Source organism: Lontra canadensis, unplaced genomic scaffold (genome assembly GCF_010015895.1).
Source record: "Lontra canadensis isolate GAN:19392208 unplaced genomic scaffold, GSC_riverotter_1.0 scaffold13, whole genome shotgun sequence".
In the NCBI taxonomy this organism is placed as follows: Eukaryota; Metazoa; Chordata; class Mammalia; order Carnivora; family Mustelidae; genus Lontra; species Lontra canadensis.
Window position 1 is genome coordinate 5370094 of NW_022631007.1, and position 144179 is coordinate 5514272.

General features: G+C 37.3%; 1 protein-coding gene and 1 pseudogene across 3 annotated transcripts; both read right to left on the reverse strand.

Annotated features, from left to right (window-relative positions):
- Positions 1-14597: 14597 nt before the first annotated feature.
- On the reverse strand, positions 14598-109443 carry CUL3 (cullin 3). Of its 3 annotated transcripts, XM_032857346.1 has the most exons (16): positions 109229-109443; positions 89203-89400; positions 68312-68425; positions 47393-47553; positions 46281-46395; positions 44193-44421; positions 40747-40892; positions 39818-39994; positions 38074-38244; positions 37402-37509; positions 33064-33188; positions 32529-32625; positions 30968-31102; positions 24553-24739; positions 19913-20058; positions 14598-17389 (listed from the first exon to the last, which is right to left on the reverse strand). In XM_032857346.1, the coding sequence occupies exons 1-16, from the start codon at positions 109292-109294 to the stop codon at positions 17258-17260; spliced, it is 2307 nt and encodes a 768-aa protein (XP_032713237.1). In that variant the 5' UTR covers positions 109295-109443; the 3' UTR covers positions 14598-17257. The 3 variants fall into 3 exon arrangements, with proteins under 3 accessions (XP_032713237.1, XP_032713238.1, XP_032713239.1); XM_032857347.1 differs by lacking the exons at positions 89203-89400; positions 109229-109443 and adding an exon at positions 87868-87934; XM_032857348.1 differs by lacking the exons at positions 68312-68425; positions 89203-89400; positions 109229-109443 and adding an exon at positions 50266-50270.
- Positions 48777-49759, reverse strand: LOC116867620 (annotated as a pseudogene).
- Positions 109444-144179: the final 34736 nt, after the last annotated feature.

The window sequence follows — 144179 nt, forward strand, 5'->3', positions numbered from 1 at the left end:
ATATTATTTTATAGGGCAAAAGGGACTTCACAGATACAATTAAGTTAAAAATCTTGAGAGGGAAGATCATCCTGAGTCATCAGGGTAGGACTGATGTGATTACAGTGTCCCTGTTAAGCAGGGGGTCAGAGTCCAAGACAAGGGGATGTGACTGACAGAGGTATTGGGAGAGGAGAAAGTTTTGAGGATATTCCAGGCTGGCCTTGAAGATGGAAGACCAGGAGCCTCTCCTAAGGAATGTAGGAATTTCAAAGAATGCCAAGGAAGGAAGGCATCCTTCAGAAGCTAGTGAAGGCAAAGAAATGGGTTCTCTCCCATAGTGCCTACAAGGCCACAACCTTGCTGGTATATTGACTTTATACCAGTGACACTGATTTTGGATCCTGACTTGCAGAACTAACATAATAAATTTAAGCCACTATTTCCTGGTAATTTATTACAGCAGCCACAGGAATCTTGTACACCCAGGGAGAGATATTCCATCTTGTAGTAGTTTTCATTCTGGAACAAACGGATTTGAAATGAAAAACAAAAAACCAGAAGGATTTTTATGTGTTTGTATGTATGTGTGTGTGTATACATGAAAATATGTCCAGTCAACCCAGGGACTCCAGGAAATTGAAACTTCGCTGGGGAAGGACTAGTAGATATCCAGAAGTCTTGGATTCTGTATCGGGAAACAACTCATACCAAACTAAAAGGAGTTGATTTATAATGACTGGACTTAGATTAAAATCAAGAAAAATACAAATATTTGTGACTCTTTGCAGATGAGATTTTTAAAGGAAAATGCCAATCAGTGGAAGAATTAAATGTGGCTGAGATGTCCAATCCCATGAGCTGGAGACCGGGAGACTGTATTTGGCAGTTGCCCCCTTTACACCGTAGTAGTCTTGATTTCATTTCTGAATGATGAGAACGGACATATCCAGCCTGCAGAGGATGTTTTTTAAGGGACCTCACTTTTTTTTTTTTTTTTAGGATTTTATTTATTTATTTATTTAAGATTTTGTTTATTTATTTGACAGACAGAGATCACAAGTAGACAGAGAGGCAGGCAGAGAGAGAGGAGGAAGCAGGTTCCCTGCTGAGCAGAGAGCCTGACGCAGGGCCTGATCCCAGGACCCTGAGACCATGACCTGAGCCGAAGGCAGAGGCTTCAACCCACTGAGCCTCCCAGGCACCCCCAGGATTGTATTTATTTGAGAGAGAGAGAGAACACAAGCAGGCAGAGGGGCAGAGGGAGAGGAAGAAACAGACTTCCCGTTGAGCAGGGAGCCTGACACAGGGCTTGATCCCAGGACCCTGGGATCATGACCTGAGCTAAAAGTAGACCAACTGACCAACTGAGCCACCCAGGCACCTGAGGAGCTCACTCCCTTAAAAGACACCAATTTTTTCTTCCATTTGGAGACAAAAGAAATATACGTTACCTCAAGTTCAGCAGGTAGGACAAAGGAGAAGAGTAGCAAGGGAAAGTTGAGGTGTGGAAACTATACTGGGAGGATTAAACCAGATGTGTAGCAGGAGCAATCAGGAGCCTCATAAGATGGGGAGAGACACATCTGACTCAGAAAAGGATCGAAGGATCCAAGCTGGAGCCAGGCTGGGGTGAACCCAACACACTCATTCAGGTAGGGCCCTACCTGCAGGTGATAAGGTGCTTCCAGACACCAGCAGATTTGGAACTAATTTTCTTGGTTCTGCTTCACGTATATTATATGGCCACACCCTGAGAAGACAAAGGTCATTGGTGAAGGGTTTTGCTGCAGAGGAGGGAGGCAGAAGTTTGGATCGAAAAGCAGGATTCATTTTCAAAGAGCAAACATACAAAGGAGAGATCCGCTAAACATTAAGAGCTTGATTTGCTGGCATTGATTTTCACAAAATAAAGGTGAGCACATGAATAATTAATAAGACACATACTATACATTTAGCTCATCAGAAAGTGCTTTTTATGATAAAAATTAAAAAGATGCATGTGGGTTAATCGTTTTTCCAAATATAAGTTGGCATACCATTGGAGACAAGGAGCATGCAAATGGTAGAGTGTGAATGTCAGAATCTTTAGAGTAATAAAGTGTTTGGGGAAATGAGAACTCAAGGTGTGAAAGGAGAGTGACTTTGCTGAAGATTAACACAGTAAAACTATCTTACTTAATCTCCTGATTATTTTTATAGTGAGTAGAATTGCCATTCAAAATGCCTCCTTGCTGATTATGTTTTAATTTGTTTCAAAGTAATTTTAAATACCTTCCGGGAAGAGGAATTATGCAAGAGTTCACAATGATCTACAACTAAACTAGATCTAAACCAGGAACCTTTCATTTTTTATACAACTGTCAACTGTCAAAATGCTGGTTTTTCTCTAAAAGCATTAGACCAGAGTGAAAGTGAACTTATGGCCAAGTTAGGAATGCCTGAATTCAACTGCAGTAGCCAAAGAACTATGTGTGTAGAACACTCTAATTTATCCGGCATACATGCGACGAGTCAGACATTCACACTCTGGATTTTGCCTTCCCAGGAAAGAGCACCACCACCCACCTCCTTGTCCAAGCCCTTAAAGTTTTATCTACCAGGGGTTCCAGGCGTGGCTTCCATAGTTAGTCAGGAAGATTGCTGGATCTCCCTCAAAAACACATCATCAATCCACCTCATCATGGGAGTTCAAAAGCTGCCATCATCTTTTCAGGAAAATACTATAAAACCCTTGAAATCAGGATCTTGTCCCTCATTTGCCACACTACTGTTTAAATGACCACTTAAACTTTCAATCTGTCCATCCTCTGATTAAAATTCTCCATTGGCTTCTCACTGATTACATTTATACCTCAAGCCAGTGGCGCCTGGGTGGCTCAGTCATTAAGGGTCTGCTTTCCACTCAGGTCATGATCCCAGGGTCCTAGGTTAGAGCCCCACATTGGGCTACCTGCTTGGTGGGAAGCCTGCTTCTCCTCCCCACCCCCCCGCTTGTGTTTCTCCTCCTGCTGTCTCTGTCAAATAAATAAAATATTTAAAAAATAAAAAATAAAGAAAATGCAAGCCAAACTCTATCAAAGGCTGCAAGATGTTGAACTAGTCCTTTACCTATTGTATTTTGAGAAATTAGCTTTATTGAAGCACAATTTATATACAATAAAATTTACTACTTTTAAGGGTACATTCAATGAACTCTGACAAATACACTCATGATATAGAATACCTTTAACCCCCCAAATTCCCTTCTGGTTCCTTACAGTTAATCACTTCCCCCAATCCCCTGGCAATTTTTTTTTTTTTTTCCTGGAAAGAGCTAGATAGTAAATAATTTAGGTTTTCCACTCCAAAGAGTTCCCATCACAACTATTCAAAAGCAGCCATAATACGGAAATGGCAATACATAAATGAGCATAGCTATGTTCCAATAAAAATTTTTAAAGCATTATTTACTTGAGATACTTAAGAGAGAGAGAGAATGCACATGTGTGCACGTGGAGGAGGGGCAGAGGGAGAAGAAGAGAGAGAATCTCAAGCAGTCTCCCCACTGAGTGGGGAGCCTGACATGGGGCTGGGTCCGAGGACCCTGAGAGCATAACCTGAGCCAAAGAAAGAGTCAAACGCTTAACCAACTGAGCCACTCAGATGCCCCTCCCATTAAATTTTTATTTACAAAATAGGCATCAGGCCAGATTTGGCCCACAAGTGAGTGTTTTCTGACCACTGATTTATAGTTAAAAGTTTTTGAAAAACGTTATTTCTTAAATACGTTTCAGTCTTTGTCTCCTTAGTCCTCCTACTGGGACTTCAATTACACATAATTTAGATCACTTAATATTGTCCTGAAAGTCATTGATGCTTTATTCTTTTGTTTTGTTTTGTTTTTGAATATCTCTGTACAGCCTGGATAGCTTCTACTGCTAGGTCTTCAAAGTTGAGCTTTCCTGCTTTAATGTCATCCAATATGTTTTTCATTTCAAATGCTGTGTTTTTCATCTCTCTCTAAATTCCATTAGAGTCTTTTTTACATCCTCTATTTCTCTCTTCTTTATGATCTTGTTTTTCTCTCCTTTCTGAATATGTGGACTATATTTATAGGAGGTGCTAGTTGCATTATTGCCATTTTATGGGTCTGTTTCTTTTATTTTTCTCCTGATACTGGGTCATATTTCACTTACTTGCACATCTAGTAATTTTTTTTAAAGATTTTATTTTTAAGTAATCTCTACACCCAATGTGGGGCTTGATTTTACAACCCTGAGATCAAGAGCCACCCGTTCCACCAACTGAGCCAGGCAGATACCCTTCTAATAATTTTTTTGTTGCTGGATGCTAGGATGTTGTGAATTTTATGAATTGATTGCAGGTTTTGTTGTATTCTTTCACATACTGGGTCACAGTCAAAAGTACTTGGACTCAGTTGGATTCTTCTGAGGTTTGCTTTTGATCCTTGTTGTTGTAGGTCTAGAGCAGCCTTTAGTCTACAGCTAATTTTGTTTCACTACTAAGTTGACACCCTTCTGAGGATTCTATTCAATGCCTTGTGTTTTGTAAGATTTTTGTAAGACTGGCTAATAGGGGCATAAATGACACCCAATCCCATTTGGGCTCTGTGACTCTTCTGCCTTCTCCTTTCTTGTGGATCTTTCCTTGGCTTTGGGTATTTTCCTCTCCTCAATGCTGAATTCAACCCTTAGCCAAAGACTGGAGAAGTCACCTCTGCAGGTGTCCTGCACTGTTTCCAGGCACAGTCCTCTCTTCTCTGGACTATGATCCACAAATTCCATCCATACTTTGACCACCCTAAACTCTGATCTCAGATTTTTCAACTTAGAAAGACTTCCAGGGTCCAGGTTCCTCCCTCCCTGCACTTAAGCCTGGGAACAGTCTCCCCATAATAACCTAGTGCAATCATAGGGATCACCTTCTTTTTCCCCTTCTCTCAAGAACCACAGGTACAAGGACCTTCTCTCAAGGACCACAGGCAAGTTGTCCAAAATCTGCAAACCACTGTTTTTTTTTTTTTAATTAATTTTTTTATTAATTTTTAAATTTTTTTTATAAACATATAATGTATTTTTATCCCCAGGGGTACAGGTCTGTGAATTGCCAGGTTTATACATTTCACAGCACTCACCATAGCATATACCCTTCCCAATGTCCATAACCCAGCCACCCTCCCCCAACCCCCTCCCCCCAGCAACCCTGTTTGTTTTGGGAGGTTAAGAGTCTTTTATGGTTTGTCTCCCTCCTGATCCCATCTTCTTTCATTTATTCTTTTCCTACCCCCAAACCCCCCACATTATATCTCCACTTCCTCATATCAGGGAGATCATATGATAGTTGTCTTTCTCTGACTGACTTATTTCGCTTAGCGTAATACCCTCTAGTTCCATCCACGTCATCGCAAATGGCAAGATTTCATTTCTTTTGATGGCTGCATAGTATTCCATTGTGTATATATACCACATCTTCTTTATCCATTCATCTGTTGAAAACCACTGTTTTATATACAGTTTGTCCAGTTCTCTAATTGCTTAGAGCTGGAGTATAAATCTCACCCTTGTTGCTCCATCATGACAGAAACTAGAACTCCCCTTGCATCACTTTTTATCTTATCTTCTACTTCTTTCCCAGATTCCACACTGTGCTTGCAGTCTTGTTCTCTTTTTGCCCCTTGAATCCACAAAACTATTTGTCACACACTCTATCCAGAATGCTTTCTGTGCAGATTTTTGTTCACCACTCTCCACAGTTAGGTCTTAGCTCAAATGCTCAAATTGCTTTGGGGAGGGTTTTTCTAAATCCGTATACCATTGCAAAGTAACTCCCTACCATTCCTGGCACTCAATTTCCTTCATTGTGCATACCATTCTGAAAACACCCTATTTACGTATTTGTTCGCTAATTTATTACTTGGTCTCCCACCAAAATGGAAGCTTCATGATGACAAGCTTTTTGCTTCCCTATTTTACTACCATATCCCAGTTCTTAGACTAACACCTGCAACACAATAGATGCTCAATAAATATTAGTTGATATATACAATATTGAGGATATCTCAATATTCTATGCTCTCTATACAATAGCTGATGTCTCTGATCATTTGAAAAGTTAATTTTTATATAAATTTTATTATATAAAGCCCCAAAGTTCATACAGAACAAATTAACTAAATAGTGATATTGCAAGCAAATTTGGATGTTTAGATTTAGGTGGAAGATCTGTCAAGGGCATCTCAAAGGCAGTCTTGCCTTGGGTGATGGGTTGGTAGATAGACCCTTTAGAGTCCTTCTAATGTTTCCGATTTTGTGAAGGCTGCTAGTGATCTTCATGTTGCTACATCCTGAGTTTCACGCTCAGTTCTCATTATACGTGACTAACTAGCAGTTGCTGACATAGCGGATAACTGCCTTCTTTGTAAACGTGTTCTTTGCTTGACTCTAGTGATACGCCATGTTTTTTTATTTTCCTCCTTCCTTGGCCATTTGGCTTACTCTGTCTCACCTTAGTCCCTCTTCCAAACCTTTTAACAGTGGGGTGCCCCAGACCTCAAATCCCTCAACCTCTTCTTCTCTTTACTATCAACTCCTCTTGTCAGTTTGGGCCTACTCAGGTGATGGATACCACACGTAACTTAAATGAAGGAAGTTTAAAATAAGGAATTAGTAAGCCATTTTGGAAAACTAATTGTGCAGATTTCAAGATAACTATAAGGGGCAGTGTAGGCCAAGAGAGAGTGCTTGAAGGAGGACAGGCTCAGAAGGGGGTTCAGTCTTCCCTGAAGAAACTGCAGCCCACTGGAAGGAGAAATTTGTTGGCCCACTGTCACTGCGCAAGTAGGAACAAGCCTCTGGGAGGCAGGTGAGCCGAGGCTGACAGGCATGTGTGCATTGGGCGTTGGGTGTCTGTCGGGAAGGCCATGGGAAACAAATCCCCAGGTGGGTATGAGCTGAGGCTGATGATGGGCTAACAGGGGATCGGTAGAACATAGGAGATTGGGTGTGCAGAGGCGAATGAGGCACTACTGCAAGGTACTGCTGCAACCAGGAGTTCGAAAGGCTTGGCTCTGCTGGGATCTTGTACCCCTCTGTGCCAGACTCAGCCCAGATGCCTGGACTGCTGTATGGGAGGGTAGTCTTGCCTCCCCGCATGTATGCGGGGGGAGGGGGGCTGAGGGGAGAAGTGAGGGAGCAGTGGTCTGTGCTGTGGTATAGGCCCACACTGCTTGGGGGTTGCAGCCAAATTGCCATGACTGGGTCAAGGGCTTAAGAGAGCACTGGGGCAAGGGTGGGGTGGCCAAATGCTGGGAAGAGCTAGACCCTGGGATACCAAGGGGTGGGAAAAACATGCAAGTGGGGCACTGGATGAAAAAAAAAGTGCCCTCTCAAAACCTGGTGGGTGAACATCAGGCCCAGGACACGAAACCATTCCTCTTGTGATGCCTCACTAGTACCTTCTACTGACAAAACTTAACACTGTGTCACCTGGCAAAGGAAAACCATTAAAGGACTCAGATCCACTGGCACAGATGGAAAGGTGTGCCGATAACCGACCACATCCTTGGTGAGTTCCTCCAGTTTGACGGCTATAAATACCATCTACATATTGACAACTCTGGAATTTGTATTTCCAGCCCACCCTCCTGCCCTAAACCCCCGATGTGCAGATCCAGCTCCTAGCTGATGTCACACTTGGTTGTCTACCAGGAACTGAAACTTAAAAGGCTCTAAACTGACCACAGCTCACCCCTTTCTCAAAACGAAATGACCAGTGTGCCTATGAACCTAAAACTACCCTAAAAATGACTATCTCCCCCTGCCCCCAAATATAGTAGGAAGTGAGGGGAATGGGAAAGGAAAACTACCCCACTCACCTTTACCCCCAACTAGGGAATGGCAATGCTATTTCATCAGTTCCTCAGACCCAGTGCTCTGGTGACAGCTCTTTCTCTCAGAGCCCACATCTTATCCCTCAGGTTCTATGGATCTAATTACTTGTCAGCACAGCACAGCCATGCCCATCACCTGGGTCCAAGCTCTCATTGTCTTCACCTTGCGACTGTTGCAATAGCTATAAAACAGCGAGTAGAGCCATCTTTTTCTAAAGCCTGAGTGAGATTTGTGTCACGGCCGTGCTGATGCCCCTGCAACAGTTCTCCAATTCCTTCCAGTAACAGCCAGTCTTTAAAGGCCTGCCCCCTTGTACCCCCCAAATTTCCTACTTCTCTCTCCCTCTCCACTCTGCACCAGTGATATCAGCCTCCTGATATCCTGTTGCTCGAACATTCTAGGCAGGTCTTTGAACTGTCCTATTTCTCTGACTGGAACTTTCTTCCCTGACAGTGGCATGGCTTGCTTGCTCCTTCACTTCCTTCAGGGTGTATCTAGCTCAGATACAACCTTCTACAGGCGGCCTGCCTTCATCATCCTATTTAGAATTATAATGTGACCTCCTCTCCACCATGGCACTCCTCATTTCCTTGAGCTACTTTACTTTTTCTCACATTCTGCACACTATATAATTTAGCATAATTGACAATTCTCCCCAGTGTACTCCTCTTTAGGGCAAAGCCTTTTGTCTGTTTTGTTCACTGTTGAGTCTCCAGTGCCTAAAACTCTATCAGGTACATAGAAGATTATAGATAAATACATATGAAAATACATAGTAAATATGGCTAAATATTTAAAAATACATAATAAATGCTTACACAAATGAATTCTATGAAAAAAATGTCATTCAATATAGTCTAAACACATTTCATGACATTTACATTCTTTAAATGGAGGAGGTTATGCATGAAACACTACATAGCACATGGGGAATCTTCATTTAGTAACGACATCCCAATTCCACCTGGGATGAATGGGACATCCCACTACTAATTCCTGTAACTTCTAAAAAGAACCTGTGTATTTCACAAATTGCTTGCGCCACACTCTGTCTTGAGTAAATTAAAGAACGAATCAGAATTCTTTGTGGGATTTAGTCTTGTCACCCTACCCTCCATGGTCCCTTCTCAATGTCTTCACTCCTTTCTAAAGAAGTTTTCTTAGTAAACCTGGAATGACGGAAATTTGAAGAATTGGAACTCAGGATAGATGGCAATTTCACACTACACCATTACATGCCATTATTCTGGAGGCTACATTTCCCCTACACTTCAGAACCCAAACCGCACTTTCCTTCCAACATCTAGGCAAACTCTCACAAAGCCAGGCCCTCTCCTCCTCCCTGCCTCGTTTTAGCCTCATTCACTCCTAGACAGCAACTATGCTCTGTAGTTCTTTTGCTTCTTCTCTAGTACAGGGGAAGCAAGGAGGCTGTCAGAGGTGGGAAGCAAGGGGGCTGTCAGAGGTGGGTACCCTAAAAAAGGAGGCAACTCACAACCAGACTGGGAGGGAAGCCAGACAACCCAAAGGTACAGAACTTGAACTAGTGCAGTTGATGCCCACGGACCGAGAGTTGTTAGAGACAGATCAGGTTATGTATGCACCCACCTCTTTTCAAAAAGCTGTAGACGTGTAGCAGTTGCAGAAAGCTGACATCTGAAATTATAAAAAGAATATAAATTATGTAAATCTCTGGTTACACTAAATATCACATTTCTGTATATATGTAGACATCTTTATGTTGATCTGTTTCTAGTGGTTTTTTTTTTTTTTTTTTTTTGGTGGTTGTTGTTTTTACAAAAGAGGGGAGTTATTTACATTGTTATATCTGACAATGACACACTTAACCATGGGGAATTAACTTATAAATACAACTTTATTTCTTAGTCAACAAATTTCCTAAAGAGTTCCATCTATGTAGGCTCGCATGTACCTGTACATTTTTTGCCTAACATAGAATTTTGTTAGTATTTAATAATACAGTTTCTTAGCAAAGGTAGTGAAATAAATAGAGTAAGTTTAACTGATTTTATTATTTTATTAACTGGTTTCCCACTTGATAAACTATATACCTAGTAATTTAGAACAGAAATGATCAATCCACATATCAGCTACATACTACTCCAAAGATCTGATGTCACTCACCATGCACACACAACTGTGTACACCCATGTGCACACATACACCCATATCCATACGCAAACATGTGCAGACCATTTGCACAAACTGGATTTCTACAACGTGATTGGATTGTAACTGTTTTAGTAAACTCACTTTTTGGTCATATTCATTACAAAAAAGGAAGTAGGAAAAATGGGCCTTTTAAGGAAGGGCTGCAGGAAGTAATTTAGATAAACATTATATTTCAAGAAGTTAAACTAGCTCAAAAGAGAGGGAAGAATAGTATGAACGAGTTTAGTTTATAAATCCAAGTTTCTAGACCATAAATTCAGTTGATTAGAGCACGATGCATTTAATAAGGCTAATGCAACAGCTTGGGTTAATATGCAGATCTACTAACTATATAGAAGGGGCTATGCTGTTGTTATTAGTGGGTTGGAATGAAGTTAGCTTTTGAGAACTAAGTAACAGGCAGGTAAGTAAGAGCTGTTACAGTGAGAGCATGTCACCAGCTAGTCCTTTGGTAAATTCAAGCTCCAAATCTTCTGAGAGAAGCTACAGAGGGAAAATCTCCCTTGGGAGCAGTAATGCTGTTTGTCATCCAGATCTACCACTGAATTCGTAGTTGAGGCCAACGGAGAAGTAAAAGTCATAAGGACAAGTGAACATTGATCGGCTGTGTATCCAGCACTTGGGTTGAAACAGCAGTAATTGGGGTCAGGGTCCTAAGCACAACAGCAATAGCGAGCAATCTCCAAAGTGCACCTTCAGGGACCACAGTACAAGCTAGAAGGGGGCCCTCCCTCTTTTACCAACCTTGAGAATGAGGTTTGCCTGGGGATGAGCTTGTGGATCTCCTTACACACTTACTTACTCTACACACCAAACTGATGGAATGATTTTTAGGAGTCTCAACTTTTTCAAGAACGAGAAAAAACAATTAAAAACATGTATTTTGCTAAATTACTGGTACAATAAGAGAATATAGATGTTTCTATAAAGCTCATTACTGAGAAATAATCCAAAAGTCAGATTTGGCTACTAGGGAATTGGGAGTATCATGTTCTGAAGGGAGTCCCCTCATGTCAGATTAAGTGGATGACTGTCAAACAAAAGCCTGAATTTCACTGAAAGACTTCACACCATTTGGATCACACGATAATAGTGGAGACTATGGCTTATACTTTATGATCTCACAAAGTTGGCAGCAAAAACATACCAATTTTTGTTACCCAGATCTCATTAAACTGCTTTACAACCAGTGGTTCTTAGACTAGTGGCATAAAAGTAACTGAACTTTGAATACTTGGGTTTCTGGATTCAATTGCTCTCCATGGGAATGCCTGATTATAACTTAAGACCAGAGGTTACTCTTTGACTATGAGGGCATGATTACTGATTCATCCTCCCCCCACCCCCCCACTTAAGAGAACCCACTAATGACAACTGGTGGGCTGTGATTAATACTGTTATCTGATTAGTACTAACTGGCCCACACTGGAATCAAAATTCTTGATCAACATATTGTTTAACCAGCTGAGGTGTAGTAAATACATGTAAGGGGCTAAAGAAAACCTCACAACTTGCATATCGAATGAACGTTCTCTTAGTCAAATCAGGAATTTATATGCTTTAATGACTACCATCAAAAGCAATGGTTCCCAAATTTAGCTGAACAAAAGAAGCACCTCAGACCTACTAAGTCAAAATCTACAAGAGGTATTAGTTTTGTTTTAAAGCTTCCCTAGAAAACCCTGGTGTGCAATTAGGTTTTAAAATACCAGTGCCACTTGCTGATCCGCTTTGGGAATAGTTTTTTTAAAATTCTGTAGTATGCTTGTATAACCTTAATGACTACAACCCTCCAGTTCTTTGAGAATGGGTTACATTATTTTTTAATTAGCCCAAGTCAGTTCAGTGAATATGGATGCCTTATTACAAATTTGGATAATACCAATTTATTAAAAAAAAGCATTAAGAATACATAGAAGTACTGCAAAATGGGTTTGCAGACAAACATGAAAGCATGTGTGAACATAGTGTGCCTACATTTTCTTAACTTTGAAGGCCATTCCACTCCCTTTTCCTTCTTCATTTAGCTGGATTCCATGCCCTTCTGCTAAGTTTTCTGTCTCTTTTGGCCTACAAACCCATTCCATTTAAAAACTGGACTGACTAGTGGTTATTTTTGATAGAGTACAGTATCAATATGGGAAATAAAATTTAGGATGAATTCTACAGATACTGATATTAGACATCAGTTATATAATTTGAATATACCATATATACCAATATACACAGCTAGTATTACCAATTTTTCTCTTGTGCACAATCTGTAAGTTTTACAGTATTAAATTCTCCAAGGAATACTTTCTAATAAATCTACAGAAACCTCCACCAAAATACACACAAAAAATCTACCCTCAGATTCAAATTCAATTTATAAAATTCTGTCCACACTTTACCAAAATCAGTCACTGGGGACACGTTAACACTCATTACAAGCATAGGGTTTGGAATCAGACAGATTTAGGCCCAAATCCCCACACCCTAGTAACTATTCATAGGCTCTTGAATAAGTTTTTGTATCATTCAGTCTGAGTTTTTTCATAGGATGTTGTGAGAGTCAAGAGGGCTTTAAAATCAGCATTAAATATCATCTGAACAACCGAGTGGTCAGTCTACATTTTCCACTTTTTACCTAGTTGCAAACCAGTCCAAATTATTTCCATTTATGAAAGTAAAAAAATAACTCTTACACCATATTATTTGTCATACCTCCAATAATGCAGTACACATCTTAACTTCTGAAGCTGAATCCTTTAAAACTTCCTGCTAAGACACTTGGTGATCATGAAGTGAATTCATCTGATACTTCCAGAGCGCCTACCCCACCACATGCCAGGCATTGTGCTGAGGCACTGAAGAAGTACAACTGCAGAAAAGAATTATGAGACTTCAAATTTTAATTTTCCCATACTGCAAGAATTTAATATAGTTTTGTGTTATTTGAACTGTACTTTTATCCAACTATTCAAATTTAACAATTTGTTACTAAAAAATATGCAAGATTGTTTTGAGCTCTTCCCATAAAATTACAGGGCCATGTCTGCTTGATTCATTCATTGGAGGGTCAATTTAGGCCCTAATATGAGGATCAGACACTTAAGTGACACCATTGCAAATTTGCTATCTCTAAAATTCATCAAGGACTTTTCAAGACTTTCCAGCTATTCAGGTTCTCCTGAGGGCTTCATGCTCCATCTCTGCACTGTTCCCTGTTAAATTCACTGTCACTATTACGCCTCCTCAAACTTCTAGCTAGATAATGGATTTGGTACAAGGCATGCAAAGGAAAAAATGTCTTTTAGAATTCAAGATTTGAATTTAAGCTCCATTTAAGCAAGAAAATGTCTTTTAGAATTTAAGATTTGAATTTAAGTTCAACTTAAGCATCTATCCATGCAACCCACTAGAGTATGTAAAACTTGCACTAAGCTTCCAGAATAGCAGGGATTGCCTTCCGTTTCCCTTCCTACCCAAAACTGATGACCAGTAAGATGAAGTATCTTAAGTTCCATACCAAGATGCGTGGTATACTAAGTTTAGTTTGTTAAGTAAGAGTGATTTTGTCATATCCTCTAACTTTCCTTCCTGTGAATGAGGTATGGAGTAAAATAATGAATTTATAAACAGAAAAATACATCAAGTGTCACCATCTCAGGAGTTAGAACAGAGTATCAAACCCAGGCCCAACCGGCTTGGCTGTGCCATTTCCTATCAGTACCCTTAGGCAACATCGACATAGTAGACAATTTCCATCTTACAAAGCTCATGTGATGACTCATTAATGCACATGAAACAGAACAGTGTCTGGCACGTGGTAATAAGGATGTAAATGTTGTTATTAACTGTTTGCTTAACACTTATTTATCCCTGCTTTGGGGGAACAGAAATAATTCATAGTAATTTTGCTAACCTGAAATGTTTTAACGTTCATATCCATGGAATACAAAATACCTCCTGACTATATGCACCATATAGTAAAATATAAGATCTTCAATTTTCGTTATCTAACAGTTTTCCTCCCCAAGTGGAGACAAACTAATAGCAATAAAAGTCAGATAGCTTATATAAAATTAGGCTATAAAAATTGAGTCTCAAGTTACAGTAGATAGGCAAAAATAAAACCTGTATACTAGTCAGCTATTCAAAATAAGTATCTAAAAATGTAACAAAAATAGCATCATCTGGATTTAGCATTTTGAAATTATTTTCCAAATTGAGGAACTAAATAATATTTAGAAACCCCAGATGATGCCAATGTACTAGTTTTCCGGGGATGCAGGCATAATCTTGAGCTCACTCACTGGTTGTCTCCTAGGCCTTTATTGATACCTAACATACACACTGGGGGAATGGAATATCAACAGTGCTTTACTAGGACAAGGATTCTTATGGAGAAGGTCTATCAGCATCCTGGGGATTTGGGAGCTGTACATGTCTAGGTATACAATGCTACAACAGGTGATTCTAATACATCCTTTGGAGAGACATGTGTCCCTTCCCCCATCCCCTTTTAAAATTCACTGACATAAAGAATCCTTGTATTCACAACCACATTTTATTTTGTGAGGCTGTGTTCCCTAATTGCAATGAATTTTCAATCTTTAAATAATATAACTATATAACAATTCAAAATAAACACTGTCCTGGATTTGAAAATGATAGCAGAGAATTACAACTTAACAAGTGAACAAAGATTACATCATTTTTGCAGTTAGAAAACTATGTATCCACCCTCGAAATTCTTCAAGTAAGTCATCAAAATTTATTCACATCAACAGGATTAAATGATTAGGATGTATTATTCTTTGAAATTAAGACATTAAAGAACTGAGAAAAACAGCATGAATGACCACTTGCTGAAAAGAAAGCAATGTCAACACGTACCATTATGAGCTTTATGAGCTAAAATAATAATTAAGAGTCAAAACATGTAACTGTGTTAGGTGACCCATTTTTGTTTTTCACTGCAGTTATCATTCTCTGGCCATTCAACCCAACTGGAGTTCAGAAATGTGTTTCAATGTACTTATCAGCATTTAGAAGCATAAACATGAACCTGTACTCCCAAACTAGCATCTCAAAGCTCTAGATCTACATCTGATTTGTACAACCATACTTGAGACAAAATATAAATTTAACTTTACTGATTTTTAGTGGTTTAAAGTAGCACTTAAATTTGCGTTTACTGAAATTTCATATGAGGTTTTTATACCTTTCATATTTATTAACTCAACAATCTGAATTGTTCTATTTCCCAAGGTGTCGTAATTATTTAATTGGGGACTGAAAGCAACAAAACAACTGTGCTACCTAAACTACCAGTATCTTCCTATAGACAAACCCCCTCCCATTACAGAAATCCAATTATGAAAATCACAAGAGTGGAACCCTTCGGCTCACCATTCTACACCTGCCCTACTAGTGCTCAAGTATGGTAAAAGTATCCTGAGAATAATGTTCATGATAGTTTTCATCTGCATCTTAACTGCATCATGTAAAGGTGGAAAATGTAGAGATTAAGAGCATAAGGCTTATAATTCTACAGTACAAATGGAGACAAAATTAAATGCAGTAAGAGAATATTTGCCAAGTTTAAAAGGAAAATTATAACCCAAAGAGACGCATGGGGAAAAATATTTACGTGGAGTTTTTAATCCATTTTAGAATTCAGTTGTTGTAACTTGACCATAAATTTAAACAGAAACCATCTTCTGAGACATACATTCTAATATATGTATCAACAGTACTGATAGTCAACCAAGAGTTGGTTATTTCAACTCATTAGTAACATTTCACTTTTCTATCCAACATCAACCTATAGTGGTTTGCCCCAATTACACGGCTGAAACACTGTCTTATGAAAACAAAATGAAACAAAATTAAATAAAATTGAAGATAAAAATACTCTGAAGTTAAAGCAAACTATAATCCTTGGTGGATCAATCATGTAAAAAACATTGGTGAAAGTTGGAAGCACAGGATAACTGACATGAATCTTCAGCACAAAGTACATTTTTGAAAACATGAAACGATGACTCTTTGGAGGACAATAGCTAAATACCCAAGAATCATCAGGTTTGAAAAATATTGCTTAATCACTTCCCAAAACACAGCTGCAAGAACTGAAGATCTCGTTAAAAAATATCAAGGTAATCATATTTATTGCATCTTTAGAATGCATTTTAAACAGAAAATTAACAGTGCACCCCAGCTTCACCAAAATATATATTTAAGAGAGGGGCAACCTAAGATATTTATAAACAAAGTACCGGCTGTATGTGCTTTTCAAGGGTCTGAATTCAATACAACCAGCTGCTAACTTTGTGCTCTGACATACTTGAATTAGTGGGTGTGTGCATACTAAATCATTTATTTTTGTCGATAATAAATGAAATAAAAACACTGCCTTATACAATCCACTATTAGCAGTGAGTACAACAGCAAAAAATTATTATACAATTTATACATACTAAAATATTTTCTCTCTCTAGAGATAACGTAAAACAAAACCCAATCATTAGAGGACTTAATTTGGGAATCTCAAAATACAACAGGGGAAAACCAAATCAGGGAGTGTATAGAGCCCAAAATAAAGGTTCCTGGTCATAAGGCTAGAAGATTAGTAAGTGCATATGGTAGAATAAAGCATGCTCATCAAATGTATGCTTGGGTCTGTGTATATTTATCAAACCTTTAAATTAAACAAGACTAGCTAAAGAAGTGTCTTAAGCAGAGCAAGATTAACTGGGAACTGTGTCATTTCTTTTACCATTTTTGTTACCCAACTTATACAATGCGCAAAGTGCTAAGCAACACTACAAAAACACATTTACATCAACACTGAAGACCTGGGGAAATGAAATCCAACAATTTTATTTTAATGAGCTGTATTTTCTAAATTTTTGTTTTATTTTTTCCTGTTTTCATACAGTATTGAAAACGAAACGCGGCACATTCACACTTTCCCGAGGAACTGTAAAGATGACCTCTACAGGGATAAACGTTGTAAAGCCTGAAGCTCAATCAACTGATGCTGAAAACTCTCAAAGGGAGTAAAGGCTTGATCTGAATGGTCTAGAACATGTACTGTAATTTAATAGAAGAGATGGTCGTCTTAATATTTAATGATTTAAAAGAACTTCTCAGTCCATGCGGAAGAGTACAGTCCAAGAATAAATCAAATTTCTGAACGCATTTTATGCTACATATGTGTATACTTTGCGATCCTCAGGTGTTCGTGCCAAATATTCTCTCTCAATAAGTCCTTCAATACGTTTCTTAATAACAACTGGACTTGGTAAGAATCGAGCCTTCAATTGCTGAGTTACCTAAAAGAGAAAGTAAAAAATAACTAATTCCTACCAGAAAATTTTTAAAATGTATTAACATCTCCATATAAACACACAAAAATTCTTATCTTTGAAAAGAAGTGATGTGTCATTTTAAGATTCAGATCAAATTCTACTAATCAGATTACCAAACTCAAAAATTTAACTTTAAGAAGGCTTATTTGAAAATGTAATATATGGGTTAGAACATGCCTCCTTCACATGAGAATATGAATGCTGAGTGGGTTAGCAGCTGAATTAGTGGGACTATATGAACGCATAGCACATTATGGTTTAACCATTCTGATGGTCTAAATATACTAACCTCTCTGTTACTCTCCCAACTCACAGAATTTAGGAACCATGATGTATTTAAGAGCACAGACTCTGGACCCCAGAGTATCTAGATTCAAATCCTAGCTCTCCCATTTATGACCACTGGGCCCCTGAGAAAGTAAAGGCATTGCATATGCTAAATGAATTAATGGTGCTTCCTGGTCCTGGTAAATGCTACTGTTGTCATTCTTTTCTCCAGCTGTTGTCAGGATTCTAGGTACTGTGACACTGGTAAAAATAAAATGGTAACTACAGCAGCAGCTGAAGTCTGCATTGTGTATCAGTCACTCTGTATATATATATATTTATTTATTTAGTGCTCTTAAACCTGCAAAGTGGGTTGTCTTTTACAAATAAGGAAAACAGCCAGATAGTAAGACTGATATGCATGCATTATAGTAAACAGAGCCAGGAGTCAGAGATGAGAACCAAACCCTTCTGCCCGCAAAGATCGTTTTCCCCACTGACCCTTCGTGCCTCTCTTGCAGAATACCCATCCACCCAAAAGCCAGCTTTCCTTTTACTCCTATTGGAGCGTTCATTTCCCAGAGCCGCAATGGATCGGCAATTCTTTGAAATGTGAACTTCAGTACTTCTGCCTCTAGCTAAAAATCTATCTTCCTTCTGGTATTATCCCTCCAGTATCAACAAACTTGTTCTCAACCCATGTGAGATCTCTCATCCTCTGACCCTTTCTTCTAAGCTACTAACAATTTCTTCTGACCTACCTCCTTGACGGGGTCCAGACTGCAGGCAAGATCACTTTCAGCTACACTCTGAACAGTACCCTCAACTCCAGATTCCTTTGGTACTCTTCAACAAAAATCTGCTTCACATTTACATCATTCAGAATCTACTACTTGGGTTCCTTGCTGAGTAAAGTCATCATTTTTACACCTTTGGGGCAGACCAGGAGACAACAAGATGCAGCCCACAGGCCAAACAGCCCTGCGGCCTATTTTGTAAATCCTTACTGAACACAGCCACACTCCTTTGTTATCGGTGGCTGCTTTCACACAACTGGCCATTATACCGATCTCTGGTAGACACTGGTAACACAAACTTCATGTGTTCAAGTTCAGCAAATTCCTGAGCACCCTCACCTCACATCCTGTTTCAGTCTGCAATTCCTCACATTCCCACACCGTGCACATACACATTTATTCACACTTGTATCCACCCTTGTTTAGCACACCCCCTGCACCCTGCCCTGGGTTCTCGAGAGAGGCATACTCAGTACTATCCTTGTCAACATGTCTACCACCAACCTGTGTTCCCTACACAGTCCTCTCACCTTTCAACTGTCCCTCAACCCCCATTTTTTTTCAAGTATTCCTTCTTTATTCCTAGGACATAAACATGAATATCTTCCCATAAGAAAAACAAAATCCAGGACACCCCAACTTAACACTCAGTCCCCTAGTATTGTTCTCTGCTCCTTCCCATGAGCCAGCATCTCAAAGGACAAGGCCCCTTCTTGGTGCTTTCAGCTCTACTTCCTTCTCGAAGCACTGCCATCAATGTCACTCTACCAGAGCCATGAAAATAGCTGAGAAAACTAATGAATTACCTAATTAGCAACATGGCATTAGTTTTGAAATGACTGACCAATCACTCATATAATTTTCTTTCTCTGCCAATGTGATATAAAAGTCAGCTTGTACAAAATACCGCAAATGCAGAACATAGTAGCACGCTGCCCCTCCCTCCCTCCATTTAGCCTCCAAACAAGAAAACTAGGAGTCCTTTACTCCCTTCGTTTCCCATGACCAGTAAGTCCTGTCGGTTCTACTTCCATTCATCTTCACTTAGCTCTTTATCCTCTACCAATACTTTATTCAGCCCTAATCATTCTTACCCATTCCAATGGCAACACTTTTAAAAATAATGGTAGCTTGTTTAATACAAAAATATTAAGTAGTAGGGAAAATTTTTTATTCTTCGTGTGACAATTTTCTATTATTTTTTATTATGAATATATTAGTTCTTAAAGTGTGCACATATTTGGATGTACTGATGTGTTTAATTATCAAGTAACTGCCCACTTTAATGATAAATGTTACCTGACACTGGTTTCCTAATTTTAAAACTATATTTTAAACAACTTGAATATAGTGATTTCCTAAATGTGAACTGTTAATATTATTTTGCTTTTCCTACGTTAACGTAGTCTTGAAGCACCCTCACCTCTGCTACTAATACATTGTGCTGCATCTTCTTTCTGGATTTCATTATCCGCACAATAGCAGCTTCGATCTCATGTTTTCTGTCGTCGTCCACTTTCTGCCTCGTTTCTTTCCTTTCTGGGTCAGATTCACCTTGTTTGGCAGCAACTAAAAGAGAAAGACACTTACCATGTAACTACCATTGATAAAAAAATGCAGTTTATAAACAAACAATATAATTTAGAAAATTACCTACAAAGAAAAACCAATTTCCCATGAGTATACATTAATTCAAGTAAACATTCAAAAGGTGCCTAATTCAATGTTTAACAAATATTCAAACAATTAATAATCATGGATATAAAAAAACTTACAATTCTACCTTATTGTTTTTAAATATTAGGAATTTAATTTTATAGAGATAATAAAACCAATTTTATTTTTATAAAATAGAAGGATTCCTCTTCTGGAAGAAAAATTGCAGCCGGATGTATTTAGTAGAAAAATTACCAGAAAATAATTTTCATTGCAGAGCTAACTAGTATTTTACTAACATCACCCCAAGACACTTTAAGAGAAGCAAAGAGTTATGTGTTGGCAAGATGCAGTTAGCTCAAATAGTTAGAAAGTACCACTAAGATGTCAGGTAAAGGAATAAGTAATTTATCTGTACTTGTCACAGACTACCTAAAAATTTCTTATCATATATCTTATTAATTTTTTTCCATCACAATCTCATTATCACTAATGCATACTCTATTCCAGCCTTCTGGAAAAGAGAAGTCTTACTCTGTTATTCCCTACTGTCTTCAAGGCAATTGCTCAGGGATTAAATACTGAAGTCCCTTTCTTTTACAACTCTGCTCTAACTGAAGTAAGAGAAAGAAAAATGGCATCTGATTTTTCATTTGGTCATCAGTAAGAGATAGGTATGAAATTTCTGGAGGCAGAAACTGGAAATTACAAAGAAGCTCTTAAGACATTGCTGACTTAGGCACAGGCACACCCACAAGACAGCAGACACTACAATTTAGCAGAACATCATTCTGGTGTGCATATCTATTCAGGTGCTTCTCATTAGAACCCCTTGGTTAAGAATTCTATTTTCAGTATCTTATCCCAAGTTAAAAGTAATCAGTATCTTAACAAAAAAGAGTAAAATTAGATTAAGATGACCTACTAACAAAGAATAAATAATGCTTTTCCTCAAAAAAGTCAGTCATTAAAAAAAAAAAAAAAGGTACTGGTTTAGAGTAAATAGAAATTAAAAGGACATAAAAATCAATGTAATGCGGACACCATGATTGAATCCTGGATTTAAAAAGTGATATGAAAGACAATTTTTTTTTTTACGATTTACTTATTTTAAAGAGAGAGTGAGAGTGTGTGTATGAGTGTGGATGGGGGACAGATGGCAAAGAGAGAATCTCAAGCAGACTCCCTGCTCAGCGCAGAGCCCAACTCAGGGCTTGATCCCATGATTCTGAGATCATGACTAGAGCTGAAATCAAGAGTTAGATGGTTAACCAACTGAGCCACCTAGGTGGCCCTGAAAGGCATTTTTGAGACAACTGTGGACAAATAAATATGGGTGGTACACAAATATTTATTTATGCAAATAAATATGTATGGAATTATTAATTTTCTTGGGTATGATATAGTATTACAATTATTTTAGAAAAAATATTAGCCTAAAGAAGTAAATGTATGCTGAAGTATTTGGGGCAGGGAGAAGTGTGATGTTTGCTGAATAACATGCTGTAGCAAATACATACATATATGTATATATTTGAGGAAAGGGCGAGGGTAGAGTCAAAGGCACCAGAGCGAATGGGGCAAAAAGTTTAATGACTCATAAATACTGGTGATGGCCATATACCTTCATCCATTATGGTGTTTCTCACTTATTCTATGGATTTGAAAATATTTAAAATAAAATGTTGGAGGAAGAAATAATTTTTTAAAAAACAACCTATTTTTTGTTCTGTTGGTTTTGGCCGCCTAAAGAGGTATATTCCAAAATAAATGGGAAGACTGTGGTGATACATACTGAATTTAAATGTTTTGTAAAATGTGAGGGCAGGAGCTCACTCCCAGAGCCTCACACCATACCTTCCCTTAAGAAGAAGGTAACAGAGACATTTGCTTGTGTAATGGGGTACATATGTATCTGGCTGTACGAAGGAAAGGGCAAGGGAAACGTGACTGGTGGTGGTGAGGACTATGAACTATGGAAACCACTGTAGATTACAACAAATCTTTTCAAAGGTTGTGTTATTTGATTAATACTTACAACTTCTTTGAACTTCTCTTAATGACTATAGTAAAAGGCAGAATTAGGTAAGGACAGAAGAGTCTCTGCATCTTTGATTATGAGCCAAAAGACAGGGCTGTATTTTGACAACTTAAGAAAACCTATGTGGTCACTATACTTATCACCAGGGAGAAAATTTCAACTTATACTAAATATTTTTAAGTGATGATAATAATCTAAGTAATATTTCAAAATGAAAACATTATTTCTTCACAGAATTTTATAGCTGAAAAGAACTTTAAAGACATTATCTAGTTGAATTCCTTATCATACACAACTGTATTCCCATTTTAATTAGATTTAAAGTACTATACACACACACTTAACATCAAAAAAAAATTTTTTTTAATCTGAGAGAGGAAGCAAATGAGAGTGAAAGTGGGAGGAGGGCAGAAGAAGGAGGGCGAGAAAATCCCAAGCAGGCTCCACGCCTAGCATAGAGCCTCAGGCCTTGATCTCACAACTCTGAGATCATGACCTGAGCCAAAATTGAGAGCTGGACACTTAACTGAACAGGCCACCCAGGTGCCCCTAAAAAATTCTATTTTAATCAGATCTAAAATACTACACAAAGACCAGCACCACCCACAATTAAAAATCCATGAAGAGAAGACTATTTTTTTGATAACAATAACAGTATCTGAAACTACTACTACTGGACATGATGGAATCTGGGATTACAGAGTTACACTTAGGCTAAAGCAGGGTGAAGTTTGGTAATTCAGATATATGTACATCCCCGCACATCTTCCTCTAAATCTAGGATACAAACAAGTCCTAAAATCCAGAACCTGTATCCGCCCCAAACTATAAAGTCTTATGTCTCACACTAGGGAAAACAAGGTATTTTATTCCATGAGTCTCTTTAGTGTAGTTCTATTTTGTTTTCAATTTACATCTGTGTCCAAACATGGGACCATTTTGGTGATGAAGATACAATGATATGGTCTGCAACTATGGGACAAAGTAGACAACGCTTTAAAAGAGACACCACTCTGCTTCAGAGGGCATACAAATACCAATCAGGGTCAAAAAGGTCAGCAGAAGGGTATAGGTAACATTTTGAATGAACGTAATCTGGCAATCAATTACATATTTGACATAATAATTTTTTAAAAGACTTCATCTTTTTATTAGTGTAAAATATGAACACAGTTTTTTTTTTAAATCAAAAGAACTGCAATCACTTTAAAAGCTTATTTTTTAAAATACTGTTTCAATACACAGACTACATGCACAGCTGTGATGGATGAAGTCAGCCCTGGGAAGTTTATCTAACACTAAATTTGAAATCAGGGAGCAAACTATATGTTAGAATTTTAAACATTCGCAAAGGTAAGTTGCCTTTTCCCCCTTTAAATACACCAAAAACACACTTCATACATTATGGTAAATGTATAATCAACAGGATGCTCATTATTAATTAAAAGTAAAAACATACTAAGAATCATTCACAATAGGATCATTTCTATGTTTTTAAAGTAGAGAGATAATATGGGTTTCAAAGTTTTGAAACGTAAAAGATTCTCTACTAAAACAAATGGCTGCATCTAAAAATCACACTAGATAACCCCACTATGAGAAATATATAAATCAGTTTTAAAAACAGATGTCCACTGGGGCGCCTGGGTGGCTCAGTGGGTTAAAGCCTCTGCCTTCGGCTCGGGTCATGGTCTCAGGGTCCTGGGATCGAGCCCCGCATCAGGCTCCCTGCTCAGTGGGGAGCCTGCTTCCCCCTCTCTCTCTGCCTGCCTCCCTGCCTACTTGTGATCTGTCAAATAAATAAATAAATTCTTAAAAAAAAAAATAAGATGTCCATTATTGGTTAACTCAGCCAGTTAAAAAGTTATTTTGTTAACTTCTAATATATTAACAAAATTCTATTTCGTTACTGAAAACCGTACAGAAACAAGTATACTTTTCACACTACCAATTACTTTTTTAAATGCTCACTGTACTTGGATTTAACTGTATTTTGACGGGAACATGTAAGAATAAAAACTACTTTACTCCTTAAGCCTATGTGTCATGCAGCACCAGAAAAGCTTTACTTTTTAAAATTTTTAAAGATTTTATTTATTAGACAGAGACAGTGAGTGAGCACAAGCAGAGGGAGCAGCAGGCAGAGGGAGAGGAAGAAGCAGACTCCCTGCTCTGCAAGGAGCCCCATAATGGACTAGATCCCAGGGCCCTGGGATGAGGACTTGAGCTGAAGACAGACACTTAACCGACTGAGTCACCCAGGCACCCCAAGCATTACTTTTTTCAAAGACAGAACTCCAACAGATAATAATTTCTTTCGAGGAAAAAGATCATTTTTTAAAGAGGAACCATATAATTCCAGATACCTGTTTGAATCTTGACTCTGTGTAGTTTGGATGTGAACTGATCATTAACTGTGAATATGTGGCCATTTTCTATTTCCTTGGACTTGGGCTCTTTCGTAAGAACCCGCTGGGTTGGTTTACCACAGGCAAGGGACTGCAGAGCTCTAACAAGTTCTCTTTCGGGGATATCCGTCTCTTGCTGAATTTCCTGAAATTCCATCAGATTAACATAGTTAGACTTTTTGAAAGATTACAGTAGATTAGTTAATTAGTAAAGTAAAACTGACCAAGCAGTAAGTAGTCAGAGGTAATTCCATTAAAGAGATAATTTGCAACAAAGAGCTCCCTTTACAACAAAGAGTTTATAACAAAGAATTAGGACTCTTCACTAAAATCTCACTTATTTGGAGAAACTAGAGAGAAAGTGTTTCAAATTACAAAATATTGAAAAGATATGTACATTTTTGTTTCAGGAGATATAAGGCCTGGCCTAAAAATGTCATCCAGCAGAGTTTATTACTGACCTGCTTTAATATTTAGGTAAAAATAAAGTGTTAACCAACAAAGGACTGCTAATTTTGGAAATACTCTACAATCCTTCTCCCAAATTAATCCACACTACTTCTGCTCAGCAACTTCCTTCACAGAAAGAAGCAAAGTGAGCCTGTGCTAAGGCCTTCTATCATACCATCAAAATTTATAATCCAACTTGACTGTATTTACTGCCTGTATGACCAAATGAAAAAAAAATTAAACACCTGATAGTTAATTCTAAACACGAAAAAAAGTTAAGACATATGATTTAGTTCCCACACGTCTGCAGGATGTAAGACGCTGCCCAATCCCCACGGCAGGATATACAGCTGATTTACTGTCTAGAGCTGTTTCTTTCTCAAAAGCAGCTCAAGAAGAATGGGCATGAAGATGGGGATATTGATTATATAACTGATCTGAAGAATCATTCACAAATCTGAGCAACACCTCAGGCTGCTCTAAAGGACTGTCTGGCAAGTGAGGATTGAGAGAAATGAGAATTTAGTGATGATGAGGCACATTCCTTTGCCTCAAACGATCTCTGTATGCCTACGTTAGCCACGTCAAATGCTATGTATGTTATTAATTCCAGCAAGTTAAATAGGTGCTATCAGAATGTTGATTATAATTATGTACATGCCAGAACTGACTTATTTACATATACTACTGCTTAATCATATTCAAAGAACTAGAAATACCTTCTTAGGTGTTATTTTACAATTGCAGATCACTGCAGGAGGTGACTACTGCAATTCAGTGTGCATCCTTTATGACTTTTCCTACACATCTACATAGACACACAGGAATACAAAGACCCATGTATATACATGAAGATGCCCATTCATACAATGGTACTGACATTAAACATACATGGGTTATCTACTCTGTAACATGTAAACTTCCCATCTGAGCACATTTACCCTTTCATATTCTTTTGCTTTTATTGCCCCCTTGGTACAAGTCTTCTACCTTTCCTGTTAGAATGATTCCTAGGAAGATCATGATTCTTATTTAAAATATAACTTTCGGGGCGCCTGGGTGGCTCAGTGGGTTAAGCCGCTGCCTTCGGCTCAGGTCATGATCTCAGGGTCATGGGATCGAGCCCCACATCGGGCACTCTGCTCAGCAGGGAGCCTGCTTCCCTCTCTCTCTCTGCCTGCCTCTCTGTCTACTTGTGATCTCTGTCTGTCAAATAAATAAATAAAATCTTTTAAAAAAAATAAATAAAATAAAAAAAATAAATACAATATAACTTTCCTCATCTCATTTTCCGATCAACTCTGATTTACAGACAAGTTGATTTTTAATTTGGTGGGTGGGGGGGTGGTGGTGGTGCTGAAACCCGGGAACGAACTGACCAGTTGATTTTTCAACTGAACTCTCCTCAGACGATGTTCTCAGTTGATTACACATTGTCTACAAATTTTCTCACCTCCACATATTTTACCAAACCTTTTTTTTTTCTTGGTGTGTTAGTTAGGACCTATAGAACAATACCGAGTAGCAGTAATAAAGGCAGATATCCTAAAGCTTGTTCCTAACTTTAATGGGAAGGGGTCTAATATTTTACTAACTACTGCTTGCTTAGGTCTCTCATCAGATATACCCTTATGACATTAAAGGCATTTCATTCTATTGTTAGGTGGTTAAGGGTCCTCCATATCCTATAAATATGAAATGAAGACTAATTTCTACAAATGCTTTTTGTACATCTATAGAAATCATTAACTGATTTTCTTCTTGAAATGTCTGATAAGACAGCAAGTGGTCAGTAAACTTAATTATTATTATAATAAAATTTAACAATACTAAAAAATTTCTTCTTTGCATTTCAGGAATAAATCCTATCTGGACACAATGAATCATTCTTTCAATACACTGCTGAATAGGACTCGCTAATATTTGATTTAAGATTTGTGCATTTAAGTTTGAATAACCTATACAGCTTTTTCTTTTTTGTAGTCTCCTTATTCACTTTTAGTAATAAGGTTATGCTAGCCTTGGATATTTCCCAAGAGCAATATGGGTGTTTTGTTTCTGAGTTCAAAAGTTCTCTATAAAGCTTTCGCTTTGATTTGCTAATTATGAAATCTTCTGTATCTTCCTTTTTATTGTCTGGTCAGTCATTACATCTGTGAGGGACGTCTATGATTGTGAACTGTTTGTTTCACCTTGTACTTCTAACCGTTTTCCTTTATATAATGTGAAATTATGCCATTAGTGATTGCTGTAACTTCTTAACAAAATATCAATTATCACTGTTGTTCAATCATTCTCTATTTATAGTCTACGGCCTAATTTTGATCATCTTCTATTTACAGTCTACTGCCTGACATTAATTTTGCTATTGTCCATTAGTTTTTATACTTCACACTCTTTCTCAGAAAAATTTAAGAACTATAATAAAGAACATTCAGAAAAATATGTATTAATACCCATATCTCTTTCAAAAACCAAATGCCGGTTACAATAATCCAAGCTATAGACTTACCACTTTATGTATGTCCTGATCTTAACTGTTTTAAATAATACAAACTTCTGTTACTTAAAGAAATACGTAAGAAGAGGAAAAAGCTTTAGCAGCCTGAATACTGTGGATGAATGTGAACTATGAATAAATGCCATCTTTTGCATGCAGCTTCCATGATGGCCTGTAATGACTCTGGTATGTTTAACCCCTGTGTGATCCCCTTATCCTATCAGGGCTGACTTGGGTGATCAAGAAAATCAAAAAGTGACAATATCTGATTTCTAAGGCTAAGTCATAAAGGCACTTCAGGTTCTGCCTGGGTCTCTTGGATGGCTGGCTTCAGGGAGGAGAATTAGCCACCAGGACGCAAGGACAATCGTGCGGTAAGGTCCATGTGACACATTTCCCCATGTATTAACAGAGGAAATCAACTTGTCAGCCTTGTGAAAGGAAGAGCATACCAATAGCCTGGAAATGCATTTTCCAGCCCCAGACAAACATTAGATGATTGACACCCCAGCTGACATCTTCACAACCTCATGAGAAACTCTGAGACAAAACTACCCAACTGACCCTCACCTAAATCTTTAACCCACAGAAACCAGGAAAGAGAATGAATTGTTAGTGGTTGTTTTAGCCACTAAGTTTTAAGATGTGTTATGTAGCATTAAGTAACTAATATACCACTTTTCTGAACTTGTAAAGAAACAACACTGAAGTTTAAAAATCAGGTTCCTCTTAAAAAACATTAACGTTAAATACTTTTAACTATCTTCTCTAATTTGTGGAGATGATTTCTGTAAAAGACTCAGCTAACTTGCGCGGCAGACTACAATGAAACACATGGTATGAGTACAAACGTGAAGTGCCTTCTCACAATGCCCCCTGTTCAAGATGCAAGCAGTCAGAAGGCTTTGGGAGCCACAGGAATGGATAATATATATGCCATTTACACTCAGGCATCTGGTTTGTGACTTAGCTAAAATGTGAAACATTAGAGGAATTTTCTGCTTAATTTTATCCTCTACCTAATGATGCTCATTAGCATTAGTGATCCCAAGCTAGTTGGGAAAGGGAAGAGTAAGCCTGAACCACTAAAATTACTAGTAATTCTAATAATGGCTTTAGAAAATTAGTTTGTTTTTGTTTCTCCCGTTATTTTCACCAGCTCTTTACAAAACAGGACTCTGAAAACCAACATTAGCATTTATCAAGCAATTTATTTTGCTTAAAATGTATTACCCATGGCAGGTGCAGATTAAAACATTCAAGCTGTGAGAGATAATTTAATTCCACCTCTGTTTGAAGAGGTTTACCATTTGAGTAAGGGACTCAATACTTGTTTAATCAATACCCTTGGGAGTAAGTCACATATAACATGTCCTTGAAAATTAAGATTACTTCCTAGGTAAGACACATCTGGAAACAGGTAAGAGCAAAACCTCTTGACTTAGCTACTGACCTAAAACACTTGGGTTTCAAAGTATTTCCTTGAGGTATATCACATAAAAATGATCATCTCTTAATTACATCTTTCACGTAAATCCAAGTATGAAGGCAGGTATTAAAATAGGCCCACAATTTAATTTTGCTCTAAATTTTGAACTTTAACTTATTTCTATGTTCACCTATATCTAAAAACTGACTTTCAATTTTAAGTATAAAATTTTACAGCTTTTCAAAGTATTTATTCTTTATCTTAAATTTAAACTTAAGAATCACACGATCTTTATTTCAACTCTAATGTACCCATTAAAGGTAAGGGAAAAGTCCAAATGAATTTAATGTAATAAAAGGACTTAAAGGAGGAAAGAAAAAAAAAAAAGATGGTTATACAAAAGAAAACTGACACTATCAAGCTGGTATATAACTAGTCTAAGGATAGATGGAGAAATCAATGAAACAGCTCAGAGTGTAAAAACAGACCCACACATATATGGTTAATTGATTTTTTTCCATAAGGGTGCCAAGGTAATTTAAAGGGAAAAGAACAAACTTTCTGACAAATGATAATGGAAATGAACAACTATCTGTGTGTGTGTAAGGGGGTATAAATCTTTATTTTTATGTATTTATTTTTTAAATAAACTCTACCCACAACATGGAGCTTGAACTCATGACTCTGAGATCCAGTCATATGTTCTACTAACTGAGTCAGCCAGCCACCCCAAGGGGGTGAAATAATTCTTAATCCTTTATCTTAACCACATAAAAAAATTAACCTGAAACTGATCATAGACTTAAATGTGAAAGCTAAAAACTAAAAAGCCACTTAGAAGAAAATACAGAAGAAAATCTTTGTGACCTCAGGGTAACCAATAATCTCTTAGCTATGATATCGAAAGAATGAACTGCAAAAGGAAAGAAGTAGCAACTGGACTTTTATCAATATTAAAAACTTCTGTTCTTCAAAAAATGTCATTTAAAGAAAATTAAAAGGCAAATGACAGACTATTCACAGCACATAGGTCTGACAAAGGATTTGTATCTAAAATTTATAAAAAACCTTTTCAACAACAAGTAAAGATAAGACTTCACCAAACAAGACACGTAAGTGGCACAGGAACACAGAAAGGATGCTCAACATCTTTACAGTCAAGGAAAGACAAATTAAATCCACAATGAGATACAATTACACTTACCAAGTTACACAGTTTAAAAGACTATTACATTTTTTAGAAGATGCAGGCAACTGGAACTTCTCTACACTGCTGGCAGGAATGTAAAACAGCACAACATTTGGGACACAGTATGGGTCTCTTTAAGAAGTTTAACACATCTCTCTATTCATAACAGCCTAAATCTTGAAAGAACCCCAACCCCCTCAATAGGTGAATGGGACTCAGCAATAAAAAGGAATGAACTACTGAAATTATACACACACTAACATGGGCAAATCTCAAAAATGTGATGTGAAAGAAACTGGACAACAGCAACACAAACTCTAGGATTCCATTTATCTGAAATTCTAGTAAGGTAAAGCTAATCTACAGTGATACAAAGCAGATCACTGGCAGTCTGAGCACAGGGGAAGGGATCTGATTGCAAAGGAGTATAAAAATTTAGGGAGTAATATTCTATACCTTGATTGTGATGGCACTTATACAAGTGCATAGATCTGTTAAAACTCATCAAATTATGCACTTAGATGGGACATGTTTTATCATGTAAAACTTATGGTTCCATAAAGTTAATTTTTAACAAACTAAATGAAATGTGACCTAATATGTGTATGGTGTTTATAAAGTTCATAAACTGTTCATAAGTTTTATGCTGTTTACTCAAACAGTATTCAAAGGTTACTTAATAATAACAATAATAATAATACTCAAATAATAATAACTTTACGGGTTACTCAAATAAGCAACACTCCAGTAACAGGTGAGAATCAGAGATAATACAATGCTTAAAATTTATACAACCAAACCATACCTCAAATGTGTATTTTTCTCTATTATTAAAGAGCATTAATATAGTCATCTGGAAAGTGGAGACCTGCAATATGTGCTTCCGCGTATTAGAGCCAGTTACTTGTGCCCCTCCAACACCAACTTCGGATCCATCTTCCTGTTTCATTATTTAAGAAACATAAACAAGAAAAAATTATCTCCTGATAACTTTAACTGTATGTTTTTCAGAGACAAGCAATGTAATATCCAACTCTTCCCTTAGCAAAACTACATAACTAATTTCTACATGAAAAGGAAATGTCACTTAAAAAATGGGTATGTATATGGGTATGTACACACACACACACAAAATTTTTGTTAAAGGACTGTCCTTTTTTTCATTATGAACATTTTAATGTATCTGTAAAATGAAGCAACATTCCTTACAGTTAGAGCTGTAATTATTTTAACAGTACACAATGGGATAATGGATTTAAAAGATAACACTGCCATTTTATAAGCTCCAAAAAGTAGTAGGGGTTTCCTTCAGTGTGGTCTGATCACAGCAAGAGATAAAGTAACAGCACAGGATGGAGGGGAAAACTTCTGCCATCCTTAAGCCTGTTCCTGCTTTATGATTTAAGTACAAAATAGAAATTTAAGTCTTCAGTAATTAACATACAAACTGTTTTTAAAACCCAGTGATCTGTTTAATAAAATTTCAAAAGAAAACATGGTTATTTAGGGAAACACCCTCTCCTCTAAAACAAAAGCAAGCAGTAATTAAAAGTTGAGTTTTTTGTATCCTTAACTTTCCCACTTACACTCAAATGTATAGCACTGTCAAACATTATTCAGTAAATGAATTGCAAAGAATACTTCCCATTTCAATTAAATATAAAAATCAGAATGTGTAGACACTGACAGTAGTAAAAAAAAGTGTGTTACAGTGACATATGAAACCAGTAGCACTATTAAGAATAAAACTGTTATTTGCTGCCTAAATAACAACTTGGATATTTTTCCTCAATGTTTTTCTAAGAGCTTTTTATTATTTTTCTATGTGAAGGAAAATGACTTTGATTTGATTTATACGCAAGCAATGAAAGTAAATTATCAGTCTAAACCTCACAATTTTTGATATAAAAAAGAAATTACATTTTTAAACAAAGGCAATTCATTAGTGCCTTGCTAATTTTTATAATAATCACTTTACTAATGTATTGCTTATCTCACAAATCTCGTTAATTTTCCTGGTTTTGATCTATTGGAAGTAAGAATTATAAAAGACTGAGAATTCTGGAAAGGGACAGTTTATTATCTTATGCAATACTGTCTCAAATTTAATCTTCAGATATAAAGCACAATTGTATTATATATTCCTGAAGGAAGGCTACTGATATAGTCTTCATACTGTCCAGTGAAGCTAGCCAAATTGAGAGAACAGCAGTTAACGCCAGTTTCCCCTTTAGAGTATTTCAAACAAGTAGGAAAATTCTTAGGAGAAATACATTATTTATCCAGATCAACAAAAATCATCAATCAGTTCTATAAACTAACTTTAATTTACTTTATGTAAGTATGTTCAAACTATCAATATTTACCTTTTTAACTGGTCCATAAAATGTAGCATTGAGATCTGCAGAACCCATATGATGCTGGAGTGTGAGCTGTCGACCACTGTGTTTGGCTAAGTAAAACCTTTAGCAAATCAAACCAGGTTTTAGAGAATCATGTAATTTATACATTTGGAATTATAAACTAGAGGATAACAACCCTTAGTAAGCATCTCCGTGCAAGGGAAACATTAATCTCTATTAGTATCCTTTACCCCTTGGCCTGCTACTCATCTGCTACTATTCATAAGATCACTTTTCTCCATAGTAACCCAGCCATGAATTTGCTCTAAGCCAGGGGCAGACATCAACAACGCAAACTACACTAACCATGGAAAACGGTCCTCTCCAAAGAGTTTATGCAACTCATTTTTACATATTAAAAACCATAAAGAACAATTTCTCCTTTTGAACATGAGGTAAGAAATGGAGTAAATTCATCCTCAATCAAGGACACACTTATGCCCAAGTTTATTTCAACTCTGGACAATTTTTGTCCTTACAAAGTTTGATCTATGTTTACCTTCTGAATATCTCAAAAGCATGTCTTGGTGCTGGTGGGATGTTACACTTTGGTGTGGCTGACTGAGTGGGCCAATATCCTGTTGTGAGCACCCGGACTGTGAGATCAACACCACCTAAAGATACCTGTATGAAAGATAAAAAAGATGTCTCCCTCAAATTAACTAGAATTTGTTTTCCATTCCGTATAGACACTGCATTAGAGTTATCCAAGTATTTAGCTCCATGTCCAAGATCTAACAAATTATTCTTCTTAAAGATGAGATCAGTGTTTTCAAAATTTTAACTATCCTGGCAAATACCTATATTGCTTAAGATGCTGATTTTAAAATAATGACCAAAAGAGAGTTCTTAGCATACAAACGAAGTCTTACTGGTATCACTGAGAAGAGTGAAGTTTTGACCCTTATGGGTTTTTTAGATAAAATGTCAATGGGCCCTATCACTATCATTTTACAGAGAATTCTGAACGTTTCATTTTAAGGATATTAATCTTTCATCTTAAATATTTTATTTAAATATTTTAAACATTTTTACCATCTTAACAACCTATTTCTAATATCCCGTTCCCATTTCAACTACAATGATCAGAACTTCCATGTTTTCATATGTAGTTCTTAATTTAACCACCTCTGCATAGGGCACTGCAAATCTAGTTCTACACAGTGTGCTCTACAAATACTGGATAATTGATAACCACCTCTACAAAATATATGCTAGCATTACGGTCACGTTTAGATGTTTCCTTCTTTATGCATAAATTTTTAAGAAAACTAGAAAGCACATTGTAGGAATTCCTCAGGGTGAAATATTACCTTTACTATTGATATTCACAGCTTGTTCTAACCATTTTTCTGTATTTACCTAACCTGGGTAATTAGTGATGCAGATTTTTTAAAAGGGAGGGTTCAACTTCATAAACATCAAGAAGTATGCCACACTCAGATTCTTCACGAGTATCTACTAAGTAACTACTCAATTTTAAAGATGTTGGCAGGGTGGGGGTGGAGGGCCGAGCGCCTGGGTGGCTCAGCTGGTTAAGCAGCTGCCTTCGGCTCAGGTCAAGATCCAGGAGTCCCAGGATCAAGCCCCACCTTGGGCTCCCTGCTGTGCCTTCACCCCCATTCGTGCTCCCACTCTCTCTCTTTATTAAATAAATAAATAAATAAAACTTAAAAAACCAAACAGAAGTTGACCTAGTAATCTTAGATGCCATGGAGGAGAGAGGGCCACAGGAGAGACTCTTAGATGATGAGCAGAGAGAGGTTGGCAGTGGGAGTTGGTGCATTTTCAAGTGGCAGTAATGATGTCACAACTTGGTTCAGTCCACCCAAGACAATACAGTTTTTTCTCCTTTCTCCCATGTACCCACATAGCTTGCTCTCTAAACTTCAAATCTTTCCTCAAAATGTCAGTTTTTAGAGGAAGCCTTTCCTGACCACTTTGCCACTACAGTTTTCCTCCATATCTCCTAACCCCAGCTAAGGTGCTATGTGCTTGCTTGTCATTTGTCTCCAGATGAGAATGGAAGTTCCATCACGGAAGGGAATGAAGTCTCTTCCATTCTCTGCTGTATACCCACTGCCCAAACAATGCTCGGCATGGGAAGCACTTAACGAGTTATTTGTTAAATGGAAAAAAAACAAAAACAACCTCAAAGAACTATTGCTTTAGTCGTTTCAACTTCCTCTTCCTGTAGCTTTTTAAGCAATATTTTGAAGACATTCAACTTATTTGCAAAGATAGCACGACAGGGACAACTCTACAGAAACTGAGGTATCAGAAAAGTCTGCTGGGATGTGATATGACTTGCTGATATAAATAAACAAAAATATAATAGCAAGCCTGGTTTCCCTGCCCCGTCCCAGTTTTTAAAAAAAAAACGCAGGAAAAAAATGGACTAATACTTAAAATTTCCTTCAGCATAATAATTAAGATTTATCAAAATAAAATATACCACAAATATTACTTCAATTTTAAGAAACCATGTGTTCTATTACTTCTAAAAGTAAATGGAAGAGCCACTATCTTGATATATCTCAATAGGCCAAAAGCACTTAATAAAGTTAGAGAAAGGTCTGCTTGAGGATTGGTGGTATTTTAAAAGGACTCAAAGATTTCAGAAAGCTCAGTATTTGTTCTGATTATTTTGCCACTTGTTATCAGATGTTCCTAATGCAGATTAAGGCTTAAAAAGACTCACAGTTTAAGATCCTTAGCATAAACAATTATAAAAAGCCAGCAACTACAGGCAAATAATGGCCTTACAGTAAGTGGAAACTGCAAGCTGATTAACAGATATGTAACTTTGAGAATCTTGATAAGCACTCTACTTACTGCAGTTAACAAATTATTAAATAAATATTCTACCAGAGAGTACAAGATATACTTGGGTTATTAAGATAAATGAAAAATTCACAAACTTTATAACAGAAAATAACAAAGGCAAACAGGATCTGATAAAATCATCATGCTGAACAACCAACCCACTCCCCTTTTTAAAAATGAGCAACAGCAACGAAGTGGTCAACAGTGAACATCATAATTTTCTTATCAAAAGACCTTCACCGATCACAGACAAGGTAATTAGACACTTAAATATTGAAGATTAAGACTGTTAAACCCATCCAGGAACATATCTCTTACAGATGGTTTATTTCAACAATATATTTACTCAGACCAGGTTATATCCCTATAGCACTCAATAAGTGTAGGATTAGTGTAAGAAAAAAAATCAACAGGAACAATAATGCTATCACATGAAAATATAATTATATTAATGTATCAGACAGCATCAAGTGCAAATCTCTAAACTATCTAAAAAAGAAAAAAAGCATCTAGGATAACCATATTATACATTTCATGCCCAAGATTTCTATTTGTCACAGACTTGTATCTTTCCTGCTCTCAGCCCTTGTCCACAATAAAAACTTTTATGAGGCAAATCATGTTAACTACTTACAATGGGGAAAGACCAGAAGTCCCTGAGTCTGAATGCCCCCCCCCCACATATCTATTTCTATAGAATTAGGCATTTTCACACAATATGTCTGTGTTGAGACTGGGAGCAGTGTAAGCGATGGTTTCATACCTTATTATCAAAGGAATGGGGGTACCCTGGGAGGCTCAGCTGATTAAGTGTCTGACTCATTTCAATTCAGGTCATCATCTCAGGGTTGTGATCCAGGTCCCTGTTAGCCTCTGTGCTGGGCATGGAGCCTGCTTAAGCTTCTCTCTCTTCCCCCACCTCTGCCCTTCCCCACCAACTCCCCCTGCCCTGCATGCTCGCTCGCTCACTCTCTCTCAAAAAAAAAGAGAGAGAAGAAAATCAGAGGATGACCTCCAATTTTTTTAAATGGTTGTTACAAGTCTTAATTATGAAGTTGTATATGGTAACTTGTGAAAGAAAACTTTTTTTTTTTTTTAAAGATTTTTCATTTATTTATTTGACAGACAGAGATCACAAGTAGGCAGAGGCAGGCAGAGAGAGAGAGGGGGAAGCAGCCTCCCCGCTGAGCAGAGAGCCCAATGCAGGACTTGATCCCAGGACCCTGAGATCATGACCTGAGCCGAAGGCAGCAGCTTAACCCACTGAGCCACCCAGGTGCCCCTGAAAGAAAACTTTTAAAGAAAAACCTGTGGAGTTCTTTAAACTTAAGGTGAAGTTGAAAAAGTTAAAAAAAAAAAAAAGAAAGAAAAAAAGAAACGAAACAAAATTCTGAACATTAAATTCTCACAAAAACCCTATGGACTCCAAAGCCATGTAAGCTGGAGCTTTACCGCCCATCTGGGAGTTACAATACAAAACCGTATTTATAACACACTAATGTCAGCATTTTTATACCCTTGTTTATCTCCTACAGGCTCTGAGAACATGAGACCCCTTTATGCTGATCGTCTTACAGTTGAGAACACTGAAGTACATAGAGGAAGGTCAGATAACAATTCTAAGATCTCATAATCCTAGGGGATAAAGTGAGAGGAAGAGTACTAACTAAACGGAGCAAGCTTGCCCAGGCCATGTCTTCTTTCCACAATCTATAATGGTTATTAACAGTGGGATCATTCTATTAAATTTTCAGCACATTCCCTCAAGTGGAGAGGATAAACTAAGTTCTAGGAGAATAAGAAAAAAATATTTTAACATTAATAGTTAAAAAAAGGGGGGGGCTTATATGGGGGAGAATAATTTTTTAAGGTTCACACAGGCAATACAAATACTGCCACTAATAACAGTTAAAGAAATGATACCAATTCAGTTTAACTTGGAGGAAATGCCCATTACAAAAGACTTCACATAGACACATACACATAAGTAGAAATTAATGGAGAATCTTACCCCAGTTGCCTGTAGATGCTGCCTGAATTCATCCATAGTTGTGTTTGAGATGCTCATATCCCTAAACATTCCTTCCAGTTTTGACGTGAACTGACATCCGCATTCAGTCTATGGAAGAAAAATGCAAATATATACAAATTAACAATGGATTTTTCTATATGCAAATATATAAAGAAGTAAATTCTTCCATGTAACTGACAGCCTTTCTAAATCTTTCCAATAGCTGCACTATGCCTATGGCTACCAAACTTCAGTGTGTTTAAGAGTAACCCATGGATTTTATTTTAAAATGCAGGTTCACACTCTTTTGGGGATCTCAATACACCTCACTAAAGGCACGGAACAATACTCTCTGTGTTGAACAGGCAGCTCAGGTGATATTGTGAAATCAAACTAAATGGTGATACCCCCTTTCCTATATCCCTCACACTAATCCTCCTCCCCCAGATCTCCATGAATGTGTCCTGCTACATCAAGAGGAATTCCAGCAAACTACGAATGTCCCAGAACCTAAACAAACTTAAGTGCAGCATGCTCAAAAAACCAAAGCTTTATTAATGTACAGAAATAAGCATTTTAAATCAATTAAATATTTTCTAATCACATTGTGGCGTTCAATCATGTGATAAACATTAGTTAGGGGCACAACATTCCAGCTTATACACACCTTACCTTTAACTTAGATATCATATTTTTTTCAGAGTCATCAGAAACACTTTTATTTGTGAGAAGTCTCCTTGCCAAGTGTTGTTTATAATAACGTTCAAATACATCTTTTTCTTGCATAAACCTAAAAAGGACCATTGCCTTATCCAATATTGTTTCTACTTCTTGTTCCGTTAACTGTAAAATCAATGAAAAGACAATTTAATAACTACAAAACTTTAGTTCTAAAAAAATAGCACCACAGTTCATCTGCTGTTTAAAAACAAGAAAGGGGCACCCGGGCGGCTCAGTGGGTTGACCGTCTGATTTCAGCTCAGGTCATGATCTCAGGATTGTGAGATTGAGTCCTGCATTAGGCTCTGTGCTAGGCTTGGAGCCTGCTTGGGGTTCTCACTCTCCCTTCTCCTTCTCCCCTACCCACCCCCAAAAACAAAAACAAGACTGGACAACCACGTAAATAGTCTGGTTGAGAGATGTTGTCAGGAGGGACCTAGTTTGAGAACGTGCCTCTTAGAGTAGCACCACTCTTCTACAACCTCATCTAGTGCAGAATGGATCAGGGACTGGAGTTCCCTTCCTTAGAGGGCTAACACTGATGGAGCAAATAAGGGGATACTGGCTAGATTAAAGGATCACTGAGAACAAATGAAATGAAAAAAAAATTTTTTTTTAAGATTTTATTTATTTGAAAGCAAGCAAGTGAGAGAGAGATCATGAGCTGGGTTGGAGGGTGAGGGTCAGAGGGAGAAGCTGACTCTCCACAAAGCAGGGAGCCCGACGTGGGGCTCAATCCCAGGACCGTGGAATTGTGACCTTAGCCGAAGGCAGAGGCTTAACCAACTAAGCCACCCAGGTGCCCCTGAAATGAAATTTTAATCACAAAAAAGAATCTTAGAATGCTTTTTCATAGCATTTAGGCAGAAACTTATAAGTAAAAGACAGGTATTTTCCTATCAGCTCTTCTGTGCAAACAGACGAATAATAATTGGTTATTTAATTAAAACTAAAAAGGCCTCCGTTCTTTTCTTTTAAATAAGGGCAAAATGGTATTGTAGCAGATTTTATTAAGCATACATTTAAAAATATGAAGACTAATGGATGTTCTTTCCTACTGTGATCATCTTCTTGTTTGTTTCTTCATTGTTATAATTGTTATGGCTGACTGGAAAACCTATGGCCATTTGCCACTTTTCCCTTTTGTTTCACATATACTAAGATGAAGTTAACAAGACCAATGTATGTGTGATCACAATATGCTTAATTTGGTTTTCTTTGCTGTAGTAAGCTCCAAGATCCCAGATACATACTAAAGGCTTTCAAACTAGTTTCTGGTAGCAACTCTAATCTACTCCTTCACATTCTTGGCATCCAAGTACTATTGTTTGATACGTAACTCCCAGAACCAGATGACTGCAAGCAACATTCCATGCTGATAGTTGTCTTCTAGTTCCCTGTTATCTCTATAGCATATCAAACCCTCACAGTCCATAGACTGTTGAACAATTGTGGCTGTGTAGCTGTTTGGTTCTGATGTAAATTATACATTAAGTGAAATGTCCAAATACTTTTAACCATTTCAGATACCTTAAACAATCCTTTTCAAACATCACAGCACACATTTAAAGCACAGCAAAGGAAGAGGCTTTATTTCATACCTACAACATGTCCTATTTTTGTATTTCCTAATTTTATATACTATTTTAAATCTACAAATAAAACGTAATGTGTTGTCAAATGCTTTACTACTTACCCCTTTGACTCCCTTCTTCAGCTTATCATCAATAAATAATGAGAGGTATTCAGGGGACCTGGAGTTGAGGTTGAGAAAATACTCAAAGTCACCCGCAATAGTTTGTTTAAAGAGCCGGTCATTATTGAACGATTCCTGGAGGAAGCGATCAAACCTACTCTTCAGATCCAATAAGCCCTTCCAAATAGAAACAAAGAAATTCAGGATACATTATATAATAATTTTCTTTTTATAAACAATACACTTACAATCAGGTATGTTTATCTAATCTTGCTGGTAATAAATGGGTGATTTCGGTGTTAAACTTATAGGTTCTGTATTATTATTTTCAAGACTTTATCTAAGCCCATATTAAACATGTCAGCAATCCATTTTCCATTTATGTATTACTCTACTGAAGATGAACTAAAGAACCTCTGTGCTATTTCCCCACAACCTTCTTTGTCTTGATTGAATGAGTAAAGCCTTAAAAAATCAGCTTTAAAAAGCAATTATTTAAATTGAAACATGAAAAACTTGAGGCATAATTTATTCATAGTACTGCTTGAAAACACAACATTTTCAAACAGAAAGTATTTAACTGAAAACAGTTACTTTTTTCTCATACCCCAAAGTACAGGAACACTTTACTTTTACAATGTACAGGAACAGCATACAAAAAAGTAGTGATTTTCATTCCTGAAACAATTTAAACAAGGTCTTCATCAAACAGGTTAATGAATGGAAATTAGCAGTTTGGTTCCCTGATATAAAGATACATACTTGGCAAAATCCTAAAATATTTAGGATAATTACATATACTACATTTTTCCATTGGGAAAATTAGAGTAAAAAATACAAAATACAGCTTAGGAAAAGTAAACTTCTTATTAGCATGTGTCAAAATTATTTTATCACAAACTTAAGGAAAATCTTCTGTATTCGCTTACCTGGATATAGTCAACAGGATTCTTTCCTTCGCCTTCCTCAGAAACAAGGGCTTTACCTTGCTCCCTCAAATAGGAACTCATACACTCACACATTGTTTTCAAGCCATTTGGCACACGACTAAATAACTTGTACATGCAAGCAAGGTCTGCAATCAGAAAGAACATACAAACTGACTACATTAAGAATTAAGAAAAAAATGTGAATCTGTTTATTCTGACTTATAAATTTAAAGAAGCTTACTTTTTAACTTTTCACTACTTGCTGATCATGTAAAAAATTACCAAAAACACCCAGCAAAATAGACAAAAGGAAAAAAATTAGGCTAAAGATTATTGCAACTTATGAAATACAGCTTTCAGATAAGATGCTTTGAGGGCATCAATATGTCTGAAAACATTTTACTTTACATGGAAGACGCCCATACAGCGTAATAAAAAAGCCACACAAAAAAATGAAAACTGCAGCTTTGAGTTCTTACACAATTCTAATCTAAAGCCCAGTAATAATACACAATATCTATCAAAAGAATAATTTCAATTATTGTGTAACTAGTAGTCAACATAATAAAAACCAATTAAAAATCTTACAGATATTTTTGGGTATGTCTATCTCGAAGTTCAAACAACATGAGAATAAATAAAATAAAATATACTAGAATTTATTTCATTACACACCATGACAAAGTTTATATGAAACTTTTAGCAAATATTCCTATTCCTTAGTATTTTACTCAAAGCAATCCCTAGTATTTCCCAGGTGATTTCCTAGGCCAATACCTATATTTTAAAAAGTGGTTTATCTCACTATATTATTCTTATTTAGAATGAGTAATTCTGGATTCTGTCCATTTTTTCTATTATTTTTCACAATATTAAAATGTGGAGGTAAAATACTGCTTTCCTGTTATGTCTGCTGTTTCTCTGAAATAAGAACTTACCGAGACTGTGTCAAAACCGTACAATGATATAAAAAGCTTTATAATAGAGAACTTTTGAAAATGTAATTAGAATAGCAGTTTCTAGACTGGGGGCTGGGAATTTTTTTCTTGTAAAGTACCAGAGAGCAAATATTTTATAGACTTGTGGGCCGTATGGTCTTGGTTGCAACTACTTCAGTTTTGCCACTGTAACAAGAAAGAAGCCACAGATAACACAGAAATGAATGGGCAAGACTACGATCCCATAAAATTTTACTTAAGGACACTGATATCTAAAAATTCATTTAATTTTCATATGCAGTGAAGTATTATTCTTCTTTTGATTTTTCTGCCCCCTAACCAAACTAATGGTGGGCCACATTTGACAGAGAGGCTATAATTTACCTATACAGGTCTTCATTTTAACAGTTATTTAGAACTTAAAACTGAAGTTGCATATACTTAAAAAAAAAGTTAGATCCAAGCTTTACAAAAAGGGCTTCTAAAATTTGTTTCAGTGACTTTCAAAATATCAAACTGTATTAAAAGTAAGTGTTCAGCAATATATGTCCTAAAGTAAACTACATACAGCAAATCTTATAGTTTCACATTTGGCAAAAATTATAGCCCCCCAAAAGTAATTTTTTTTTAAAGATTTTATTTGAGAGAGAGAAAGAGTGCAAGCAGGAGCGGAGTCAGGGGCAGAGGGAGAGAATCTCAAGCAGACTCCACAGTGAGAACGGGAACTCAACGTGGGCTCGATCCCAGGACCCTGAGATCATGAATTAGCCGAAATCAAGAGTCAGGTGCTTAACTGACTGAGCCACCCAGGCATCCCAAGAAGGATCTTTTAAAAGGTGGGGCACCTGGGTGGCTCAGTGGGTTAAAGCCTCTGCCTTCAGCTCAGGTCATGATCCCAGGGTCCTGGGGTTGAGTCCCACCATCAGGCTCTCTGCTTGGTGAGGAGCCTGCTTCCTCCTCTCTCTCTGCCTGCCTCTCTGTGTACTTGTGATCTCTGTCAAATAAATAAATAAAATCTTTAAAAGAAAAAAAGGCAACATTGTCTGGTTTAATCAAACAAATTTACATACAACTTTCAGGAAGAAAGAAGTAGAAATATAAGCATTTCAAAACACAAAGCAAGGACTATACTAGAGGAAGCACAGAAAACAGCCTCCTTTCTCATCATCTTACTTTTCTCTCCTCTTACATCCCTCCTCCCCTTTATTTTTTTAAAGATTTTATTTATTTATTTAACAGACAGAGATCCCAAGTAGGTGGAGAGGCAGGCAGAGAGAGGAGGAAGCAGGCTCCCCACCGAGCAGAAAGCCCGATGTGGGGCTCGATCCCAGAACCCTGGGATCATGACCTGAGCCGAAGGGAGAGGCTTTAACCCACTGAGCCACCCAGGCGCCCCCTCCTCCCCTTTAAATTGTTCACTTAAAAATTGTTTTTCAGGGCGCCTGGGTGGCTCAGTGGGTTAAGCCTCTGCCTTCGGCTCAGGTCATGATCTCAGGGTCCTGGGATCGAGTCCCACATCGGGCTCTCTGCTCAGCAGGGAGCCTGCTTCCCTCTCTCTCTCTGCCTGCCTCTCTGTCTACTTGTGATCTTTCTCTGTCAAATAAATAAATAAAATCTTTAAAAAAAAAATTGTTTTTCATTCCCTGTCAAGCTCTTAACTTCAACAGGCAATATGTGTTTCTTTTATAAGAAGTAGCAAAATGCTGCTAACATATTACCTAAGAAGCAGGAAAATAGCATGAGTACCATGTTTGTTTATTTTTTAATAGCGTATCAGTAATTTCCAAAGTCATAGTTTTGAAGTAAAAATTCAGAAATTAAAAACAAGGACAATAGTGACTATTACTCTTTTACTTATAATTTCTCATAGGGAAATCATAAAATACTGTTTTTAGGAAAAAAAGGGTAAATACCCAATAAGAATAAATGCTACAGTTATCTCAAAACTGTGTACCTTTACTTTTATAAGGCAATTCTTCTTTCTCTGGAGTCTGTAACCTCAACGTTCCCAAAACCAATCTACTTAATCTATCTGAAATGTCACATGAAAGACATTATTTTTCCATTTCCAGCCCCCTTATCACAACTCCCTCCCAAAGGAAAGCCTACAGAAATTTTATGATTGGAATGTCACATTTAGAAGAATCACACACACACAAAAAAATCATATAGAGACTATGTCTCCTCATAGTCCTACTCTCTTGTACATAAAAAGGACAGGAATATTAGACCTCTGGGCTAAGAAAAACAAAAAAGTGAGGAGACTAAAATGAAAGATAGGAAAAAAGAGCCATTCAATTAACAAGAAACACCAAAAATCTTCATTAATAAAGTGTAAAGATTTACACTTAAACCTCATCAAAGTAACAACAGTTAATAAATTAATGACACACATAACTTTAAGACTAACATTTATAATCTATTTTAATTATAGGAAAAATTTTAAAAATTACTAAGAACCTGGCAGAATTATAAAGATTTAACTGTATTTCAATTGCTGACACTTACCTTCTGTCTTTCCATTTTTCAACATATGTACTAGCCCAGAATTTTCCATTTCTACTATGGTTTTCATGTGCTTGGAAATGAGCTCCCTCTCAACCACCTTTACTATTGGCTCTTCAGTTGATTTGTCAAGGCAGTGCATCACCCGTTCTATTTCTTCATTAATTCTAGCTTCTACTTTCTTTATATATACTGAAGCACTGTTTTCTGCTAAAAATTTTTGGCTTTCCATCTGCAAATAAAAAGCATGTTTTTTGCTTTTTTTTTTTTAAACAGAGAAGCAAAATGTGTTTCTCCTTTTAACTGGGTTTCTATAATATTTACCATAAGCCAAGCTAAATATCATAAGCACTATTAACATTTTATAGTTTATCATACATATCCACATAGTCTGAATTATATCCTTGAAAGCAATTATCACATTAAGAGACATCAATACATTATCCTTAAGCAGCGTTTTTTCAAACTTTGCCAATGTACTTCAAACAGCAGAAAAAGTAAGCACATGCCATTAAGGGTCAAAAGTATAGAATGAAGTATCTGACCCCAAATCAGAGTGGAAGTGTCTTTTTTGACTTGTTTTATGTATAACTAGAAAGATTCATCATGTTTATCATAGTTCTGCTCACATACTGCTAGTTACGTAAGTCCAACTTACTCCCAATCTCAAAGAAGTATGTGTGCACAAACACACTGAAGTTTGAGAAACAGAGTTTTTAAGTAACTCTTAATCTTGTCTGCTAACACCAGCCTTACAGAAGTTCCACTAAACTGTAAATGTTAATCCAAATTATCTTAACCTATATGACAGCAGGACTAATGAATATATCTAAAATTTACAAAACAGAAGACATCTTGATATAAACTATGTATAAAATTTAATAATACTTCCCACTTTCTTAACAAAAAGTAGTTTTAATCCTTGAAAATAAGTTTCTAAGGACATTAACACACCAAATAAAACTCTTGGTGAGACCATGTCTCCATTCACTGTTAAAAATAGTATGTATTATGTACATATGCACATTCATACACAGATCAGTGCAGCACATTTTGGAATCCTGACAATTAATCTTCTACTGGTACATCTACAACGTAATGAAGGAAATTAAAACAAATGTAAAGGTCAAAAATATTGTCAAATACATCTACCATTAGTTGCTGCATTACTAGAAAATATAGCCTGCCTCCTATAAAATTAATAGTTCATAAAGGAAGGTCCAGGCTCACCACTGCAGGCCACAAAGGTCTTCCTGATGTGCAACAAACTAATTAAAAAAAAAACAAAAGGGGGGGGGCAAGTCCATTCTTTATGTGTAAATGACACCAAAACCTGAGTTCCATCTTTATATACATCCAATGGCTCTTATGAATGACCTACGGAACTATTAAGAACTATTATAACTTTGTATTCATTCATTTTTTAAAAAGGCTACTACTGGGAGTAAAAACTTTCAGTATTCAGCTAAGTCTGTTTTAACACTATAAAGCTTATCCTACTGTAACAGGTTTTCAGGAGGATGCCTTTTTATCATTATCTTACTTACACTTACATTTTGTAATTTCACTACAAATTAGTATTAGTTTAAGTTCACTTTTAGCAATTTAGCTAGTTCTGGGTTGTTATACTGCAAAATTTCTAATTTCCTCATCAGTAGTCTTTAAAATATATATATATGCACTATGAGATCATGCACATTTCTGTACTTATTTTACTAGTAACTTAGTACTACCAAAAGCCTGAATAGTGAGACTTTATTAGTGATACACTGCCTGTGAATTTATGGTTTTATGGTAAATAATTTATAACATGTAAAGATAATAAAATATTATAGTTATTTCTAAGTTCATATGTTGTAACACATAATTTAAAAAATTGTGTATGTAACTCCAAACTCTTCCAATTTTTTTTCAATGGGTTTCTTCCCTGGAATGTGAGCATGGGGAGTAGGTGTCTGAAGGTATTTTCTGTACCTACCCTCCTTCTCAAACGGCCTCAGGAGAAAAGGGTCAAATGTTCAAATCAGTAACTACGTTCGGTTACTCTGAGAATATCTTAAAAGAGCACTTATTTATATCTACACTGATTACCTGAAAAAATTCTGCAGACATTTCCAAAAAAGGAGCCTCAAAATCTTCTTCATAGACGGATCGTCCTTCGAGACCTAAAATCATTAACATCTGGCAAGCATTTCTTATTGCGCCTCTGTCAAAAGAAGTTAAACCACCTGATAATCAAGTTATATTAAAGATTCAAGTAAAAAAAAAAAAAAGGCAAGAGATGTAGCTACAAAGACCTTAAGAAGATTTTTTTAAATCAAAGCGACCCAGCTCCCATAAACAACTCACTTATAACATAAGGATTTAGAGTAATTTTAATCCAAAAGCATATCTTGACTATAGAGCCATTTATCTCAAGTTGTCCTCATACTGTTAGAACGTTAAAATCTGAAAGAAAATGCACTTAAAATGTCTAAATATTTCTGTGCAGTTAAAAACACAGACTATAAAAAGACTATCAGAAAGTAGTAACGAGAGAAGGGAGGCTATATTGCTTGACACAGATACAATACCCAGCTACTCTGAGGCATTATCATTTTTTTTCTAATCTAATGGCTTTGAGGCAACCCTGTCCAAGCACCAAAGCTGAAATAAAAAGAATTTTACAAGTCTTCCTCTATTGCCCTGAGTGCAGACACATAGAGAAAGCAGTCTTCCATGCTTCAAGCCGTTCTAGCTGCAGTGTCACAAAAATGATACTGCAGCCATGCAAGAAGGGGAGACAACGTGACCTAACAGAAGGGGCCATGGGAGAGTTCTTTGGTCATCGTACATTATGTTCAACACTTTTCTTCAAATGTATTAAGAACGAAGGCTAGCCTAAAGCCTTTTAAAGAGAAAGACAAAGGGAACAAAAAATGTTATCACACAGTAAAAAAGAACAAAATGCCAGCATTAAAAAATACATGAAAAACCAAAAGGGAAGACTAATGGCTGATTTGTTTTTTTTAAAGTATATTAAATAAAAGCTCAGGATGGTCTCTTCTAATAATAGGTATGTGCTTTTAAGTTAAAATCTAGGTAACTTTATTAATTGTAAAAATGTTTTTGAGGATTTTCATTATGTCCTAGACAGTAAATCGGTTCTCAAGATATTAACCACTAAAAAAACCAAACACAAAAATATAAAAAGATGATTATACCGATCTACAACTTCTCCTTTCCGCTCTCTTGCAATCATGTCCAATAGTGTTTGTCGTAGGTGATCCCTAATACACCCATAACGTACAACTTGATCGCGAAAAATAATTAATCCCAAATTGTAGACATTCTCCACATTATTTTGTTGTACATATACACGGTCCTGCAGTGAAAACAAAATCATAGAAACATGAGCACAATTCCTGCAAACATAAAAATAATCATTGTGAGCTACAATACAGGAAATAAAATTCCAGAAGCAGCCCATTTTTCAGGTGAGAAACACTTCAAACTATTTTAAGCACCATGGAATTTTCTAGCACCTCCCAAATGAAGTAAAAGTCAATCTTTACAGTTTATAACTGTACAATTTACGAACAATTGGCTATAGGTGGTCACCCATTTAACCTGAAGAAAAAAGGTGCCAGGGAACCACCACATCCAGGGAAAGGCAGGTGAGCAGAAAACAGAGGAGAAAAGTAGACAGCAAGGTAGAAACATTTTCCTTTCTCTCCAGAGCCATACCATGCATGAACATGGTTCATACTTCCTTAAATACCGTACTTAAAGATCATATTCTATGAAGTAAAATTAAGAGCTGAATAAAATAAAGATCCATGTAACTTAAGCTGATTGCTTACTGGTAAATATTAAAAGGCTTTAATGCTTATAGTACAGCAGCATTGAGAATTACATAATTAGAACACCTCTAGTTATTGTCATTTCAAACAGATTCCTTGTAGTCCTCTTATTTTCAAGTTCTTGCCAACCCGATTACAGGTGTGTCTTCACTTTATAGAACACATAATTTTAGAATTATTCGCTATACAAGTCCTATTTTCTGCATTATTTGAAAATCCACATTTACACCAAAACACACTGGAATAAAACTATTAAGTTTTTATTTCACAAAAGGATTAGCAACAGAATTTCTTTCTGTTCTTAACCAGGATCTCTCTGGGCCTCAGTCTCAAAACTTCCAAAAATTATGAAACCATTGTGTGTTTGCTGGTACATAATACTAGCTTTCACCAGATTCTTAAAGGCATTTATGATCCCAAACCAGTTAAGAACCACTGCAAACTGTGATCCTGAAAGTTTCATAAGGAACACTGTTCTTACACGCAACACCAAGCAAAGCCAGCAGGTGAACATAAACAGAAGCTCAACTCTATCAGTGATGCAACCGAAATGGCACCGACCAACAAGGGCTAACTACATTCTCCCCTAGCACCATTCTCTTCATGTGACATCACTCCCACAACCTCCTCCATTCAGCTCCTCCAGGGCACACCCCTCCTGGCTACAAGGAAAGCCACTCTTTGATTAGTATCTTCGCTGCTCACATTTCTACATTCTGTATCATCTTGGCAGAAGCTCACATTTTTAAAATCGTGCAACTTCAATAGGCTCAGAATTTTCACAGATGACTCTGATAAACTTGTTTTTTAAATATGCTTTTGTTTTTTTCCCTTTGCATAAAACTAATGTGGTGGCGACATCTGGAGCCTGGGTCCTCTTCACGGAGACTCTGGTGTGGATCTTTACAAGAATTGGTGAGTTCCTGATAGGGAGACTTGGTGAACACAGTCTTTCCAGAGGGAGTGAGAGAGCTATAGGTCTTAGAAATGATACCAAAACTTGGCGAAGCTGCCCAGGGTGGCAGTGTAGCCCCTGGCTGAGGGGGAGCAGTCGTCAATACCACAGGCATCATCAGGAGCTTCTTGGGCATGGGTTGAGACGATGCCAGTACCTCTAAGGGCAAGGATGAGGTGTATACTAGCACAGAGCCACAGCAAGCCAATTGCCTTGCATGGGACAGTGGGGCGTTTGTTGATCTTGTTCCCCCATGGGGACCCTAGAAAGCTTAGACCAGGGTGATGGACCCTAGATAGCATTGGCTATTTCCTTGTAGCACATAATACCCAGACCAACGTATCCAGTCTAATGTCCGATGGCAACAAATGCCTTGAAACTGGTCTGCTTTTGCAGAGTTACTACCTTCAGAACCTCAGCCCTGAGGGATGACCCTAGGAAAAAGTCAATAATCTCATACTCCTTGATGGGCAGAAAGAAGAGAGATTTCCTCTAGGGATCTGATCCCCATGTCATTGACCAGACAGCCCAGCTTGGTGATGGGGATCCACTCCTTATCTGACCTTGCCCCTGAAAGCTCCACAGCCTTGGACTCAGCCCTAGCCCTGAGCAGAGGCTGCCAAATCCTGTGAGGAAGCTGTTACCATCTCCCATTCCAGAACCCATTGCTGGACACTCCAGCAGCACTGGGGTCATCCCCCATTTGGTGTTCTCTCTCCAATAAATTCTTAAGCTTTACGTGTCTACCTCAAAATCTTAAATTCTGTGTCTCCCCAACTACTTGGGGGGGAGCAACAGACAGAGAACCCAGAGGAGAGACAGTTTTTTTTTTTAATTTTGTTTATTTGTTTGATAGAAATATCATGAGTAGGCAGAGGGTGGGGGGAAGCAGGCTCCCTGCTGAGCAGAGAAGCCCAATCTGGGGTTCCATCCTAGGACCCTGAGATCATGACCTGAACCGAAGGCAGAGGCTTAACGCACTGAGCCACCCAGGCGCCCCGAGAGACAGAAAATCTTAAGCAGGCTCCCCGCTAAGCGCTGGGCCCAATACAGCTCTATCTCATGACCCTGAGATCACTACCTTAGCTGAAACCAAGAGTCGATGCCCAACCAACTGAGCCACCCAAGAGCTTCTGCCTTATTTTTCAGCATGAAACAGGATGCATACAATAAAAGCTGGCATAAATCTAAACATTTAAAAAGCACCAAGAATCTTGTTAAAAAATACTCTATTGCATAAATCATTTGTAAATTTGATGTTTACAGTTTTAAACAGTACCATATACAGTATCACTCTCACCCTAAATAATCAAAACTAGTAATTGGCTGCTTAACTGAACATAGGTGGTAAAAAGAGAAAAACAAATGTACATTCACATATTTGCATCTTAAAAATTTTAATTTAAAACATAATACATGTTCACTGAGCTATCAAGACTTTCTTCCATCTTTGAACAAGAATCCTGTGACTGGAGTTCAGTGTTCTTTCTTACATACACTCTCACCTCGTAGCAATTTTTCTACTTTGTTTCATTAAGATGGAGCATGAAAACTAGAGACATTTGTGAAGCAATCTGAATGTAAAATAGTCCTTCTAGATTATTACGATCCCTGCTTCATTCTTTTAAATTAACTCATATCTAATTCGAACGAATATTTATAGTGATTTGCCTTTGTCAAGTCTTTCTTAAACCTTCAATCTAGTTTACCAAAGAAAAAATTCTATCATTTTTAACACCATTTTATTGGTTTACAGGGTATTAAATTATGTATTAATAACAAGTACAACTGGCATAAACAGACTTGAAAATAAATACAACTGACTTAGTAAACACAACTGGTAAGAGCAAAATACAGAAAAGATACTGAAAGCAGTGAAACAGCAGCGACAGAATTCTGCATCAGGCTGTTTCATAGAATAGAATATACTGGTAATTCCAGCAAGCACTGCAAGTTCCAACTCTACTACATGCCTATGGGACTTGTAGGGTGTGTGGGCGTCAGATTTGTATCATATATAACGTATATATGACACTAGCAAGTTTAACCTCTTAGGAAACCAAATGTTCTTAAGACAGATGTCAAAAGAATTAGGTCAGATTGTACTGTTTTTGGTAAAAGGGCTACTACCTATAAGAATTACAGAACAAAAAGGCACATATAATGTAATCTTCAGAGTAAATTATGAATTTTAGAGTGGAATATTTTTAATGTTTCCCCCTTTTTTGGCTTTACTGCAGTGTGATTTATATGCCACTCATTTTAAGAGTACAGTTCAGTAATCTACAGTACATTTCTACAGTTGTCTAACAATGGCCACAATCTAGTTCTAGAACTATTTCCATCACCCCCAAAAATCCTTTGAGCCCATTTGTAGTCAATACCACTTCCAGCACCCCTGCTTTCTCTCTTTTTCTACAAATTTCTTTTTCTGGTCATTTAATATAATTGAATCGTATGTAACCTTTCCTGTGTGATTTTTCACCAAGCATAAAGTTGCGAGGTTCATAATGGTGTTAACATTTATCAATATTTCATTCCTTTGTAGTGCTGAATAGTACTCTATTGTATGGATATGCCACATTTAGTTCAACTGCTGATGGGTATTTGGGGCTGTGTCCAGTTTTTGTTTACTATGAACAATGTTGCTGTGAATGTTTGGGTACAATCCTTTGGTGGATATATGCTTTCATTTTTCTTTGGACAGAATTCTAGAAGTGGAAGTACCAGATCATACGGAAATTACTCAACTGTTTTCTAAAGTGGATGTGTCAGTTACAGCAGATTTTTGAATACAAAAATACTAGATGTGGTGTTAGGAATTCTTCATGTGAGCTCTGGCTGTACCATTAACCTTGGCTATGTGACTTTGAGCAAGTCATTTATCCTCTCTGGTCCTGGGCAACCCAAAGGGACGGTAAACATAATCTCTAAAACTCTAGTATTAAATTCCTTAGAATTATACTATTCCTTAGAAGGAGCTTAACTCTCTGATCAAAAATTAACATATATAAAGGATCAAGATATACTTCACTATCACTTTTTCACTTTCTATTTTTGTTGCCAGTCTCCCTCTTTCCAATCCTAAGCACAGTGATGTAGGTGAATCTATAACCCCTTGGCTGATAGTGCTGTCTAGCTCAAGTCCTCTGGCAAAAAGACAGAAAAAGGGTTGGTTGCAACTGATGAATTCCTCATCTATATTCTGTATGGGGAGAAACAATGCTTTAGTAAAGGAAGCCAGGTATGATGGGAACAGGTGGTTAGAGTGTTTGAGTAGGGCAGACAACATTCAAATCCATGGAAGATTACTGGAGACAAAAGAAATACAGATGTAGTATAAGATCTAAACCTTTGTCTTTTAATGTGAGACTCTCAAGGTATATATAATGAATGCAATTAAATGACATATAATATTAAGAAAACCTGTTACCCCTAAGATTTGAGAGTACCAATAAATGGACAAGAGAAAACCCACAAAATATGTGTGGCTATTTAAACTAGTAATAATAGTTATTTATATTAAATGTTAGATATGTATGACTAATTACCACCAAGCAAAATAAAAAATATACATGCATATACTAAAGTGTTTATATGTACATATGTTAAACAGAAATGCACACACAATAAACCTGTGATCTGCACATGATATATATTAAAATATTTACTAAATAAACATGCTGAATCTTCTATTTCTTGCTTACTGGTATTATCAGAAGGAATACAGCCTGTGGGTACACAACAGCATTTTCCTAATAGATTCCAACAGGAAAAAAAAATAAGTGGCTGGGGTGCCTGGCTGGCTCAGTCGGTGAACGTGTGACTCCTGATCTTGGGGTTATAGGTTTGAGCCCAACACTGGGTTTACAGATTACTTTAAAAATATAATAAAATAAAATCTTAAAAAAATAAGTGGCTGAATTTATAGAATACAATAATGTAGTTCTAATTATTTAAATCACCATAGGGCTTTTATTGTGTATATGTTTCTAGGTGAATATTTAATTTAAAAAGATCTAAAATCCCACCTCTAGTTAAACTCTAGCTAAAAGAACACAACCTCAACGTAAGGACAAGATGAAATCATCCCAAAAGAGAGAAAAAATATTAAAGAATAACCTAAAAGCAGTATTTTAATTTCAGGCTTTTAAACCAAAATATAGTTTGTATGAGTCCAACATTAGTCACTTATCTATTGAAGAAAGCTAAGCAGAGACAGAAAGTTGGTGGCTGCTTCTATTTGCCTTTTTAAGAGAAAATACACCACTTTAAATGTATAATGTTCTAAAAAACACGTCTGAAAGCTGAATGTCTGAGTCAAACATTAGATTTACTAAAGGGATAGGAGTTTCACCGCTACAGAGATAAACTGTATTTTCAATCTCTATTTATGGTTCTCTCAGGGGTTGCTATTCCTAGGTCAAGCAAACCTACAACAAGCAATCTTCTTCACAAGCTAGATGAACCCAGAGATGAGGAGGAGTAACTAAGGATGGGACTAACTCATTGGCCCTGTTTTCACAAACCTGGGGAAAAGCCAGACTGCTTTTGTACCTGCAACCCAACTGCTACCCAACACGCTACCTTACAATGCTACCCCACTTATTTCCACCCCTAGTCTTGAAAGAATACTTTTGTAAGGCCAACCTCCCTGCCACGAACAACTATAAAAGCTAGATAAATTATAAAGTACCTGTTTAAAAGCATCAACTAGGGCAGGCAGGCAGTTTCTCTAGGAACTGAGGTAGCGAGATTGGAGTCTTTCTTCCTCTGCCACAAGAAAGGGAGACCTCAACCAACCAACAGATTTCCACATAAATCTCCTTCAGCAAATGCCTACTCATGACCTAGGGCTCTTCACATTACCAGTCGACAACAGGACATCTGCCTACAAGGTGCTTTAGCCCCACAAAGCCACAGATATTACCACTCCCACCATCTTGAGAAATATCTGCCTTCCCCCCTTAACTGATGAGTTTCCTCATCAGTTACCAAGATGCTAATATTCTTAGAGATATCAAGACATGCTATGTGGACATGCAGAGCTTATGAAAGCTAAACCTGTACAAAGTCAAGGAGTGACTTTGTGAGTTAAAGAGATTCATTACTCAGAAATGGTATTAAAACAATCAAAATAAACCAAAACCATGAGCATGAAGTTCAAAAAAAAAAAATTAATTCTTAATACTTAATTTACCGGCAAGAAATAGTTCAGCAAATTTTTTAACCAACAGGTTGTTTTTTTTTTTTAATTTGTATTTTAAAAAAGAGGATAGGGGGAGATGAAGAATGTAAACAGGGATAAAAATCTTTACAAATAGTAAGCATTTGTCCTGCTTATAAACTAGAGACAAACCCTGAAAAGATTAACTCATTAAAACAACAACAACAAAGCAAATAACCCTGTAACAAATAGCTACTACCTGTTAGAACCAGTTTGAACCTGCTTTCCTAAGCTTAATCACTAGGCAATCTTCTATCAGCAAGTAATAAATGTAAGTGTTTTCGAACAGGTTCACTTTCAAGCCATGAAACAAATACAAGTTAAGAAGGCTTAACACTATAAAGACAGAAAATTTCAAAAAAAACCCCCAAACCTGGGAAAAGTAACAAAAAGTTTCTAGTGCAGTTATAGTAAAAAAAAAAAAAAAAAAAAAAAAAAACCAATCAAATTAGAGCAAAGTTTAAAGAATTGACTGTCCCAGTATTTTCCACAATGTTAGTCCTGACTACACTGTGGAAAGGGCACCAGTAAGAGAGGAAATAGTAAACTGCTCAGACAGATTAACATTTCTGGATTTAAAAATGTTACTGGGTAAAGTACGCAGAAAAGTAAAGAATACAGATGGCTTGAAAACTTACATCCATGACTAAAGCTCAAAGTCACAGTTTCCACCACTGTAAAATGGATCTAAAATCTCTCTCAGGGCTGTCAAAGTTTTCAAAAAAATGTAGTTATAAGAAATTCTCCTTGAAAATAACTTTCATGTATTTTAAGAATTGTATCCTAGGATATCTGACAAATCGAAACCTTGGTCATGTGTCTCTAAAGCTGTGTAAATTGCACCAAATCCTAAAATAAAAGCACTGTTCCCTACTCTAAAATTCAAGACTCTAATGGTAGCAGAAAAAAACCCGTATTAGAACCATAAGAGTAATGAAGTAACAGAAATCAAGATCTTGGGGAAGCCTGGGTGGCTCAGTCGGTTAAGCACCTGCCTTTTTAGCTCAGGTCATGATCCCAGGGTCCTGGGACTGAGTCCCATGATCGGTTCCCTGCTCAGCGGGGAGCCTGCTTCTCCCTTTACTGCTCCCCTTCCACCGCTCTTGCTCTCCTCTTGCTATCTCTCTAAAATAAATCTTTAAAAAAAAAAAAAAAAAGGAAAGAAAAGAAAAGAAATCAGATCTTGGAATAATGAGGTTGTAAGACTTTAGAAAGGAAGTCCTATATTTAAGTAGCAATAGAATTCATTGGTGAAGAGCTTAGATTTAAGAGCCAGATAGGTTATTTCAATCCTATCTCTGCCATTTACTAGATGTGACTTTAGCATCTGTCTCTTTCCTCATCTTAATAGTAACACCTACATTAAAATGCTATTCCACTTACTTCCACTTCTAATACTGAAAGACCAGCTTTTACAAGACCAATTCCTCTGCCAAGAACAACTATAAAAGCTGGATGAAAATAAAAAGCTACCACTTCCTCTTACCCATCAAAATAGCTACTATCAGAAAACAAAACAAAACAAAAACAGAAAATAACAAGGGTATGAAGAAACTGGAACTCTTGAGAATTGCTGGTGGAAATGCAAAATGGTGTCATTGCTATGGAAAACAGCATGGTGGTTACTCAAAAGTTAACAATGGAACTGCCATATGATCTAGCAATTCCACCATCCGGGTATATATTCAAAATAACTGAAAACAGGGTCTCAATGAATACCCATGTTCATAGCAGCACTATGCAAAATAGCCAAACAGTGGAAACAACCCTAGTGCTCACTGACAGATGAATGGATAAGCAAAATGTAGTACAAACAGGGGCAGCTGGGTGGCTCAGTCGTTAGGTGTCTGCCTTGGGCTCAGGTCATGATCCCAGGGTCCTGGGATTGAGCCCCATGTTGGGCTCCCTGCTCTGCAGGAATCCTGCTTCTCCCTCTCCCACTCCCCCCCGCTTGCTTGTGTTCCCGCTCTGGCTGTCTCTCTGTCAAATAAATAAGAAATCTTAAAAAAAAAAAAAAATGAAGTATACACATAAAACAGAATTATCATTTGGCCTTAAAAAGGGAATTCTGACACATGCTACAACATGGATTAAATCTGAGTCACAAAAGGAGAAATACTCTGTGATTCCATTTATATAAGTTATATAGATTGGTCAAGTTCATATAAATAGAAAATACAATGATGAATGCAACGGGCTCAAGGGAGAGTAATGGGAAGTTACTATTTGATGGGTACAGAGTTTTAGTTTTACAAGATGAAAAGTTCTGGAGGTAGATGGAGGTGATGGTTGCACAACAGTATGAATGTACTTATCACTGAACTGTACACTTAAAATTGGTTAAGACAATAAATTGTATGTTAACTGTATTTCACAATAATTTAAGCAAACAAACACCAACTGTTTAAAAGCATCAAAGAGCAACTAAGGCAACCTGGACTTGTGGGGCCAAGATTCTGGAGAAAGAAAAGGCAAGTAAGTACAATGAAAAGAGACCAACATTCACCCTCAGTCGTTTCCTTGGGTCACTGGTTTTATCTGGAAAACTGGAAATGAGCGGCTAAGCAGAAAGTCACAAGTAGGCTATCAAGCAGCTAAGACTTATGAAGCCAAAGTCTGAAAAGAAAGCAATGCAAAGAAGAACCAGAACTTTTTGCAAGCAGTTTTCATCAAGATGTTTAGTGACAAACCACGTAAGCATGGGCAAGACACCAAACACCAAACACAAAGCACCACTGGGAGGCTAAAGAGCTGAAGAGAGACCACACTGGCAGACTCGAAATGGTGAGGAGACAAAAGATGGAATTCAAGGCACGGTAACATGGAAAGTAAACTGATAAACACCTCAGGCTTCTAGACCCCAGATGGCTATTCTCTACGAGTAAAGACATGCTTCAGAAATAAAGGGAAACTCAAAATAGACAAACTTAGAGCCTAAAAGCCAGCTTCAACTAGATCATGGTGATTTGCCCATATTATGCCTGCCTGGCAGATGATTACATTTCCTTGGAAGGAAGATACCATCCAGGGTCTCCCAATTTTTCATACACAATGTTGACAAAATTTGAGGTTTGTCCTCCATACCAAAACAAATACCCAGTACCAAATATCTAAAAGCCAAGGGGGAAAAAACTTCAGGAAGTCAAAGCATTCTAAGACTCCTACCCAGGAAGTGGTTAAAATATACACATATATAAAGTAAACTCTAAGTCAAGGATCTATGTTATAATCTCTAAGGTAACCACAAAAATAATTTAGAAAAAGAATACATAAATATAAGTAACACAAGGTAATACTATAAATGGATAATAAAACATACTCCATTCACCTAAAAAAAAAGGCAAGGAAGCTGGGAAAATCCAATAAAGAATAGGTGAGACATAAAAAAAAAAAATCCAATATAATGGCAAACTTACACCCAAATGTACTAGTAATTATATTAAACATAAATAAACCATATGCTTCAATTTAAAAACAAAAATTATCAGATGGGCTTAAAAAGCCCATTACTGTATGGTGCTTATAAATGATAAGGACACAAAAAGGTGGAAAGGAAAGAATGGGGTGAAATTTGCCATATAAACACTAACCAAAAGAAAACTCATATAGTAATACTACACAAAGTAGACTTTAAGGCAGAAGTATAGGAAATAAAAAAGGATATTTCATAAAAATAAGAGTCAACTCAACAGGAAAATCAAATAGCCCTAAAATTTATATTCATTTTATAACAAAACCCTCAAAATATGTCAATTAAAAGGAGAAAAGACAAATCCATAGTCAAATCTAAAGATTTTAACATTTCTCAGGAGCTGACAGGACAGGCAAACAAAAATATTTAGTGAAGATGTGGAAGATGTGGACAATTTGAATATGGTTAACAAATTTAACCAAAGAGATGTTTATACAGCACTCTATTCAACAACAGCAGTTTGAAAAACTGTAACTAACTGAAATTTAAAGCTTCTCTTCAGAGACAGCATTAAAAGAGAGGAAAAAAGGCATGCCCAGAATGGAAGACAGTATCTCTTAAACTATATAAAATACATCTAGAGGGGCACCTTGATGGCTCAGTCGGTTAAGTGCCTGATTCTTGATCTCAGCTCAGGTCTTGATCTTGGATTGCGAGTTTAAGCCCCACATTGAGCTCAAAAACAGACAAACAATAAAAACATATATCTACAAAGAACTTTTACCCAGCATATATAAAAACCTCCCACAAATTACTAAAAAACAAAAATCCTATAAAACCCACATTTTAAAAAATGCAAACAGACTTTTCCACTTTTATTTATGTTACACGTCAACAAAAGTGTCAAAAAAATTAGCAGAGGACTTTCAAATTACTGCAGGGCTAGAGTACTATCAACTGGATAGAATAAACACTAAGGCACCTAATATTTTTGGTGATTTTCTAGATATTCTGATAATGATGGTGTTAAGTAAATTCTGATGACAATTAGGAAACTTAAGTCTTAACCAAGTCACTCTTTAAGGAGAATTTTAGTATCAGATTCAAACAAAATAATAAGAAAAGAAACCAGAATACTATTCTAATATGCTTCAATAGCTTACACTTGGGAGCATAGAAAGTCACTGTTCTTCAATTCCATTTGGGGAACCAAGACTATCTACCCAAACAGATGTCTACATTATAAAACTGCCCAATGACAGAACTTGGAAAAAGAAATCACAGTTGTTGAGAGCAATGCTTGATACATAATACACTCATTGTATACTTGCTGAATGAATGAATTTATCCTCATAAGCACAAAGGTGAATGAATGTTAGCTCAACTCTGAGTAAATTATCATAAATTCTGAGAGCCCCTGGGTGGCTCAGTCAGTTAAGCGTCTCTTAGTTTCGGCTCAGGTCACGATCTCACAGTAGTGGGACTGAGCTCCAGTGCAGAGTCAGCTAGGGATTATCTCCCTTTCCCTTTGCTCCTCCCCTGTGGGCTCATGCATGCTCTCTAAAATAAATGAAATCTTTTAAAAAATTATCCGAAATTCTGTTAAGCAGAGTCAATATACATAATTCTGCACTGAGGTGGTTCAGGCGAAGTGGTGAAGACTATGGGCTTTGAATTCAAAAAAAGACTTGGATTCACTATTCCAGTAATATAGTAACTGTGTGATCTTGGCAGATTATCTTCTCTAACCTTGATTTATTCATCTGTGAAATGGAGAGTACAATACTCACCTAGAAGGTGAGGTATTTAAAACATTTAGAAAAGAGTTGCAGCCATGTAATAAAGAGTATATACTGCTATATATTCAGGAAAGTATTTTTACTTTTTTAAATAAATTTAAGAATAAAAATTCTATTAGTAAAAAATAAAAATTATTGCTTTCCCCAACTACTGCTTAAAAATAGCAACAATAAAAATAGCAACGATTTAAGGATTAAATGAAATATACTTAAATATGCTAAAAACAATGCCAGACACACACTAAGGGCTTTGAAAGTGTTAGGTGCTATTACAAGGAATAGTACTGGATAGACTCCTGGCCAACTGATGCTCTATCAAACCACTTTAAGAGTTCTTAAAGAAACCGTCATCAGCTTAATACTAAATCTACCCTCACCTCTTGTTTTTTCCTTTATTACAAACAACACAAGTAACTGATCACTTTCAGTTTTAAAAAGGTATATGGGGCACCTGGGTGGCTTAGTGGGTTTAAACCGCTCCCTTCGGCTTAGGTCATGATCCCAGGGTCCTGGGACAGAGCCCCTCGTCGGGCTCTCTGCTTCCCCCCAGTCTCTCTGCCTGCTTCTCTGCCTACTTGTGATCTGTCAAATAAATAAAAATCTTAAAAAAAAAAAAAAAAAAAGAATGTAAAATGTCCGAGTTGAAAGATTTGAAAATTTAAAATGATCTAACCAACACATCATCAACCAGATCCCATAGACCGGCCTTACTGAACCCATAAACCACCTGAAATTGCAAATAAAAGTATACGTTGTATGGTATGTAGATGCACGGATATCTACTATTTTGGTAGAGGGTCAAAACCCCAGAGATAAAAACCAGAGCTCTTACCCAATAAATCTATTTTCCCTATAAATAAGGAATTAAGAGTTTTACCTAGAGAAGTTAAGTAACTTAAGCACATTAATGACAATGTAGGAACTAAAGCCAAGTGCATCTTAATTCATCATTAAATATTTTTTCTCCACTACTCCCCATTTCCTACAGGAAACACACACACACACACACACACACACAGAGGAAATCTGTACACATAAGAAGTTTGTGTACATACAGACAACATGGGACAGTACCCTTTATGAACAAAAGTTTCATTTCCTTTACTACCTCAAGAAACACGTGCTCTATTTCTGACCATACCACAGTGCCTACTTCATGCTGAACGGATACTTGCCTCCCTAAAGCCAACCTAATGGACTGCTACATCATCACTCCACACACAAAAACAGTTCATAGGGCATGGTAATCAAGGGGTTTACGGTTCTATCAATTTGTCAGAAAGAGTAACTGAGATGGAAGGCAAGATGAAATCCTCATTATCAAGCACAACATTCTTGACCTTCAACAGTATTTATGATGATGACTTTTTTTTAACATAAAGGTCTAGTACTTGGCTTGGGATCTAACCACCAAAAAATGCCAAGGTATTTATACTATCAGTCACAAATACAAAAACTACAGCACAGATGGGGAAAGCCTGTTGTTCCAGTCAGGAAAAATATCGAACAGGTGCGAAACTTAATAATCTCAAAGCCACTGGATCCTATTTTCTATTATTTTGTATTTAAGATGACATTTTAAGAGCAGAGGAAGTGCCAAAAAGACTCTTAAGCAACCTATCTGTGTTGTTCCAGAATAAAGTTATTTTCAAACTTCTCTAAATGTGCAATCTAGAATGCTGTAAAGAAGAAACATTCAAAGCCTCAAAACCTACAAGAAAAAACATGGACAAGAATTTCAGCATCTCAGTGTTCTCACCCTTCTCACCCCATCTTCTGACTTCCCAAAACACACAAATTCTTGGTAGCTTCGGCGAACAGCTTACTTCTTTCTCTCAACTCTGCTTCCTGCCACCTATTATCACTGGTAACTCCGACACTGACAAGAATGACCAATCTGACATGCTGTTTACAGGTACCTAAATATTTACTCCCATCTTTATCAGGACTCCCTTCACCCACATACTGAAATGCGCAAACCCTGAACCTCATTAGAAGACACCAAATATCTCTGGCCCTGGCGATCTTCTTTTTCCTCCTACCTTTCCTACTTTGTTATACTGAAAGGAACCTGCTCCTTACTCTCAACTGGGTCTCCATCCAGGTCTACTCATCCCTAATAACCAATACCTCCATTTCCTGGGATCTTATGACTCAGATGCCTACTTATTAAAGAGCACAGACTCACAATCAACAATCAACCATTTCAATAATGCTACTACATTAAAATCTTCCCCCATACCCAGTAAGGCTAAATTTACCTGAGCATTCTTACCTAAGACTGCCAAGTACACCTGGAAAAAGTAAAAACTCTGCTGATCACCTCTACTATGTAAACTCTGTGCTAACTCTTGCCTAAATTACCCCCTTACAACTAACTACGAGATGATCCATTTATTTACAAAGAGCTGACCCCAGCACAAGAGATCCTCCAAACCTTTTCCCTGTATTAGTCCTACTGTTGCTGAGTACACAACCACAAATTTAGTAGCTTACTACTTTTTCACAGCTCTAGAGTTCAGAAGACTAAAATCAGTTTCCCTGGACTTAAGTCAAGATGTCAACAGGGCTGATTCCTTTTAGAGGATCTGAGGAGGGAGCCCACTTTCTTGCCTTTTCCAACTTCTAGTGGCTAGCTGTACTCAGCTATAGCCCCTCCTCCATCTTCAAAGCCTATCATTCCAATCTCTGCTTCTGTTACATCACCTCCATCTCCTATTGACCCTCCTTCTGTAATGACCCTGTGATTCCACTAGGCCCACTAGGATAACCTAGAACAATCTCCTCCTCTCAAAATCCTTAACCTAATCACACCTGCAAAGTTCCTTTTGCCCTTTAAGGTAACAATCCCTAGGTTCCAGACACTAGTCATGGGCATGTCTGGGGGATCATTATTCAGCCTACCATTCTTTAACACCTCACATACTTCAGTCACCCTAAACCAATGGTCCCACCTTCTACTTTACAAAGGAGACCAAAAGCATCAAAAGTTCTTTAGCTTCTTTCTTCTTCACAATGTTATTGCTACATTCTGCTTGACCTCTTTACTCATACTTAATGACTTTCCAAATAAATAGCTCAAAGAAGCAATGACCCTCCCTTCCTGGGTTAAGGCTCACCTTGTGCCTATGAACTCACAGCCTCCCTTTAAGGAAAACCTGCAATGACATTACAGCTTTGCTATTTGTGAAAATGACTGAAGTATGGACAAATTCAAGTAAAAAAATGAAAATAAAGTTACCATAGTTTTAGGCAGAAAACTTCTCTACTAACCTTCCAGTAACCCTATAGATCACATTAGAAAACGTTTTTCTATTTCCTTTGCCATTAATTCTAATTGCTCAAAAGTAGCCTATAGAATACCATCCATAACTTTAACTTCCCTTCATACTATATTCATTTTTATAGTTTTTAAATTTTTTAAAAGGATTTTATTTATTTGTTAAAGAGGGAAGGAGAGAGAGTGGGAGGCAGGGAGAAGAAAGCAGGGGGTGGCAGGCAGAGGGAGAAGCAGGCTCCCCACTGAGCAGGGAGCAGGATGCAGAATTTGATCCTAGGACCCTGGGATCACGACCAGTGTGGAACACAGACGCTTAACCGACTGAGTCCCCAGGCATCCCGTCATTTTTACAGATTACAAAGAAAAATTAACTGAATAGTAACATATACTTAGGAGCTATATTGACAATTAAAACTATTATAGAACCAGGACAAATTTTCTTGTAAAATGCTCAAATCTTTCTCCAATCATTAATCTTTTAAACAATTAAAATTGAAAATGAAACTTTTACTAAGTAGCCCCAAACCAATCTTAGAAGTTCAACAGGTAAGTTTCATATATTAGGAAGGGGTAGAGTGGCAGAAACTAGAAGTGACTTGTTCCATCTAGAGACATGTACACATTTCTTTTTGAAATGTTGCACACGCCGCACAACCAAGTTATGTGGAACAAAGTGTGACCAGTGGCTGCCTCCATATATCCATATAACCAATGATTCCACTTTCATTTTCAAGAGTCAGTGTGTCCCATAGTATCTATACGTAGAGGCTGATGCATGACATTTTACAGACATATCTCCTTGTAAAGAGTAAAAGTCAGCTAGCTGAGTAGGTAGGTGGTAGGTAGGTAGATAGTGAAGAACCTTCTCTCCTCCCTCTCGGAGCCTGAGATCTAGAATTCCAACAGTTATAGCCGGTATTCACCATCAGAAGGTTATCTGTCTAGGATCCATGATGGTACAACCAGTATGCTTCAGATATGTGCCCTATCTAGCAGGTTATGTCACCTGAGAACTCTGGAATGACGGTAAAACTCTTCAAAGAAAATGCAGACATCGGGGCACCTGGGTGGCTCAGTGGTTTTAAGCCTCTGCCTTCGGCTCAGGTCATGATCCCGGAATCGAGCCCCGCATCAGGCTCTCTGCTCAGCAGGGAGCCTGTTTCCCTTCCTCTCTCTCTGCCTGCCTCTCTGCCTGCTTGTGATCTCTGTCAAATAAATAAAAATCTTAAAAAAAAAAATGCAGACATCAATAGGAAAAAGTCCTTATAGATTCTTGGCAATTAAAAGCAGTTACATAAATGCCTGTATTTGTCAAAGTAATTTTCTAACTCCAGTTCTGCACATTTCAAAAAATTTTACCTTAATTTTATAAAGCACTTATTGGGGCACCTGGGTGGCTCAGTGGGTTAACCCCGCTGCCTTGGGCTCAGGTCACGATCTCAGGTCCTGAGATCGAGCCCCATATCAGGCTCTTTGCTCAGTGGGGAGCCTGCTTCTCTCTCTCTCTGCCTGCCTCTCTGCCTACTTGTGATCTTCCTCTGTCAAATAAATAAATAAAATCTTTAAAAAATAAAAAAAAATAATAAAAAAATAAAAAGCACTTATCTAATTAAGCCCAGAATACTAAGCATAAAAAGGCAAAATAAAGAGAATAAAAGAGTATGAAAATGAAAGAATTCGATCTTGTGGAATGTGAAGATATTTTATCAACAACACTTTAAATTCTCTCCAAATCCTTAACAGCATGTATTTTTAAAAGATTTTTGATTCAAGAAAGAGCGAGCAGAAGCAGGGGGAGGCTCAGAGGGACAAGCAGACTCCCTGTTGAGCATGGAACCCCATGCAGGTGGATCCTAGGATCCTGAGATCAGGACCTGAGCCCAAAATCAAGAGTCAGACACTTAAACTGACTGAGCTACCCCAGTACCCCAACAATAATATATTTTTTAAAAGATTATTTATTTATTTATTTACTTATTTATTTGAGAAAAAGAGTGCACAAGCAAGTACAAGGGGTGAGGTGCAGAGGGAGAAGCAGACTCCCCTTGAGCAGGGAGCCCAATGCAGGGCTTGATCCCAGGACACTGAGATCATGACCTGACCCGAAGGCAGACAAACAACAGCATATTTTAAAAAGCATTTTGCAAAACTGTAATCTATAATCTATTAAAAATTAATTTATAATCTATAAAAACTGTAATCTATAATCTACTAAAAATCTATGATCTATTAAATCTATAATCTATATCTATTATAATCTATAATCTATATAATAATCTAAAATCTATTTTTAAAAAAAGATTCCATGTACATGTATTTATTCAAGTTACACTTGAATGCCTAGTTGGTGCAAGCTGTGATAGGTGTTGGGGACACAGTGGTGACAAGACACTGGCCCCTCCTCATAATGTTCAGTCTAATGGAGAGACAAGGCCCTAAACAGCTGTTAATAATGACTGTGATAAATGATACAAAGGAAGAGCACTGGGTACAAGGAGAGCAACTGCGGCCAGTAGGCAGTACACAGTGTAGGTCAGGGAAAGCTTACCAGAAATCTACTGAGACTTAAAGGATAAGTAGGAGCAAATCACATACGGAGAGGAAACATTCTAGAAACATTTCCACACAGAAGACATGTGTGAAGATTTCAAGATGAGCAATAAGAACTTCAGCTGACTTGATCACATGCTTTCAACTAAGCACTCTAGGAGCACAGCGAGTATTCTAAGACTAGTCACGAAATGCTCTGAGAGAGAAATGAAGGTGCTTTCCTTCTACTGTCGAAAATCGAAAAACTGCAGATTCTAGAAATACATGATGGAGGACAAAGACAATGACAAGAATAATTCCCAGGTTTCTGGCATGAACAAATAGAATGGTACCAATTTTGCATTCATTTGGAAATGCCAACTTTGAAGTCCCTCTCAGACAACAAAGATGGCATCAACTTGACAAATGAATATAACAAAGCTTAATCTCAGAAAACGAGAATGGAGATGTGATTTGGGAATCATCTGCACAGAGGTACTTACTGAAGCTACAGCAGGAGCTGAGGTGAACCAGGAGGAGAAAGTCCAGGTTACTAAGCCCTAAGACTGCCTCTATTTAAAGGGCAGAGGAGGAGTAGCTGAGAAGGAACAGTCGGAAAGGCAGGAGGCATACCGAGGGAATGCTATGTCACTGAAACCAAAGGCCAGCACATGAAAAGAGTAGCCAACTGTCCCCAAAGGCCAGCACGTGAAAAGAAAAGAGTAGTCAACTGTCCCCGGTGCTGCAGAAAAAAAATCAAGGAGCACAAGCATTTGCAGTGATCTCTGACTTCAGAGATGTGCAGACATGGTGATCCTCATAAGAGCAAGACTGAAGAGCATTAATTGAGGAAGAAGCTTAACTGGAATGTATTCAAAGTGAACCAAAGATGAGAAAAGGGAGATAGCCAAGGGTCAACATTTCTTAGGAGACATTTGCCTGTGAATGACAATGACCCTAGGAGGCAGCACAGAGTAAAACAGAAAATTTAGTAGGATTCTGAGGATGTGAGTGGCCTAAACATGTCTCATGTGTATAAGGAAGACTCGGTAAAAAGGTAGAATCTGAAAACACTTGAGGTTTTTGACAACGTAGAAAGGGATGTGATGTGCTTAGCACAAGAGGAAAATTGGCCTTTAACATGAGGGAAGACAATGCCTCCATTAAAATAAGAGGGAAATGGAAAAACACAAAAGGGAAAAAATACAGGCAAAACTGGAGATTTAGTGGTTAAGAAAAGAACATAGGTTCCACCTGATACTTGCTCTTTTCTGTGAGAAGTGGAAGGCAATATTATTTAAGAGTGAGGAGGCCAGCAGGAAAGCTGGAGGTTTGGAGAGAAACTAGTAGAGGGGAAATAAGACAACTGGACATTGTGACAAAGGACAAACAGTTGTAATGATCTACCCTGTTGGGAGTTTCCTCCAGCAGAGGCCCAGGAAAGCTAAGTTGCTGGTTTTATTCAGGGCTGTGGTCCTATCAGGTTTGATGAAAGGATAAAGGGACAAGAAACCTTAATCCTAGTGAGTTTTTATTGAGTACATTATTTGGTCCAGGGGCTATAGTACTCTGTATGAATGGCACCTTCAAGCATCATGGCTACCCTACCCAATGAGCAAAATATTATTTTCATTTTATAAATGAGGAAGCCGAGGAATAAACTGATTTGTTTCTTGACTATCATCACATAACAGTCAGGATTCAAGGTTTGACATTTCATTTGGGAACCCTCTCCCCAACCCCGCCAAAAGGGAAGTGAAATAGAACAGAAGTTTTTTAAAACATGTAAGAGTGACTGTGTGTATAATCTTGAAATACTTCTTTTATCAATAGAGTAATGGACCATAAAATTAGTGTTTGTTAGTGTTAAAATTTAAAGACTCGTCAAATCTAGAACTTAATGAGAACAGTATAAGCTAACTTATTTCACATTTATATCCAAGGCATTGTATGTTTTCACATGCTATCTCTACCTCAAAATGTCAGCACAGAATGAATCTACCTCCTGAAGAGGAAAATGAGGCTCAGAAAGGCTAAATACTGTTCTACTTTTTTTAACCAACCCCTAAAAATTGAAGTAGCCTCTCCCTGACCCCCGTGCCACTAAGCCCTGTAAAACCAGGGGTAATAGGCCTGGCTGCATTCTCTGAGCAGAACAAAAAACTCCAGAGCTGTTTGCTCTCACTGGAAATTCTTTCCAACCACTGCTTTATGCTAGCAAGTGAAAGAAACTAGGACATGCTCTCATCACTATAGCTAGAATCAAACTAAAGAAACTGAAAATAAAAATTTGAAAAACAGAGAGTAAAACCTTAGAAGAAAACCGTTATGTCCAATTTCCAAATATAAACACTGAAGTAACAAGAAAAGTTATTAGACTTGTTAATTCTGCACTGACACAGTAATTAAGCTTGATGAATCTGGCTCCATTCTATAATCACACAAAGGTAAGAAAAAACTCGATAGTTAATCTCCTTTATAGTCATTAAACAGCTTAGCTCATATCAATGTTTTCCAAATTGCTGAATATGGTATTTTCCTTTACTGACAAAAACAAAAAACAATAGTAACAGGTAAGAAATGGAATATGTATCTGAATAACATACACTGAAAAGATCCACTATTAAGACAGAGAGCAGCTATTAGAATATAATTATTACAAGCATACTTGTATAAAATGACACCTCATCACTGAAGATGTAAAGACATTAGGTTTTTAAAAACATGTAAGAGAATACTAAGCTTTCATCTCTCATGCTGTCATTGAACCACTGTCACTCAAAAAGAGACATTAATAAAGTTTTTCAGCATTTTCCATTTTGAAGTATAAGTGTTGTATACTGAGAAAAAAAAATTAGACCTTTCTCTTTCAGTCTTCCATTCTAATCATTAAATATATGAATAATTAAGGTTCTACTTCATATAAGCTAAGGCTGGTCCCTGTAAAGGAAGTTTTTTTTTTTTAAAGTAACACCTTCCACACTGACCTGTGCCATTCAACTAAAGGGACAGAAAGAAGAAAGAAACGGTTTTGAAATGCCTAACTTCTTAAAGGAAAAACAAAAAAGCTCTACTTACCATATACATTAGTATGTCTCTAATCATCACCATAGCTGTTTGATGATCATTCCAAGCTTGATTTAGCGTTTGAAGAAAGTTGTTATTCAATGAATTTAGTACATCTTCTCGCACCTATTAACAGAAGAGTTCATTAAAGTATTTTACACATGTGCACACATACAAACACACTCTCATATGTATACATGCACATATCTGTTCAATAAAATGGTATGGAATATTCAATTTTACATCAAAGAAATAGGTTATAGGCCAGTAGAAATATTTTAAGCTATAATATAACCTAAATACAGATAACTAACAAATGTGTTGTATAGTCCAGACCTATCTCCTGATCTCCAGAATCATAAGGCAACCTCCTGGGCAGTTCTCAACCCTCCAACAACCTAACATCACAGTCAAAATAAAATCCTAAATACTTTAAGGAACTATAGGGCCCCAGAGAATTGGTCCCAGGCTATTGTTCCAACTAAATTTCTTACTACACCTCCCCTTCCCCATCCTTGCAGAATGGTTAAAAATGTTGACTTAGGAGTCAAACTACTGGGCTCAACTCCAGCTCCCTGACTAGCTGTGTTACCTTGGGTAATTTATTCCATCTCTGTGCCTCAGTTTCCTTACATGTGAAACAGTATCCATTTCGTAGAATTGCTGTAGAGGTTAAATGAACACTAGTGACACACTAAGAACAGTGCCTAGCACTCGGCCAACACTTACTGAGCATAAACTATTAATTCACCATGCTCCAGCTACCATGGGGCTGCATCCAACAACTGTGTTCTACTCTGCTCTGCACATTTCACAGTTTACACCCTGTTTTCTACCCAAGTTTCACTTCCACAAAGAGGTCTTTCCTGACCACCCTATTTCAAACAACTTCTATCTCCACTCTTTGCACTAATTTTTCCTCACAGTACTTGTCATTGCCTACTGTTTTACCTATTTATCCACTTACTGTTCCTCTCACTAAAATGGAAGATCCACACCAGCAGGGATTTTGTCTTTTTTCCATGTGTGCCTCCCACACCCAGAACAGTGCCTGGCATCTAGAAGACCCTTTACTTTATTCACCCTACCCTCCAATACCATGATCCACCATCAACATGGTAAGCTTTTTCAGGGTATCTATCTTTGCACATCAAGTTGCCTTGAGTCTGAAATGCCTTTGCAATGCAATCCTGCTAAGACTACTCAGACTCCAAGAATTCCTTTCCATAGTCCACAAGCATGTTGCCACCTTCTCCAATAAATTCCTTACTAGTACTTCCTGCTACGCTATCTGTCCAATGATATGATTACTGACTAGAAAATGGAATTTAGACTGATTCTAGCTTTATCATAAAAAAGCAGTTTGTCCTCTAAGTTCCTGTAACTTTGGGACTACACTGCCAACCTCCCTAATTATTCCAACCCAATCAAATCCTCCACGGTCTAGCCCTAACCAGACATGTTCTAGCTCCAAACACCTCTAGTAGTGATTAAACATTTTTAGGTTGGGGAGAATCTGAAGTCATGGTGTTTTGTGAGAAACAAATTATTTAATGTGTGTTGAGATATATAGATACCTATAAACTTGAATTATAAACAGTAAATAAAATGTCACTGCATATTAGCACTAGTATAAACAAGTAAAAACAAGTAGTGGCAAGTGCCGAAGACTGAAAAAATATATATATACAAAACACACTATTCCCACAAACGGGAGAATAAATTCAAATTGAGAAAACTATCTAATTTTTCTTATATACTAGAGGAAAAACACCTGTTAAGAGTTTTAGTGATGAAACAATGTTCTAGTAGATGTGTAGTCTGAAAATCACTAGCCTATATCACATAATTTAGCACTGTATCACAGGTAATCTTTGCTTCATAAGACTAATAAGCTCCTTGACTTTAAAACGTATCACCCATAAGCATACTGACTATATCAAAAGTGACACACACGTTGGTTCATAGATAGTACTGTGTTAAATACTTTTTTGTAAAGTGGATACTAAAGCATTTATTCCAACTCATTAAGTCTGGCACTTGTCAGATGCAAATTCCCATGACAGCTAACACTAAAAAACCCCACAAACTGAAAATATGCCTATTTATAAAATTCCTAACCAATCTTCATATACTTTCAGTGAACCACTAAATTTTAAATAGCAATTAAATTAAATAATGACAATACTAGGGAAACAGTACTATATATCTAACAATTAATTATTCTTAATGACTTAAGTGAACTTCTGAATACCCCTCTGTTATAAAGTCAAGTTACATGTTAACAAAGTCACCCTAATTTTGGAATGCAAAAATGTGCTTGGTATATCTGTTAAATGAATGAAAAACTGACCACTCAAATTTTAAAAAGACATGTGTCCTAAAATTACTGATTTATATACACTTCCAAATAAAACACCTCAAGTATTTATATAATATTCATACTTACACCTGCCTTTCAACAAAATAAAAATGTGATCAACTAGCACAATGTGTCATAAATGATAAAACTGCTTTATTTGCATCATGCCTCAAAAAATTATCCTGACAAATCAGTAACAATGAATTTTACTTAGCAGAAAATAGCTGCTATTAATTTTGTTATTTTTACTTTGTTTTTTACTGTTGAAGTTAGATGTGGTCATGGATCTGCTTTGGCCAATGACCTAAGCACAAATGATACATCATTTTTATATAATGTAAACTTCATCATCTTAGTAATTTTTAAGTGTAAAATTCAGTGATATTAAATATATTCACAATAATTAACCTCTACCACAGGACATGAGAGTTGTAAGAGGTGCCCCAGAAGATCTCCTGCTGGTCAGACATACTCTGTTACATTTATTTTTGAATGATTACGCTCACACACACAGACACAGGACTATAAGACATAAAATAAATGCTTTACATACACTTGCTGCATTCTCCTAATTATTCAGATCACTCTATGAACAAATAATTCTTCTGCTAGTGATGCCTCAGAAAACTGTCCTACTCTGAGATGAAAAGTGAACAAATACTTGTTCAAATATACATAATAAAAGGTAGGAATAAGATGAAAATTCAACCTTTATGAAGATTAAAATGGGCATTTTAAAAGGTAAGTTTACATATAAACCAAAAAACACATTAAGTAGGGGATAAAAAGATTTAACTCTTATTTTACAAACTGTTAACAGAATACATAAAATTTACAAGAGACAGGAATTGGGGTCAGTTTGTGTATGAATAACATGGTTAATCTCACACCCTCAAAACGGTTTTTGCATCAGCAAAGGCAAACAGGAAGGAACCCTGCTACAGAGGTGGTACCAGTACCATAGGGGGCAAGCAGACCAAGTATATCCACCATTACTATATAGGAAAAGCTACATGAAGGTTATCCAGGTGAAGAGCTAGAATTTGAGGGGTAAAACGAGGAAAAAACAAGCAACAAAGCCATGGAAACAGAGAATAGGATGGGACCAGCTGTGACAATGAGGCTAAAATGAGTAATTGAAAACTGATGGCTTGTTCATGGCACTTAGTCTTGCAAAAAGCAAGATACAGACAGTAGCCAAGAGCAGTAGATCACGAACCTGGAAGAAAATTAGAATCCCTTGAAGAGCAACAGATTTTGTTCAAGAGCATGAGATGACAAAACACAGACTGGGAGAAAATATTTGGAGGTGTATCTGGTAAAGGACTGTTACCCAATATATATATATTATATATATACAAGGAATTAAAAAAAGTCACCAAGAAAACCCAATCTAAAATACTGGCAAAAGACCTGGCCACCTCACCAAAAAAGACAACCAGATGGCAAATAAGCACACTGAAAGATGTCCAACATCTGATTAAGAAGTTGCAAAATGAGGGGCACCTAGGTGACTCAGTCTGTATAGTATGCGACTCTATAGTGTAGAGATTACTTAGTAAAATCTTTAAAGAAAGAAAGAAATTGCAAATTAAAACAACAACGGGACACCCTTACACATTTATCAGAATGGCCAAAATCCAAAACACTGACTACACCAAATACTGCTGAGGATATAGCGAACAAGCACTTTTGCTCACTGCTGGTGGGAATGCAAAATGATACAGAGCTACTTTGGAGGACAGTTTGGTAGTTTCTTAAAAAACTACATGTACTCCCACCATACCATCTATCAATTAGGCTCCTTGCTATAAATATCGAAAGAGTTGACAACTTATGTCCAAACAAAACCCCAGACTCACATGTTTACAGCAGCTTTATTCATAATTGCCAAAACTTGGAAGCAACCAAAACTTCCTTCGGTAGGTGAAACAATATACTGTGGTACATCCAGAAAACAGAGTATTATTCAGTACTAAAAAGATATGATCCATTAACCCACCAATGGTGGCACCTTAAGTGCAAATTACCAAGTGAAAGAACACAATCTGAAAATGCTACTGCCTACCATATCATTCCAACTACATGACATTCTGGAAAAGGCAAAACAAAAGAGACTATAAAAAGATCAAAAGAGGGGCGCCTAGGTGGCTCAGTGGGTTAAAGCCTCTGCTTTAGGCTCAGGTCATGATCCTAGGATCCTGGGATCTAGCTCCGCATCAGGCTCTCTGCTTAGCAGGGAGCCTGCTTCCTTCTCTCTGCCTACTTGTGATCTCTAGCTATCAAATAAATAAATAAAATCTTTAAAAGAAAAAAGATCAAAAGAAGAAGATCAGGTGCTAGGAGTTAGGGTAGAGGGAAAGATGAACAGACAGAGCACAGAGGATTTTTAGGGTAACGCAACTATTTCGTATGGTACTAAAATGGATACATTTCTTTATACAATCATTAAAATCCACAGAATGTACAACACATGAAGAGTGACCCCTAACATAAACTATGGACTTTGGGTGATAATGACAAGTCACTGTAACAAATGTACCACTCTGGTATGGGATGCTACTGATAGTGGGGGGGAGGCAGTGGGAATATGGGAAATGACTATACCGTCTCAATTCTGCTATAAATCTAAAAATGACTGAAAAAATAGTCTATTTAAAAAAAAACAAAAAAGATTCGGGGGCTGACCGAAGACCAAGAAAAGACAATCTCTCTTTTTTCAACACAAGTATGTTTTGTATACTTAATAATATTGATACAATTCTGAATCCTGATTTTTTAAAGAACAATTAACATTCAACATTATTACCCTCTGCTTTAGGAGAAAAATACCTAGTTACAGCATTTCAAAGCATGATAACAATTCAAAGAAAAAGGTTCTATCAGAATAAAATACAGAAAGAAAAAGTCATCTGAGATTTTAACCAACTGCCAACCTAACACCAAAAGCATTATCTATAAAAGGAAAAAATGATAAACTGGACCTCATCAAAATCAGAAACTTCTCTTTTGCAGACACTGTTAAAACAATAAATAAGCTACAGACTGGGAGAAAATATCAAATAATCTGTATCCAGAATCTCTCTCTCTAGAGATATAAAAACTCTTACAACTCAGTGAAGAAAAGCAAACAATTAAGAAATGGGCAAAAGACTTGAAAAGACACTTTACTGAAGAGGTTATATAAAGGCAATTTTACACATGAAAACATGTACAACACTAGCCATTAAGGAAATGAAAATTTAAAAAAGAAGATACCCATTATAATAGCTAAAATAAAATATACTGACAATACCAAGTGCTGACAAAGATGCCAAACAACTCGAACTCTTCTTATACATTGCTAGTGAGAATGCAAAATGGTATAGCCCTAGAGGAAACAGTTTGGCGTATGACCTAGCAATCCCACTCATAGGTATTTATCCCAGAGAAATGAAAACTTACATACACACAAAACCTATACATGACGGAGAAAGGGGAACCCTCCTACACTGTTGGTGGGAATGCAAGCTGGTGCAACCACTCTGGAAAACAGCATGGAGGTTCCTCAAAATGTTGAAAATAGAACTACCCTATGACCCAGCAATTGCACTGATGGGTATTTACCCTAAAGATACAAACGTAGTGATCTGAAGGGGCACGTGCACCCGAATGTTTACAGCAGCAATGTCTACAATAGCCAAACTATGGAAAGAACCTAGATGTCCATCAACAGACAAATGGATAAAGAAGATGTGGTATATATACACAATGGAATACTATGCAGCCATCAAAAGAAATGAAATCTTGCCATTTGCGACGACATGGATGGAACTAGAGGGTATCATGCTTAGCGAAATATAAGTCAATTGGAGAAAGACAACTATCATATGATCTGATATGAGGGAGAGGAGATGCAACATGGGGAGTTAAGGGGACAGGAGAAAAGTAAATGAAGCAAGATGGGATTGGGAGGGAGATAAACCATAAGTGACTCTTAATCTCACAAAACAAACTGAGGGTTGCTGGGGGGAGGGGGGTTGGGAGACGGGGGGTAGGGTTATGGACATTGGGGAGGGTATGTGCTATGGTGAGTGCTGTGAAGTGTGTAAACCTGGCGATTCACAGACCTGTACCCCTGGGGATAAAAATATATATGTTTATAAAAAATAAGATAAAAAAAAAAAACCCTATACATGAATGTTCACAGTAGCTCTCTTCATAATCACAAAAAAACTACATACCATCCAAAACTCATTGAACAAATAAATAGGTAAATGGATATGTAAACCGTGGTACATTCACACAATAGAATATATCACTCAGCAGTAAAAAGGAACAAACTACCGATACATACAACACCTTGGCGCAATCTCAAAATAACTATGCTGAATGAAAAACGTTTGTTTCTAAAGGTTACAGACTGTATTATTCCATTTACAAGACATTCTTGAGAAAACAAAACTACAGTCACAGAATAGATCAGTGGTTGCCAAATCTCAGGGAAGGAGGAGTATATGACTACAAAGGGAAAACAGCGAGTGTTCTGGGGTGAAGAAATGTTCTGTACTAATTATGGCAGCATTTATATGAATCTATACACATGGGCTAAAATTCATAGAAATGTATATGAAAATAAACGGCTAATATCAACTTTTTAAAATCTGCAACAACTATGATTCTCAAGTTGTGCCGTTTCGTTATTATACTGTAAACATAAGCTAGGATGTCACAATGTTTATTCTTAAAAGCAACTTGAGGGGTGCTCTGGCGGCTCAGTTGGTAAGCAACTGCCTTCAGCTCAGGTCATGATTCCAGGTTGCAGGGATTAAGCCCAGAGACAGACGGGCTCTCGCTGCTCAGCAGCAGGGGCGGGGGCTGTCAGTCGGCTTCTCTAGCTCCCTTTGCCCCTCCTCCCAGCTTGTACTAATAAATGAATAAAATCTTAAGAAAAAAAAAAAAAAAGGCAAACTGAATGCCAATCAAAGAACTGTTAATTACTTCAGGGGTGTCAACTTATGAATGACTCTGGAATAATTCAAACTGGCATACTACATTCTTCATTTCTGTGAACATAGCTTTTCCTGTCCTTTTAATTACATCCTCAGCCAAGATTAAAGTGGAATTACTAAGTCAAAAGAAAATGTTTAATTTTCAGCACTGTGATTAAAATCTGTTCACTGATAATGTCCAAGTTGCATGAAACACATCTTCAATCAAATTATTGGCAAAAGGAAGAGGAGGATGGAAAGGAGGATGACAAGAGAGGCCAGTAGGCATGAGCATGCCAAGACCTATAAGCTCCCAGTCTTTGCCCTTGAGTTTTCTTATCTAAGTATCTTCATGGATTGACAAGGATGCTAACCTTGGGCCAGGAGTTCTTGGCTGATTGGAGAGTCAAAGACATTAATAATCTGCACAGTCTTTTCCCCCACCCCTGCTGCCAACACACACAATTAAATCATTAATTACAATTTTCTTTCACCCTCTCAGTTTCAATGCCTGGGCAAAATCCCAGCCAGCCAATCCTAATTAAATGTTTAGGTAACACAAAGAAATTCATTGGCTAAAACTAATTATAAAAATTTTAGCTCTAAAGTCCACTGAAACTAGAAATGAGCCATATAATTAATGTGATATGGACTACTGAAAATTAACGACTTCCTTCTTAAAAAGTCTCAAAACTCAGGACAATTTTTAATTCAAATACAGACAAATCTCTGAAGTACAGAAAACTATATTTAGCATTATTCTGCATTGAAATATTGATATACACATTGTGTATTAAAAACACGAAGTGGGGGCGCCTGGGTGGCTCAGTGGGTTAAAGCCTCTGCTTTCGTTTGGCTCAGGTCATGATCCCAGGGTCCTGGGACTGAGCCCCACATCAGGCTCTCTGCTTAGCAGGGAGCCTGCTTCCTCCTCTCTCTGCCTACTTGTGATCTGTCAAATAAATAAATAAAATCTTAAAAAAAAAAAGAAATTGATAAAAAAATAAATAAAAACACAAAATGGGTCATGAATAACATGGAGCATATGCTAATTACACAAGAAACATTTACAAAATATCACAGAGAAACTAAAATTTTAAAGGCATATAATCTCCTAGAAATCTAAAGTATTTTAACCATCACTCAAAGTTAAAAAATCAAATTAGTATTTGAGGAAAACTTTCAGGGCAGTTACTAACCAGGCCTTTGAATAAGTTAGTTAACTTATCTGGTCTGTAGTTCCTCCTACCCATATTATTAACGGGGTTGACTAGAACAATGGCATTTATTTCCTGCTCCACTAAGATGTCTTAATACTACTGCAAGGTAGGCTCCATTTTCCCTGAGTAAATATGATTTATATTGGTTCTGTAGAATTTAAAAAGTGGCATTTTCCACTCTTTTGGGAAAAAAAAATTAAGAGCCACAGGATGTCTGCTAAGTACCTTCCGGTCTCCAAATTCTGAAACAAATATTATTTCATCTGACTATTTAGATAAATATGCAACATTTACATGATCAAAAATAACATTTAAGTTTCCACTTACATCTGAATTTTTTCAGGGGCCTGTCACTTTACAAATTTTACGTTATGTAAACCCTATTCTTCTAAGGAATATCATTAAAGAGTTATTCTTGAAGAGCTCAAAAACTTCCATCAGTGATGACATACACCTGTCAATAAAAGTGGCTACCTACAGAAGTTCATCTCCACGAAGTGTAGAAGACACCTCTCCTAATCTGACACACATAGGTTTTAAAAAGCTCCATAGCTCTTCGCTTTCTCCTGAGAACTCTTAATTTAAAAGATTAAAAAGAAATAGTATAATACTTTGCTATTTTTATGTTAACAGTCCTATATAGGGAATAGTGGCAGCACAGGACCGCAGTTGCTGAAAAGTTTGCCTGTCTGATGCAAATCACAGATCCAACACTTAATAGATACATAACCACCAGTTACTTCTTTGTGTATCAAGTTTTTACAAAAGAGGAATAATAACAACACCTAGTTCAAGGAGGTGTTGTGTGGATAAAATGAGTTAATATATAAATAATGCTTACAACAGGGCCCAGCCCACAGTAAATGTCCTATAAGCATTTGTTATAACCATAATGTTATTGGTATTACTTATTTATAACAGTATCACATAAATATTTGATCTTGCTACTCTGTAAGTGTGGTCCTTATATAGAATAAGGTTCAAGACCGTCATCATGATCATTATCATCACCTTGGAACTTGTTAGAAACTCAAAATCTTGGGTCCTAAGTCAGTTCTACTGAATCAGGATCTGCATTCCCAAGTGCTTTAGATTTTGAAAAACAGGTGACACAAAACACATATACATAAATATGGTGACATATGTTATACAGTACTTCCTAAACGCTCAATTTCTACTTGATTCTTGCTTTCCTTTCTTCTAAAAAACAAATTTCTCTGTTAACTGGAAGGAATCCTTTTACTTCATAAGCAGAGGAGTTTGTAAAGCAGCTAATATCTAATATCTGTATACTCAAGGTAAGTTTGAATAGATACTGCTCTCTCTCACAATATATAACAACCTTAAGATTTTTGTATTTCAAAAGCAAACTTATACTAAGCTTACAAGCATTAATCTTAAATTTGTTGGTATCTTAAACTTTCCAAGAATTTACTAACGACAAAAGATTCCTCAATGATATAAAATTCAATGCCTTCCTGATACTTTCTAGTCTGATAGTATTGTTTCTCACTATTTTCACTATCATTCAGAAAAAAAGGTGGCAGTCTCGATCAGAGGAATCATACCAGTATCATGGACAAAACAGTAAGATAGCTACTACAGGGTAAACTTGTTCCTTGACTGCTGTCAGAACATCCTTCTGTAAGTAATTTACTAACATATATATAATACTTAGTAATGTATGTTTAAGCATTTTATAAAGAGCACACTACCTGTAATTTCAACTTAAAATTCATTCCTAGTGGCAGAATTTCCCCGCTCACTTTCTAAGTGTCCAAAACGAAGCTCTTAATTCAAAAGAATACATAAAAATCTTTCTTCAAACTGTCAATTCAGATATATAATGATTCCTTCCAACAAGCAAAGCAGGGTGCTAGCCACTATGGGGGATAGAGGAGCCTAATACTAGCATTCATATGACCTTAATACAAAGTAGAATACAATGAATAGCAGTAGAGAATCATGAGGCTCAAAGCAGGGGCACACAGTGGTAAATTAGGACAATGTATTTTTATAATTCCATACATAAAGAGTATTTGCTACATGTTAAAGCAAATAAGAAATCATCTAAATTTGGCATCATTTTAAAAAATATGTCCTCAGTTAATATAAAAAAAGAGAGAAAAATCAGGATTTCTCTATGAGTACGAAGCAGTGCCATGAAAACCAGTAGAGCTTTTTACCTACTGGCTGGAAACGAAAACTGAAAGAAAGTAGTATACCACAGAAGGACATGAATAATCTATCACTTGTAAAGTATTACATTCACAGTGGTTAAGACAAAAGATATACATTAAAAACCCTTATAGCACTAGTACCATAATTAAACTCTGGACAAAGATACTGACAGAATAAGTAGTAAAACATACACAAAGCATGGCAATATGGTAATTAAGTCCTTTTGTTCTCTTCAGTAAATGGGGAAAGAAAACCCCCCCTCATTCCACAGGATCACACAATCTGGCTCCCACCAGACAGACAAACTCATCTCAAAAAATGAGAGATAAAGATCCCAAAATTTTCACTGTGCTTTTAAATGGTGAAACATACTCTACTTGAACAGGGTTTGGATTCAGCAGTTAACTGGGTAGGTAGAAGCACATCTGAAAGACAAAACGGAATTTGGCAGCTGATGAACATAATGCATGGTTTGCATTTGACTGCTAGTATTTTCAGGGATTCGTTTCCATAGACAATTATTGAGCGCCAACTATATGAAGGAGCAGGAGGCAAAACCAAGAATAAGACAGGTCCTAGGTTGGTCACTTGCTCTTTTGATAAACATTAAGAGAACACCACTAGAAAATATAACAGAAAGCAAGACAGAAAGGGGTATCTGCCCTCACAGTGCTTAGTCTACACAACAATTTAACTGGGAATAGCGAATATTTAACACATGGGTGAATTTACCAAATTAAGTAACACCTTAACCTTGGCTCTCCCCAACATCATTTCTCTTCCAATTCTTTCAAAGAAGCTACCCAATTTCTTAGGCTCCTCCCATCCCGTGGTTGCCATCTTCCTGAATCTCTAATAATCTCTATTCCCTTCATTATCCCCCCAAATCTCTTTCTCTTTGGGGATTCCTCTAATCATATTCCATTCACTCTTCCAAATCATATTCTTAAGGGTTTGTACCCCTAGCTCAGACACAGCTTTCCTCCTGTCATCACCCTAAGCTACTTCAATATTCATTGTAATAGTTGTTTCTTTCAACAACTTAAAAAGTTAGAAAATAAGGACAAGATGGCAGGAGAACAAAAGATATGTAGCAATGAAGCACTTAAGATGGTATGTCTACTAAATCTTTCACTCCATCTTGATGTGTCAGTCTCTTCTGGAAAACAAAAAACCAATGGCTCCCACCACCCACAGGATAAAACCCAAATTCCCTATAATGTCTTTCTAAAACCTAATCCAGCCTACTTTACCACTCTCATTCCCCAAAAATGTATCTGAAGCCTTTTATAGTCCATCTACACTGATCTTACCTGACTATGCTCATGCTTACCTGCCTTTTTTATTTATGCCATTTTTCTGACTATCTTTTCCCTCTGTTCATATGATGAACCTTTAATAATTCTTTAAGGCGCATCAAAAGTGACCTCCTCTTTCTACTTTGCCCTGAATTCCTCAAGCAAAATAATTCTTCTTCAAATCTGATTACCTCACTAAAACTGGAAGATTCTTGCTGACAGGGATAGTGTCTTAATTATTTTTTGGTAGATGAAACACAAGAGACTATCTGTGGGCTTCTGAAATGAATCTGTCTTTGCTAACAAAAATCTTATTCCTGAGTGTTTCTATCAATGTCCTTTTATAATTCACTGCAATTATTATTCTTATAATATATTTTGTACTTAAATGCCATTAAAGTACACTCATTCACATTTGCCTAGAAAGAAAAAGAACTAAAAAAGCTTTATTATAAATGCTAAGTCTATTAAGTAATTGGCTTAACAAAACAGTCCAAAGCTTACCAAGAATACCAACTTCATTTCCACATGCAATTAGTACCCTCACAGAAACACTTTAATTTACTGGTGAATAAACATAACATTTAAAATTCTGGCTCTTCTCTTTCTCCTTTCAAAAATCGGGAGAAAAATCAATATACTGAAGAAAAGTTTATATAGAGACATCATTTTTAGCAAATGAAACCCTATATACAAAAAATAAATAATAGGGTGTTATAAAAGATTTTTCAGTTTACCACACAAACAAAAAACCCCAAACAAGAAAGCCATTTAAAAATTCAAACTATTCTTCTAAGCTTCAATTTCTCTACCTGTCAAACAAAGTGCTTAGAACTGATCAGATGACTAGGCACAGATTCAAGTGCTTAAGTTCCCCAAAGGCAGGGACTTTTCATATAATGCAAATGATTATTATTAGACCAGTGCTTGGTACGTAAGAGGTCCTCAATAGGGAGTTTTCTAAATGAATGAAAAAAGTCAGCAGGATCAAGCTCCCTTATTCTGCCTTCCATCCAAAGTAAGAGAATATTTGAAGAACAGGATATATGGATATAAAGACTTCATTTTTTTTCATTGTGTGGATATAAATCCACTTATTTGAACATTTATATAGTTTTCAGCCTTTTTTAGCATTTAAACAATACTACAGTAAATATCAGTATAAATACTTTTTATACGCATATTTAAACGTATCTATGGGATGGATTTTTTTTTTTTTAATCTTTCAAGTTTTTATTTAAAGTCCAGTTAGTTAATATGTATAGTGTAGTATTAGTTTCAGGAGTAGAATTTAGTGAGTCAGCACTTACATATCACACTTACAAATAACGTAATTCATCACTTACATATAACACACTTACATATAAAAGAAATACTTTTAAAAAATCACTGAAATCAATGTTCTTTTTATTAGGAAGAAGCTGTTTCTAGTAGAGCTAAAGTCAACATCGTTTTTGTTCAAACTTTCAAAGTACAAAAATTAGCTCATTTATGAGGCTACCATAGTATTATTCAATTACTAAAGAGAAATAATTTGGGTAAGAAAAGAAAATTAAGCATAAGGCGAATCTAAGAAACCTATTAAGCATCACAAAATTGGAATAAAGTTCTTTCCATATTAAAACCAAAGGAAGTTTCTCTCCCCTGATTTCAAGAAACAATTAAAAATGGAAATGTTTTTATGCTAAATACGTTTTATGGCACAGAAAAGGACAACAGTAAACTTTAAAACTATTAATATTCCTAAGTCTTAAAAAAATAAAATTTTCAGAATACATAATCATTACATAACTTTAAAGCCCATTTAGGATAACAAAATCAATCCCAATTATAAATTAGTAATTTGAAGTCCAGGGAAGTCTAGTAATTTGTTCATGACTGTTAGTAGCAGAATTAGGCCTAAAGCCCAGTCCTCCCTACTTTCTACCCAGTACTTTTTCCACTACAGATACTTCTAAAATTACTTCATATTATTAAACATGAAGTGTTCAACAGTGGATACAAGAAACAAAAGCAAATCTTCAGTTACCTCACTATGAGCTTAAACACTTTCCGTCAAGTTTAAATCCCAGACAGCAATCTTTTAAAAGATGACTCCAAAAAAATGAACAAGACCCTTAAATATCTTACAATTTTGTCAGTTACACCTCAATAAAGCCAAAGGGTGGGAGATGGCTCCACCCTTACCTAACCCTACCCACAAGTAACAGAACTGATTAGCACTATGTTTAATTTTAAAATGGTCTTTAGCCATTAAACACACACACAAACACACAGAGTCAAAATGGTTATAAAACCCACAACTCTGGGGCGCCTGGGTGGCTCAGCGGGTTAAGCCTCTGCCTTCGGCTCGGGTCATGATCCCAGGGTCCTGGGATCGAGCCCCACATCGGGCTCCCTGCTCAGCGGGGAGCCTGCTTCTTCCTCTCTCTTTGCCTGTGATCTCTGTCAAATAAATAAAATCTTAAAAAAAAAAAAAACCAAAAAACCACAACTCTGCTAAATAAATGTTGACATCATTTTATAACTTAAAGTTAGAGCTCAATCTGGTCATTTTTCAGTTTCCATTGCAATCCTTAAATATACCTAAAATGTTTTAATTCCTCAGGATTAAATTCCTCGTTTCTCTTTTCTGTGTGACTTCATCTATATACTCACGATTCCCAAATTTATATTTCCACTTCAAATTTCTCAGAGAACTAGATTTGCATATTCAATTTCACTGGCAGCTTAAAATTAACCTGTTCAAGGGAGTTCCCTTTCTCTACCCCATCCCTATATTAAAAAAATGGAAAACACCCTGTTGCCCAAGAACCAAACCTAGTCCTCTTGAATTCTTTCCTCTTCCTCATTTCCTACAACCAACCTATTAAGAAGTAACAATCTTTCTACATTCAAAGTATCCTGAATCTGTAATCTTCTATCCCCACTGTCACTACACTGGTATAAATCACCATTATTGCTCACTCACCTGAATTACTGGATTATTCCTTCCTACTCTCCTCACTTCAACTCTTGGGCGCTCTAATTTATGCATCACACAACCACCCGAGTAATATTTAAAAAATCTGTAACAGATCATGTCACTGTCTTGTTTAAAATTCTTTTTTTTTTTAAAGATTTTATTTATTTATTTGACAGGTAGAGATCACAAGTAGGCAGAGAGGCAGGCAGAGAGAGAGGAGGAAGCAGGCTCCCCACGGAGCAGGGAGCCTGATGTGGGGCTCGACCCCAGGACCCTGGGATCATGACCTGAGCCGAAGGCAGTGGCTTTAACACAGAGAGACACCCAGGCGCCCTCTTGTTTAAAATTCTTGAATGGCTTCCTAATGTACATGTAATTAAGTATGAAGCCCTTATACCAGGGCTTCAATGCCTCTCTTTCCAAACCTCATCTTGGTCCCATTTTTCCCCACTGCCAATACTTAATTCCCCATTCACAACAGGCTTTGTTTTCAATTTCTCTATTCCAGGAATTGGCAAAGGATGGTCTGCTGTCTTTTTAAAATAAAGTTGTACTGGAAAACCGCCATAGTCATTCATTACATATAGTCTATTGCTCCTCTGGTGCTAAAAGAGGAGAGTGTTGAGGAACTACCAACAGAATCTATGGCTCAGGAAACTAAAAATACTGACTATCTGGTCCTGCAAAGAAAAAACATTCTACAGCCATCCCCTTTGCCTGGAACACTATTCTCATGAGCACCTTCTCACTCTTCAAGTCCCCTCTTACTCAAAGAGTCATTTCTTGGATATATAGTTTTCCTCTATCACTGTCTCCTGTTTTCTTCACCATGTTTTATAACTAAACATTTGTTTACTTGTTTAACTGTTCTATGACTGCAGGGATCAAATGCATTCCAACATATTTTTTATACCTAAGTCAGAGGCTGGCAAATAACATACTTCTGGATGTTGAATTATGTAATAAGAAGTCTTCATTGGGTACTTTTGAGGCTTTGACAAAATGATCTATAATTTAAAAATCCTTAAAACTGGAAAGATCTTCTTCTCCAGTAAAACCATGCTTTTAAAGTTATTTAGAAACAAATGTCAAAGATAACCCTGTCAATTCTGAAATGTTTTCATATTTACCAAAATGAGTTTTTTTTTTTCCTTATGGAGAGGCACAAAGGCCATATAATACTCCAAGTTTTGCTTTGTGGTTTAGAGAAACTCATTGAATTCCTCTGGGTCTCAGTTTCCTCAAAGGGAACATTCTTCTAGAGACCGGAAGAAGATACGACCAAGTTAAAAGAAAAGCATTTAGCTTTTCTATGCCTGCTTCAATTTTGTGAACTTACTTGGAAAGCCAACCGTCAGCTGCATTAATCTCACAGAAGTTCCTCCATTCATCCACCCTGATAGCTTGTGCTGCGCTGCTTTATCTAAGACGCTGCTCAGATATTTACCGTTCTCATCTCGCAACCAGGGTACTAGCAACAAACTCTGAGTAAAAATTGTTATTTCATTTGAATCTTTCAACATGAAAAAATAGGTCCTGGCTGCCTATATACCACGACACTAAAACGTTCACTTCAGTAGAAAGTAACTTTGCTTTAAAAAAAAAAAAAAGTATTATTGCTTACGTGGTTCAGCAGAGTGCTAAAAGCATAGTGAACAAAGAAAAAAACAAACAAACAAACAAAAGACCCCACCTGACTAGACCACACATTAAGGTTTTCAGAACCACAAAAAGGAATACATTCTGGGAGACTGAACACGGCTACTTTCATACCACAGAACCCTGAACCTGAACCAATTTCTCACCTTCTAGTCAGAAAGTGTACTGCATAAACAGGTAATATCAATTTTTATGCAAACTGTACTTCTGCACATTTGGTAGAAAAGACAGAGACTTCCTACATCAGAGCACATTTAGGCTATTATATAATGGCTCTGCCTGTCAGTTAACAAATTTCTTTGGGCCATGTCCCCTTCATATAGTAGTACTGTATCTGTATGGTTATTAAACATTTTCCTAAGACTAAGAATGAAATAAGATCTATGGAGAACACAAAAATGAAAGCAGATACTAGCAGAGGTTAAAAGATTTAATTCAACTGAAATGATAAAATTAATCATTAGATACACTGGTATTGGTATATTTCCTGGCCAGAAACTGATTAAACTGGTCAAATGATTTGTGAAAGGAACAAAAAATTAAAAAACATTTTCAGATGCTGGTGATGTATGACTAATGCCTATGCAACAGAAATAAAAAGAATTTAGTGTATACAATTTCCTTAGCACAATTAACTTGAATACATGTTCTCTGGAACATATTATAGGGAACTGCCTATATTTTGAAATAACAACAGCTAACCTGAGATATGGGATCACTTTAAGCAACTCACAAGTATGCCGAAGCTTTTACAGTTATAGAATTATTGGTCACATGACTTCAATTTCTACCTAACCATATTTCGGAGTCCAAAAAAATCACTTAAACACTGACTTCCCACTCTGGTCTCCCCTCCTCTCCTCACTTTTTGGGTAAGCCAATTCTCAATACAGCATGTAACTACAGATGTTTTTTCTGCATCTATGCCCAAGCTGCAAAGCAAATTCTTCAAAACAAACAAAAAAGACAAATCACATATTTAGGCCAACTCCTACTGGGCTATCTTTTTCCTCACTTGCCAATTCCTTAGTATATTCCCAAGAAGGGCTACTCCAAGTCTCTTCATCTCATCTTCAGAAGATGCATGGCTTAATTACTAGATCTGTAATAGTTTCAGAACTAAAGAATCTCAGGAGATATTACTACTAGCTCCTTCGTTTTAATTATAAATAAACCAAGAACTAGAATTAAAGGACTACAGCTTTACAGACACTGAGCCAATTTACTCGAAGCCTCTCCTACACCCTCAATTTCATTGAGTTTATTCCATCTTGATCCATTCATTATGCCTCAGGAGTAGATCTACAGAGGAGTCAAGGACTTAGCCTGAAACCACACTGCCTGAATATTGTTACAGCTAGGCCGCTTACTACGTGCATCTCAACAAATCACTAATTCTCTGTGCCTTGATTTCTCCACTTACAGAAAGAATAGTCATATCTTGCTCATTAAGTTGTGACCACTAACACAGGTAAAAGCACTGGAACTGAACCTAGCACATACAAATGCTACATAAGAGTAAGTTATGACCACTACCATCATTCACTATGGGACCGCTGCTAAATGAGAGCATGCCTCTATTCTACCTTTGCTTCTCTGTTCTCAAATCCGTACTCTCTCCATAACCAAGAACTCAGTTGCTTTAATCATCTCCCCTTCAAGAGCTTTAAGCAAAACTCTTGCACTCTACATTTCTTTCTTTTGATGCCAAGTTTCTTAATTTAGTCGTCTTCATTTCCCACACCTACATACCATAACTTGCTTTTGAAAATTCGTCCTCTGGCTTTAGGATTTTTTTCTCTGAACTCCAATACTTCTTCCTCGGAGTACATGCTACCAACAGCCAATCTTCATCTTCAGTTTAAGTTTCTGCTCAAGCTCAAAATCTATCTCTAAACAAAGGATATTTCTAGCTGAGCATTTTATGATGATCTCACACTCAATTTCCCTCATATAAAATAGTTTCTAAGGTATCTTCCAACTATAAAAATCTCCAATCTTATCTAAAACAGTATCTGTCACATCCTCTATCCATTCATGTCTAGCCTATCACTTTACTCAAAATTTCCAGCAAACATCCAGCAAACACCCAATTCTACATTTATATCATTTTCATCTTAATCTCCTTAAAATATTTTGTCACATTATCTTCCACTTTAAAACCTCCAATAAACCTCCACTGTTAAGCCCAAATTCCTTAGCTTGGCATTCAAGTTTTTCCTCCAATCTCTTCCCAAACCACCTTTATATTAGAATGCACTAATCCCCATAAATTCTTATTTACCTCAATCAAACTCTATTTACCACCTAAGCGTATCCAATTTATTTCTGTATAATCACATGACATCTGCCATCCTGGAAAGCCTTCCACATTATTCACTTATATCCCAAATGTCTCATGGCTTGGTTCAATTTGATACTTTCCCATTTAATCCTACAGCCCCGGATAATTTCTCCCTCATTTGAATTTCTAAGCCATTTATTGCCTATTGAATTCCTTTGCCACTTAATTATATAATGCCTCATACTGTTATCTAAATGTCTGCATCATCTCTCACATCACAGTACAAATAAGGGATATCCTATCTCTTTGTACCCACTGTATATTCCTAGAAAGCTGTGCACAGTAGGCACTAAAGAAACTGTTGGTTGCATGAAGAACACAATCACCTTGCTTCATGAGATACTAGGTACCTCCTCATGTAATCCCATGTAAGAGAAAGAAATTATGGAAGGAATAATAGAAATAGAAAGTAACTATTCTGTAACCACCACAGTAATAATGATTCATGCAAGAATCATCAATGGGTGCTAGAACCATCACATGAAAGCTTCTTGGGGAAAAGGATATTTATACAGTCTCAAAATATAGCTGAACAAATTACTTATGAATTACAAAGGGAAAAAAGGTACCTTCACAGTGGAGAAATCTGGCGGACACCAAGTGATCAAAGTTAACATCACCAATAATGGGATAAACTGACATCATGTGCCTCCTGATGTGATGCACTGAGGACACAACATCACTTATGTATTATTCCTGCCAAAAATGCATAACCTGAAACTAGTCATCAGGAAACAATCAGACAAACCAAAAACCGAGGGACAATCTACAAAACAACTGGCCTATACTCTTGAAAAATGTCAATGTGCTGAAGAGACAAGAAGCTCTGGAACTGAGTGTGTGATCCTGGATTGGATCCTGGATCAGAAAACAAACTGCTATAAAGGACATCACTGCTACACAGGACAACTGATGAATCTGAATATGGACTATATTAGTTAACAGTATTAAATTAATGTTAAACTGCCTGATTTCAAACATTAGTCTTCAGTTAAGTGAGATAATTTCCTTGTTCTTAGGAGAAACATCCCAAAGCATTTGAGGGTAAATGAATTTAAAACTTATTCTGATTCTTCAGCAATAATATCAATAATAGTAATAATAACAAGTATCAATAGAAAGATTAGCAAAAATGTGGCAAAATGTTAACTGGTGAATCTACAATACAAGAGATCATTGTACTATTTGGTACAACTTTTCCATTTCTTTTTTCCAAATAAATTTTTAAAAAACGAACCCTAATACCACACAAAAACTTTGAGAAGTTTTTATTTACCTGTGGTAATTTTATCTGACAATCTTAAAGCAAGACATACTTGCAATAGAAGAATTTGTTCTACATAAATATTTTAAAAAGTAAAAACATCTTTTTAGCACCAAAGAAGTATTTATAATTTTAATAGCCCAACACTACTTTAACTTTAAAAAACAATTCACATTTAGTATAAAACTCAGCTAAAATAATGTCAATTTCAACTGGTATAAAGTCTTAGACAGTATTTTTTTAAACAATGTTGTTTTATTACACAGAGAAAGTAGAGAAAGATAAAATGGACTGACTGGTTAAGCATTCTAAGGAAAAAATAATGAGCTCTAATTCATACATTAATAAACAAGCATTCGTAAACTAATGAAAGTCTGTTTCCTTAATTATGATTACAGAGAATGTATTTATTGTAAATCACAAACTTCACCTTCCCTCAATTATCAAAAATTGTGATTTAGCTGATCATAAGTTTTGAGTGAGGTTTTATACTACATTATAATACAACTATTAATTGATTACTATTTCTATAGGCTTCCTGGAGCCCTTAAAACTAGTATTTCTAGTCAAAGTATAATATAGTATATAAAGGATTTTCTAGATTCCGTATAATTAGCAATAGTCCTTTAAAGTTGGATACCTTATTTATGAGATGTTCGGTAACAACTTCTCTTAGTCCAGTGTAGAGTTTTTCTCCATGTTTATGCAAAACCATTGTATAAGCATTTCTATAGAGCTCCTCAAAACTAAGACCACTGTTATTCTTACGCTGGATTTCTTGAATTGCATTTTTCAGAAGGTCCCAAATGCTGTTTACATATTTTTCATCCATGGTCATCTGTAATATCCAAGAGAGAAAAAGAGACAAAAAGAAACACCAATGGTTGAAAATCTGTATTTGTCCATATAGTAATTATGTTATTATATGCCTAAGATTATAAAACTGTATGACTTATAAGACTTATTGTTTTAACAATAAATAAAGGGGTACATTTAAGAAGTTTTTAGAGATGACACAGCAATTTTTTAAAAATCCTTTAAGACCGCCCTCCTTTCTTATATGCATTAAACCCCTCCAATTTAAATGAAATCATAATCCCTGATGTTAATACTTGCTTTATTTAGCCAAAAGTGTAAAGCACACTTTTCCTTAAGTTTATTTAGTAGAACACAAGCTCAGAGAGCTACTGAGACAGAAAGAGTTCCATGATTTTAAAAATAATATGGGGGGGTGCCTGGGTGTCTCACTTCGTTAAGCCTCAGACTCCTGGTTGGTCCTGATCTCAGGATAGTGAGATAGAGCCCCACGATGGGCTCCACACTCAGCGCAGTCTTAAGTTTCTCTCTCCTGCTCCCTCTGCCCACCCCCCAGTCCTCCCTGCATGCACTCTTTCTAAAACAAATAAATCTTAGGAAAAAAAAAAAAAATTGAGGACATGAACACTATCTTCTCCTGAAGATTTACAGAGCTCCTTAGCAAATTAAAGATTGGAAGAAGACCTGCAGTTAAAAACAAAACAAACAATCCTCCCACACACATTTTCTGTTTAACCTTATTTTCTTCCTTTCCCAGTTTAGATTCCAAGTCCATTATATGTAGCTACCTTGCATATACCTATGAATCACTTCCCCTCTCCAGACCAAAATACTTGCTATTCTAAACCCCATCTACCCACCTACTCTTCACATGCACCATGTGTAAATGAAAGTAAATGAATAACATATATACACCAATATTCAACATGTCTCAGTTTAAATTCATAATCACTAACCACCAAGTAGGCCCTGGGTGCAACCCCATAATCCTACATTCTAGACTACTGACTACCTTCCTAGATGATTTTACACCATTTCCTCCAAACTCACTCTCAGATAATGACTTGCTTCCTGTTCCATTGAGAAAACAGAAACAACCTGAAGACATACTGTACAAACCCCAACCATATCCAGCAATCCGTATGATTATGTATCAATATACTACTCTACTGTTCTTGAGCTCAAAGTACCAAGTTCTTATACTCAAATTATAAACAGGGACCATAAACATAGGCATCATCGAGGACTTACTAGAAATGCAGAATTTCAGGCTCCACCCCATGCCTACGGAACTATAATCTGCATTGTGACTCCAAGTGATACCTATACAGAATGAAGTTTAGTTCCATCCCAACTCATCTTTTCAAGGACCTCCCTTTATCAATCTCCCTTCTCAGCATCATCAGATTCTTTCCTCTCTGCTAGACAATTTCTATATCCATTCAAAATCATCAATTTCCCATCTTAAAAACAAATCCTCACAAACCCACCATTTCTCCAGTACCATCCAAACTTGTCTTTTCCATTTACAAAATCACAAGACATGAGACATTTCTACATTCACCGTCTCCAAGTCTCATTTTTCTCATTATATCTTGAATCTATTCCAATAAGTCTTTCATCTCTACGGTTTCAATGAAATTACCCAAGGAGGTCACCAGTGACTTCCATCCTGCAAAATCTAAATGGTCAGAGTCTTAGTTCTCATCATTCTTGACCTATCTGGCAGCAACTGAAAGAGCTGTTCACTCCTACTCCTCACTTGCCTTCCAAGCACTACAATCTTGTTTTTCTTCCCATTCCTCTAGTTTCTATTTGTCAGTCTGCTTACTAGTTCTTTCCCTCCCAGCAGCCTCCAAACCTGAACTTCTCTGTGTAGTCACAACTCAGTTTTCAGGTGAAGCTCATTTCATCTATGCTCATGGCTTAAGTTAACATCAATATTTATATACTGTGTTTGGCCCTCTCCCCTTGATACCAGAGTCCTATACTCAGCCATGTTTTTAACTGAATATCTACTAGGTATCTCAAACTTACCAGGTCCAGAACAGAAATCCTAATCCTTGCCCTTAATTCTGCTTTCCCAGCAGTCTTCTCTGAACAAGCGAATGTCCACTCCATCCTTCCAGTTGCTAAGGCCAAAAAAAGCTTGTAATCCCTCAACTTGATTCAAACCCAATAGGAAATTCTTTTGTCTCTACCTCCAAAATGTACCTAGAATCTAACTCCTACTCACCCTTTCCACTACTACTAGCCTTGTCCAAAACACCATAGTCTCTGAAGGTATTCCAAAAGTTCCCTAACTGGTCTGCTCCTGACCCACTATCAAAGAGCAACCAGTGACCTTCTAAAAACATAAATCATGTCACTCTTCTGCTCACAACCCTGAAGTGACTTTTCATCTCTCTTGAAGTTAAAGTCAAAGTCCTTATACAAACTACAAAACATTATTTGGATCTGATAATCTGACTTCATCTATTCTTCCTCCTTGCTCCCTGCTCTAGCCACAGCAGACTCACTTTGCCATTCTTTGGAATATGTCAAACAGATTTTTGCTTCAAGGTGTTTGTATTTGCTACTCTACTCTCAAATGTTCTTCCTCAGGTATCCCCATGGCTCATTCACTTTATCAACCTCAAAATTCTTGTTCAACCATCACCATAAAATGAAGCTTTAACTTCACACTCCATTTAAAATAGCAGTCTCCTCTTACTAGTCACCCCCAAATTCCAACCCCACAGTCCTCATTTTTTTTTCCTTATTTCTTTTCCTGCCTCCCTCCTCCCATTCAATGTCAGCTCCATGAAGGCAGCGATTTTTTTCACTGAGGAATCCCTCAGCCACTGAAGTAATACATGGCATATAACAAACATTCATACTTGCTGATGAAATGATTTCCTGCTAATCTATGACTAAGGAGCTGTTATTACACACCATGTACTGCGCTTACAACCTGGGAAACATGGCAACAGTTATTCATCAGCTTCATACCTATTTCTGACTTGGATGGACAAAAATTACTGAGTGGAATCCTCTCTCAAGAGGTTACGAAGAAACTTTTGGAGGTGATAAATATGTTTATTGCATAGATCATGGTGATGGCTTCACACTCTCTTCCAACTTGCATTCGTTAAATATGTATGTTTTTTTCCATGTCAGTCACACCTCAATGAAGTGATTAATGAAAAAAAAAAAAAACCAAAACCCAAAAAAAACCCAAAAAAAAACCCCACACTCCCTCCAAGCTATGTTCAATGGGTATGAATGTGAAAGAGTAAGGAATGTAGATAACCAAAATAGTTCTTTCAGTTACCCTAGCAGTAAAATATCAGTTCAACCCTCAATCATAGAGGATTCTTAAGCAGACGACTCCAACAGAGACATTATTCTAACCTTTTCTGAAGTGCTTAAAAGGAATTCTGTAAAAAAAAAAAAAAACACTTTTTTATTACTTTAATCTTATTCAAATCCCAGGTCTAGTAAATACTATTCTGAAAAGGCCTTAAGAGAATTTACCACTAGATCGAAACTACTATCTCTTTTTTTAATCACATATCCTGATACACAGAATGCCATTCCTTATAAAATAGTTTAACAAGATGTAGTTGTTCGTAACTTTTCACAATAAAAGATACAAGTCCATATGACAATCATGGCCTCAAGTACTCCATACACTGAGGTTCTAAAAAGGCAGGCTAAGACACCATCTCTAAACATTAAATAATGAACACAAAAAGCAGAACATTCAGAACAATTCCAGAGAAAGACCAAAGTTAATGTTGACTCTAAACTCCAGAGGTAACCATACTGCGAATAGTTGAGCAAAACTTCAAATGATCTTTTCAGGCTCTGTATGATAAGACCCCATGAAAGCTAGAAAATGTACAAAAAGGTCCCTATCCATCACGAATTACTAAATTTTCTATTAGAAATTAAAGAATTTAAAACACATAAACCAAGAGACTTTGAATATTGTAGAAATGCCCTTACATTATAATAAATCATTTCTCACATATATAAACCAAGAGTTGTTTTACAATCCAAGATTTCTACATAGTACTTTCCTCAGTATTCATTTCTTTATACAGAGCAGAGATGGAGTCACAGGACAACAATGTTTAGGTATAAAAATTTTCAAGTAAATGAAAAAATGGACCCAGAGACATTAAACGACTGACTCCAAATCTCAGACCAGAGATTAGAATTTATATATCCCCAGATCTAGTCCAAACCTCTGGACTCATGTTACATTCCACTGTGCTAATACAGTATACCAATATCACAGCGTGACTGATTATCCTGGTAAACACAGTGTGGTATATTAGTAGAGAACATAAGTTTTGCTGTCCAAAAGGCCTGGGCTGGTATCATGGCTGTGCTAAATTAACAGGCCCTGTGACCTTGGGTACGTTACTTTACTCTTCAAAATCTTTTATTTCCTTGCTTATAAAGTAGGTTTAACAACAGTATCTACCTCAGGGCACTATCCTGAAGATCAAAAAAGAATGTCAGTAGAATTTAACCCAGCTTGGGGCACAGCACAATCCCTCACAGTTGACTAAATAAAGTGTCCAATAATAGAATCTCCGAACTGTCAACTATGGGCATCAACTGTCAGGGAAAAAAAACAAAACAAAACAAAAAACTTTTCAAGCTTAATAAATAAACAGATAGGAACTAAAACAAAAGTACCTGAAAAGTACAAGTATGCATACAAGTCAGTATAATGTAGCCTTCTTTTGGAAACACTATTCCCTACTTTCCATCTCCTATTTTTTGGTGCTATTTAAAACATTTTATTCCCCAGAGCTCTGCCCTGACTCTTTTCACTCTACACTGGGCTACTATGCATTGCCATCCATTATCATGGTTACAATGATTACCCACACATAGAAAGTTCTAAAATTTACAAGACACCAGATTAGTAAGGGATTCTGGAGCCTCCTAAAACTGTACACAAAATTTTGCAAAGATAATGTGTGCATTTATTTTTCCTGGATGATGAGTCCTGAGCTCTTATCACATTTCCAATGAATTTTGGTCCACATCTCAAAGAATAAACTATTGGCTTATATATTAATTGCTCCCAAATCAATACTGCCAGCCCAGACATTCCTCCAAAGTCTAAAACTACCATATTCAACTGCCTGCTGGACATCTCAAGCCAAATGTTCTAGATATAGATCAAACTTATCAGGTCCAAAATCCCTGTTAACTGAACCCCAAACACACACGTATCTTCCTTTTGTATTCTCTAATTCACAAGCCACTTAGTCATATATGCTAAAAGCCAAGGCTTAACATTTCTTCTCTCATCCTCTTTCATTCAATCATCAAGTGCAGCCAACAGAGAGCCCCAGATTATTTCTCAAATATGTTCCCAGTCTTTCATCCTGCATACTATTCTCCTAAAACCTGCACCTAGATCAGCATGTCAGCCCGCCAACTATCATGAACTCGAATAACCTCTTAGAATCTACCTTCTTCAGAATCACCATTTAAAAAAATAAACATGAGCATTCTAGCCCTGTTCAAAACCTAACTCTTATTAACTACAGAGGTGGAAGGATGTACTTTAAACCTATGCAAAATCTAGTCTATTTCTACTTCTCTAACTTCACTCACTACTTTCACTCATCACTACCTATCTTACATTTATTCCCTGACAACATTAAATCAATAGTCATTCCAATCCAATGACACACCTCCACCTCATTCACCACCCTCCCTTGTCTTCTTAAAGGCCCCCTCCTCTGCCTCTTCTTTATCCAATTCTTTACATAGCCTCTGAACATAGCTCATATACATATCACAAATGTATCTTCCTTCCCTGACCGCCTCAAGCAAAACGGACTCCCCCCCCCCCCAGTGCTTTCCTAACACTCAGGTCATATCTATCCTACACTTCATACTGATTAATAAACAGCTGTGCATCTTTTTCCTCCACTAGACTAAGAGATACTAAAAGGGCTATGCATTTTTCTTTAATGTCACTTAGATGGCCATAAACAAATGTCCGGTGAATGAATATTGCTCTACCTATATTATACTAATCCAAGTTTGAATCTTTAAATTAGCACAAAGATATGGAAAAAAATTTTAATGTGCTGATCTACAGCAATTAATGTAATTCTAAAATAATAAAATGTCCTTTTCAAATAAAATATAGTAACGGACAAGCAACAAACTCTTAAATTTCATTTATCAAGTAGTGTTTTCAGATTCTCCTATTTATTTAACTGCTTAGTCACTAATTTTATTAATAAATGTTAACTAGGAGAAAAATCATAAGCAGAAAAGGCCCCCCAGGACAGGATCCATAAGCTACAATCTTTCCCTAACTCAAGCAAGTCTAAAAACAGTATGTGAAAGGAAATGGACTTTAAGTGCAGATTCTTACATATGCATGCTTTGGTCCTGGCATCAAATGAACATGTCAGTAACAATAGCAAAATAATTATGTTACTGATGAACTTTAAATTCTCACTCATCCTTGGTAAAGAATACAACATTAACTATCAATGAAAATTAAAAGGGCTAAATGAACTCTAATATCATCAATATGTTAACCATAAAAACATCAGTCCATACTTCACTCACAGTCACAAAACTTAAAAGCCTTAAGACTGTGTATTTTTTAAAATAGAGTTAAAACGTACTTTAAAATAATATTCTAAATTATTCAAGCAGGATTTTAAACTCATTGATGAAACTGATTTCCTTAGGTTCCATTAATTGCAAAAACACTCAGGAAGGAATTTTGTTAATGCTGCAACAAAAGCAGTAACATAATAAAATGCACACACACACAAACATTTAATGTTTGCTAATTATTAAGCATATACAGTATTCTGCTCCAACAAGTTTAAGTTATAAAGTGATCAGCAGGGAAAGTAAACTCATTCAGCAAGAAAAGAAACAAAAGCTCTTTTAAAGGAAAGGTATAATTAAGCATTAAGTGCTTATGGTTTAATGAGACTTTTAAAAACCAAAACAAAACTTTGATTTTTAAAAATGACCTCCACCCCCTTTTGCCTCTTTTTAATCCAGGATTACAATATCTTCATTACTAAGTATCAATAACAAAAACAACCCTAACAGTCTGTTGGGTTTTTTTTTTTAAACATTTTTGATTATTCATCTGCATTATTTCAAATTACATAAAAACCTTCAAAATGCCTAAATTTGGGGGCACCTGGGTGGCTCAGCTGGTTAAGTGTCTGCCTTCAGCTCAGGTCGATAAGGGTGCTGGGATCTAGTTCCAATTTGGGCTCCCTGCTTAGCGGGGAGCCTGCTTCTCCCTCTACCTGCTGCCCAGCCTTGCTTGCATGCTCTCTCTCTCTCTGACAAATAAATAAAATCTAAAAAAAAAAAAATGTGAATCTGGAAGGATATCAGTCTATTATATACTTACACATCTTGTAGGATCTGTAATAAGAGTTGGAGAGAACTACAGATGAGCCAATTAAAACTAAAACGAAGATAACTGTATTCTTTACATCCACTATATACAAAGCACAAGAAGTCTTTAGTTCCCTGTGAATAATTTGACAAGAAATTTAGAACAGGGTGGGTGGGGGAAAAGGGTGAAAATTTGAAATTCCAGGCAATTCAGAATGACACAGCTAGAAAAAAATAAACAAGGAAAAATGCTTGATCATAATTTTGAGCTTCAGCCTCAAAAAGGTTGCTCTTGTACAAATATCTGAGGAATGGCAGTATTCTAGTCAGATACAACTAAGCCATAAATTATGTAAGGATTCTCCCTCAAGGATTATAAGCACCTCAGAGCAATATAGTCTTCCTTTATTTTATTGTACCCTTTATAACACCTGGCAAAATGCCTAAGTGACTTTCAAAAAATATGATTTGAACGTGGTCCAGTTATGGTTAATAATAATGATGAATCTTATTTGATTGACCAACAACTACACAATGACTTATAACATCTGCAAGCATCCCATTTATCCAACAGTTAATCTTGAAGCAACCTCAACCATCAAAAATCTAACCAAAGACCCAAGTGTTAAGGGAACAGTACAAGGGGATATTCAGATTTCACACAAGTTATTTAACTTGCCAGAATTTACTTGCTTCACATGCTTGTGGCAGAAGAAACACGAGATGATCATGTACTGTGTGGCAATTAACAAAGTCTGTGAAAGCATCTGGCACACAGCACTTGTTCTATACATTCGTTTTCTTTACTACACAAAACTGACACAGAGCCTTACTTAATAACTTAACCTGAATGTAAAGTTGAGATTGATGTTTGCTTAACTGGATTTTCTGTGGTTACAGTGGACATCAGATGGCCACAGAACTGTGCTGCTAAAAGTAATAAAATTGATGTCAAAGAGCAGAGAGAAAGATTATCAATTAGAAAAGCACAGGAGCCTGGGATAATTCTGTGAATCACAAACTGAATCTGATCAACATTCATTTGGACTCTAATATCATTATGGAACAGTAACATTTATAATGAGAAAGCTGATCAAAAGAAGGTTCAATTATAATCTGTATTTCAGTCCTCAGCATGAGTAAGCTCTTCAAAAATCAATTTGAAACAATTTTTTTTTCAAATACCAAAGATCAAACTTTCAGATTAGCCTATTGAAGTCCATGTTAAGTCACAACTGACTTGAGTACAACGTATTTCAATGACTTTTGCGTATATGAAGAAAGGTACGTGTAACATTTCACGGTCTAATGATAATCACAGTAAGACGCAATTTTAAGTACTGTCACTGAAGCAAGAAGTTTGTCACTGTCCTACTACTGGTGCTGTTTTTGCAAATGAAAAAATAAAGGCCACCAACTGGGCACCCTAAAACACATTTTATCCAGAGATATAATTAGAGACCTTCCCTATTAAGAAAATCACTTCTAGTTTATATCAAAGTTTATATCCTACAATCTAAAATTATTAATTTTAATCAAAAGTGACAATATTTTCTTCTCCTTAGCTTAGGTAACTTGTTTATTGTTGTTGTTTTTGAAATGGGTAAACCCTGTTTTTCTAAAACTATGATAATGTGTAAAAAGCTCTACAAATTATAAATTAGTTTACACTGGAATCAGCTACCCACAGTCCAAAGGGAGAGGGGGAAAAATGTGATAAAGTATAAATTACCAGTCAGCAAATGTGATATGACAACAAAAACCCATCGTACGAAATTATTACAAAAATCTGGTATCAAATCTGCTCAAAATTTCTCCAAAACTACCAATTCACACACAAAAAAGAGTACACAAAAACATAGCTAATTTCCCACTGCTTCGTACTATTTAACCATCATCACTGAAATAAACCATTTATTTTAAAGAAAATTCTAAATCCAAAACATAGGTAGGTGACTTTTACAACACTACACAAAATGTTTTATGCCACAACAGAACACACCAGCATTCCATTCCTAGACTTATGCATAAGTATACCTATTTAAATGAAACTTTTAGAGTTGGAATGAGCCTAAAATAACCAAAAATTAAAATCTCATTTTACAAATGAGGAAACTGAGGCTAAGTTGCTTACCCAGGATCACACAGCTAAGCAGAGCAATGAAGAAATCTGTGTCCTAAACTAAGTGTCCTTCTGCTAACCCCAGGTCAACTCAATGGGTGTTCAATATTAAGATGTCTTTTTATAGTTGTATAGGCTAATGTTACCACTGAATTATTATGGCTACCGGCATGTTTCAGTTCAGTCTAGAGAAAAGAGCCTTTAACTTAAATCAGGCTTCTATTCATGGTTCTCCGTAAATTCAAGTCCTGAAAGTATCCCTTGGTAAATTATCCTCTCTAGACCTCCCTTTCTTCACCTATTACGTAAGACGGGAACAGTCTCTCAAAATCCTTCTTAGCTTTTAAAAATTAAAATGTGAATACAAACAGAAGCAAACAAATTACTTGTTTATTTGGCTAGGGCTAGAATTCAGCAAAAAAAACCCCACAAAATCCCTCACACTTCTCTCATGTCTCATTTGCATATACCATGAAAAAAAGTGAATTATTTTTAAGTGCCTGGTTCTTGTGCTTCAGAATTCGTTTTACTGTTTAACCTATTTAATATGTTCTCAAACACAAAAAATAAAGATTATATTAAAGCATTTTAACATGTTAACGTCAAAGAATCCCTTTTTGAAACCTATACTTAGATAAATTCCTACTGAACTGAAATTCAATAAATTCCTATTCAAAAAGTTTAAAAAAGTGTGCTATCAGCCTTATAAAGAGCAATGTGTTAACTCACCAATATGTCAACTAATGTCTTTCTCATAGGTTATAACTTTGCTTTATTCAATGCAATACACACTGGGATACCCTTAAGCAATTTATATACTCAAATTTTACTGAAAACATACTTCCATTGATTAAAAGTTCTTAATAACATTTATTCTCTTATGAGAGATGCGTTTACCTTGAATCGAGAGAGGCTTACGCTTGCAAAAGCTCCTTCCACTGGCTGAAAACTAATTTTGAATTCTTTTTATAGAGTACTGCATTGTATAAGCTTTAGGGCCCCAGGATCTGCCCCTGGCTAATAATTTGAATGGCATTCTTAGAATTAATTTTCCAATATATTCCTATTAAATAAATGTTTCAGAATCTAGCAAATGCTTAACAGAATACAACTAGGCAGTGTAGTGTAGTGGGAAGAATATGAATGTTTTAATAGATACACCTGTGACCTAAATCCCAGCTCTGCCCTTTCTTAGTTGGATATGCAATATTACACATACCTTACTAGGTCTCTCTGAGCCTTAAGATTTAAAATCGTAACAACATCTAAAGGTTGTAAGGATTTGAGGTAATTTTAATTCAAAGCACCTAAAACACACTAACATAAGGTAGACATTCAACAAATTGTTGTTACTAATGTTATAAAGCAATTTCTCATACTATCCATAAACTGGAAAGAAAAAAGAATTTATCATGATTACTTTCAAGAGGATAGACAAATACATACGTAAGACTGCCCAGTTAAGAGTTGCTTCAAATAAGAATGACTTGCAATCTTATGTTAAAGAATTCCTCTTAGCAATGAAGCTTTGCTTTTATCGAAAAATATCTCTAAAGGAGCTTGTATTTTCTTAAAGTAGGTAAAGATATTCCTTTGAAGTCTTTATTCATTTGCTCAGCAGTAACCTCTCACATTTATAAAGTAAATTTGGGTCCATTCCTTTTTCAGTGATCACAAGTACTAAATGAATGAAAGTCACAAAGTTTTACTTAACTACATTTTCAACTTCTGACTGACTTTAAAAAATAAAGCAATGACTTCTAGTAGCAAAAGGTCTGAATTAGGGGTTAAGGCAACTAAACAATCAGTTCTCAATTTACTATTAATCGTCTCAACTTGGGCAAGCAGGACTCTCAACTTTAAAAAGGCTGGATTTGGGGGCGCCTGGGTGGCTCATTGGGTTAAGCCTCTGCCTTCAGCTCAGGTCATGATCCCAGGTTCCTGGGATCGAGCCCCACATCGGGCTCTCTGCTCACCGGGGAGCCTGCTTCCCCCTTTCTCTCTCTGCCTGCCTCTCTGCCTACTTGTGATATCTGTGTCAAATAAATAAATAAATAAAATATTAAAAAAAAAAAAAGGCTGGATTTTAAAGCAGTGGTTAATAGAACTTTTCCAAAATGAAATCTTGTATACAAATGCCAGGTTTGAAACAGCTTTAAATAACAAGAGAAGGAGATTTTTGAAGCTACACCTAATTCCACTCCTCCTATGCCTCCAGGGTCCTGGAGACTCTACAACTTTGAAACTAACTGTCCTACATAAAACATAATACATTTTTTAGTTGAAAATTCTGACTTTACTATTAGAAAACTCATTCAAATGTCTCAGTGATCCCACTGTTTATTAGAAAACACTTCCTGATGTTTCTTTTAATCCTCACAACTAATCTGTGAAAAAGACTGCTCCAGTTCCCATCTTAAAGTTGAGAAAATGAAGAGTGTATTAGTTCATTCACTCAACGTTGTTGGATACTATTGTGCTGCGCTGACAAAGATCAATACAAAAAGACTTGATGCCGCCTCTAAAAAAACACACACATTCTAATAAAAGAGATACAGACTATTCTTTGAACACTTTTGGATAGGAAGAAAAACAGTATGGTAGCTAGCATGACAGGGAAGACAGGAAAAGAACATTTTCCTTCTCTGAGACCTGAGGGAAGACACTGAGAGAATGAGTAAAGATACAGGTTAAAGGCTACAACTGAAAAAGAAAGCTGAAGAACTTACACAAGATAACATTAGTTTTTGACAGTGAAGCAGTAGTTAAGTTTCTGGAAGAAGACAGATAAGAGAATTCTCAATAAAGAGCTTAAAGCCAGTGATTCAAGTTTGGAATAGCTCACACAGGAGAAGAGAGAGGGAGCTTACCAGGGACACACACAAAAAAACTGCCGAGAGGCCCTGGGAGTCCAGCTTAGATACCACTATCTTCCAGTTTTCCCCAGGAGTGCACAACAGCCTAAAAAATATAAGCAGTGAAGGCAGATGGATGGAATGATCCAAGATACTTTGTGCCATTTCTGGACTTGCTCTAGAGAGGTAGTAAGAAAAAAGAGGCAACTAGTAACTGGCATCATCGTTTGGGATAATGGAAGGGGTCTTCTTGAGGTCCAAGAGCGCATTAATGTGAGAAGGAAACAAGCAGAAAGTAGAACAGAATAATTAAATAATAACAACTGGCATTTACTTACAATGTCTACTTTGCACCAGGTACTATTCTAAGAGCTTTACATGTATTAACTCCATTTTTACAAAGTAGGTGCTATTGTTTTCTCCTTCTTATAAAGGAGGAAAAAAGGTTAAGCAATTTGCTCATTATTATAGCTAATAAATGAAGATGTTAGGATACAATGCAATATTGGGAGTTTAAGATTTCTAAAGCAATGGAATAACAAGCTCTAAGACAGAGTGAACACCACTGTAGTAAGAACAGGCCAAGTCCATTTGATCATCATTGTATATAGTGCCTGACCTCCAGTAGGAACACATAATAAACGTATTTTAAATTGAATGAATGTCTGTGCCACACATAGTGGATAAAATTAAGATCCAAACTAGAAAGAATATCTGTGAGAAAGGTATTAAAGTCTTCAATGACTGAAGAACATGTGTAAGAAGTTAGAGACCAGCATAGGAAATGCACAAAGAGTAGTTCACAAGGGCCCAAGCCACAAAAAAGGATGATGAATGTGGCAATAAATTGTTATGTGGGCCCAATGATTCAAGGATTACAAGGAAAACAGACACCTCAATTTAAGAAGATAAGCCAGTATTCTCAGGGCAAAGCCAGGTTTCAGATGAAAAGGCAGTAAGGAATTCTGAGAACAGGCTGAAGATACAGGAGAGTCAATCTGCAACGAAAGTAGATTACAGTGGACAGCTAAACAGGCTGGGAAGAAGGATTCATGGTGGAGGGAGTAAAAGATAAGAGTATAGCTAGTTAACAGAAAAGACTGGGCCACAGGTTCAGTCTTCTGAAGATCAAGCCAAGGGTACTGCAAATGCATCATACTATCTTTACTTTCAAGTCATTATTGTTTCAGAAGACTAGACTGACTTCAAATCATTAATGACTGACTACATCTTAAGACCTCACTTATAGTGGCAAAAACAGCAGTAAACATTTTAGAGTACTACTTGCATCAACTTACCCAAGTAATCAATTACTATGGTTTGGCTTAAAGGATTAGTTTCTCATTTAATCATTCACTAACCACCCACACTGTGTCTAACACTATGCTAAGTATTTTGTGGTTCAAAAGGGTGTCTCGTGTAAGTTTTGGGCAGGGACCACAATCTAGTTCACGAGTGAAAAAGCAAATAAAAGGAAGGAATGGAAAAAAAAAGGGAGGAAACGAAGAAAAGCAAAATGTATTTTTAGATAACATTTAAAATACGTAGTAGAATGTACACACCAAATGAATGTGTGTGTAGACATTCATTTATTCCTCCAATAAAGTTACCTAAGAAATGACATACTTACTTCAATTATTATGTAAGAATCGTTACTGGAACTTTTTTTTTTTTTTTTGAAACTACCCCCAAAAGCCAATAGCATTCTTTTCAAGTGCCCCAGTGGTACCTAATCCTTTATCCTTTGAGACTGACTTTTTAGTGTGGTTCAAATTTGCCCTGCAGGCTTTTCAGAATAAAAAACAGTACCAAAAAAATGGCAGCATCACTAAAGTAAGCATACAATATTATAATAAAACTACTTGCAAAAATAACAATCAAATTTAACATTTAAATTGTGGCATAATCATGGCTAAACAGTAACCACAGCTGAATGCTAGACAGGGTACTAATGCCTTTTTTTTTTTTAAATCTCTCAACAACCCTGTAATATAGGTCCCACTGATAATTTCATTTCAGAGGAGGAAACTGAAGGTAAAAGGGGTTAAGTAACTTGTTAAAGATGATGTGGCTAGGAAAAGGTGCAAATGACATTAAAAATCTGGCAGCCAAAAGCAGACCATACTCTATTATACTCATTCTATTTTTTAGTCATACTCCTAAAACAGATGTTGAATACTCTGAAGGGAAATTCTGTTAAAGACTATCCATAGTTTTGGGGCGCCTGGGTGGCTGGCTCAGTGGGCTAAAGCCTCTGCCTTCAGCTCGGGTCATGGTCATGGTGCTGGGGTCCTGGGATCAAGCCCCGCATCGGACTCTCTGCTCAGCAGGGACCCTGCTTCCCACCTCTCTCTGCCTGTCTCTCTGCCTACTTGTGATCTCTGTCAAATAAGTAAATAAAATCTTAAAAAAAAAAAAAAAAAAAGACTATCCATAGTTTTATTCTTAATGAGTAGTCAAAGAAATGCAAACTAAAGCATTAGAGTACTATTTTTTCACCTATGAAATTAAGGATATAAAATGTTGGCTAAGACACTACTACACAGTAGAAACCTGACAGGTATAATTAATTCTGAAGAATATTCACTTACGAGCCAGATTAGGATCCCAGTTCTGCCACTTACAAGCACAGTGACCTGAAGCAAATTTCTTAGGTTCTCAAGGCCTCCTTTGTAAAACAGAGGAGAGTAGTAGTACTCTATAGAGCTGTGCAAATGAAAAGAGTTTACACATACAAAGCACAGAGAACAGTGTCTGTGGCCCATGATAAGCATTCACTGAGTGTTAGCTATTATTATTCCTACTTTTCTGGAGGTCAACTGGCAATATGTACCAATTTTGTTTGGCTTAGTAACTCCATAATCATGCATAGGTTCAAATATTTATGTGCCTAAATAATCACAGTTGCATTATCTATAACAGAGGAAGTATGAATTAACCGGAATAGATCAAAATACCTGGCAGTAGAGAAATGGTTAAGCAAACTGAGGTGCCATAGAATACTAGTCTTTACTGATCATATCCTTAATATATTTAACGTGAGAATACTGCATTTTTTAAAAAGCTTTTTTTTTTTAAATGATATTGTACCTCAATTTTACTGGGTGCTCAGAAGTGTATGAAAGATTAAAAGAAAATAAAACACAATGTAAATGTTGCTTATTTCCAACCAGTAGGGTTAGATGTGATTTTTATTTCCTTATTTATAAATTTAGATACTTAAGTATTCTATCATAAATATGCATTATTTTTATAATTAGAAAACCTACTAAAATGAATTCATTGCTTTGACAGATTGTGACTGAATAGTTTTCACAATACACTGATAGACACTAATTGCAATTCCTATTATACCTCAGTGATTTGTGCTTACTAGTAACATCTTTACTTTTTTGCTGCATTTACAATGAATAAATGAGATCTATTTTCAAACTTGCATTATTTGAAACTACAAATCGTTCAGTAACTTTTATAAAAATTCAAGAAAACTGCTAACAAACATCAGATGATCTTCAATGAAAATAAGATAAAAAATTATCTGATAGTTGGGAGCAATTTAGGAAACAAAGGGAGGACATACTTTTTTTAGTCTTAACTATATAACCTTTACGAACTAGAGAAATGCTGTTATTAGCTACATTTAATGAATGACGTACAAACAAATGAAGCTTTCTCTACCTTGTCTCAATGAACTGACCTTATTTAAAAGGCCAAATTCTACATTATATTCTATACTCTAAAATAATTTCAAATTCAATACTGGTACTTTAATTTCCCAGGCTCCTCTGAACTGTTATCTAGGAAGATAATGCAGAATATAAACATCTTATAAATAACTACTTTAAGCTTTTGTTTTTTAACTTCTAAAGCCAGAGAGGTACTAACAGTTACAACATAGCTGGCTGTCCTGAAACTGTCAAACAGAAGAATCAATCTAAGTATAGGCAACACTTTAATGAATCTGTTATACCTTACTCCATAATTTCTCTGTTAGAGAATGAAAAATACTTAATTCCCCACCTGTGTGATTTGCAAGACTATTATTCGGCTTTCCTGTACATAGTTCAGGTAGTCCTAGACAACAATTACTTTCTCTAAGGAAGAGAAATCTATTATGAAGATCAAAGCTGTTCCCCCAAATCTAGCAAATTTTACAACAAAAACATTAACTGTTCCCAATTGTAATTAAACTCTTGCGTTCTTAAGTACATCGCATATGATCTTAAAACTCATCTCTTTCTAATGTCATTCACTCTCTGGTTTCCACCTAACCATAACCTCCACATCACTGTCTATGCTACACAGGTGGAGCTCTGTGAAGCTCATCTAGGATTATGAAGTGGACATCAAAACCAAAGATTCCTCACCATGATTTAGCATGCTTTAATAGCTGAAACAACTTTCAGATCACACTCTAAAGACAATCCCTTTCACAATATGACTCATAACTCTGAAGACTAAGATAAGAAAGGACTATTAGAAGAGAAAAGAATATTTTCAAACATAGCCTTTCCAATCCAATCAAATTTTTCAAGCCCACGTGGACAAAACCCATGTGGCAAGTACAAGTGATGAGGAATGGCTTTTCAAAGGACAAAAGGTTCACCTGACAGCAACTAATCCTACATAGTGGAACAAAAATTCTGGAGTGAGATATTCAGCAACAGCAAGGCAAGAAGAGCAGGAACTTCTTGGGGCAGCACTCTGATCCAAATCCATATAGCTTCCAGGAGTTTCACAACTACAGCCTCCTTCCTTAACAAAGTTTTGTGGCCCTTGCTGTTAATTTTGGGTACCAGGAAAAAAGGAAAAAAAAAAAAAAAAGATGTGAAATGACATGCATTTTGTGTGGTGCAGGAAACCTTACAAACTGAAATAAACTCTAACTCCATCAACAATTTTTAAATCCAGAGAGTCCCTATTGTTCTCCATCTTAAAAATAAGTAATTTCTCTTAAAACCTTATAAAAAGTTCTACTTAAAATTGTGCATAAAACTATGTTATGACCTTTTACTCTTGTGAACAATGATGAAGACACACTTAGAATATGCATTCAAGACACTAAAAAGAGCCTGATTTTACTGATGGGACTGTATCTGGAATAGGCTTACACATCTATAAAATAACCTCTAAGTTCACTTACCACTCTATTCTGCAATGAAAACAACCTCAAAACATATTTTTACACCTTTTACACCTCAATTTTATAAAACAGAATCTGAAATGAGCACCTGAGACCTTTGGTTAAACTACAATTTTCTTAAACTACAGTACCTACAATATGTCCAAAGATTAATGCAAATACTATAGCTGTAAATAATGTACATATGTACACAAATACTATTTTTTCTTTACAGAATACTACACATTTACTACTAGAAGACTGCTAACCTGGAAGAAAAAAGAAAGTTTGAAATGTCTATAAGGTACTCAAACATTCACCAAAGGGTAAGTCATGAAATATCATACCACTGAGGCATCTATCTATTCTTAATGAGGGCTCAAGGAACCAGGACTTAAAAATTTTTATATTAAAAAGTATAAAGGTTCTTTTCAGTGGAAACTACTTATGAAGATGAACACTCACAAAATGAAAAACTATGCTTTTAAAAATTAGCAGGCATTAAACTGAGTATCAAACACAAATCATTTATAAACTTCATTAAAAGATTTTAGAAAATTTTAGATGGCAACAAGTTATGAACAGAAAAGGTCCAAATTAGCTCACAACCATAAACACTACTTTAAAAAAAATCAGTTTCAACACTGCGTGCTAATCTATCATATATTATACTCTTTCACTAAAGGAATAATGCAATTCTCTCCTGTCTCTTCCAGTAATATACAACATCCAGAAAGAAGGGATCTTGATCTTCAAGCAGTACTTATTTCAAGCTCCTAGAACGGTGCCTGGCACACAGTACTCTGTATTTATTGAACGAATGAGGAAATGAAGACCAGGGGAACAGGTAAAACCTAAAGAGACGACAAAGCTGATCACATTTAAAGGTACAACTGGTTAATCACAATATTAACAAAACTGAGTTAATGTTATATGTGAGCTATTCCACATTTTCGTAATAAATCTGAATTAGAAGAACACAGACTTCAAAAATGGCAAATTTTCCCTAGAAAACTTGTATAAAACTATTTAAAATTCATAACAATTCTAAATTCTGGTCAAAATGTTCACAACTGACTTAGAAGCAAAGCTAACATTACCCAAAAATTCATAAACCCAGCTCACTTCATTGTAAGGGAAAACACGCTAATCGACTTCATTAGTTCCCTTTGGTATTAGTAAGTCTTGCCTCAGTGCAAATTACACTTCTGAAAAAGCAAGCTTAAAAAAGTGAATTCAAACCCCATTCTCCCCCTTCACAAGGTTATGTCTATAATCCTAAAGCATTCAAGATCTTTCTCTAGTTTTACTGTTCTAAAATCTTCAGTTCAATTGCTAGTTTGTCTATCTTGACGTATACCTGTTACTGTAGCGATGCGAGCCAAGTATGTCCAGTTTCTGTTACAACAGTTTATTTTAATTGCTTGCCATTGGCTATCTGAATCAGGTATGACATCCAAAGTTATACCCTACATGCTTAATACTTCAACCATATGACTCAACGTAATGCTAAAAAAGAAAGTTTCTGAACAACACGTTTGCTGTCACTAAAACCTATAGAGTAGAGCAACTCGGGGTAGTGACGACTCGTTCTTTTGGGCTTCCATGGCTAAGAAATGGAGAAACAATTGTCCAATGTGTTTTCTCTTGCTTCCCCTTGACCCTCCTTCGAGTGGCGGGGCAATTCCTGCACAAGAGAGTTTGTAAAGTGCTTTGGAAGCCTGTGGATGAAAGAGGCTATAATTACAGCTGATGTTAGTACGTTACTATTGAGCATTACAGGGAACCACTGTCACTGCGTCGGGGGTAGACTGGTGGCAAAACCCTTCCTGAGGAGGGGAAGAGAGAGGGAGAGGACAGTCCCCTTCATCATCCTAAAGGTCTGACTGGCCACCTTTGGGGCTAGGTTATTTTTCAAACTGCAGCGAGACCACACGTGAAAAGTTACACACACGCCCCATACACGGAGGACTTCCACAGTCCTCGTCCCTGCAGTCTGGTGGTCCCGGGAAGTGAGCAGGGAGAGGAATACTAGGGGTTGGGCCTATACCCCAGGAATGTGCGAAGGTGCTGGGACCGGCCAAGGGGCCCTGGCCGTAGCCGACGCCCGCTGGTTGGCCGGAGGAGCAGCTCCCGGGCGGGTGCGCGGCGCCGGGCTCCGGCGCGGGAAGGCGGCCGCGCCGGGGCCCCGCGCCGCCCGGTTGCCGGGAAGGCTCGCGCCCCGCGGCCGGCGGCGTGGGGGAGGGGAGGCCGGGCCTGCGGCCTGTTGGGGGAGTTCAGCCCGGGCCTCGCGTGCGGCTCTCCGCCGGGCCCCCGGCCCTGGGGTCCCAGGCGCCGAGGAGAGACTCACCGGAAAGGCCCGGATCCGCATCTTGGTGTCCTTCCGGCTGCCCGTGCCTTTGCTCAGATTCGACATGGTGCTCGTCCCCTCCCCGGCGGCGGCTTCGGGTCGCACTCCGAGGCGCCGGTGTCACATTTAAGGCGGGCGGGCAGGCGAGGGGCTACGCTGGGGGCGGCGGCGGCGCGGCCCCCGGGCTGGGCTGGGGAGCTGGCCGGCCGCTGGGCGGCCGCGGCGGGGGCGGCGGCAGCTGCTCGGGCTCCGGCGGCTCGGGCTCGACTGGGGGTCTGCGCTAGCGCGGCGGCTCCGCGGGGTCCCCCTCACGCCCGGCTCGGCTCCCTTTATCGCGCTCCTCCGCGATGGCGGCGGCGGCGGCGACGGACAAACATCTCACTGCGCAGGCCGAACGTCCTCCTCCTCCTTCTCCTCCTCCGCCTCAGCGAGACGAGATCCGGCCCAGAGGGTGGAGGGGGGAGGAGGAAGGGAGGAGAGCCGGAGAGTGGAGAGATTGGGGGGAGGGGGGTGGGAGGACGGGAGGGGGAGGCAAGCGGCCGCGGCGGGGGACGCTCAGATCTCGCGAGAGGAGGGCGAGCGCGCTGCTCCGGGTGGGGCGGGGCGAAGCTTAGGAGCGGGAGGGGTCAACAGGAGGCGAGGAGGGAAATGAGGAGTTAGGGAGTGGGAGGGACCAGCAGGGCTGGGAGGTGGGAAAGGGGCGGGGCTGAAGGCGAGAGGAGAAAGCTGCCTTTTTGAAAGAGGAGCGTAGGAGATGAAGCTACGGGCGGAGGTGGTTGCTGATTGGTGGAGCGCGGAGGGGGGGGGGTGGGGCCCTGATCACGTGGACGGGGTGGGCGGGGGAAGTTCAGAGAGCCGGAGCCGGACAGTAGTGGGCTGGGTCTTCCTGGGCTGGGCTGGGTAGGGTTTGGCCGGGATTGGCCGGGGGGCAGGGCCCAGGGTCGGGGCCGCGGCCGGGGCCGGGCTCTGGGCTGGGCAAGGAGGAGGGCAGTCTCGGGGAGGAGCTTAGGGGAGCTAGGTGGATAACTAAGTCCTAGAACTGGTTCTGTGCTTTTCTAGGGCAGGTGAACTGGGGGGGTTACTTGAGCAGAAGCCGGAAAGTGGAAAGAAGAGTTTGTGCAGGAGTTACCTGCAGTTGTTAGAAATTAGCGTACTGTATGTATACGAGATCGTCGGATCGGATGTGCACAATCCTCTCAGGACTGAGGGGTGGAGATGTTAATCCGCAAAATTTCCTTAAACTGCAGAAGCCCTAAGACCTCTTGATTCATTGATCTTTCCTAGGGGAACCCAGGACTTTATAGCGTTAAAATCTCTTTTTCGTTATCATTGAAGTAAAATGACAACTCCTTGTAGTGCAATATTTTGGTAAGTGATGAAAAATAGAGGATAGGGTGATAGAAACCTGTCTTTAACCTGCCAAATCATGTTTACCATTACCAAGAGTGTTATCGGTTTTGAAAGCCAAAATTATTGTCTTTGATTCCAGTTTGATGTAATTTTGGAGGTTTTTTGTTTTATTTTTGTCATTGTAGCCAAAAGGTCTAGTTGGATTCATCAGTTTTGCCTTTTATCTTTTTAGCTGTTAGGAATTTTGCTTCCCAATATACCTCTTCGCTGAATTGATATTATATTTGGACTTCTGACACTGCAAAAAAATATGTGAGTTCTCACTGAAGTCTGTAATCTTTTAAATAAGAACCTATTGTTGGGATGGATAGCTGCATATGGAAGTTGAGGTTTTAATACTTTATTTATTGTAATACTTTTTAATACCTTTATAAAAGCTAGGGTGTTAATACTTTTTCATTGCATTTGGAAGCTGGAGTTTTATACTCATAAAGTAAGCAAACAAATGTTCTTTTTGTGTGTGTGCGATAAGGTTGAATTTGGCCCAAGTTAACTTAATCATGATGACCGAATTTAGGAATGTTGTGCTTTCGTCCCCTATTTGGTTGACTACTCCTTATTTTCTTGCTTTGTTTTCTGATATTTGCTAACTAAAATTTGAGTTTAAGAAATAAGGATATTGCTTGAAGCAGTACCTCTGTAAATACTGAAGCTAAAAATAGGTCACCAAGAATTGGGTTGATAAGGTAGGATTGGGAAGGGCTCTGATTTAAATATAAGATAGTAGGAGTCTTGGGTAGGAGTTTATAATCTGTATGCTGATTGGATCTTCATTTCCACAATCATTAGAGTATAATAACAACTGAATGTTTTCCTATTGGTTGCATTATCATATGGCCCAGTTTCCTTGTAATATAAGACCATTTCTAGAGCCAGCTCTATCAGTTTACAAGCTATATTTTGTGTCTTTTTGGGCAAGAGGCCTCATCTGTAAAATGGGGGAAAAATAATACTTATTTCTTGGGCTACTGTGAAATTTAGATGATTAACACATTTTTAAAAGCCCTAAGAGCAGCGCTCTGCACGGAGTAGCCACTCTACACCCATTGGCTATTATTATCATGGGTATACTATGATAAGGCCAAGGGTATACTATCTATTCTCCTTCATTCAATATGTATTTTTTTAAGTACTTGTATCCTTTATAAATGGATCTTATTTTAAAACTAAGTCAGTCTCCAACATTTGGATTTCTCAGAACAATAAAACATTTTTCGAAAATATGTATTAGTTCGAAAATTATTTCGAAATAATTTTCGAACTAATACACGCTTGGCAACTTTATTTTGGCAAATAAGAGCATTAGAAAAGAATAATTAGCATAGACTAGCCTCGTTATCTTGTTTTTTTTTTAAAGTATTTTAACCATGGAAACAAGAGAAAGTAATTTTTGAATAAAGGACTTTAAAAAAAAATAAAGATTTTATTTATTTATTTGACACAGAGCGAGCGAGAGAGACACAGACCAAGCACAAGCAGGGTGAATGGCAGGCAGGGTAGAAGAAGGCTCCCCGCTGAGCAAGGAGCCCCATGCGGGGCTCAGTCCTGGGATCCCGGGATCACTACCAAGCTGAAGACTGACGCCTAACGGACTGAGCCACCCAGGTGCCCCAAGGATAGTTTTTTTTAAATTAATTTACTCTTATGAAAAATAATACAGTGAGCTGATTTTGTTATTTCATCATGAACCTGAGAAAAGGTAATGAGCCAGCATTTAGGAATCTTCTGAATTAGTACATATTTCCATGTAATTGTGAAGCATATAATCACCTTTTAATTTACAATATATTTGTTTTGTGAACCCAGATTTTTTTCATATGCTGGTTTTGCTCAAGCAAAATTTGGCTGCATCTTAAAAGAATTATTGTCAACTGCATCTTTTGTTAGGCTTTTACCCACAATAGGCCAAGAAAAACTCTTCAAAATGAATTTGCCACTGACATTAAGAAATCCACTGCTAATTTATTTGTTCATTTACTCAAGAACTGCTTATTTAAGTCTGCTAGATGTTAGTCACTAAGGGGAATAAGACACACGAGACCTGCCATCACGGAACACAGAGTCCTTTTCGCATCTCAAAATTTGGAAACCACAGACCCAAGTTGGATTTGGCAACAACTTCCTATACACTCCAGTCCTGAAATCAGAGATTTTCCTGCCTAGAAGACCAGCAATCTCAAAACATGTATGAAATACTGTCTAAAGCAGCAGACTATTCTTCTGTACCTAATGGAGTTCTGTGATTTTTAAGTAGCAAATGAACTTTCAAAATACTAGTTTTTCTGCCAGCTGCCACCTGATCTAGCAGAGAACGCAGGGCTGCAATAGGAACTCACTAGATGTTGCAGGCCTGCCGGGTGGTATTCTTACTGATGCTGACCATGTCCTGATCCAGGAGAACAGTGGCCCCATTTTCATTTATTTGTATGGAACACGTGCAGTCAGAGAAGCCAGGAGGCTGAGTGGGCCAGTGCCTTTTCTACATCCCAGTCTAAAATAGCACGGGCTGTGAAAAGCCAACAAAAGGGAATAACCTCTTCTTGACCATGAGTTTCTAGGTATCCAGGATACCAACCCACTTTAATCACTAATTTGATTGTATAGATATTGGTTATTAAAAGAGCTGACAGCCTACCAATTAAATTAGACCTGTTCGATGGTTTGGAAGAGACGAAGACTGTTAGGGAAAGATGTATGGTTTTCAGATTAAAAGGAGGAGGATTAGAGATACCATCACTTCATTGAAAATAAGGGCTAGATCTTCTACTTTCTTCCTTGTCTCCAATGGACAACCAGTAGGTATTGTAGGCCATTTAATTTATACATATTTATAGAGTAGTAGCATTCATATGTGCTTATAAGATGACATGTTATAGGAGTATCCTGTTGAGAATGTAACCTCCAAAACTTACATATATGAAAACTGTAGGTTTTCTGTATGTACATTTTCTACTTTGTCCTTAATATATACCTCCAGAACAAGAAGCCTGCAAGATGTAAGGGCACATGAGAAAAGTTACATCTTGAATTAAAAATCTTAAATGTCTGTTGTATCATAAAAACCCATCTCCATTTTCATAATTTTGTCATGCTAAATAAAATCATCTCACAGGCAGCTCTGGAAACTTTGTAGTTAGCCTGGGCAGTGTTCTGTCTTCCGTATTTATCAAGCAAGTTAATATTGTGGAATAAAAATACCTATCTATACAGCCAACCGAATTTAACAATATAAATTCATGATTTAAAATTATAGGTATTGCATGCAATTTTGTAATTTTATTTTGAAGAAAAAGAATTTATTTTGTGGAAAAAGAATTTCCTCTTACCGATAGCAGTAACTATGTCAAGAAACCTCCAGAGAGCAATTATGAATATGTATTGCTTTCCTTCATGATAAGTGAAGTATATGTTGAATTTTATAACTCATCATCTCTGTCTTTGTGAAGTAAGTTAATTTTGGAGTTGAGATAAAGCATGTTTCAAAAGAAGCTATTAAATTTTACGCTAGATATAGTAATTGTGTGAATTATAAATACAATGGTCAGCAGTTAGCAAATGTAATAAAATAACATTATTGTCAAACTTGTTCGATAAGCTATTTATCTTTAGTTCATAGTTAAATGGTATTCTTTACTATATCTTGAACTAGTAAAAATCAAAATTTGGATAAAACAAAGGAGTGTTGGTAGAGGTGAAGAATAACCTTTAAGAGACTAAAAAATAAGAAGAAAATTGTTTGAACCAATTTCTAGCTACATATTGATATAATGAATTAATTCCTAAAGAGAAATTGATTTGAAGTTATTGGTTTCTGAATCTTCTAGTTCTTGAGTATCTGGCTATTGGGGAGAAGACCCACTGAATGGGCAGTTTTGAGAAAGAGACAACATGAGCGCCTTCTTAAACGAAACCGGCAACTCTAATCTAGTTGAAAATCTTTTAAAGAATTTTCATTTATGAGACATTAAAATTAGTACTTCTCTACTACTGAAATCCTAATCTTTGTTGAAGAGTGCCTATCTCTCCACGAACATTTATCTTTGGGGAAAAGTTGCTTTAGATGCCTGGATTGTTAAGGTACTTCTGCATTCTTTAAATTAATTATTGTAATGATATTTGTCCTTTATTTGGGGGGGATGCTTTCTCTTACCACCCTGATTTCTTGTTTTAAAGGATTCACCCATTGGATGTGGTCTTAGTAGGTGGTGGTGTTCACTTCCTACCACAATAGCCACTCCTCTCTACTTTCCAGCTGAGCCTAGGGATGGATAACGTGGACCCAGGCCGTCAGACCCTCTCTCCTAGAAACTCTTGAGTAGGACACAGGATGAGCATGCGGGCAGTGACGGTGGTGTAGGCTCTTCCTCCTGAATGACTAGCTGCCATTCCTGCTCCTTGGCTGTCCAGCAGACCCCTGGTTCCTGTTTGTTCTCCAAACAGGAGATGGTCCTCCCATCTTCCTTCACTTCTTTATCATTATTATACATTTTCTAAGTGTAAGTATAGTTTACACACAACATTACGTTAGTTTTAAGTGTACAATGTAGTGATTCAACAAGTCTACACGTTATGCTATAGGCACCCCACGTGAGCTATCATCTGCCACTATGCAATGCTGTTACAATATCATTGACTATATTCCATATGTTGGACCTTTTATCCCTGTGACTTATTCATTCCATAACTGGAAGCCTGTATTTCCTGCTTCCCTTCACCCATTTTGTCCATCCCCTACCATTCGTCCTTCTGGTAACCATCAGTTTTCCGTATGGTTCTCTGTATTTATGGGTCTCTTTCTGCTTTCTGTTTGTTTATTCATTTTGTTTTTTACCATGTTCCCTCATTTCTGTGACTCCAAACATCCCTCCCCCAAATTCCATTTTTGCTTAAAATAGTCAAAATTTGTTTCTGCTGCATATTAGTCAGGGTCCTGGCAGGAAACAGATGGTTTACTCAAACAGGGAAATTGAGGTGGGTTTAATTCAGGGCTACTTACAGAAGTGCGGGCAGAGTTAAGGAGTGATCAAGGGGTGATGAAACATCTCGGGACTAGTAGCAGTCAGGAATCTTGCAACACTTCTAGGCTAGAAGGGCTAAGAGAAGAAGTGGCCAACAGACTTGGAGAGAGAATTCTTTCTGTATCTAAGGGTTTGGACTGCCTAACAAGCTGAGGCCTTAGGAGAGGACCCAAGGTACTGGCACAGTAGGGAAACAGCCAAGGGAGAAAATATCCCAGCCTCACTTCCCCCTGGACTTCTGGCGGGTGGCCTCCATTGGATGAATTTAACCAGAAGCCACAAAGCAAGGGAGCCCATTGACGGAGCCCATAAATGTCAGCCTTCTGAGACTCAGAACAGAGTAAAGAAGGGTGGAAAATGGATCTGGAGAGGCAAACAGAGAATACCCATGTAAAGTGCTTGCAAACAGACTTTTGGTTGATAAAGAAAAGGAGACCTATACATTAATTTGTTTAAAGCCCCTCATATGGTTGTAGAATCTGTGTGCTGTAGAAAATTTACTTGCTGAGGAAATAAATGGAGGCTGATATCCAAGGTGGGTGCCCTGGCAAGTGCTATCATCACCTGATAGAGTTTCTATTTCCTTAACCAGAAATGCCAACTGCCCTCTAAGTTATGATGGAATGGGGCTGGATTTCTCTGGGTGGTGACCAGGGCTCTTTGGCCTTTTGTAATTCACATGAAAACCATCATATACACTAGCAGTGTCTGTGCATTGACAATACTTTAGACTGTGAAATAATATAGCACCATGGATAAGAGTGGCAACTCCAAAATCAAACTACCTGGATTCTAATCTGAGTTCTGCAGTGTATCAGGTGAGTGCCATTCATTCCCATCAGTAAAATTAGGTTAAGAGTAGCGCCAGCTTCATGAGGCTAGTATGAGGATCAAATTAAATAATGTAAGTAAAGTTTTTGTATAACACTGGCCACATAGTTTGAATCCAAGAGCTATTAGTGATTATTTCATGGCTAATTACTAATACCATTTTTTAAAAAGATTTATTTATTTTAGAGAGAAAGCAAGCACAACCAGGAGGGGCAGAGGGAGAAGAAGAGAGAATCCCAAACAGACTCCATGCTAAGCATGGAACCTGATGTGGGGCTGGATCTCATGACCCCTAGATCACCACCTGAACTGAAACCCAGAGTTGATACCCAACCAACTGTGCCACCCAGGGGCCCGACTAATACCATTTTGACCCTTTAGTCTAGGTTTGGTAAATGACAGACAAGTGTTAACTGGTTTCTACATTCATGCAGTCACTGCAGCACCCCGTTTGCTCCACCTATTATACCCCAGTGCCCAGCCCCATCACCCGCTACATGGTGGCCTCCTATCATCTGTATCAGTACCTATATGTCCATCCTCTCAAATGCATCATGTTCCAATCTGCATTCATCTTCCCTGCAACTTTTCCTTCTTTTGGCCAATTTGCTAGCTTTCTCTTATCTGGGGAGGAAGTTCCCCAGTTATCTGTCCTCATAGACTTAGGAGCAGCAATGCCACTAAAAACAAATGAAAAGAGGAAACAATGGTGGGAACTCTGCTTTGACTTTCAAACCAGCTCAACATCTTCAACAAGCTTTCAATTACTGACACTCTCTCTGTGCTTTGCGACTTGGTTTCACCACAATTCCAGGAGGAAAACTTTAAATCTGTCATACTTATTTTAAGGTTAAATAAGAGACTTTTAAAAATAAACACACAAAGCAATGTATCCCTACTTCTAACGATTTTTCTTATACCATGTTCTTTCTTGCTAAAACTTACAAATGATAAACTTTGGATCTGTAAGTCACATATGGGCCAATTTATCATTTGTGCTTTGGCATTCCCTTCCCCACTGCCATGTCACTCTTGTCATATACAAGAGGATGGCTAAGCTGGGCCTTACATCATTACAATAACTGAAAAATAAGTACATGGCAAATTAAATTCATCCTTAAGATTTTGGTCAAAGAGTGATGCTATATTATCTGTAATATTTTTATGTCTACTGATATGAAGGCAGTTCTTTCCATAATTGGGCCCAGACTTTTAGAAGCCAAAGAAATGGTCCATGTAGCTCTTATTGAATCAACACATTCACTATCAGCTTTTGGTGAACTTAAACAGCTAGCATGTAACATGACACTAACCAGTGATATATGGGAGCGAGTGACTGGGTAGGAATAGGGAAGGATTGCACATTAACTGAATATAAGCAACATCGCTTTTTAAAACAAGCCTGCAGACTTTCCTCTATAGCCATACCTGGCATGTAGTTTGAACTCAAAGATCAGCAATTATCTTATGGTTATATCAAAGCACTCAAGTAATGAGCATCTGAGGAAATATATGAAATCAGATGACTATTAACAACTAAAATTTTTCATAAAAAAAGTACATCTGAATTAGCTAAGTTATTTTTTTGCTTCCAGGAACAGAAAACCTAACTCAAATTGGAGTAAACAGTTATCAAATCCATTATGTCACGTAAAAGCAGTCCAGAGTTAGTACTGATCCCTGGCATGGCCCAACAGGGCTCTGGCCCAGCTCTCAGGCAATTCTCAAGGCCCTGCCCCAGGGTGGGGGAAAACACCTAGAGGTGTTATGGGTAACTCTTCACCAGACACAACAAAGTCCAGACTAGAAGAAGAAGAGAGACTGTCTGTTACCAGCTGAGAAACTATGCCAAGAAGCAGCCCAGGAGACTCTCTCGTGGTTCACTGGCTAAGACTAGGTTACATGTCTATTTTAACCCACACAGTGGCAAGGGTGAATGGGCAGAGTTTATAACAAATACTGGGGTAGGATAGATATTGTGAATCAACTACTACCACCTATTAGTACAGAGCACATTTATCTGTGAAGAGATTTTTACATAGAAATTAATGAGTTTGAGGAAGTTCGGTGGGAAGTGTGTGTGTGTGTGTGTGTGAGAGAGAGAGAGAGAGAGAATAATAGGGTGTTTGGTTAATGAAGTGGGCAAGGGAGCACAATCTCAGGCCTTGAAATACACTGAAAGAATAACCCTTAAACCCTTATCTGTATAAGGAGATCAAAGAGAAGAACATCAGAGCGAGGGACCCATAGAAATGTGCAGCTTGTTTCAAAAACATACCATGGACATGCACATTTACACAGACACCTGCACACTCCTTTCAGGGACTGTAAGCTTTTCTTTCAGAGCCGCTGGAAAAACCTTGTTCTTTGCTCCCTGCTTAGTGAGATGTATAGACAAATAAGGACAAAATGGTTGCCCACATAAGGCAATTTGACAGGTGATGAAGGGTCCTTGTTACCCTCCAAACTCTCCCCTCTAAAAACAAAACAAAACAAGCCAAATGCACAAAAACACAGATTAAACCAGCCATCCACTTAGGTGGGCAAGAAAGTTAGACATGGGATACTGTGTGAGAGGCGCCGAACTGTCTCTCTGAACCCAAAAACACTCCACTTTCAGCCCCAAAGCCAACAAACGGTCCCACAATCGGGTAAAGCTTTAGGTTCTGAGATCTTTTCAAAAGTAAATCCTGTGGGAAGAAAACTACATTAAGCCTCCAAAACCTTAGCATTAATTATTACATCATAGAAACAAGCGTACCTGGAAACAAGCAAATTCCCTAGAGAGGCAGGATCTTTTAAAAAGGGAAAAGCAACTTTATCAATTCACCTGTATTCCCAACAAGACAAGCAACTGATGTAAAGCGCATGGGAAGATAATGTGACCACTGGATTCACATAACGTGCCCTATCTGAGCCAATAGATGGGGAAGAAAGCATCAAGTTAAAACTCCGGGGAGAGGGGCCTGTGTGGCCCTCTGGGAGCTCCTCCTCTCCTAGCCCCGGCACCACATGGGCATCCTCAGAGTCTCTTCTCCACTCCACTTCCTGCTTATGAACAAGAGGTTGGCTCCTCTCTACATTTCCATGAAAATTAATAAAGACATTTCCTAAGAATGAACTATGACCTTGGGTTCATTTTAGTCCCTCCTCAAGGGAGTATGTGAGAACTTTGTATTGGGATTTTTAGCTCAGAAATGTTTATACTTGATGCAGAAATGTTTATTGATCATTCTGGAACCTTTCAAGCTCCTTTTTTTTTTTTTTAAAGATTTCATTTATTTGACACAGAGTATGAGCACAGGGAGTGGCAGGCAGAGGGAGAGGGGGAAGCAGGCTCCCCACTGAGCAGGGCGCCCAATGCGGAACTTGATCCCAAGGCCCTGAGATCATGACCTGAGCTGAAGGCAGCCACTTAACCAACTGAGCCACCCAGGCACGCGAGCTTTCAAGCTCTTGATCCCATTTTCACCGCTTGATAGTAAAGGTGTGTGTGTCTCTCCAAGATGTAAAGAACTGGTATAACAAAGAGACTTCTTTTTGGGAACAGAAGTTCATATTTTAGGTCAGATCTATTCTTAATAATTTATTGCCTTTTCCTTTTTCTTTCTTTCTTTTCTTCTTCTTCTTTTTTTTTTTTTTACATTCTCTAAATTCCTAAAAATAAAAAAATATCTAAAGTACATTTTCTGGTGTTTTAATCAGATGCACTTATACAGAGGAAAGAAGGGCTACCATTGAACATTTGCTAGATGTCTGATTCACTACTCAGTTTTTCCTCACTTTGTCTTCCCAACAATCCTGTCCCATGCAGGGACAGAGAGCTCTGGATTCAACCCCAAGCTCCACACTAATTAGCTGAATGATCTGGGTGCCCCTGTATGAAGAGGGTGTAATAACACTACCTACCTCATTAGATCATTGTGAGAATTAAATGAGCTAAGAAACATTAGCTCTGGAGCACCTGGGTGGCTCAGTCAGTTAAGTGTCTGCCTTCAGCTCAAGTCATGATTCCAGCGTCCTGGGATCAAGCTCACCTTGAGCTCTCTGCTCAGTGGGGAGTCTGCTTCTCCATCTGCTTCCCCCAACACCGTTTGTGCTCCCTCTCTCAAATAAATAAAATCTTTTTAAAAAATTAGTTGCTCTTAGCACCTTGCAAATAACAAACACTTAGTAAATGTCTGCTCTCATTTTATTGTTTTCCTCATCTTATAGATCGGAAAGTTCTGAGTGAGACCAAGTAACTTGTCATACAAGAGAGATTAAGTTAAATTAAGTTATTTACCTAAGGATGCCATATATATAAGTCATGAGAGAGGGATTCGAGCTCTTAGTTTCAGGTTTGTCTAATTCTAGGGTCTGCACATTTCACAACTATTTTTCCATTGAATCATCTATTTCATACACTATTCAACAAAAGCTTGCAGGACAAAACTCCTAAAAAGTTGAAGAATTAGAGATATTTTTTGGTATCACCCTGAGTTCTCTGCACCTGGACGGTACTAATTTAGGCCTAGACTTGCCAACATATGGCAAGTCTAGGCCTAAAACTCTAGCAAACTACTTTTTGCAGTTTTAAGTGATGGTCCCAAAATGTAATAATACTCATAGCTTGGGCGGGGTCAGGTCAGGTGGTGATGTAGTTTACCCAGGATCACACAACTAGCAGGTGACAGAACCCTGGTGGGAATTGTGTGTGGCTGCATTACCCAGGCTTCTCATGACCACCTGCTGTACCACCCCCTGCTTTGAAAAATCTTTCAATGTGTGCAGAATGAATTTAGTACAATATACGACAAAACCCTGAATGCCAGGAACCTGAGAGTCAGGTGATATTAATCAGGGTTCTCCAGAACCAATAGGAGAGAGGTAGGTACGTAGACTTATTATAAGCAACTGACTATTTATGGAAGCCAGGAAGTCCCACCATGTACCACCTATCAGCTAAGGCCTATCAGGAAAGCCAGTGGCATAATTCATTTTGAGGAGTGCTGATGTCCAAGAATAGGAGAAAATAAATGGAGAAAAGAAGGAGGGGATAAATTCATTCTTCCTCTACCTTCTTGCTTTATTCTGGCCCTCAACAATTGGATGACACCCACCCACAACAAAGACTAACTTGATACGGTTCAGCTGACCTGTAAGGAAAGAGTGTCCTCTTTATGTCATTCCAATGCATTCTGTTACAGGTTACAGCAGATATAGTTGGTGACTGATTTTGAATATTGAATCACCACAAGAGTCAATTTGGAATATTTAAGTCACCCCAAAATATAAAAATAAATGCATATTTTCATTATATGTTGAGTTTTACCTCAAAGGGGGAAAAAACCACAAACAAAACCTGGACTCTATTTAAAAATACTCAGTACTGATGTTTTCCACTGCATTTGAAATGCATTAAAAAAAGGTTTGTTGGATGGCTATAGGAATGGGTAGACAGATAGGTGAGAACACTCTAGTGAAATGTTAATTATAGGATCTAGGTGATGGGTATCTAGATAGTCACTGCATAGCTTTCTTAACTTTATAGCAGATTTGAAAAAAAAAATCTTTTTTAAGATTTTATTTATTTGACTGAGAGAGACACAGTGAGACAGGGAACACAGGCAGGGAGCCTGCTTCTCCATCTCTTCTTGCCTGACGTTCTCCCTGCTTGCGCCCCACCCCCCATCAAATAAATAAATAAAATATTTTTAAAAATGTATAATTAAAAATGATGTTGATTGAAGATTATTAAGTGCTTAGTATGTTTCAGGCACTGGACAAAGTGTTTCATAAGTGTTATCTAATTTAACTTAATACTCATAAGTATTGTTTGAAGTGTGTATTACTATCCTTATTTTACCAGTTAGGCAAAAATGTAAGAAATTTCCCTAACTTGCAGGAGAGAGTGTATCCAGTAGGCAACACAACTGGGAGTCAGACCACATCTGTCTGAGCTCACTGAGCCACTGAGCTCCATGAAGGGGAAAACTGAACTGGGAACATTTAGAAATTATCTAGTTTAATTTACCACTGTATGCTACAGATGACACAAAGGATCAGTAGCACTCCCATAAGTTTCTACTCTTTGGCCAAAGCTTTTGTCACTAAACATAATGTCTCTCTAAGAGTAGTTATTTTTTTGGTGGTTTTTGTTTGTTTGTTTTTTACAAAATGGATTCATTATAGGATTCCTTGAAGTAACAAATTTCCATAATGTACTTTAATTATAATTTGATGTGGTAGAATTTGATTTAAATACTTCTTTTGAGTGTCATATATGTGTCATAACCGATGGCACCCTGATGCTATAAACAGTATGGCCAACGATGTAACTTGAGCTTTTAAGCTTTTGAATGCACTTAAATTATGCATGTTTCCCTGGTGGGAAAAAAGGCATGAAATTCTGCATCCATTTGATTTAAAGTGCTACCATACTGATAATTCTGGAATTTTGTTTTTCACAGCTCAATTCCAAACCCACAGCTTTTCTGGAACTTTTTTTTTTTTTTTTTTTTTTAAGTTTAGCAGTGGCTGCTTTACACAGTGTAAACCACTAAAAAAAAAAATGAACATAGAAGAGGGAAGTTGAACATTAAAAAACAAAATGGACATATTTATGTCCTTTCCTCTGCTTGCACTGCTCCCTTTACCCTAGCTCATGTCTTCAACACTATTTCCAAAATTCTGGCAAGGGCATATGTGACATTGAAGAAATGAAGGAGGCCACTAAATCTTGTAAGTTCCAGGCAGCTGTCCATCTACTCTAGTGCTAGTAGTCCAATGTTTGGCAGCTTTGTATTTAGAAATCTTCTGTTTAACTTTTGGTTCCAGCACTCACTAGATGAGTGCCAGTGAAGCTCCTTATCTTCTGAGCCAGTTTTCCACCAGCTATAAAATACTTACCTGATAGGATTTTTGTGGACATCAGAGGAAAATGTATTTAGGACTTGACAGCGAAAGAACAAATCCATAAAAACTAAGAATAACACAATAAACAGTTTCTAAAATTTTGTCCTTTGTTTTTGCCATTTTCTGTAAGGCATAATCATATTTCCATTATGTGATAAAACCATGAAATTTTATTTTTAATTTCAAAACAGAGAAGACAATTCTTCATGGATCTCTTGCTTATTGGCATACCTTTCAAGTGAGGTATTTATTGCCTTTACTATGGACTATCTTTTAAAAAATGTTTTGTAGCTAATAGCCTTGAAAGACAGAGATGGTGTCTCTGGAGCAAATATCAGAATACTGATTGCCTACTTTAAAAATTTGGATTCCTAACCTTAGTGGTTTTCTCCTAGAACACAGTCCACTGCATACACAGTTATCTTTAAAAAAAAAAAAAAAGATTTTATTTATTTGAGAGAGAGAGTGAGTATAAGTATAGGGGATGGACAGAGGGAGAAATAGGCTCCCCACTAAGCAAGGAGCTCAATGCAGAACTTGATCCCAGGACCCTGAGATCATGACCTAAGCCAAAGGCAGACATTTAACTGACTGAGCCACCCAGGTGTCCATACAAGTATCTATCTGGGCTTGTCCATGTTGCCCAGTAGGAAATGCACCTCAGGAAACTGCTGCAAATGTGAATTCTTTAGTTCCTGCTGTGTGTAATACAGTCTCTTATCTCTGACCCAGGAATCTTGTGTCTTCAACCAGCCTTCATCAAACAGTGACATGCCAACTTGGTTGCTGGCAGACCCTTCACAGTTCTTGACAAGAAGTTGGGATGCAGGGGTACCTGGGTGGCTCAGTGGGTTAAGCCTCTGTCTTCAGCTCAGGTCATGATCACAGGGTCCTTGGATAGAGCCCCGTATTGGGCTCTCTCCTCAGTGGGAAGCCTGCTTCCCTCTCTCTCTTCCTGCCTCTCTGCCTACTTGTGATCTCTCTCTCTGTCAAATAAATAAATAGATAAAATATTTTTTTAAAAAAAGAAGAAGTTGGGATGCAAAATGAAAACAAAGACTTGGGGCACCTGAGTAGCTTAGTCAGTAAGCATCTGCCTTTGGTTTGGGTCATGATGCCAGGGTCTTGGGATCAAGCCCTGCATTGGGCTCCCTGCTCAGCAGGAAGCCTGCTTCTCCCTCTCCCACTCCCCCTGCTTGTGTTCCCTCTCTTGCGTGTCTCTCTCTGTCAAATGAATGAATAAAATCTTCAAAAAAAAGGAAAACAGATTCTTCTTCCCAACATATCTTGAGACCATTTTTTATAAAATATATGTCATTTTTTGGGAGAAAGAGCAGTATATTGTAGTGATTAAACACACAGACTCTGTGGCCAGAATGTCTGGGTTCAAATACTCTCTTATGTTGAGTTTCCCCAGAAACAGACTCTAAGATAAGAATATGAGTGAAAATAGCTTATTTGGGAGGTAATCCCAGTAATCACTAGCAAGGATGGAAGAATTTTACTGAATGTCTGAAACAGACTCGTACAGATTCAAGGTATATTTATGCTTGCCATTTGTCAAGGACCAACATTGGCTGCCTCATGGAAAGCACCAAGAAATATGTGTTTAAAACTTATTATTCCTATTTAAATTTCCTTAGAGAATTTATGGGGCTAAGCACTCCTGAACTCTTTAATTTAAAGATTTACTGCTTTGTCAGAGAAACTAATTAAATCTTATTTGAAGTGTCAGTAACAGAGCAGCATCAGACGGGATTTTCTATTCTATTATGGGAACGAGAATATAAAAGAGAAGTGTGTTTTAAACTCAATTTTCTAGCATTATGTACCATTTATGTCAGACTCCTGTGAATCAGCATCATAGTAACTATGGAATTCACCAAAACAAAACACTCAAGAATTTCAGTAAGCCTACTTAACTTTTGATTAAGGTAAAATTATACTGTTAAGCTAAAATAACACAAGAAGGAAATGACAACTTACCAACAAAGAGACTCATATTTAGGGAAACCGATTCTTCAGAGGTCTACAGATTTGCTTATTTCTCCCTCTAGTAACATTCCTGATCTCCATACCTCTTTTATTCTCCCCAAACAGAACATTGAGCTTGCTCTGAATCTCTTATTTAAAGATCTCAATCGGGGTGCCTGGGTGGCTCAGTGGGTTAAGCCTCTGCCTTCAGCTCAGGTCATGGTCTCAGGGTCCTGGGATTGAGCCTCACATTGGGCTCTCTGCTCAGCGGGGAGCCTGCTTTCCCCTCTCTCTCTGTCTCTCTGCCTACTTGTGATCTCTCTTTCTGTGTCAAATAAATAAATAAATAAATAAAATCTTTTAAAAAAATAAATAAAGATCTCAATCACTTTTTACCTATTATTGGAGTCTTTTTATTAAGAAAATTGTCTCACGAATTTCCCTTTGAAAAAAAGAATCCCGTTTTTGTTTTTGTTTTTTTTTCATTTTTGCTGTTTCTCATTTAGGTATTCTTCCCTTTGCTTAAGGATATCTTAACACAACATATATATGCATATAAAAATTTAAGAAAATCATAATCTTAATAAATATTTTATCAGTGTTTAGGCTGAAAGGAAATGAACCATAATCTTCCACATTAATATATTGACAGTTTTAATAAGACATGTTTTGTTTTTAGCTTCTGTTTTTCTCCATACCTAAATGACTTACACTTCACTTCCATGCTTAGTTTTTATTATGGACAAAGCAGAGTTGGAAAAACCTGTAGGCTTTCTTTCTTTCATTGGTTAACTTTTTTTTTTTTTTTTAAGTTTTAGATATCTTCCTGGCCTATAAAACTTTTTAAAGTAGGTGGTAGGATAGAGTTCCCTATAAACTTAATCCATATATACTAGGACAGTGTTTTTATTTCTTGTAATTTCCTAGCCATTTTCATCCTTGCTCAGTGTCAGTTTAATAAAACATATTGCTATAGATAATATGAATGAAAAATATTTTTTCTTAAGCATAGAATACTCAGGCTATTAGGGAGGAGACATTAATGAAATTGACCATTTAACCTGTGCTTTTATAAAGAAAGCATAAAATAAGTAAAGTTTTTGAAAAATAAGTTTGAATTATATGACTGATTTATAGTTGTTAAGAACTGTTTCAAATGTTTTTGTTTATTTTTTTTAAATATTTATTTAGTTTAGAGAGAGAGAGAGAGAGAGAACAAGTGGGGGGAGGGGCAGATGTAGAGAGAATCCTCAAGAGAATCCCCATTGAGCATGGAGCCCAACGCAGGGCACAATCCCAGAACCCTGAGATCATGACCTGACCCGAAGTCAAAAGGCAGCTGCTTAACTGACTGAGCCACCCAGGTGCCCCTTAAATGTGTTTAAAAGTTTTAAATAGTCTTTTTGTGTACATATGAAATTATAGAAATAATGTTTTTTAGTAATAATTGAATTCTACCTCTTTGCTCCCTTTATTTAAATTTTAAAAATTCTTTTGAACTATAAACACCCAAATTCTCTGAAAACAAATTTATAAATTTTATCTTTTCTTTGAATGCCTTCTAGGTCTTTCAACTCCATTTTGAAAATTAAATATTTATTTGTTCCTATGTACTAAGCTCCAAGAATACCTTAGTAAACAGCATGCTTTCTGGCCACAGAGACAGGACAGTATTCAAATAATACCACAGAAAAGCTCCTAAGAGACAACCGTGTTAAGTACTGTGTAGGAAAGCTGCCTAATGCTATGAGAACATATGCTAAGGAGACTGACCTAGCCTGTTGAATTAAGGGAGGGCTTCCTTGAGGAAGAGACATTTGAACTGACATCTGAGGTATGTGTAGGAGTCAGACAAATGTGGTTTTGGCTGCAATCTGAGGTCTGTAACCTAAGAGTCAATATGCAAAATTCTATATTCAGATTTCACAGTTGAAGTAGATAGCGCATCATAATTAGTGAGCCCTACCCCTCTGGTTTCATCACAGGTATGCTCCCTCGACTACACTACAACTATGGGACTATGTTACTCTGTTAGTAATAAAACAGGGATAATGCTAGCTCAGTTTCTGAGCTGTTCCTCTAAAAATAAAATGAATAAGATATGGCAAGTGTTCTTTTTTAACATGATAGAGTTCTGGGCGAATACCATTATCTCTATGTGATCTCCATTTTACTTCCTTTCATAAAGCAAGAGAACAAAAGGAGCTGGTACCTTAGAGGAAACAGATATTTGTCATCTACAACTAAAATTTCTAAGTGTTTTTACCCAGTTGCTTACTAACAAATTAGTTTTAGTAAGTGGTTCTCTGATACAGCTTTCTCCTAGACAGAATAAAGTAAAATGGACCTTATTCTTCCCTAAAAGAATGACTATAACAAAGATGTACAATCAACATAGACAACACAACACCAAGGGGGTAGGTAAATTCCTTTATTTATTCATTCAGTTTTTAGCTCTAAAGATACTAGGAAAAACAAGACAGTAAGATAGAAGTGGTCACTGCCCTCAGAGTGCCAATAATCTGGTTTTAATAAAATGTTCTGAATATGTGCAAGATATATGTTTAATTTCTAGGACATGTACTAGAAATAACATGAGCTAAGCCGTACTACCTGTTATGGAAGTTACAAGGCCAATGACACCAGTTAAGATTTATGCGTAGACCTCAAAGCCATTGATGAGTTGTGGAAGATACCTAAGATGATTAAATTACTTCATCCCCCTCCTTGGCAAATGCCCCTCTGGGGTTGTCTAGATTCCAAGCTGAGAGGGAAGATAGCTAGCAGAAGCTTGCTCAGTTCATCTCTACTCAGCAAAAAGGAAAGAGAATCTCCCCAGGAAAAGGCTAAACTTCTCAGGACGTTTGGTGGGAGATGGTCGGCCTGGATCAATGTGCTGGCGGACCTACACACCCAATGGACTCTGAGCAGGCTTTGTAGGAGGAAGAAGAGCAAAGCATGCATCCTCAACAGCTCAACTTAGAGCCCGTCCTGCCTGGTGTCCTAAAAATGCCCAGGAAACATCAGCTCATTGCTGGTAGGTCATCCACTTACTGAGGTGAGTCCTGAAGAACCTCAGGGACTTACTTAGGAGAGTCCTACAGACTTCGAAGCCCATTGCCTCTAGCAAAAATAATATCATTGTCTAAACTCAAGATGGAGGCAAAATGTGTATTGTGACACTGCTGTCCCCTCTTTCTGCACCATCTCCTACTTCCCCTGCCCTCCTAGATGCCCAGGGGCCTGGCCTGCACTGTGACTTCTTATTCCCCTGAAGGGCCCCTCTAAAGCTTGTCTTTCCTGGACATACTCTGAAGCTAACCAAATCTCATCTTTTAACAATTGTTACTACCCTGTATCCTATTACTTAAGGACCTGTTTTTGTTTTGCTTTGTTTTGTTTTTGTTCCTGTTCTTGTTCTGCTGGGTGGAAGATAATAATCTGAAAAATCCATTTCTGATAAATTGTTATTGGTGATGATAAATTTAGGGCAATGTCCAGCATATAAATGCTTCCTGGGTGTATAAAACCATCTGGTAATCTCTCTAGGTTATATATATGACACATATATATATGATACATACATATCATGTATATCTTGTATGTATATTCTAACAGGGGCTCCTTGGAGACAGTTCTTAAACTCTAGAGAACAGCCCTAAAATTAAAAAGTTCTAGAACTATAGGAGATTACATTTTGGGGTGTATTCTCCATTTATTAACTTCGTGCCCTCATATAATTTCTGCTTATGGTTTGACAAGCTTTATCCTATGAGCTGGATCTGACGTTATATGAATGTACATTGAGTCCAGGGTACACTGTTGAAAATTCAAGGCTTGTCAGAGAGGTTGACTATTTCTGGGCACTGGTACAAGCCCCAGAAAAAAAGATTAGTTACTTGTTTTCTTTGGTGATGGCATGAATTAAACAGTATACCCTCAGATTAAAATTTGTCATCTATTCAACAGAGTTCTTTCTGAAGGCCTTAAAACAAGTATAATCTAGTAAGTATAAAAATTGGGGAATGTTGACAGCTGCCAAGCTCATGTAGCATTTACACATTTTAAATGATGTGAGCAAACGTGTCAGTCTGTTTGTATGACCTACCTTTGCCCCCTTCCTGAGAACCTGTTCCCATTGCTTCTAGCAAATGGGAGACAAGTCATTTGACCTCACCCTTTTGGCAGCAGATGATTGGAATAGGGATGAAAGAGACAGTTAGAGAAAGAGAGATAGAGAGAAAGAGGGAGAAAAGAGTAAAATCAGAAGGTATCCAGACAGAAGCCAGTGACCTTGTGGTTCCAGTGAGGGAGAAAAAGAAAGAAAAGAAAAAAGAAAGCACACATCTTAATTCCACGGAGCTTTTAGATTTCTTCTTTCAGTTCTGTTGTCAGCCCAAATTTACTCTGTATCTTAATTCTATGAGATAATCTGTGTAACAGAAGAGGCTAATTTCCATAGCAGCGCTATCCAATAAAAATAGAAACTAAGCCATGTATGTAATTTAAAATTTTCTAGTGACTATGGTAAAAGAATAAAAAGGAACTGGCGAAATTGATTTTAACAATATAGTCTATTTAATCCAACATATCCCTGGTATTGTCATTTCAATATGTACTCAATATAAAATTATCAATGGGATATTTGCATCCTTCTTTTCATACTAAATCATATCAAAATCTGGTGTGCATTTTATAGTTATAATGCAGCTCAACTTGAATGAACCACACCCCAGGTGCTCAGTAGCTTCAAGTGGCAGGTGGCCACCATATTGGATAGTGCAGGGATAGAAAAATTATTGGCAAGCAGCTCTGCTATCAGAGACTTCATTTCCTGGCTACCCACATTTCCTGGCTACCTGGAAGAGCCAGGTAACTAGGTATTGGAAGTAGAATTTACATATGTCACTTTTAAACCAAGGTGGTTAAGAAGCAAATACAACTTCTCCATTCTCTCTGCCCTTTCACCAGCTGGAGGCAAATGGAACTTATTAAAGATGGTACAAGAAGGAAGAAGCTTTGGTCTTTAAATCATTACTTTGAAGAGATCCTGCCATCAATTGGAAATAGTTGTTTTGGATGTTGAATAAGCAAAGCATAAACGTGTTTGTTCATTTGAATTGCTTCACATTTGGGGTTTTTTTTGTTTAGCCATCTGTTGAGCCTATCTAATATACCCACATTTTCCTGTACCTGTGTTAACTGGTTTTTCTATTTCTTGCAGCAAGTGACACCCTAACACATGTATGTAAACATCCAGGTAGGCAAGCCTTTGGAGATGAGTGATTAGTCTGTGTATATTTTACCCAGGACACTTTGTCTGCAGATTATCCGGAAAAGTAAAGCACTGAAAACAAATGAGAGGAGGGCATGGATAAGTTGTAAAACTCTCAGAAGAAAACAAAGGACAAAAGCTTCATAATGTTGGATTTGACAATGATTTCTTGGATGTGACACCAAAGGCACAGGCAATAGAAGAAAAAGTAGACAAATCGGACTTCATAAAAATGAAAACTTTTGTGCCCCAATAGGCAGTATAAACAGAATCAAAAGGAAACCCACAGACTGGGAGAGTATATTTGCAAGGTATATATCTGATGAGGGATTAATATTCAGAATATATAAAGAACACCTAAAACTCAACAAAACCAAACAGCCTAATTAAAAAATGGGCTTGAATAGACATTTCTCTAAAGAAGGTATTCAAATGGCCAATAAACACATGGAAAGATGCTCAATGTCACTAATCATGAGGTAAATGCAGATCAAAGCTACAGTAAGATGCCCCTTCTTACCTACAAGGATGGTTATTATAAACAAACAAACAAACAGAAAATAACAAGGGTTAGTGAGGATGTGGAGAAATTGCAATTTTTGTGCACTGTTGGTGGGAATGTAAAATAAGATAGCCTTGTGGAAAACAATATGGCTGTTCCTTAAAAAAATTTTTAAAAATACAATTATCGTTTGATTCAGGAATTCCACTTCTGTGTATATACCCCTAAAGAATTGAAAGCGGGGCCTTGAAGAGATGTCTGTACAGCCATGTTCACAGCAGCATTCTTCACAGTAGCTAAAATGTAGAAGCAGCCCAAGTGTCTATTGACAGATGACTGGATAAATAAAATTTTATATATTGTGCAGTCTTAAATAAGGAAAGAATAGTTAGATAAGGCATAATTATTTAAGTTTTTTTCCTTGTACAAACATAATTATGACAAAGTACTAAAGGCTCCAAAGGGAGTGTGGTAGGTAATGTGATAACCATGCAAGAAATATATCTGTAGGTTTCTGGAGGAAAATTCTGAAGCACTGAGTTGTTCAGTAGTTTGCTCAAGGTCATTTGCCCAGTACTAAAAGTAAGGTTTCTCAGCTTCAACATTATTCATGTTTTGGATTGGATGATTCCTTGTTGTGGGGGGCTATCCTGCGTGTGGCAGAATGTTTACCAGCATTTCCGGGCTCCACCCACTAGATGCTAGTGGAACCCCTCTCCTATCAGGTTGTGATAACAGACATTGCCAAATGTGCCCAGTTGGAAAACACTGCTTTAACACCACAAGGTTACTAAGATTAAGGAGGTCTGGCAAAACTCCTGCTTTAGAACTGTGGTTTCAGAAAATGACTGGTCATGGCAAGATAAGATCAATTCTGTAGGCTCTCATATACCCAATTATCAAAACAAGAACAAAGATAAAAGTTTGGTCACAGAAACAAGTTCAAGTCTGACCACTTTCACTCCCATCAGAGCAGTGCTAGGCGATTGAATGAGAACAGTTCTTCAGATAATAAAACACTATCTACACTAGGACTTTGGTGGGGTTAAGCCTCCTGGAGGAGGTGCAGTGACTAGAAAGCAGTGAGAACAGACAAGTGGGCAGGTCTTGACAAGGTAGCATAGTAAGGCAAGAATTGTTTCAGTTGGGACAACTTAGAAAAGTATCATGGAAGAGTCCTCTGAGTGAGGGTGGTTTGTTTGTTTGTTTTAAGGTTTATTTATTTATTTTAGAGAGAGCACAAGTGGGAAGGACAGAGGGAGAGGGAGAGAGACTCTCAAGCAGATTCCATGCTGAGCACTGAGCCCGATAGAGGGCTCGATCTCTTGACCCTGAGTTCATCACCTGAACCCAAACCGAGAGTCTGATGCTTAACGGACTACATCACCCAGGCACCCCAAGGATGTCTTTTTAAAGACAAAACTCAATGTTTGTAAGGGACAGAAATCCACTCAAATTAATTCCAGTTGAAAGGGAGGTTTATTTTTCAGAAACAGAGCACACACATCGATGAGATACAGTGAGGAACAGAGCTGCACCCCAGGAGCTGCCAAGGACTACTGCTCCTTTTTCTTTCAGTGGTGGCATAATTCTTCTGTGCACAATTTCACAGGCATGATCTCTTCCATTTGAAAACCAAATTTCTTTGCTTATTCCTGGTCTCTAATCCTCCATAACTTTGGCACATGGCCTTATGTTGACATCGTACTGACTCAAGAATACACCCTAGATGGGCTTTTATATAACATTCTGTGTTGAACTGACTGCTAATTCCAGATTCCCAGGAAAAGCATGTGATTGGTTCAGTTTGGGTCAGCTATTTACTATGCACAATTTATACAATTGAGAGTAAGGATGGGAACACATGATAAATCACTGTCACCTACATCTACCTACTCTTTTAGCAGCCCTAGCATTGTGTGTGGGGTGTATGCTGGCAATTCTCAGGAAAGCGAGGTTGGGAAGACATATTTCTGAGACATACCTATCACAGTCTTAAAGTGTGCATAGAATATGGAAGAAATTTACTACTGGAAGAGGAAGTTATAGTAAGTTTTCTAGATTAATTAAATTCTGAGGTTTGGGGATCACTGTATTGTCTGGATTCAAACCCAAGGTTCATGTAGGGAACAACTAGGTAATGCAGATGGAAGTATCAGTGGTATCAGACTGTCAAAGGTATTAAGCATTTGGCTCAAGCATCTAGATTTTTCAGAGTGTCCATTGCCTCTGAAGACACATCGTGGGGAGAAGTTTTCATATTTCTCTAGAAAATATTTTTCGTTCTTGGGTAAATTCTTGACTCCAGAGTCAAGTAGCAGGGTAATTCGATCTTTCAGTGTGTTGAGAGGGAAATCAAGCCATGGCATGAAACAATCTAGGTATAAGGCAACTGGAATACGAGTTTGCTTAGGAAGCTCTTGAGAAAGATAGATTATCTGATACCCCAACTCTTTTAAAATAAAGTTAGATTACTGGAAACAACTTGATTAAGTCAAGCCAAGAAACCAAGAGCCATTCTATTACAACTACAGACAACGACTCATGTTTGTCAAGGTTCTTCTATGGGCTGACATTGTGTTAAGCATTTGTGTGAATGTAGGAGGATAAGTGAGTAAAAGTTTTATTCACCATCTAGTAAACATGTATTACCTTTCTTTTTCAGGGCCTAGAATCACCAAGTCCTAGAGTTGCAGGGACTTCAAAATCCATGCCAGAGATAGTCTCCTGTGTTACTCCTGTGTTGTCAGCGGCTACCTGGTAACACCCAGCTGGAACCTGCCCACATCTAACACCTCACTGAGCTCATGTTATACAGCCCTCTCACTATGAGGCCCGGACAGGCAGGCCCATGCACAGAAGTACGTTGGCTTAGATGCTATTATTTTAGGGCTTAGAGTCCACATAAGAACATCAAAAGTGTTTTGTAAGCTACATGTCTCTACAGAGAATAAAAATCTATTCTAGGATTTAATAAGCCTGCTTCTTACTTCAGATTTCATGCTAATGGTAAACTGAAAGAAATTTCTAGTGACAGATAATTGGTGATAATGGTGATTACTGGCTTTTATATAGTCTTTCACCCAAACAGATGGTAAAGAGCTTAAAAAATGAATGCTCTTAAGGCATAATTTCTCCTCCTCCTCAAATAAAAGTTCCTCTAGGGTCAGTAATAGTTTGTATTTAATACACTGCATTATGTTACCCATACTAAATGACAATTTCTGGGCAATTCAGTTCATCTGTTAATTTGCTTAGCAATTAGCTTAGAATGGCTTTCTACCCTGGGTACATCACAAATGTATGAATGCATGTATGCCTTATTCATTTTTCTTAGTCATTTATTTAACTTTTCTAAACCTCTGTAGTTACCATTAGGGATGACTTCTAGGTCACAATAAGCTCTGGTCACTTAGCATCCTTTCTCAATGACCCACAAACTCCCTGCCTCCATGAAGGAAGCTAGTCTCTCGTGACATACAGGGAAAGAGCCATCTTTGAGATCTATAGGATGCATTTTCTGGGTGTCTCGTTTCTTCTTTTATGTAGAGTTTTAAAGACATGACATTAAGGAGACATCAATGTTCAAATAAAATGTACCATATATTAAATTATAAAAGAGAGCATGGAGATTCTTCCCCAACTTCTCCCTTTGCTTCCCCTGCCTCCTTCCTTGGGAAGGATATTCAGGCCTTGTGTTACTCACTGTCTGGTTCACGTGGGATGCTCCATGATGTGATCTAGATAAAAGTCAGGGAGAATGCTTTCTAAACCTCATAAGACTAGGATATTAATTTGCAAGAGATAAAGTCAAAGTTATGTTAATGAGAAGAATATGAATTTTTATTCTAGACCACCAGTCCAATTTTCAGAATGAAACGAGTCTTTGTGTTGGTGGATGCGTTTGGTTTTGCTTTTCCACAGAGGAGGCGTAGGTGAGGGGTTGCAGTTAAGAAGGCTCCCACTTTCCCTCTCTTCTGTCCCTCCTCAACCCCCAGTTCCTTTCCTTTCCTGGGGCAGACTTTCACAACCTGAGTTGAATGTAGCTCTTTCCTCTTTAAAGGCAGAAGATACATGGCTAGGATTGAAAGAAGAAGAGGTGCTAGGACGTCTGGATTGGAATCCCAGAGTTTGTGACATCAGAATGCCATTCTGTGCCTGGTGCTTCAGCTTCTTCATACGTAAAATAGGGTTAATAATTCCCTTGAGCATTACATATAATACTAAAGCACATAGTGCCTGGCATATAGGATAAACTCTACCCAGATTCTCTCTTATGGATTTATCTGGTTATTTCTTGAGGGAGGGGTGAAAAGTACTGGGAAAAGATAAGGGAGGAGTTATTAGAAGGGACAGGGTTAGAGGGAGACTTAGGGTTAGAGGGAGAGCTTGTAGGTGGTAACAAGGGAGACCCAAGTTCAGTACCCTCTGAAAGTTTGAGATTGTTTCCTCATGAGGTTAATCCCCATGACATGAAATCTTAACCACAGTGAAGACAGTGAGACATGAAATCTTAACCACACGAAAGCTTAGGGAACTAAGCATCTAGACGAGGGGAGCAATGTTGGAACCTATACCCTCTCCCTATACTCCCTATTCAATGCAACTTTGGAATAAACACCAGTGATCTGGCAGTAAAGACCTGCTTCGGAAGCTACAAATTTCTATGCCTTCAGGGGCCGCAGATGTGTCGTGAATGTCGGAGGCAGCCAAGTGTAAGACAGCTGGGAATTGTGGTGTGTGTCTCAAAGACCTTCAGATTCAATATTTTAAAAAAAATCGCCCTCTGTACCAAATGGTTTTGCACATTTTGGGTTGTTTGTCTGTTTATTTGTTTTTGAGATTTACTTAACTCTTCAAGTAGTCCTGAGCAAGGTGGCTTTGACCAAAGTTTCATGAAGCAGCATCTGTAGGAGGGAGAGGCATGGGTCTCTTTCCCTCCCTAAGCCACTACCTTGTCCTCCAGAGCCCTCATCAGGGGCTTCTGGGTCCAGAAGTACCATCCTCCAGACAGTGAATATTTTAAAGGGACAATGAGAGAGGAAAAAGTCTACCCCATGGGTTACATAACAATGCATTTTGATTGGGAAGAATACTATTAGTATTGTCTTGGGACTGCAGGGAAGGTAATGAACACAGTGAAACCAACAGCCAGGAAAAGCAGAACATTTGGGAGACATGGGTGGAAGGAGGTGCATTACCCTGATTCAGAGTCTAGGATTCCGAAATTACCAGAGCCTCCAAGTCTCACAGTTCTTATTTATGAAATAGGATCTACTATTACCTCATGGAGATGGACGTGTCAAATGAAGCCATGTGGTGGAAAGCATTGTTCTGTTACAATTCTCACTGCTCATTTTTTGCATATGTACTCACAGTCTGCATGTTTCCATTGGACTATATCATCAAGTGGTTCATTTTTCTGAAAGTTTGAGTGCAGTTCTTAATCCCCGCCTTGAAAAATTGCACTTCCTAGATATTTTCTTTTGTCTTTGGCTTCCCTTATGAGCGATAAGATACGTTCCTTTTGAAAATATCCTTACATCCCACCACTTTAACATCAGGAGTGTGTGTACATTCTGAGATTTTATTAAAACAACTTCCTTTATTGATTGCAGTTGGCTTGAACAAAGACAATTCCCCATCCTGTCACTCCTATCCCAACTGCTGCTTGGCTGGTGTTTTGATCTACAACCCACCTGCAAAAATGCATGTGTTGTCTGTTGGGTTTACAGTTATGTGCCATGACTGGAAGCATGCATATTAAAAATCAGTATGTTTTCATGGTCTAAAAAACCCATTTATGTATAAGCAAACCTTTACACACAATTCATATATATTCATATACACTGAATGAGCAGGAACAGAGTAAACAGTAGCTCTTATTTTATGGGACAAAGTTGAGGGTTTTTTTTTTTAATTTTATTTATTTTATTTGACAGAGAGAGAGAGAGAGATCACAAGTAGGCAGAGAGGCAGGCAGAGAGAGAGAAAGGGAAGCAGGCTCCCCTCTGAACAGAGAGCCTGACGCGGGGCTCGATCCCAGGACCCTGAGATCATGACCTGAGCCAAAGGCAGAGGCTCCAACCCACTGAGCCACCCAGGCACCACGAGGTTTTTTGTTTTTTGTTTTTTTTTAAGAATATGCGAAACAAAAAAGAAAAAAAGCAGCTAACATAAACAGATTTCCCAGTAATATTTCTAGTAGAAGTGCTAGGAGCATGTGTCTAAACCCTTTTCCAAGCCTTGCAACACTTTACTGTGAGGAGGGGCCACTTCTAAGAGTTGAGAAATTGCATGATTTGGGTTTCTTAGCTTCTCTGGGATTACATTTCTTTGAATCTGGTATGTGTTAGAGTTCTCTAAAGAAATTGCATATATATATATATGTATATATATATATATGAATGAAAGACCCATGTGTCTCCTTAAAATGTGTGTGTGTATATATATATATATATATATATATATACACACACATATATTCATATACACATATAGAAGGATTCCCAAAAGAAGACTTACTGTAAGTAATAAATAAATAACAACACCCAGAAGGTGTTCTTACAGATACTTTTAAAGCATAGATATGCCTATATGTATACACTTTTGTGTTTTACACAAATGAGATCTTACAATATATTGGGTTATAATTTGTATTTTTCACTTAATGATGTATCTTGGAGATCCACCTGTGTCTTTTTAAGGAAAGCATAATATTCTACCATTTAGTTGCACCTTAATGATTTAACTTAGCCGACCGAGGATTGATGAAATATATTGGTTGTCTCTAGTTTCTTGCTGTTTCCAATAATGCTACAATTAACACAATTGTAAATATTAGTTTATGTCCCTTTGTAAGTATGTAAGTAGGATAAATTCCTGAATAAATTCCTAAATAAATTCTCATTACCAGTTTTATTTAGTTGTTATTTATCTGCTAAAAATGTCTGGTGGTTTGAATTTTTTCTTTATCTGATGTGAAACAAATAGCAATTTATTATACAGACAAAATAAGTCCCAATATTATAAAATATCAATTTCTGGCAAGTGAGTGGAGTCAGAGAAGACAGAGCTCTAACTCTATGTGTATTGGATGGCCTTCCTTATACATTAATGAGTATGTTAAGAATCAGCGAAAGTATTGTAGTTATATACATGATAGACTGGACCTTACTTTTGTCCTTCTATAAAAATAGATTTTACTAATGCAAAAATTGTGTAAACAAAAATATTCTACCTACTTAATAGTAAACTTAGGATCATCTTTTGTTTGCATACTGTGTTATAATTACAAATTATTCTTAAAATACCATAATAAAATGAGAAAAAAATCATTTCTCTAAAAGGATTCCATAATTAGGCTGAGACCCCAATGACCACCAAAATTCAGAAAAAGGAAAAATGTAGTAAAACAATATAAATGACTTAAAAATTTTGCCCCTTGAAAGGATTTTCTTTGTGCCTGGCTTAGTCTTGAGCAAATTGCCCTTGTTTTACTTGGAGTTTTTATCAATCTTCCTAAAATCATAGAGAATCTGGCCTTAGTTTGGAGGGCATCTTTTGGTAAAATTGAGCTAAAACAACAGCAATGTTTTTATTTACAAGTACATTCTTCTTTTTTGTTATAATGATACTGCACTTTTTTTTTTTTTTACATCTTTACTGCAGAAAAATGAGCAAATACGGATAAGCACAAAGAAGCTAAGATTGCCCACCATGCAGAGCTCAGAGATAGCTGCTATTAATATCCCTCCACATCCTTTTCTTTTCAAGTTTATACAGTAACAATGATGAAGACAGGAGCATCTTTCTGTGCTGCTTTTTAAGGTTTTCACTTTTCTGTCTACACTTATACTGCTAAATAAATTATTTTAAAAAAATACTCTTTGCATTTCTTGCTTCATGCTATTTCTCTGGGTGGTAAAAATAATAATTAGTAAATTACAAGTTAATTTTCTATGAGAACTCATGTTGTGTATACCTTAGTTGTTCTTACAAAATGATCAAACTGAGTAAAATTATATTTCCTTTTGTTTGAAAATAGTTTGTGGAGGGGCACCTAGGTGGTTCAGTTGGTTAAGCATCTGCCTTTTGGCTCAGGTCAAGTTCCATTTAAGCCCTGTGTCAGCCTCCCTGCTCAGCGGGGAGTCGGCTTCTGCCGCTCCCCCTGCTGTTGTTCCTGCTTGTGCTCGCTCTCAAATAAATAAATAAAATCTTAAAAAAAAAAAAAAAGAATAGTTTGTGGATAGGAAGTCAATGTGCCACATTTAAGGTGATGATACTATGCAATTTTAGAAAAAGTTTTTTTTTTTTTTAAGATTTTATTTATTTATTTGATAGCGATCCCAGGTAGGCAGAGAGGCAGGCAGAAAGAGAGGGGGAAGCTCTCTGCTTTGGCAGAGAGCCTGACGCGGGACTCGATCCCAGGACGCTGGGATCACGACCTGAGCTGAAAACAGAGGCCTTAACCCACTGAGCCCTAGGCACCCTAGAAAAAGTTTTAAGGTTATATTTTTGATCATTCATTTTCTATTGACCAATTTTTTATATCAAGTATATTTTATACCAGTACTCAGAATTTGTAGGAAGTAAGAAAATATTCTTCAGACACATATGAAATGGTAAGAATTAGGTGAACTTTAGTTGGAAGGAGACAAGATCCCTGGTCAAATTGTGTCATGCCTTTACCTTTTCTGTTCATACACACAGACATGTGCACATGCGTGCTTATGCACACACACGCTTTTCCTCAGGTGAAATTATAAGCTCAAAATAAGCACAAAGCGATGGAGTAAAAAGTGATGTCACAACACATCTATCCCCAGAGGGATATTAGTGAAAGAACATTCTACCTCTTTTTTTCATGATGTTCAACTTATCAAGGAAACAGCAGCTCTTGTTATGTGGTCACACTTAACAAATGCCAACTCTTTCTCCACACCTAGTTTTTAAGTTTATTTATTTATTTATTTATTTATTTATTTAAAAAATACTTTTAAAGTTTATTATTTTTATTTTTAGTAATCTCTACACCCAATGTGGGGCTCAAACCCATGACTCCGAGATCAAGAGTTGCGTGCCCGCCAGGTGCCCCTCCACAGCTGCTTTCTTTTAATTACCAATGGCTTTCTCATTATTGTTCAGAAGCCTGCTGGGACAGCTCTAGGTACTTTAGGGAGAGATTTTGGTGGGGGGAAGGAACGATAGCATAAGGAAGAACCCCTAATACGGAAATAAAGAGACTCCTAAATAATGACAATACTAATTATTCGTATATTGTATTTTTATTGTATACTTTATAAAATTAAAATATAATTCATGTACCATAAATTGGCCCCTTGAAAGTACACAATTCAGTAGTTTCTGGCATATTCATAGAGTTGTGCACCAATCACTCATTAAGATCACTTATTAAGATCAAAAACCATTTTCATTAGCCCTGTCCCCATTAGCAGTGGCTCTGTAGCCCTCCTCCCCTTCCCTCAAAACCACTACTCTTTCTTTGTGGATCCATCTACTACTCTGGACATTTCACATAAGAATTCATATCATGTGGTTTTTTGTGTTTGGCTTCTATCATTTAGTATAAGTTTTGAAGGTTCATCCATGTTGTAACATGGCTCAGCCTTTTCTTCCTTTTTATGGCCAAATAATATTCCACCATATCGCTGTGCTATTCATCAGTTGATGGATCTTTGAGTTAGTTATTTTCACTTTTTGGGTATTATGAATAACAGTGCTATGTACATTCGTGTCCAAGTTCTTGTTTATATATTTATGCTGTGTTCTCAGATCTGATTTGGGTGTCATGAACACCTGGTGAGATAGGGCAAGTCTTGCTATTTCTATTTCATAGAGAAACAGGATCCCGGATAAAATTGCCTCGTATGAGCTGGAGTCAGCATTCGAATCCAGTTCTATTTTTACAAATCGCTGAAAGAACGTCAAAAGAAACACACTATTCCCAAAGAAAGATGAAATTTGTTGTCTATTTTTAGTCTGCTGAAGATGGGAATGTCTTTACACATGCCTATCAGTAAAGCAATGCTGAGACTAATTCACAGATTCCAGAACAAAATCTTTCCCTAACAAGTGGTCAAAATTTCTTAAAACAGAATTAAAACAAAATTATACCCAGGCTGTTGTATAGGTACAGGCAGTTTTGTTCTTTGTTATTTCATGATTTTACTTTCAAGGAAAATTCCAAAGACAGATTGTAGCTGTTCGCAGTTCTAATGGTTGGCGGAAAGAAACAGCTTCAGCTTATTTTTTTTTTTCTCCTAATTGTCATGCATCTTCTCTTGGAGACATGTTTATGACTCAATTTAAATCTTAACACAGTCTATTAATATTTCAAATTTGGCATCAGACACATGAAATAGTATTATTCATGCAAACCTTGCCAAAAGCATTCTATGAGTCAAAACTTGACTAAATTAATACAGTCCTTTCTGATCGTTTGAGTCATAAAATATCAAAGTTTTGCAAGGGAATTTGGAAACCACTTAATTCAAAATTTTTACCCAGCACACGTGTTCTGGTCTATGAATTCAGTCCCCTTCCTCATGTGCTCTCTTATGGCCAAAAGTACATCACTAATGATAAAGAACAGGAGCTTAACAACAAAGGGTTTTTTTCAATTTTCCTTGCTTGGGTCGTCTCCTTCCCTCCTCCCCCTTCAGTACTCCTGATGAACTCTGACTTGCTCTTGTCTTTCTCTGGCTCACCAGGGGTTAATTTCTCTTACCTTGTACCAATCCTCATATTCCATTTATCACCCGCTATTGACATTATTAGTTTAAAAGACTTGTGTTCTGCATCAGACAATGTGCATCTGAGAGTAATGTATTTTGTTCTCTTCAACATCCAGTAGAATGCCTAACATAGCCATGCAATAAAGATTTGTCCAATTGGATTGACTTTTTAATAGAATCTCAAGAAGTCCAAGTTCTGACTTTAGTTGCAATTTGTGAAATCACTATCTGCATTACAGTCAACAAACACTGAGCCCTCAGAGCTAGAAAAACTAAACTGAACCTATAAGATTTATAAGTTTCCTGCACATATTCTCAGCACTTGAGCAGTTAATGAAGTGTATACAAAGTAAAAGTCAAACTAGACAAAAGTAGAATTAAAATTAATATTTAGAATGACTAACCACCTATATGCATGTAATTGGTGGGGTAACAATGTGTGGAATATGTGTAAAGTTTAGATCTGGGGATTAGCTCATGGTCTTTCAGTGGGACTGGGTCATGTTATTAGCCAGTTTTGTAAGGATCAGTAGTTCTTCTGTCAACATGAAACTATTGAGCAATTATTTTGAAGGTGGGGTCAAAAAGTCCTCCTGACTGATTGGATGTGGGTGTAACAGCTAAAAGAGTTGAAGATGCCTCCAATCCTTCTGACCTGGGCCACGTAAAGATGGAGTTGCCATTGTTGGAGATGGAGAGGGCTCTGTGGTGAAGCAGGTTTGTGCAAGATGATCAGTAGTCAGTCCTCTGCTCTAGGCAGGCACTTGGAACACCTCAGTGAGCAAAAGAAGCAAAGATTCTAGCACCTGCCATGACATTCTCATGGAGGGTCGGGCGGCAAAAACAGGATCCACAAGAAAATTCTATAGACGTTAGAAGGGATGAGAGAGAAGAGAAAGTATAGAGCAAGGAATGGGGATCAAGAGTGCTAGTATGTGGCTTGGGGGGGTATCTAGAAGAAGAGCGTTTCAAGCAGAGGAAACAGTTTAAGTGCATGAAGATACATAGTGCCTGCTCATTCTTCCCGGGAACATGGGTAGATGAGTGTGTAGAACAGAGTAACTCAGGTAGAGGAGGAGAAATCAAAAGGGCTAAGGGGCAGGTCCTGTATGGTCTGATAGATTGTTCTAAGGACTTCAGTTTGTCCTACCCCGGTCCAAACAAGGAATCTTTGGTAGGTTTTCCACAGAGTGGTGGCATGTTCAGGCCTAGGGGCTTGCTCTGGCTGCTGGGTTGAGAAGAGACTCCAGGGAGGTGGAACAGACTCAGGTAGAAGCAGGAAGATATTTAAAGATGTTACTGGAGTAATCTAGACCAGAAGATGTTGGATTCTGGATATATTGTGAAAGGAGAGCCAACAGGATTTCCTTACAGACTGAACTTGGGGTGTGACTGAAAAGGGAATCAGGATGACTACCAGGTTTTTGACCAGACCGTCTGGAAGGGTGGAGTTGCCATCAGTGAAACAGGGGACCCTGGAGGAGAGGAGTTCTACAGCAGAGGGTCAGGAGTTGTTTTGTTTGCCAGTCCAAGACATCTATTAGACATCCAAGTGATACAAGTACTATGGGAGAAGGAGATCCATGGGCAAGAGGCTGCGGGGGACACAGTGTCCTCAGGGAAGACGTCAGTTACAGTTCTAGTGAGAAAAAGAAGGAACCATTCAGACAGGCTTGTGGATGTAAGGATTTTACAAAGGATGGACTGTGCCTTGCAGAGGGCATTGTGGGGAAGGATCAGAGAGTTGAGGGGGAATGAAAGATGGGGTCAGATAGGGGCCAAGCAGAGCCTTGGGGGTGGGGGTAAAATGAGGAAGATTCCAGGTGACCTGAAAGTCTGGGCCTTATTAGGGTGATTGACAGGCACAAGTATACGCAACATAATGAGATTTGTCCTGGTGATTCAAGGCAGTGGTGCTGAGGCTTTGAATGTCAGTGGCTGGGCAAAGGTGGGTATCTGGGGCTTTCTTTTGACCCTGTTGGAGGTGATCAAAGCAAGATGCTTTCCTCTGATCCTGCTGATGTGTTTAAGAGCCTCTGGGGAAGATGGAAGCTGCCCTAGCAGGTGCCTTCTATGAGTCCAATTTATGGAGGTAGAAGGCATTCGATATTCAAGATGGTATTATATTTAAAGCACTAGGCTAAGCAATGTGGGGCATAGAGAAGTCATGTGGGTGTTGCCCTTAAACAACTTGTGATTCAATTTCAAAATTGAAATAATAGTTTCATCATAGTCTAAAATAGTGGCAGCTTGTGTCACTTACCTATATCTCAGAAGAATCCCTCAG

What these genes read in the sequence shown, in the direction of transcription:
- CUL3 (XM_032857346.1), bottom strand. Translation starts at nt 109,294, where the DNA reads ATGTCGAATCTGAGCAAAGGCACGGGCAGCCGGAAGGACACCAAGATG. An exon ending in TGTCTGCAGAATTTTTTCAG is followed by an intron (nt 44,422 to 46,280) that starts GTAATCAGTGTA and finishes TTTTATTTGCAG; the next exon opens with ATGGAAAGCCAAAAATTTTT. An exon ending in GAGAAAAATACACATTTGAG is followed by an intron (nt 24,740 to 30,967) that starts GTATGGTTTGGT and finishes ATGGAATTTCAG; the next exon opens with GAAATTCAGCAAGAGACGGA.